At 41.7% G+C, this 144179-nt stretch overlaps 3 protein-coding genes across 3 annotated transcripts; 1 reads left to right on the forward strand and 2 right to left on the reverse strand.

Annotated features, from left to right (window-relative positions):
- Nucleotides 1-18183: 18183 nt before the first annotated feature.
- On the reverse strand, nt 18184-55577 carry LOC143933724 (phospholipase A2 inhibitor NAI-like). Its single transcript, XM_077456721.1, has 6 exons — nt 55421-55577; nt 41242-41358; nt 35735-35896; nt 33142-33282; nt 25704-25828; nt 18184-18483 (listed from the first exon to the last, which is right to left on the reverse strand). The coding sequence occupies exons 1-6, from the start codon at nt 55470-55472 to the stop codon at nt 18463-18465; spliced, it is 618 nt and encodes a 205-aa protein (XP_077312847.1). The 5' UTR covers nt 55473-55577; the 3' UTR covers nt 18184-18462.
- A 6727-nt stretch (nt 55578-62304) lies between these two features.
- LOC143933725 (uncharacterized) lies at nt 62305-106576 on the reverse strand. Its single transcript, XM_077456722.1, has 11 exons — nt 106326-106576; nt 100344-100472; nt 93625-93765; nt 89634-89798; nt 86771-86998; nt 83132-83272; nt 79407-79553; nt 76942-77169; nt 73423-73563; nt 69849-69995; nt 62305-65952 (listed from the first exon to the last, which is right to left on the reverse strand). The coding sequence occupies exons 1-11, from the start codon at nt 106375-106377 to the stop codon at nt 65765-65767; spliced, it is 1707 nt and encodes a 568-aa protein (XP_077312848.1). The 5' UTR covers nt 106378-106576; the 3' UTR covers nt 62305-65764.
- Nucleotides 106577-123415: 16839 nt separating this feature from the next.
- LOC143933134 (phospholipase A2 inhibitor gamma subunit B-like) lies at nt 123416-140879 on the forward strand. Its single transcript, XM_077456069.1, has 5 exons — nt 123416-123467; nt 125815-125934; nt 128374-128529; nt 137648-137794; nt 140740-140879. The coding sequence occupies exons 1-5, from the start codon at nt 123416-123418 to the stop codon at nt 140877-140879; spliced, it is 615 nt and encodes a 204-aa protein (XP_077312195.1).
- The last annotated feature ends 3300 nt before the right edge of the window (nt 140880-144179 follow it).

A 144179-nucleotide genomic window follows, 5' to 3' on the forward strand; every position in this document is an offset into this window, starting at 1 on the left:
TCGGACAGGACACTGGATGAGGGGCAAGCCAACAGTTCGATTGCAAATTGGGCAAGCTCTGGCCAGAGGTCAAGCCTGCCCACCCAGTAGTCTAGGGGTTCATCACTCCTCAGAGCGTCCACATCGGCCGTTAACCCAATGTAGTCGGACACCTGACGGTCTAGGCGTTCCCTGATGCTGGATCCGGATGACACCTGTCGATGGGTCGGCTGAAAGAATGACCTCATATCCGAAGTCACCAACACATCTTCAAACCGGCCTCTTCTTGCAGGCGCTGTTGGATTGGTACCCGCAAATCCTTCTCTGGGAGTGGGAATTGCTCCTCTGCCAGCGCACGCAAAAGCAGAATGCAGCATTTCTCGAAGCAAGGCCTGGAAGTGCTGCATTCTGACAGCCCTCTGCGACGGCGGTAACATTTCCGCCATTTTGTGTTTGTACCGGGGGTCTAAGTACGTTGCCACCCAGTACTGGTCCTTGACCCTCATGCTTTTTATACGGGGGTCCCTATTAAAACACTGGAGCATGAAGGCCCCCATTTGCACTAAAGTGGAAGCGGTGTGGTGGCCTGGCTCCTGCTCATCATCCAGGATAATGTCGTCCTCTTCATTCTCCTCTCCCCATCCTCGCACAACAGGGATCCCAGAAAGGTTTAAAGCATGCTCTTCTTGCTCCTGCTCATCCGCCCCGGCACCATCCTCCTCTGACTCCTCATCAGACTCCTGTTGTTGACTTGTCTCAGATAGAGTAGCCCCCCCTGGGAATTCATCCAGCATTGCGACTTCCTCATCTTCCCGCTCCTGCTCCTCCACAGCCTGATCAATGACACGACGCAATGCACGCTCCAGAAAGAAGGCATAAGGTACCATGTCACTGATGGCGCCATGGCTGCGACTGACCAGTTTGGTGATCTCCTCAAATGGCCGCAGAAGTCTGCATGTGTCGCGCATGAGCAGCCACTGGCGCGGTGAAAAAAAACCCAGCTCCCCAGAACCGTTTCTTTCGCAGAGTTCATACAGGTAGACGTTAACTGCACGTTTCTGCTGGAGCAGCCTATCAAGCATATAGAAGGTTGAGTTCCATCGCGTCGGGCAATCGCAAATAAGACGTCTGACCGGCAGATGGTGTCGCCGCTGAATGTCAGCAAGGCGAGCCATGGCCGTGTAAGATCTTCTGAAATGGGCCGAGATTTTCCTTGCCTGCCGCAAGATGTCCTGGACCCCAGGGTATTTGACAAGGAATCGCTGCACGACCAAGTTTAAGACGTGTGCCATGCACGGCACGTGCGTGATTTTGCCCTGTTTCAATGCGCTAAGCAGATTGGCACCGTTGTCACACACCACTTTACCAACTGTCAAATTGAGCGGTGTTAGCCACTCATCTGCCTGTGAACGCAAAGCTGAAAGGAGTGCCGGGCCAGTGTGGCTCTTTGCTTCCAGGCACAACAGACGCAGCACGGCATGGCAACGTCTCACCTGGCATGTGGAATAGGTTCTGGGGAGCTTGGGCGGTGCAGTGGAAGAGACGCTAGCAGCGGAAAAGGAGGAGGCAGCTGAGGAGGAGAGGGAGGAGGATGGAGTAGGAGGAGGAGAAGAAGAGTCAGGCCTGCATGCAATCCGTGGCGGTAAAACCAAATCTACACGGGTGCCACGGGTTACATGCTTGACGGCCGTCAGAAGGTTCACCCAGTGGGCAGTAAAACTGATATACCTTCCCTGCCCGTGTTTGCTAGACCACGTGTCTGTGGTCAGATGTATCTTGGCACCGACACTGTGTGCCAGAGATACATTCACTTGCCGCTGAACATGGCCATATAGCTCTGGGATGCCCTTCTCTGAGAAATACTTCCTTCCTGGGACCTTCCATTGTGGTGTTCCAATGGCCACAAATTTGCGAAAGGCCTCCGAGTCCACCAGTTTATATGGCAGTAGTTGGCGGGCTATGAGTTCTGACAAGCCAGCCGCCAACCGTTGGGCAAGAGGGTTATCCGGCATCATCATTTTTTTACGCTCAAACATTAGGCCCACGGAAGCCTGCCTTTTTGCAGAAAAATGTGAGCTTGGCGTGATGGAAGGTGGAGTGGAGGACAATTGTGAGGAGAGAGGAGAAGGAGAAGTAGAAGACGAGGCTGGACGGTGAGAGCCTGCAGTGTGGCTTTGTGTGTTCCGTTGCTCCCACTGGGCTCGGTGATGGCTGCTCATGTGCCTTCTTAAGGCGGTCGTCCCTAGGTGAGTATTGGGCTTACCGCGACTAACGCGTTGACTGCAAAGATTGCAGATGGCAACGCTATTGTCAGCAGCGGACACGTTAAAAAAAGCCCACACTGCGGAGCCATGTGCCGGTGTCCTGGGAGCGCCAGATGTGACCGTACATGGTCGATGACTCGCTCCTGATACATTTGCAGTCTGCTTTGTCCCTGCTGTGCAATGTAAGTCATTGCTGCTTCTCCTCCCTATCTGCTGGTCCATATCTCCCTCTGAACTCCCCTCCTCTTCCTCTCTTGTGGGCACCCACGTGACATCACTAGACACGTCATCATCAACGTCACCTTCCCCACCGCTATAAGTAGAGATCTCGGAGTAGGCAGCAACACCGGGGACCAACCTCCTCCTTGGGCTGATCTGGGTACTGGCGTCAGACTGCTGAGTAGCGCTTGTTGCTACCTCCTCTTCCTGATCCAATACCAAGAGTGGCTGCGCATCAGAAATGTCCTCTTGATATGGATCGGAAAATAATTCCAGTGACTCAAGCGGAAGGTATGTGGTGGTGGTGGTGGTGGTCGTGTTGTTGGTGGTAGTGTCTTTGGGGGTGCACATAGCAGAGAGTGAAGAAGAGGGTGCAGATCGAGAGGATGAGGAGGGTGCAGAAGAGTAAGGCTGAGCGAGCCACTCAACCAAGTCTGGTGCATCCTTTAAAGTAATTGAACGCACCTTCTGCAACTTCCCACTTTGGCTCAAGCCTGTTGCTCCTGCCCTACCCCTACCACCCCTGCGGAAGGGCCTGCCTCTTCCTCTGCATGTCATTTTTTAAATGACCCTGTGACAAAACTCTTAGTCCCTATACCGCTGAAGGACTGCTGCAGTATAGGTGAGCGGTCAGCAGTGGTGCACGTCAACCCTATCTATTGTGGACCTATAGCGGTCCTTACAGAACAGCAGACTGTACCGCACTCAAGCCTATGTACCGTAGCACCCTATACCAAGTTACCAGTCCTTATAAGAACTTTTGTGGACCAAGCAGGTTGTGTATTAGTGTTTAGCAGACTGTACGTCAGTCCCTATACCGCTGAAGGACTGCTGCAGTATAGGGCAGCGGTCAGCAGTGGTGCACGTCAACCCTATCTATTGTGGACCGATAGCGGTCCTTACAGAACAGCAGACTGTACCGCACTCAAGCCTATGTACCGTAGCACCCTATACCAAGTTACCAGTCCTTATAAGAACTTTTGTGGAACAAGCAGGTTGTGTGTTAGTGATTAGCAGACTGTACGTCAGTCCCTATACCGCTGAAGGACTGCTGCAGTATAGGTGAGCGGTCAGCAGTGGTGCACGTCAACCCTATCTATTGTGGACCGATAGCGGTCCTTACAGAACAGCAGACTGTACCGCACTCAAGCCTATGTACCGTAGCACCCTATACCAAGTTACCAGTCCTTATAAGAACTTTTGTGGAACAAGCAGGTTGTGTGTTAGTGATTAGCAGACTGTACGTCAGTCCCTATACCGCTGAAGGACTGCTGCAGTATAGGTGAGCGGTCAGCAGTGGTGCACGTCAACCCTATCTATTGTGGACCGATAGCGGTCCTTACAGAACAGCAGACTGTACCGCACTCAAGCCTATGTACCGTAGCACCCTATACCAAGTTACCAGTCCTTATAAGAACTTTTGTGGACCAAGCAGGTTGTGTATTAGTGTTTAGCAGACTGTACGTCAGTCCCTATACCGCTGAAGGACTGCTGCAGTATAGGGCAGCGGTCAGCAGTGGTGCACGTCAACCCTATCTATTGTGGACCGATAGCGGTCCTTACAGAACAGCAGACTGTACCGCACTCAAGCCTATGTACCGTAGCACCCTATACCAAGTTACCAGTCCTTATAAGAACTTTTGTGGAACAAGCAGGTTGTGTGTTAGTGATTAGCAGACTGTACGTCAGTCCCTATACCGCTGAAGGACTGCTGCAGTATAGGTGAGCGGTCAGCAGTGGTGCACGTCAACCCTATCTATTGTGGACCGATAGCGGTCCTTACAGAACAGCAGACTGTACCGCACTCAAGCCTATGTACCGTAGCACCCTATACCAAGTTACCAGTCCTTATAAGAACTTTTGTGGACCAAGCAGGTTGTGTATTAGTGTTTAGCAGACTGTACGTCAGTCCCTATACCGCTGAAGGACTGCTGCAGTATAGGGCAGCGGTCAGCAGTGGTGCACGTCAACCCTATCTATTGTGGACCGATAGCGGTCCTTACAGAACAGCAGACTGTACCGCACTCAAGCCTATGTACCGTAGCACCCTATACCAAGTTACCAGTCCTTATAAGAACTTTTGTGGACCAAGCAGGTTGTGTATTAGTGTTTAGCAGACTGTACGTCAGTCCCTATACCGCTGAAGGACTGCTGCAGTATAGGGCAGCGGTCAGCAGTGGTGCACGTCAACCCTATCTATTGTGGACCGATAGCGGTCCTTACAGAACAGCAGACTGTACCGCACTCAAGCCTATGTACCGTAGCACCCTATACCAAGTTACCAGTCCTTATAAGAACTTTTGTGGAACAAGTGAGTTGTGAATGTTTAGCAGACTGCAGCAGAAGGGCAGCAGTCAAGTATAATATCCTTTCTATATTTGGAAGAAAGAATATTATACATGTACAAGCCTATTACTGTACCACTGATACCAGTCCTGAAAAGAACCTTTGTGGAACTAATAATAACAGCAAGTCTTTAAAATTACCCTCACTGCCTGACAACACTGCTTCCTTCCTGTCCCTATACAAATTGGCAAAAAAAGAGAACGATTAGTGGTTACTGGAACAGCTCTTTTGTGGACCTTGATAGTAACAGCTAATGATGATGATGATGATGATGATGATGAAAGACTAATCTGGCTGTCCCTGTAGCATACACCGTCCTTTCCCTTTCTCTAAACTAACAAAAGACACTCAGGCTGCTGCAAGAATCAGCAGCACAGCAAACCTATCAACACCTAACACCTATACCAGTCCTGAAAAGAACTTTTGTGTACCAAATAGCTAGTGGTTTATCTCTCCCTACTCCACACAGGAACCTGTCCCTATCTTAACAGAAGAAAGAATGTAAAATGGCCACCGGATCGGGTGTATTTATAGGTTAGGGGGAATGTACAAGTGTCCATGTGCTGTCATGTCTCAATTGGCTGTCCTGTATCACATGATAAACGTGTCACCAAAGGTTAAAGTTCTTGTATACATTAAACACGTAAGTCCGCCGCGGCGAACGACGGAAAAAGGCGTTCGAACGTGCGGACCGCGAATGTCGGAAATTCGCCGCGAAACGACCGCCGGGCGAACCGTTCGGCCATCACTACTTAGGAGTACAACTTTCCCCCTCCGCTTCTGATATATACTTGCACAACTATCCTCCCTTGTTAGATAAACTGGCTGAAGAAATGAATCAAATAGCTAAACTACATCTCTCCTGGGTGGGCAGAATAGCGGCCTATCAAATGCAAGTACTGCCTAAACTACTGTACCACTTCAGGACGTTACCAATCCCTATACCGTGCAAATTCTTTGCTCACCTATCCACACATCTGAATAAATTCATATGGGCAGGTAAAAAACCTAGACTAGCCTTAGCGAAACTCTATAAGCCAAAATACCTTGGTGGTATGGGTCTCCCTAACGCCCAGGATTACTATCACGCAGCCATATTGGACCAAATGAAGTACTGGTTCTCCTGTCAATCCGACAATAAATGGTCAAACATAGAACGTACGGTCACACCTGGGCATGACCTCCCTGCTCTAGCTATGGCGGCTAGCATTCACCACAAACCGATTGTCCCTGAGTACCCTACTATACAAGCCTCGATTAAGGCATGGTCGGGCCTGACTCAAAGTAAAGTTACTGACGTGCCACTAAGCAGACTACAAATTCCATTAGCAACCTACCAATACCTAATACCCGACTTCTCCACACAGAAGTGGAAGCGAGCAGGCAATCATTTCACTGCGCCCCCTGACGAACACATAGACTTAGCTGACCGGTATAGGCTACACCAAATTCAGCACCTCAATGTGACCAGTACTCCTAATCCGGTTGAAATCCCACAAGCACTATGGGATTTCCTCCTAAACAAAAGCGCTAATTGTAGAAAGGGGATCTCACTTTTCTATAAACTAGCAAACCCTCTGTATCTAAACACTAAACTGCCCTGTATGTTACACTGGGAAAGAGAATTGAAGAAGGACTACTCACTTTCGCAGTGGCATATGGCACTAAAATATAATGGGAAGTCCTCTGCTTGTATAGATCACTGGGACAATGCCCAGAAGATATTACACCGGTGGTACCTTACCCCACTACGCCTCCACAAAATGCATACAGATATAGGCCCTATGTGCTGGAGAAATTGCCAGCACATGGGGAATCTATTTCATATATTATGGAGCTGTGAAATTATCACCCCATATTGGAAAAGAGTGGAATCCCTGATCAGAGACATCACAAAGTCTAAGTATAAGATAGAGCCAGGTTTGGCTCTTCTTAGTCTTTCGATAGAACACTTCCCTCCAGAAATGCGGAAAATAGTGATTAATATCCTCTTTGCTGCCAGAATTTCGCTGACAAGACATTGGAATACCCCCACACCCCCCTCCCTAGAGGAGGTTATTACCAGAGTAAACAATATATACCTTATGGAAAAGATGTTGGCTTACAAAGAAGGGGCAATCCTGAGTTTCCATAAATACTGGGAAGCTTGGGATTCCTCCAAACATGCCTCTTCACATTTGTGATCTAATTCATGGATTTTCATGTTGAATTGTATCTTGACATTAGGTTGCCTGAACCCGAAATGCGTATCATCCAATTGCAGTGTGAGTAGAGGTAATATCATTCATGTTAACCCAGGAGTAGTGCCCAAGGAGGACTATGTATCTTTGTTTGTGTTGAAGTTCCTTGGTTACCGTTTTCCCTATGCTATATAGACAAGTTTTGCCGTCCTTATGTTAACACAAATGAGCTACGTACTTACATGTACCACCGCCCTTGACCCTCGGTAAGGTCAAAGGATACTAATACTCAAGTAATCCTACTCCAGCGCTAAGCCTGCTCACAGTGTGTACCCGTTTGGGGTGACAGGCTAGGCCTACTAGTAGGCCATATGTGGTTATCAATCTATTGTAGCTCTAATAGGATACTATTGCTTATGTTTTATTTTCCATGTAAGTATGTGGAACACTGCTTTCAATATGTATGACAACGCTACACATATCTTCGTCAAATGATGTATACTTGTTTAATGCAAAACCTAATAAAAATCTTTGGTTAAAAAACAAATCCCAACCACGACACTACCTGCCTGGAGTTTGTATGTTCTCCCTGTGCCTGCGTGGGTTTCCTTCCTCCGCCAGCTTCCTCCCACACTCCAAAGACATGCTGGTTGGTTGGATGCTGTCTAAATTGTCCCTAGTATGTATGAATGTGAGTTAGGGACCTTAGATTGTAAGCTCCTTGAGGGCAGGGACTGATGTGAATGTACAATGTATATGTAAAGTGCTGCATAAATTGATGGCGCTATATAAGTAACTGAAATAAATACTGTAAAGAAACAACTGAAGACCTCTGCAGTTGTATCAACTTATGCCATTCAAGTGAGGAATATCCACCACCCTCCAAAATGTCACCAGAATCATCATTTTGAACACTGTAGGAGAAAAGAGATGCGAGTCCAGCCAGCCAAACCTGTTACTTCAAATACTTCTACCAAACTTCCTGTCAAGTTGGTAGGCCCCTCGCTTGTAGTGCCTGTTTTAGTTGAAGGAATTTACACAAGAGCCCATCTTGACTCAGGTGCTCAAGTTACTTTGCTGACTAGAGACTTTTATGAAAAATATCTGACATACATACCCCTGCAGAAGTTCAAAGACCTAGCGATCCACGGTATTAAAATGGAGAATTACCCCTGTGACAGTTACCTGCAAATCAAGTTATCATTTGATTCGGTAATGGTTGGACCACCTCGGAGCTTTGACACACTGGTCATTGTATGTTCTCAGTCACCAGGGTCCATAGAAAGTTCTTTGATCGTGGGAACAAAAATAAATCTGGTGAAAGGGCTGTTAGCTCCTGTTGCCTCCAGATGTGATTCCTTGCCAGAGAGTGTGCATCCCCAGTTGCAGCCATTGTACCAGTGTCTGCTTCAAAAGGAAAAGACCTCAACACTGACTGTGTCTCAGCCAGAAGAGGTATCCTGTGTACATGAGGAAAGGATGGAACACATTATCTCCTCAGCTTTCTGAAGTCGCAGTGGAACCCTATGTTAGAGAAACATTAAAGCCCAAAGATTAGAGGGCTAAGCAAAAGATGTTTCCTACTGTGGAATCAATGAATGAATCTGAAGAGTGTAGTTCAGCCGAAGTCATTGTTGCTGAAGTGCCCAAAGCCTTTGTATCAGTAAGTGACACCCCCTGTCCTCTATCCGACACACCTTAGTGGGAAATTCCACTATGGCCCAGCCAAGTGTTCACCTTCAGGTAAATGGTGGGACGTTCCCTTGCCTGCCTCCTATGTGAACACAAGTTATTTGGTTCCCTTTCAGTGTTAATGTAATGTTTAGTTATTGTTAAAACTAAAACATTTGATCTTTGGAGGACCAAAGATTCAATGGTGGGGAAGAATGTAGCACTAGGCAATAGTGATGGCTGAACGGTTCGCCCGGCGGTCGTTTCGCGGCAAATTTTGGACGTTCGCGGTCCGCTCGTTCGGCGGACTATTGGCGTCGTTCGCCCGGCGGACTTTCGTGTTTAATGTGTAAAAGAACTTTGACCTATGATGACACATCCATCATGGGGTACAGGACAGCCAATTGAGACATTACAGCACATGGACACTTGGACATTCCCCCTAACCTATAAATACACCCGATCCAGCGGCCATTTTACATTCTTTCTTCTGTCACTATAGGGAAAGGTTGCTGTTTGGAGCAGGGACAGATAAAACGCTAGCTATTTGGTACACAAAAGTTCTTTTCAGGACTGGTATAGGTGTTAGGTGTATATAGGTTTGCTGTGCTACTGATTGTTGCAGCAGCCTGAGTGTCTTTTGTCAGTTTAGAGAAAGGGACAGAGCGCTGTGTGCTGCTATTTTAGGGACAGCCAGATTAGTCATCATCATCATCATTAGCTGTTACTATCAGGTCCACAAAAGTGCTATTCGAGTAACCAGTTATAGTTCCAGTCTCCTCTGTTTTGCCAGTTTGTATAGGGACAGGAAGGAAGCAGTGTGTCAGGCAGTGAGGGTCAGTTTAAACAGTAGCTGTTACTATTAGTTCCACAAAGGTTCTTTTCAGGACTGGTATCAGTGGTATGGTAATAGGCTTGTACACGTATAATATTCTTTCTTCCAAATATAGAAAGAATATTATACTTGACTGATGCCCTTCTGCTGCAGTCTGCTAATCATTCACAACCCACTTGTTCCACAAAAGTCCTTATAAATAAGGACTGGTAACTTGGTCTGTCTAGGGTGCTACCATACATAGTGTTGAGTGAGGTACAGTCTGCCTTTCTAGAAGGACTGGTATCGGTCCACAGTACATAGGGTTGAGGCGCACTACTGCTAACTGACCGCTGCCCTATACTGCAGCAGTCCTTCATCGGTATAGGGACTGACGTACAGTCTGCTAATCATTCACACACAACCTACTTGGTCCACAAAAGTTCTTATAAGGACTGGTAAGGTATAGGGTGCTACAGTACATAGGGTTGAGTGAGGTACAGTCTGCTACTCTATAAGGACTGGTATAGGTCCACAATACATAGGGTTGAGGTGCACTACTGCTAACTGACCGCTGCCCTATACTGCAGCAGTCCTTCATCGGTATAGGGACTGACGTACAGTCTGCTAATCATTCACACACAACCTACTTGGTCCACAAAAGTTCTTATAAGGACTGGTAAGGTATAGGGTGCTACAGTACATAGGGTTGAGTGAGGTACAGTCTGCTACTCTATAAGGACTGGTATAGGTCCACAATACATAGGGTTGAGGTGCACTACTGCTAACTGACCGCTGCCCTATACTCCAGCAGTCCTTCATCGGTATAGGGACTGAGGTACAGTCTGCTAATCACTCACACACAACCTACTTGGTCCACAAAAGTTCTTATAAGGACTGGTAAGGTATAGGGTGCTACAGTACATAGGGTTGAGTGAGGTACAGTCTGCTACTCTATAAGGACTGGTATAGGTCCACAATACATAGGGTTGAGGTGCACTACTGCTGACTGACCGCTGCCCTATACTGCAGCAGTCCTTCATCGGTATAGGGACTGAGGTACAGTCTGCTAATCACTCACACACAACCTACTTGGTCCACAAAAGTTCTTATAAGGACTGGTAAGGTATAGGGTGCTACAGTACATAGGGTTGAGTGAGGTACAGTCTGCTACTCTATAAGGACTGGTATAGGTCCACAATACATAGGGTTGAGGTGCACTACTGCTGACTGACCGCTGCCCTATACTGCAGCAGTCCTTCATCGGTATAGGGACTGAGGTACAGTCTGCTAATCACTCACACACAACCTACTTGGTCCACAAAAGTTCTTATAAGGACTGGTAAGGTATAGGGTGCTACAGTACATAGGGTTGAGTGAGGTACAGTCTGCTACTCTAAAGGACTGGTATAGGTCCATAATACATAGGGTTGAGGTGCACTACTGCTGACTGACCGCTGCCCTATACTGCAGCAGTCCTTCATCGGTATAGGGACTGAGGTACAGTCTGCTAATCACTCACACACAACCTACTTGGTCCACAAAAGTTCTTATAAGGACTGGTAAGGTATAGGGTGCTACAGTACATAGGGTTGAGTGAGGTACAGTCTGCTACTCTATAAGGACTGGTATAGGTCCACAATACATAGGGTTGAGGATCACTACTGCTAACTGACCGCTGCCCTATACTGCAGCAGTCCTTCATTGGTATAGGGACTGAGAGTTTTGTCACAGGGTCATTTAAAAAATGACAGGCAGAGGAAGAGGCAGGCCCTTCCGCAGGGGTGGTAGGGGTAGGGCAGGAGCAACAGGCTTGAACCAAAGTGGGAAGTTGCAGAAGGTGCATTCAATTACTTTAAAGGACGCACCAAACTTGGTTGAGTGGCTCGCTCAGCCTTACTCTTCTGCACCCTCCTCATCCTCTCGATCTGCACCCTCTTCTTCACTCTCTGCTATGTGCACCCCCAAAGACACTACCACCAACAACACCACCACCACCACCACCACCACCACCACCACATACCTTCCGCTTGAGTCACAGGAATTATTTTCCGATCCATATCAAGAGGACATTTCTGATGCGCAGCCACTCTTGGCATTGGATCAGGAAGAGGAGGTAGCAACAACCGCTACTCAGCAGTCTGACGACAGTACCCAGATCGGCCCAAGGAGGAAGTTGGTCCCCGGTGTTGCTGCCTACTCCGAGATCTCTACTTATAGCGGTGGGGAAGGTGACGTTGATGATGACGTGTCTAGTGATGTCACGTGGGTGCCCACAAGAGAGGAAGAGAAAGGGAGTTCAGAGGGAGATATGGACCAGCAGATAGGGAGGAGAAGCAGGAATAACTTACATTGCACAGGAGGGACAAAGCAGACTGCAAATGTATCAGGAGCGAGTCATCGACCATGTATGGTCACATCTGGCGCTCCCAGGACACCGGCACATGGCTCCGCAGTGTGGGCTTTTTTAAAGGTGTCTGCTGCTGACAATAGCGTTGCCATCTGCAATCTTTGCAGTCAACGCATTAGTCGCGGTAAGCCCAACACTCACCTAGGGACGACCGCCTTAAGAAGGCACATGAGCAGCCATCACCGAGCCCAGTGGGAGCAACGGAAAACACAAAGCCACACTGCAGGCTCTCACCGTCCAGCCTCGTCTTCTACTTCTCCCTCTCCTCTCTCCTCACAATTGTCCTCCACTCCACCTTCCATCACGACAAGCTCACGTATTTCTGCAAAAAGGCAGGCTTCCGTGGGCCTAATGTTCGAGCGTAAAAAAATGATGACGCCGGATAACCCTCTTGCCCAACGGTTGACGGCTGGCTTGTCAGAACTGATAGCCCGCCAACTACTGCCATATAAACTGGTGGACTCGGAGGCCTTTCGCAAATTTGTGGCCATTGGAACACCACAATGGAAGGTCCCAGGAAGGAAGTATTTCTCAGAGAAGGGCATCCCAGAGCTATATGGCCATGTTCAGCAGCAAGTGAATGTATCTCTGGCACACAGTGTCGGTGCCAAGATACATCTGACCACAGACACGTGGTCTAACAAACACGGGCAGGGAAGGTATATCACTTTTACTGCCCACTGGGTGAACCTTCTGACGGCCGTCAAGCATGTAACCCGTGGCACCCGTGTGGATTTGGTTTTACCACCACGGATTGCATGCAGGCCTGACTCTTCTTCTCCTCCTCCTCCTACTCCATCCTCCTCCCTCTTCTCCTCGGCTGACTCCTCCTTTTCCGCTGCTAGCGTCTCTTCCGCTGCGCCGCCCAAGCTCCCCAGAACCTATTCAACATGCCAGGTGAGACGTTGCCATGCCGTGCTGCGTCTGTTGTGCCTGGAAGCCAAGAGCCACACTGGCCCGGCACTCCTTTCAGCTTTGTGTTCACAGGCAGATCAGTGGCTAACACCGCTCAATTTGACAGTTGGTAAAGTGGTGTGTGACAACGGTGCCAATCTGCTTAGCGCATTGAAACAGGGCAAAATCACGCACGTGCCATGCATGGCACACGTCTTAAACTTGGTCGTGCAGCGATTCCTTGTCAAATACCCTGGGGTCCAGGACATCTTGCGGCAGGCAAGGAAAATCTCGGCCCATTTCAGAAGATCTTACACGGCCATAGCTCGCCTTGCTGACATTCAGCGGTGACACAATCTGCCGGTCAGACGTCTTATTTGTGATTGCCCGACGCGATGGAACTCAACCTTCTATATGCTTGATAGGCTGCTCCAGCAGAAACGTGCAGTTATCGTCTACCTGTATGAACTCTGCGGAAGAACCGGTTCTGGGGAGCTGGGGTTTTTTTCACCGCGCCAGTGGCTGCTCATGTGCGACGCATGCAAACTTCTGCGCCCATTTGAGGAGATCACCAAACTGGTCAGTCTCAGCCATGGCACCATCAGTGACATGGTACCTTATGCCTTCTTTATGGAGCGTGCATTGCGTCGTGTCATTGATCAAGCTGTGGAGGAGCAGGAGCGGGAAGATGAGGAAGTCGCAATGCTGGATGAATTCCCAGGGGGGGCTACTCTATCTGAGACAAGTCAACAACAGGAGTCTGAAGAGGAGTCAGAGGAGGATGGTGCCGGGGCGGATGAGGAGGAGCAAGAAGAGCATGCTTTAAACCTTTCTGGGATCCCTGTTGTGCGTGGATGGGGAGAGGAGAATGAAGAGGACGACATTATCCTGGATGATGAGCAGGAGCCAGGCCACCACACCGCTTCCACTTTAGTGCAAATGGGGGCCTTCATGCTCCAGTGTTTTAATAGGGACCCCTGTATAAAAAGCATAAGGGTCAAGGACAAGTACTGGGTGGCAACGTACTTAGACCCCCGGTACAAACACAAAATGGCAGAAATGTTACCGCCGTCACAGAGGGCTGTCAGAATGCAGCACTTCCAGGCCTTGCTTCGAGAAATGCTGCATTCTGCTTTTGCGTGCGCTGGCAGAGGAGCAATTCCCACTCCCAGAGAAGGAGTTGTGGGTAACAATCCAACAGCGCCTGCAAGAAGAGGCCGGTTTGAAGAAGTGCTGGTGACTTCGGATATGAGGTCATTCTTTCAGCCGACCCATCGACAGGTGTCATCCGGATCCAGGATCAGGGAACACCTAGACCGTCAGGTGTCCGACTACATCGGGTTAACGGCCGATGTGGGCGCTCTGAGGAGTGATGAACCCCTGGACTACTGGATGGGCAGGCTTGACCTCTGGCCAGAGCTTGCCCAATTTGCAATGGAACTGTTGGCTTGCCCCTCATCCAGTGTCCTGTCCGAAAGGACGTTCAGCGCAGCAGGGGGGATCGTGACCGATAAGCGTACTCAGCTAGCACACGACAGTGTTAACTACCTCACATTTCTAAAAATGAATGAGGCATGGATCTCGGAGGAATTCAACACATGTGACCAGTAGACCATGTATATGTCTATAAACTATTTTTTTAATCGAGCACAGAGACCTTCTTTCTTCATTTGGCTCACTTCCTTGTCCAAAAAAAGCACACCGTACTATATGCCCGCACCCTCCTCTTTGAAGAGGTTAAGCGGTGTCATATTTCTACTGGGGCTGCTTATTATGAGGGGCTCCCACCATCCCTGTGCTGTGCTGACATCCTCCTGGGGCTGTACCTCTGTTGTGCAAATTATGAGGGGCTCCCACCATCCCTGTGCTGTGCTGACATCCTCCTGGGGCTGTATCTCTGCTGTGCATATTTTGAGGTGCTCCCACCATCCCTGTGCTATGCTCATTATGAGGGGCTCCCACCATCCCTGTGCTATGCTGACTTCCTCCTGGGGCTGCTTAAGGTGCTGCTGTCAGTGCTGTATATCACGGTGCAGGTGTCATTGCTGTATGTCACGCTGCTGATGTCAGTGCTCTCTACCCTGGTGCTGCTGTCAGATCACTCTATCACGGTGCAGATGTCATTGCTGTATGTCACGCTGCTAGTGATCATCTCCTGCACCCTCTTCTTTGCCTACCCTGGTCCCAGACCTTCCCTCTCCTCCATTGCCTTCATGCGCTCCACATTCCTGAATTATCACAACATTTTCCCATATAAAAAAAGAATGCTTGTAGTTGACGATCCCAGATTCACCTCATACATGTGTTATGTCATTGGCCATGTGGTTGGACTATGTTTGCACAGCTATTAATTCTTTTGTGGCTGCAAATTTGACCTGTAGGTTTGCGAAGTTCGCCTCCCATTGAAGTCAATGGGGCCCGCCGCGAACGTTCAGTTTCGCGAACGATCGGCCACGTTCGCGGTCTGCGTTCGCGAAACGTCCCGTCGGAAGTTCGTCCATCACTACTAGGCAATTTAAAACAAATTCCCAGCAGTGCTGACAAAATAAGCAGAGAAAGGACATTTTTATTTTCTTCTCTCCTGTGATGGACATCTACAGGGATAGATGGAACTGGACTGTGCTCTGACTGGCTGTTGCTACAGCAACCCTGGCAACCCTGGAGAAAGAGGACTCCTTATTAGCTGTCTAAGTCAGGCTCTTTCCTGACTGGCTTTGGGAAGGAGATATATGTGGGATCTGAGGAGAGGTCTCTGGGACCCATGTAGAGAGCCCGGGAACCACTTGGGGAACAGGAGTGCCTGTCCAGTACAATATGCTGACCACATGCTGTTGCCAGAGGATCTGTTCTGCCAGGAAAAGTGTACTGCACCAGATCTATGTGCAAAGCTGTGTGCAAGGCTGTTAGCTGTTGCTATGCTGAACACTACTTAAGGGAGGAGAGAATGTGCTTCTATTGCTTTCCAGTTGCTCCCAGTGACCACATGTTCCAGATACCTGCTAAAGCTGCAGAGAGCTAGCTCAAGAGGAAATACCCTTTCAACAGCCACAGATTAACCCCTCAGGACTAGAATCAGTCATCAGTGGTGAGAGGCTTCCAGACACCATCTTATTTACTTTAGTTAGTGAGTACTCCCATACAAGGGCCTCATCGCCAGCAGACTCTCTACATAGTCCCACTGGCTAGTGGTTAGGAAGGACAACTTTTCATTAGGTAGTAGGTAGGCTTTATTACCTTTGAAAAATGCCATTTGTATTGTACTGTGTTGGATTGTCATTATTCTGCAATTACAAGCCAGTATGGCTCACTAGCACCTGCCTAGGGCACGTTTGTGCTCCAGTTGCTTCCCAGGATGTGGTGAACGAACAGTGACACCCTGTGACTGGTGTCACTTAACAAGTTGCCTACATTTTTATATTGTAAATTGTCATTATGTAACCCGTTCCTTTATAGGGCTTTGCCATTAAATAAATCCCATTTAAACCTTCGAGGTTTATCAGTGTTCTCAGATCCAGGAAAGGGGTTACAGGTGCAGGGCAGAAGAAACCCAATAAAACTACCAGCAACTCCTGCAGGGATGGCGCTACAGATATAATATATATATATATATATATATATATATATATATATATATATATATACTGTATATACCGTATTTATCGGCATATAACACATATTTTTTTCTCCTTAAAATCAGGGGAAAATCGTGGTCACGTGTTATACACCGGAGGGTAAGGAGGGAACGAGCACAGCTGAAACAGACAGATCCAAGTGTACTGTGTATTCGACTAGGCTAGGCTTCACTCTCAGTCACGCCCAGTCCCACCTCCTAGCCTTTACGTCCCGCCATTGGACAGGTGTTGTGTCCATCATTGGAGCCAGGCCAATGGGTGGGACTGGGCGGGACTGCGAGACGAGCCGAATACATAGAACATCTGGATCTGTCTATCTCGGGGGCACAATAATGTAAAAGATCATGCTGCAATTTTGGGCAAGGCTGCAGATGGACACTTGGGCAAGGCTGCAGATGGACACTTGGGCAAGGCTGCAGATGGACACTGGGGAAGGCTGCGGATGGACACTTGGGCAAGGCTGCGGATGGACACTGGGAAAGGCTGCGGATGGACACTGGGAAAGGCTGCAGATGGGCACTTGGGCAAGGCTGCAGATAGACACTTGGACAAGGCTGCAGATGGACACTTAGGCAAGGCTGCAGATGGACACTTGAACAAGGCTGCAGATGGACACTGGGCAAGGCTACAGATGGACACTGGGGAAGGCTGCAGACGGACACTGATCATTCTGCAATGATGGGCAAGGCTGCAGCTGGACACTGATAAGGCTGCATTGATGGGCATTTAAAATGTAAGTTTTTTTTCTTAAACGTCCCTCCTAATAGTTTTTTCCTTAAACTTCCCTCCAAAACTTGGAGTGTGTGTTATACACCAATAAATACGGTATCTATATATATATATATATATATATATATATATATATATATATATATATATATATATATATATATATATATATATATATAGTAATAATCATCAGCAACAACTCTCCCATGGCCATGTGCTCTTGATTCGTCTCCCTATTCTATGCTGCTCAATGGTGGTCATTTGCATTATCCTCGTAATTACAGACACACTAACTTGAAATTTAAGTAAGTACCTTCAGCTTATTTTGCTATGTTTGTGCTCATATGCATTGGATGCACAGTACCTCCAGTCTATACAACTCTATTTGTTCATTGGGCCCTTATTATTCATCAGGTTTATGTCCGTTGAATTGGTTTCTACTTGTGGAGACTTTGGAGGGGTCTTGGTGCTCTTGCATGCATGCGTTCTGTGCCATATGTAGTAAGTTGCCTTACTTGATATGTTTTACTATATACATGTTATGTGCATTTATGTGTTTATGACACTTATTACTGTTTATGTTTTTAGACAGTTGTGCAATCTGTTGCTCTTGAGAACCCCCAGAACAAGACCTTTGAGTTGAAATGCATAGGGGTACCCACAATTCTTTTTGGGATCTAGAGCCATTTCTTGATATGAAGAAAGTCCTATTATTCTGTGCAAAATTTGCATTCACTGTTGCATGTATTTTATTATTGTCTTAAGATTGTATTTAATAAAAACAATATTTGTATTTTTTTATATATATTTGTCACAGTGGTGCCTTTCCAAAAGTCCCTTCCATAAACCTTCTTTCTTTATCTACTTACCGGAATGTGGCATTTTCATGGCTACCAAACTGGACATTGAGTTAAGAATTTTTGATTAGTAATTTTATAGAGCTCTAAAGTTGACCTTGATAATTACATACATTTTTGTAACTGTGAGGAAAAAATAATAAACATTTGCTCTATCTCTGGACAAGCGAGACACCACCATGAAAGAATAGCTTAATGCATAATTTCATTTCAGTTCATTTTTTGAAAATACATTGGCAGAAAATTAATTTGATATACGGTATGTAAGAAGGATAAAAAAGATTCTAATAAAAAAAGCAAATAAAAAGAAAAAACTGTAGACGCAACCACCCAAAAGATAATGCTTATAATATTAGAGAAATAAAAGAGTACATTTTTTTCCCAAGGAGCGATGTATTGATTTAAAAAAAATAAATAAAATCTTTGAAAATATCTTTATTATCCTTTATTATCTTCCCCCAAAGTCTTCAACGATTGTTTTTCATTTTCTGTAAAAATCAAAATAATGAAACAGACTTTAAAATGTGTAAACTTTGATAAATACAAATGTAAATAGTAACAAGGTATCATGCTTCAGAAATATTTTATTTAAATTTTCAGTGGTATTGAGTTAGCAGGCCATAGACTTTTACCAGAGATTGAATGCCATACTACATACAGTATGTATATAAAATAATAAAATTCTTCTGAAATATAAAAATTGCCATTATTAATATTATTACTATTAATAATATAATATATAGCAAAAAAAGTGCAGCGCTATAAATTGAGATTAGTATTAGTTGATACAAATATATGTGTACCACAGCTAATTTATGAAAGTGCAAAAGTGCATATATTTGTATCAACTAAAACTAATCTCAATTTATAGTGCTGCACTTTTTTGCTATATATTTGCTTCTGTGCCTACTATCTGGATTATAGAGCTTAGCTGCTGTATGTTATTGTTTATTATATCACAGGTATTTCTTTTATTTTTTTTATCCAGTTTTATTAATAATATAATATAATATTATTAATATTAAAAATAGATATTCTGAATATCTTTCAATAAAACGTTATTGATAAATAAAAAAATAAAAAAATAGATATTCTGAAATTAAAAAAATTAACTAGAATTTAAATTTAACTAGCATTTACTTTACAAATTTAATTGCATGTAAATTTAACTAGAACCCACTACAATCATACTGTTATTGTTTAAATATAACAAGTATGACAAACGTAATTCAGAGTTTCTTAATAAAATGATATGCGCAACCTGTAAATCTCTGTAATGTTTAAAATACATCTCTATTTTACTAAAAAAGTTATTTCCAGATGTAAGATGTATTACAATTACAATCCTATGTAAATGGTAATGTTATTACAATGGAATGCTGAATTATTAATTAGTAATATTTTACTTTTCACAAAAAAAAAAAAATTGCAACCTCTAAACCTTATATTTTTTGTTTTATAATTATAATTTTTACAATTTTTATAAAATTTTCATCAGAAAAGAGAGACATTTTGTCACAGTCTCCCACAAGCTACCTTAAAATACAATTTACACATCTTATAAACCTTTGTTTTGCTGGAAGTGAGGAAATATTATTTCTCCGCATGCCCCCCCACAACCCAACAACCCCTGACCCGTAGCAATCCCATAACCAATCCCATATTTAACACAGCTCTCTGAATTTAGAAGATGCATTTTGAAACTCTGTTTCTAATTTCTGAGCCTAGCATATACCATAGAGTTTACATTTCACAAAAATATTGTCCAAAATGTAGAAGATTTTAGCAAAATTTCTCTATTTTGGTAAATGCATAGGAGCAATGAAAATGCAACCGAGAAGGGAAAAATAAATTATAGTATATTTAAATGATTATATTTATTTATATTATTATTATATTTAAATTATATTTAAATTATTTAGTAATTAAAAACCCAATTTATTTTCAGTTGTGAGGGGCTTCCACCTCTTTGAGGTTTGTATTACTGGCTGTGTCACCCCCGTTAGGGAGATTTATTCTCTCTATTTGTTATGGTGGCCAAGTGCATGAAAATCCAAAATTTTGAGTTGCCCCGGGAACAGAAGTAGAGATGAAATCTTACAATGGGATCCCTTGTTCTAGCGATTACTAAAGGGACATTTCATTTACTTTTGAGATATTTCATAATTTCCTGTTGTGTCTGCAGAACAAGTGATTGAAAATCTTGCTAATGATACACAGATCATCAAAAAAGAAATCTGATGGAGATTTTAACTCTACATTACCCCACCCCTATGAAGAGAAAAAAAAACTTTAGGGTGGGTTTTGTGTGTTTTTTTTTTTTAAGGGTGGAATGGCCTTTAAATAGTTTCTATGGTTTATGGAAGCTCCTGTAACGGCCCTATTTTTTTCACTGAACAAAAAAAAGTAAAATAAAGAAGTAAGCAACAGCACATAGGTTGTGGTAAACAGATGGTCAAATAAAAAAAAAATCTACATTACTCTGCCGTATAAAAAAAAAAAAAAAAAACATTGACAGATACACTTTAAGGTTTTTTTTTATTTATTAATTTTTTTTTTTTAAGGATTGAATGATCTTTATATCATTTCTAAGGTTTCTGGAAGCTCCTTTAAACTGCCTTATTAAAAAAAAAAAAAAAAAAAGTAAAATAAAAAAGTAAGCAACAGCAGGTAAGGATCAGAAAAAAAGAAAAAAACACTAATAAAAGAAAAGCAAAATAAACTTCTTCAAATATGAAAAAAGTACTGTCCAAATAAATCATAGGGAGTAGACTTTTATTTTCAAGCAATTCAATGAGTAAAATTTCGAATTTCGGCTTCACCGGAATTTTACCCATGCTGAAATTGGTAGTTTGGTAGCTAAACAATTTTGCTGATATCATTATGTTTATCCTTACTTTAAACTAAAGGCTTATATTTTTTGAAAAGACATTATACAAAAACACAAGGGTCAAAACTGTATTTAAAAAAAATAAATGCATAGGTGCAGTTTCAAACATTGGGAATAAGGTTTGGGCAATGAAAGGCCAAAATAGGTACCACATCTCAATTATAAACAAATATGTATATACAAAAGGTGGCCCTATAAAGAGGCCAAGAAGGAATCTACAACATGATCATATAACGTAAAAATACATATTTTATTAAATGTCAAAAATATAAAAATGTAAAATAGTACAATAATATGCAATTCATACAACTGTGCAGCCACTTCTATTCAAAAAGAGCTTCCTCTGGATAATTAAGGGTGCTGCCTAAAGTTGATGCTATAAGTAAAAAAGACATGAATTCAATATATTTTGTATAATTATTTATGTAAAAACCAAGCTCAAATTCCAAAAAAAAACAACTGCAATGATATTTATATAATACAAACTTTTGTAAATATTTATAAATGTCTGTCTTTCTCACTTGTAGCATCAACTTTAGGCAGCACTCTTAAGTCTCCTGAGGAAGCTCTTTTGAGCGAAACATGTAGAGCAGAAGTGGCTGCACAGTTGTATGAATTGCATGCTATTGTAATATATATTTTTTTTTTATATTTTCAACATTTAATAAAATATGTTTTCACTTTATATGATCATGTTGTGGATTCCTTCTTGGTACGTCTAAAGTCCCACCTTTTGTATCTCCATATTTGTTTATAATTGGGATGTGGTACCTATTTTGACTTTTCATTGCCCAAAGCTTGTTCCCAATGTTTGAAACTGCACCTATGCAATTCTTTTTTAAAAATACAGTTTTGACCCTTGTGTTTTTGTATGATGTATTTTCAAAAAATATAAGCCTTTAATTTAAAGTAAGAATAAGCATAACAATATCAGAAAAATAGTTTTGCTGCCAAACTACCAATTTCAGCATGGGCAAAACTCCGGTGAAGCAGAAATTCTAAATTCTACTCATTAAATTGCTTAAGTAAATTTGCTTGAAAATAAAAGTCTACTCCCTATGATTTATTTGGACAGTACTCTTTCCGTATTTGAAGAAGTTTATTTTGCTTTTTTTTATTAGTGTTTTTTTTCGTTTTTCCTGATCCTTATCTGCGTGCTGTTGCTTACTTTTTTATTTTACTTTTGTTTTTTTTAAAATAGGGCAGTTTAAAGGAGCTTCCAGAAACCTTAGAAATTATATAACGGCCATTCCACCCTTAAAAAACAAAACAAAAACACAAAAAACACCTTAAAGTGTATCTGAAGCCAAGACTATGTCATTGTTTTTTTTGTGTTTTTCATAGGGTAGAGTAATGTAGATTTTTTTTTTGTTTGCTTGATAAAATGTATAAAACGTGCTCATGCTTACTTCTTTATTTTCCTTTTTTTTTTGTTCAGTGAAAAAATAGGGCCTTTACAGGAGCTTCCATAAAGTTCCTGTGTGAACGACGGGTGGCTGTGCTTTCAACCACACCACTAGAGTCAATGGCAGGATGAATCAGTAAAAAAAAAAAGTGTTCCGGTGGGGGCTCCGGAAAACAAAAACAATTGTGTAAATGCTGGTGACTGGCTGCGTCCTACTGTATGTGTAATTTTTTTTTATTTTGCTCATGATCTCGCTTTAAATTTTAAATAGGCCAATGTAATTCTAATTGAAAATCTTATAAAAATAAAAAATAAAATCTGGCAAGCAAATAGCATTTTCTTCATATTTAAAAATTGTATTCATATTATCCTAAAATACTTGTGTGGATTTGAATAAATTCTAATCATTTGAGTCAACAGCCCCTAGTCAAAATAGAAAAAAAAAAAAGTGTAAACTTTATATTGATAAAGTAAATATTTGTTAATGGAAAGACGATAGTCCACTCCCTACATTTCTTCAGGTTGATCAGTACACAAAGTCCCAAAAAACCCACACTGCTATATTAGTTCATTTTTTATTAACATTCTACGAAATATACACCAGAAAAGAAACCATTTTATGTAAACTTTTACGCATAATGGCATTATAAACTAAAGTGCTGGATTTTAGATATTTAATTAGGACCAATAACAAGAATACAAGATCCTTTTTTTATATATCATAAAGAGATTTAAAATAAATATAAGCATAATAATATTGTGATAAACGAAGGAGAAACATAAGGCATTAGTATAAAAATGTTAAAAAAATAATAATATGATAACAAGATTTGACCAATCGCAATTAGGATCTTATGTTTTGGGGTACATTAAATTTACGTATTCTTAAATCTTATTGGTTAGTTATGGCTTCTTCTTTGGTCACTGCTTTTTTTGCTACTTTTAAATGGAAATATAATAATAAATAATGCCAATAAAAATATTTTAGGGGCAGTTTACACCAAAACACAGTGTAGGAGATCATGTATTCATGTGCATTTCCCACACTAGACATGTGCTGTTCGTTTCGTATCGAATTAATATTCGGACAGATTTTACTTTTTTGGAAATTCGGATTTCTGAATTAGAATAGTACCGATTTTAAACAAATCCGAAATAACGAAAAAAACTAATTTGGATGAAATTTGAATTCAAATCATTCTCGAATCATTTTCGAATTCGAATCGTTTTCAAATCATTTTTGGAAGGCCCAAAAATATTTGCGTTTGAACGCCCACATTTTACTGTGAACCAGCCCTTAGAGGAGTAATGCATATCTATTAGTAACAGCAGCTAGGCATAAATGAAGACAGGGGGGATTTTAGGTTAGTTAAAGACTAACCACCCCACTAGCAAGGGTGGACTACTATAATTTTTACTAAAAGTGCACTCAAAACGGGTATGTCCAATGCCCAGGGCGAGGATGCGGAATTGCACCCCCTTTCCAGCTGCTGATGTGTGAAGTAGAATAGGTGTACCACCCTGTGCCCATTCTCCATTCCCTTGCTCCAGATGCCCATGGTTGCCAAGGAGTGTGCACTGTGCTTCTGTGGCCCATCCCTTGCTTTCTAACAGCTTCAAGGTGGTTGCTCATGCACGCTGTGTTTTTTGCGTCGGTTGTAGGTGGCTGGACAGAGAGTAGACATGTTGGAACGTGATGTGAGCAGTAGCTTTCAGAGCAGACATGAAATATCCCACTGGTTTCCAGCCACTGGTCTAGAGTGTGTGTGAGGTCAGGAGATCATGGCTGGATGCATGGTGCACCCCTTGCCTCTGAGACCTTTCTGCATCTGTGGCCACTGTCCCACCTGCCCACCCCTTGTCCTTGGCTTGAGTACACTAGTTCTTTGATATCAGTGGTGACTGGTGCTCAATATTTTGAGAGGGGGGGCAGCAAACAAACCTGCCCCCTGGAAGCTGCCCCTCTGCCCCTCCACCTGCTGCAGTTTGTCGAGGGAAGAGCCAGGCCATTGCTTCTCCTCCAAGCCGAGGGAGGAGAAGCAACGACCTGAAGTGGGTCCTGATACCCAAGAGTCCTAAGGCTCCCTGGCCAATTGGGTCTCAGGACCCGCTTCCTAATTGGCTGAGAGGAGAAGCGGAAAGACATTAGTAAATATATAATTCGTTAATGTCGCACAACTGGGTGGGCTCAGGGTGCAGAGCACTGCACCCTGATCTTTGAAGCCAATTAGAGCCTCAGGCTCGAATAGATAAAAAAAAAAAAAACTCACTGAAATCCATGCGTCTGGTGCCCTACGTGAAGAACAGGGGTGCATGGACAAGGGGGACAGCACCCTTGCACCCCTAATGGAGCGGCTGCCACTGTTTGATATTTAAAAAAATGTAAACTGTGCGTAAGAGCAACCTCAAGCAGCTACTCTTGTTAAAAATGATGCATTATTTAAAGTTAGCAAGCTTTTTATGGAAAAATTATTTTTAAAGTGCCAGAAAAAGACTTACACTTTTTAATTTATCATTTTTTTCAGGGTCATAATGACAACTAAGCTGATAGAAAAGGCAGAGTAATGTGTTGGGCATCCATTACAGACACATCTTGTGGTAGCAGCTATTTCGCGAGTGGTCGTATGAATGGCAGTGGGCGTGAAAGTAATACGGGTCGTAAAATGGGTGGAATTGGAATTATTTGGCGTTGGATTGGCAATGTCTGTGGTGACATGGCTATTGGGTACATCACTTGTGTTACTGTTAGCTGCTGTACTCCTAGTGGTTAACTCAGTGCTGAAATGTTTACTGGTCTCATGAGGGCTACTTGTTAGTGACTTAGTAGTTTCCCCATGGCTAGTGCTGGTGGCTAACAAAGACTTAGTGGTTTCTGTTTGCTTTGTCTCATGAGGGGTAGTTGTCAGTGACTTAGTAGTTTCTCCATGGATAGTGCTGTTGGTTAGCGAGAACTTAGTGGTTTCTGTTTGCTTTGTCTCATGAGGGCTAGTTGTCAGTGACTTAGTAGTTTCCCCATGGATAGTGCTGTTGGTTAGCGGGGACTTAGTGGTTTCTGTTTGCTTTGTCTCATGAGGGCTAGTTGTCAGTGACTTAGTAGTTTCCCCATGGCTAGTGCTGTTGGTTAGCGGGGACTTAGTGGTTTCTGTTTGCTTTGTCTCATGAGGGGTAGTTGTCAGTGACTTAGTAGTTTCCCCGTGGCTAGTGCTGTTGGTTAACGAGGACTTAGTGGTTTCTGTTTGCTTTGTCTCATGAGGGCTAGTTGTCAGTGACTTAGTAGTTTCCCCGTGGCTAGTGCTGTTGGTTAGCAAGGACTTAGTGGTTTCTGTTTGCTTTGTCTCATGAGGGGTGCTTTTTTCTATTGGACTGCTAGTATGTACAGAAGTTGTAATGGTAGTAGTGGTGGTAGGACTGACAGCGTTGTCACATGTGATATTTATCCTGAGCGATCCGTTCGTGTTGGTCGATGTGGTCCCAGTATAGTTTGTGCAGAGGTTTTGCGTGGCACATCCTTCCATGGCCATGTAGGGTTTTGAAGGCACTGCAGAAAGGAACACAAAATTAGGAAATGTATTTTTTCAAGCCAACTTTTACTTTTTTACATTAAGCCCTGGTTCACACTGCCGCAACTTGTCATGTGACTTGAGAGTTCAAAGTAGACATGTGCAGAACAGAAACATTTAGTTTTGGATAGATTTGTTTTGTAACTAATTTCGATTTGTTATGGAATTCGTTTAGTTCGGTTTCGGAATTTGTTTAGTTTCATTTAGTTTTCGTAAAATTTTGTTAACATTTATTTCATTTATTAGTTTACTAACAAATTCCAACTTTTCAGAATGATTAGAATTTGGATCGATCAAAAACCCCATTCCCATTTAAATGGGGGGGGTGAGATCTGTGGGACCCCTCGTTAAAGAGGGGTTCCAGATTCCAATAAGTCCTCCCCGCCCACAGACCCCAACAACCAATGGCCAGGGTTGTCGGGATGAGGCCCTTGTCCCCATCAACATGGGGACATGGTGCTTTGGGTCGGGGGGCAGAGCCCCCCCACCCCAAAGCACCCACCCCCCATGTTGAGGGCATGGGGCTTGGTATGGTTCAGGAGGCGGGGCTCGCTTGTCTTCCCTCTTTCCTGACCTGCCAGGCTGCATGCTCAGATAAGTCTGGTATGGATTTTGGGGGGTACCCCACGCCATTTTTTTCATTCTGGCGTGGGGTTCCCCTTAAAATCCATATTTTTTTTAACATTTTTCTATTGCTGGGCAATTGCCATCATTCTTTATCTTTATATTCATCTGTCAGTGGGGAAGCGCTGCGATTTCTTCACACGGAATTCAAATCGGTCGGTCGTTTTTCGACCGATCCAAATTCCAATTGTTCTGAAAAGTTGGAATTCGTTAGAAAAAGAATAAACAAAACACATTTTAACGGATTTCAACTAAATTCGTTACGATTCGTTACTATTTCATTTAGAGATTCAGATACATCCAAATCTCTGAATAACCCAAAATTCATCTGAATTTTGTATTCTGACCCAAAGTAATTGCACGTGTCTAGTTCAAAGTTGCATGACAAGTCACGCCCCATTAGCTGCAATGGAAACGTTCTAATAGGTGTGACTTGAGTTGGTTCCTGTACTACTTCTGGTCTGATTTCAATACGACTTGCATTGACTTCTGTTAACCACTTGCCGACCTGCCGCACACCGATGTACATCGGCAGAACGGCATGGGCAGGCAAAAGGGCATACCCGTACATCCCTTTGAATTTTCAGTTTAGTGGGCACGCATGCGCGTGCCGCAGGAGCGTGCCACAGGTCCCATGAACTGGATGTTTGCCGCCGGCCCACAATTGCAGCGAGAAGAGGCAGAATGGGGAGATGCCTATGTAAACAAGGCATTTCCCTGTTCTGCCTAGCGACATAACAGAGATATACTTTTTCCTGTCATCGGGAGCAATGATCTCTATCATGTTGTAGTGAGTCCATCCCCCCTTCAATTAGAACACATCCAGGGAACAAAATTAACACCTTGATCACCCCCTAGTGTTTAACCCCTTCTCTGCCAGTGTCATTAATACAATAATCAGTGGCTATTTGTAGTTCTGATCCCTGTATAAACGGCAATTGTCTCAAAATAGTGTCAAACGTGTCCAATCTGTCCGCCATAATGTCGCCATAATGTCGCAGTCCCAATAAAAAAAAATCTCAGATCGGCGCCATTCCTAGTAAAAACATTATTTATAAAAAAATGCCATAAATCTATCCCGTATTTTGTAGACCCTATAACTTTTGCGCAAACCAATCAATAGACACTTATTGTGATTTTATTTCTTTTTTCACCAAAAATATGTAGAACAATACATATCGGCCTAAACTGTAGAAGAATTTTGTTTTTTTTATATATTTTTTGGGAATATTTATTATAGCAAAAAGTAAAAAATATTGCTTTTTAAAAAATTGTCGCTCTTTTTTTGTTTATAGCGCAAAAAAAAAAAAAACGCAGAGGTGATCAAATACCACCAAAAGAAAGCTCTATTTATTGGGGGAAAAAAAGGACAATTTTGTTTGGGTGCAATGTCGCACAACCGCACAATTGTCGTGCCAAATCGCAAAAGATGCTCTGGTCAGGAAGGGGGGTAAACCCTTCCAGGGCTGAAGTGGTTAAAGAAGTCATATACAAGCTGCAATGAAGTCTCACTGGCATGTTGGATTCTAAGTTGCGGCAGTGTGAACCGGGGCTAGTGTTTTTTTCTAACCATATTATTCATTCTGCAAGCTTAAAGTGTTACTAAAGTCAGATTTTAAAAAAAAAAGTGAGTACACCCCTCACATTTTTGTAAATATTTTATTATATATTTTCATGTGACAACACTGAAGAAATGACACTTGTCTACAATGTAAAGTAGTGAGTGTACAGCTTGTATAACAGTGTAAATTTGCTGTCCCCTCAAAATAACTCAACACACAGCCATTAATGTCTAAACCGCTGGCAACAAAAGTGAGTACACCCCTAAGTGAAAATGTCCAAATCGGGCCCAGAGTGTAAATATTTTGTGTGGCCACCATTATTTTATATCACTGCCTTAACCCTCTTGGGCATGGAGGTCACCAGAGCTTCACAGGTTGGCACTGGAGTCCTCTTCCCCTCCTCCATGATGACATCACAGAGCTGGTGGATGTTGGAGACCTTGCGCTCCTCCACCTTCCATTTGAGGATGCCCCACAGATGCTCAATAGGGTTTAGGTCTGGAGACATGCTTGGCCAGTCCATCACTTTTACCCTCAGCTTCTTTAGCAAGGCAGTGATCATCTTGGAGGTGTGTTTGGGGTCGTTATGTTGGAATACTGCCCTGTGGCCCAGTTTCCGAAGGGAGGGGATCATGCTCTGCTTCAGTATGTCACAGTACATGTTGGCATTCATGGTTCCCTCAATTAACTCTAGCTCCCCAGTGCCAGTGTCCGATCAGATAGTGTCTCCCATCACATAGTGTCCGCTCTGTACTGCGCTGTAGTGCACAGTACGGGGGACAAGGAGAAGCCAAACATCTCTGATGTTAAACAGAGCCTGCACACTGTGTCCAGGTTCAAGCTCCACCATCCAAGAGACATAGAGTTAGAATAAAAAAGATTTGAGCGAGGCCCTGTTACTATGAGCAACCATATGTCCACTTGGATGGTGGGGCTTCAACCTGGGCACAGTGTGCAGGCGCCGTTTAACATCGGAGATGTTTGGCTTCTCCTTGTCCCCCGTACTGCGCTGCGCCTGCACAGTACGGCCTGGACACTATTCGATAGGCGGACACTTCGTGTCAGAACACCGGCAGCACTCATTCAGCCCCAGACCATGACACTCCCACACCATGCTGACTGTAGGAAAGACACATTTGTCTTTGTACTCCTCACCTGGTTGCCACCACACACGCTTGACACCATCTGAACCAAACTCATCAGACTGCAGGACATGGTTCCAGTAATCCATGTCCTTAGTCTGCTTGTCTTCAGCAAACTGTTTGCGGGCTTTCTTGTGCATCATCTTCCTTCTGGGACGACAGCCATGCAGACCAATTTGATGCAGTGTGCGGCGTATGGTCTGAGCACTGACAGGCTGACCCCCTTCAACCTCTCCAGCAATGCTGGCAACACTCATATATCTATTTCCAAAAGACAACCTCTGGATATGACGTTGAGCCCCTGTACTTAACTTCTTTGGTGGACCATGGTGAGGTCGATTCTGAGTGGAACCTGTCCTGTTAAATGGCTGTATGGTCTTGGCCACCGTGCTGCAGCTCAGTTTCAGGGTCTTGGCAATCTCCTTATAGCCTAGGCCAGTGATGGCGAACCTTGGCACTCCAGATGTTTTGGAACTACAATTCCCAGGATACTCATCAACACTGCAGAGTGCATGAGCATCATGGGAAATGTAGTTCCAAAACATCTGGGGTGCCAAGGTTCGCCATCACTGGCCTAGGTCATCTTTATGTAGAGCAACAATTCTTTTTTCAGATCCTCAGAGAGTTCTTTGGTATGAGGTGCCATGTTGAACTTTCAGTGACCAGTATGAGAGGGTGAGAGCGATAACAGAAAATTTAACACACCTGCTCCCCATTCACACCTGAGACCTTGTAACAATACATGTGACACCTAGGAGGGAAAATGGCTAATTTGGCCCAGTTTGGACATTTTCACTTAGGGGTGTACTCACTTGTGTTGCCAGCGGTTTAGACATTAATGGCTGTGTGTTGAGTTATTTTGAGGGAACAGCAAACTGACACTGTTATACAAGCTGTACACTCACTACTTTACATTGTAGCAAAGTGTCATTTCTTGTGTTGTCACATGAAAAGATATAATAAAATATTTACAAAAATGTGAGATACTGTACCTGCTCTGTGCAGTGGTATTGCTCCAGCGGCCCCAATCCTCCTCTTCTGGGGTCCCCGGCAGCAATCTTGGCTCCTCCTCTTTTTTCATGTCCACCATAGCCAGCCACTGGGGAGAAACATAGTTTGCGTGCTCCCGAGCTGTGTGTCTATGGAGCCGCGCCTCATAGACTTACATAGCGTGACTTAGGTCCGCCCACACTTCCTCCTCACTGCAACTGATTGACAGCACAGCAGCAAGAGACAACGGCTCCTGCTGCTTCTTGAATGCGGTGTGAAGAGGTAGTAAGGGGAGAAAAGAAGCAGCCCTGCACAGCAATGATCTCTTCTCCCCTCTTTTACTCTTCACACAGGTAAAGGGGGCACAGGAAAATTGAAAAAGTTTTTTACCTTAATGCAAACAATGCGTGAAGGTAAAAAATGTTTTTAGATTTAGTAACACTTTAAAATCACCTTTTGAAAAAAAAGCAGCCTAATGGTGCCCATACACTAGATGAAAAATCGTTCGAATATCTGTCATTTGGACAGTTCGTAAATTTTTCGGGCAATTAACCACTTCAGCCCCGGAAGAATTTGCCCCCTTAATGACCAGGAATTTTTTTGCGATACGGCACTGCGTTATTTTAACTGACAATTGCACGGCCGTGCGACGCTGTACCCTAATAAAATTGACGTCCTTTTTTTTACCACAAATAGAGCTTTCTTTGGGTGGTATTTGATCACCTCTTTGCGCTTTGATCACCTCTTTTGCGCTATAAACACAAAAAAAAATGTCAATTTTGAAGAAAAAAATATATTTTTTACTTTTTGCTATAAAACATATCCAAAAAAAAAGTTAAAAAAAACAAATTTCTTCATCAATTCAGGCCAATATGTATTCTTCTAGATATTTTTGTTAAAAAAAAAAATCCCCATAAGCATATATTGATTGGTTTGCGCAAAAGTTATAGCGTTTACATACTATGGGATATATATTTTTGGGATATATATGGGATTTTATATATTTTTGTCATTGTTTTTACTGGTAATGGCAGTGTTTTGCGATTTTTAGGGGGACTGCGACATTACGGAGCATAAATCTGACCCTAAGTGACACTTTTTGCGGACCAGTGACACCAATACAGTGATCAGTGCTTAAAAAAAAAAAATGCACTGATCTCTGTATAAATGACACTGGCAGGGAAGGGGCAATCAAAGGGTTAAATATGTTCCCTGCAAGTGTTTTCTAACTGTGTGGGGCAGTGGAAACCTGTGGTAATTTTTTTTTTGGGGGGGGGCAAACAGTACCACCGCATGCCCCCTCCTGGTTGGTTGGTCGGCGTGCGGGTCTGGTGCACTTACCTCATCTTTTCAGCGCCTCACCTGTGGCTTCCCTTGCTTGGCGACGGCCACAGACTTTTACCTTCTCTACCTTCCACGGGCATCGGCGGCTTCTGTTTCCTCCCACCTCCTCGGTGACCAATCGGGAGACTTCTCTTTTCAGGCCAATCAGAAAATGAGTCTCAGGCCGCGTACACACGGGCGGATTGTCTGCCCAACTAAGTTCGTCAGACAATCCGACAGACAGTCCGTTCAAAATTTGCATGAACGGACTTGACCACACACGATGAACAGACAGTCCGCTGAAAGCGTGCGTGATGACGTGTACAGCACGTACGACGGGACTAGAAAAACGACGTCCAATACACTGCAATGCAACCTTCGGCCGTGTAAATCCTTTCTGAGCATGCGCCATACTTAGTCCGTCCAACTTGCCTACTCACGAGCGGACTGTCCGCTGAAACCAAGTTTGGACGGACAAAACCAAGTTTGAACGGACAAAATTACGGAAATTCCGTAAGACTTTGTTCGTCAGACTGCCCGCTGAAAAAGTCCGCTGAAGCCCACACACGAGCGGATTGTCCGCTGAAACACGGTTCAGCGGACTAAGTTGGACAGACAATCCGCCCGTGTGTACGCGGCCTCAGACTTGCTTCTGATTGGCTGGCTTGAGGATCAGTGTTACAACAGCGAATATTCATTCGCTGCTGTAACATCTGGGTGGGCTCATGGCCAAATTTTAAAAATCAAAAAGTCAATATTTAAAAAAAAAAATTAGCTTGCCTTGCAAAAAGCTCTTAAATCAAGGTTTTTACATACAAATTCTGTATTTTGTAGACACTGTGGGGGTTATTTACGAAAGGCAAATCCACTTTGCACTGCAAGTGCACTTGGAAGTAAATTCGCTGTAAATCTAAGGTGTAGATCTGAAATGAGGGGAAGCTCTGCTGATTTTATCAGCCAATCATGTGCAAGCTAAAATGCTGTTTTTTTTTATTTTCCTTGCATGTCCACCTCGGATCTACAGCGACTGCACTTGCAAGTGCACTTGCAGTGCAAAATGGATTTTCCTTTAGTAAATAACCCCCAATAACTTTTGTGTAAACTAATCAATATAAGCTTAGTGGGATTTTTTTAACAAAAATATGTAGCAGAATACATATTGGCCTAAATTTATGAAGAAATTTGATTTTTTTAAAATTTTTCTTGAATATGTTTTAAAGCAGTTTTTTTTTTTTTTTTTTAATTGCCGGGTCTTTTTTTATTATTTATTTTATATTTATTTTATTATTTGTTTATAGCGCAAAAAAATGCAGTGGTGATCAAATGGCCTGGTCATAAAGGGTGGTAAATCTTCCAGAGGTCAAGTGCTTAATGTTTCAATCTAAGCTTTATTAAAATAGCTGCTAGACTCCGAATGGTGTTTATTTTTTATTTTTGTTTTTCCATACCATTTGTCTATCCTGGCAATGCCAGGCTCCCCATACCCTTTGTTCAACCATCCCTTGCCTCTTAGCTTTGAAAATAGAGAGAATTCATTTTCAACATTCGCCTCCCATTGACTTCAGTGAGGTTCATGCTCGCCGAATGTGTTCCCAAATTGAACCCAACCAGATTCGCCCATCACTACTACTGCTATGAATTTAGAATTACCTCCATCTGTAGACAATGAGTAGGTGGTACATTGGGTCTCAAGCCCTGTGCATGCCACTGTAGTGGATGGTACACAACTTGCAGATGACAATTGGAAGCATGCAGGACATTCCAATCCATTTGGTAGCGTACTAATTGTTGCTAAAAGGATAAAATCAAAAGAAACCGATTAAATAAAGAGACAGGTTACTGTACAATATAATTAAAGCAGCAATAAACCCAAAAACAAAAATATAACATATTTCAACTTACCAATCCTTATATGCGATGGCTACCTTAACCACTTGCCGACCGCTGCATATACGTTGGCAAAATGGCACGGCTGCGCAAATGGGTGTACCTGTACGACCCTTTGAATTTGCCGCTGTGTGGTCACATGAGCTCCATGAGTAGGATCGCGGGCCCCGCGGACTCAATGTCCGTGGGGATACCCGCAAACGTCTCACTGAGCTGAAGAACGGGGAGATGCTAATGTAAACAAGCATCTCCCCCTTCTGCCTAGTGACAGTGTCACTGATCTCTGCTCCCTGTGATCCAGAGCTATGATCAGTGATGTGTCACTGGTAACCACACCCCCCTAACAGTTAGAATCACTCCCTAGGACACACTTAATCCCTTCCTAGCCAGCTAGTGGTTAACCCCTTCACTGCCAGTGTCATTTTTTACAGTAATCAGTGCAATTTTATAGCACTGATCGTGATTTCTGTAAAAATGACAATGGTCCCAAAAATATGTCAAAATTGTCCGATGTGTCCGCCATAATGTCACAGTCATGATAAAAATCGCAGATCGCCGCCATTACTAGTAAAAAACAAAAATTATTAATAAAAATGCCATAAAACTATCCCAAGACAATATAGTGAACATCAGTCCATAGATACAAGTCCTTAGGTGAATTACCAACGAAGATCAGTGAGTATCAAATCTCTTTGCCAAGTGGAAGAACACCCAGGAAGTGAGCAAATATTCTCCTTACCGACTCCAAAGACCAATGGAATGGTCTCAGCAAGCCCAGGGAATTCGGTCTCCTAAAAACCTATGCCGCAATACAGCTGATCCTGGATCGGTACCACTCAGGGAATAAAAATAATAAAAGCTCCCATTGTGTTGGATTTAAATAAAGAATTTAATAAAAATAAATAGATTGCACTTACAAGAAAGTTGCAATATAACGCGATATAAAATCATCGGTGTCCCGCTGTCCTCCGCAGAGCTACACCTCTAACGGGGCAAACGTGATGATGTCATGCAACTTTCCTCCCTCCCTATCCCTGTCCGCCTCCCTATCCCTGTCCTGCTACCCTGGGCCCCCCTGTGTCCTTCCCTGGTCCCTCCCTTGTCACCCCCCCCTTCCACCTCCCGATGGCTGCTGCAGGGAACTGTCAGGATGGAGAGCGGGGAAGGAGCCGTCATGCACCAGCCTCTTCCTTATCTTAATGATAATAATAATAAATGCTACCATTTTTTTTTTTTTATTTATTCATAGCTGAGGAATAATAAACTGTTTATTATGCTTCAGTTTATGAATGAACGGGAAGCTCTGTACAGATGATGATGAATCTGTCCTCAGTCCCTTTCTCTGTTTCAAAAGTAAGACATCAGGGGTCTGTTTAGACTCTTGATATTTCACCAAAGACCCCCAACGAGGGTCCTAAAAAATATATAAAAAATAATAATAAAAAAATTGTAAAAAAAATAAATAAAAAATAATGGTAAAAATAAATAAATAAAATAAAAACAACAAAAATGAAAAACAAAAACAAAAACAAAACACTGACACCAGTGGTGGAACTACCAGGCTGGCAACGGTCGCACGTACGACTGGGCTCTGGTGTTCTGCCACCGTAGACGAACCCCAGGATGGTAGGGAAGTGTCCCACTGTGGGATTAATAAAAAAAGGTGGGAGTAAATGGCCCTGGGATCAGTGGGAAGGGCCCCAGTTGGGGGCCAGGGGGACCCTTCATGATTCCTTGCACAGAGGTCCTAGCTATGCCTCTGCCCCTAGCTGCTCCTTTTAGCAGTTCTCTGCTATGCTTCCACTAACTTCCAGGTGAGCAAGGAATGTATAAATCCCATGCCCTCCTCACCTCCATCCTTTCTGTGCTGCCTTTGTGTGTTGGTACACAAAGCGGCTGGATGTAGATATGGAGCGCAATGTTAAGGAGCTTGCGCGCTGCGGAGGCTAGTGATAGGAGCCATTGAAGCAAAGAAAGTTTAGCTTGGTAATATAGGCAACTGTTCCTGTGCAAATAGGACCAGGCTGATAACAACATACACTAGGGAACCAGAGGCAATGGGATTGATTTACTAAAGGCAAATAGGCTGGTCACTTTGCAAGGGACATTGCAATTTGCAAAGGGATTTCCAATCTTGTGCAAGGAAATAAATAAAAAATATAAGAAGAACAGCACATAATTAGATGATGGAAGTCAGCAGAGCTTCACTACATTCATTAAGCTCTGGGGAAATTCCCTTGCAAAGTGCAGCTTCCCTTGCATAGTGAGCAGTCTATTTGCTCTAAATAAATCACTCTTTATTTAACAGTGGCCATGTTGTTTAGTTGGGCTTAATAAGACTTTAATGAGTACTTGCCTATGGGTTCAGTAGTATCACAGTTATCTGCAAGGCAGCAGCCCGTGTTGATATTCACTGCCATGATCTGGTTACGCAAAGTCTTCTGCTGGTTGCACTCCGATATTTGTCCACATCCTCTCGTCAATGAGTAGGTTGTTGTTGATTTTCCAAACAATTCAACTAAACAAGTAGTTACAAAACACAAAGGGATAAATAAAGCAACTTATTGTACACTTTTCCATATCACCATCACCATCATCTGTCCTCCTCACCATTCACCATCATCATCTGTCCTCCTCACTTCACCATCATCTGTCCTCCTCACCATTCACCATCATCATCTGTCCTCCTCACTTCACCATCATCTGTCCTCCTCACCATTCACCATCATCATCTGTCCTCCTCACTTCACCATCATCTGTCCTCCTCACCATTCACCATCATCATCTGTCCTCATCACTTCACCATCACCATCATCTGTCCTCCTCACCATTCACCATCATCATATGTCCTCATCACCAACATCTGTCCTCCTCACCATTCACCATCATCATCTGTCCTCATCACTTCACCATCACCATCATCTGTCCTCCTCACCATTCACCATCATCATCTGTCCTCATCACTTCACCATCACCATCATCTGTTCTCCTCACCATTCACCATCACCATCTTCTGTTCTCTTCCCCTTTCACCATCATCATCTGTCCTCACCATTCACCATCACCATGTTCTATCCTCCTCACCATTCACCATCATCATCATCATCAGTCCTCTTCACATTTCACCATCATCATCATCTGTCCTCCTCACCATTCACCATCCCCGTCATCTGTTCTCTTCACATTTCACCATCATCATCATCTGTTATCACCATTCATCACCATCATCTGTCCTCCTCACCATTCACCACCATCATCATCTGTCCTCACCATTCACCATCACCTGTCCTCACCATTCACCGTCATCATCATCTGTCCTCGCGATTCATCATCATCATCTGTCCTCATCATCATCATCTGTCCTCATCATCATCATCATCATCATCATCTGTCCTCATCATAATCATCAGTATCTGTCCTCACCATTCATCATCATCATCTGTCCTCACCATTCATCATCATCATCTGTCCTCACCATCATCATCATCATCATCTGTCCTCATCATCATCATCTGTCCTCACCATTCATCATCATCATCTGTCCTCACCATTCATCATCTGTCCTCATCATCATCTGTCCTCATCATTATCATCTGTCCTCACCATTCATCATCATCATCTGTCCTCACCATTCATCATCATCATCATCTGTCCTCCTCATCATCATCATTATCTGTCCTCACCATCATCATCATCATCTATCCTCATCATCATCTGTCTTCATCATCATCTGTCCTCACCATTCATCATCATCATCTGTCCTCACCATTCATCATCATCATCTGTCCTCACCATCATCATCATCATCATCATCTGTCCTCATCATCATCATCATCATCTGTCCTCACCATTCATGATCATCATCTGTCCTCACCATTCATAATCATCATATGTCCTCACCATTCGTCATCATCATCTGTCCTCACCATTCATAATCATCATCTATTTCTTTTATTTGCTTTTTATTCCCCGCGAAAGTGAAGTTACCCTCAAAGTGACATTTAGGCTACTCTCACACTGGGGCATTGTGGCGCTATATGTAGCGGTGTTTTACCGTTGTAGCTATATGTAGCGGCGATATGTGGCCGAAAAGGGTTAAAACTGCTCGCAAAGCGCCGCTGCAGCGGCCCTTTCCAGGCGGGTTTGCAGCGCTGCCCCATTGTTTTCAATGGGAAGGGGCGCTTTAGGAGTGGTAAATATACCGCTCCTACAGCGCTCCAAAGATGTGGCTTGCAGGATTTTTTGGACTGCCCTGCAAGCGCACCGCTCCAGTGTGAAAGCCCTCGGGGGCTATTTTTAGCACTTTAGCGCCTGCAAAGCACCTCAGTGTGAAAGCATCCTAAAGGTTCATAAAAAAAAAGATACAACACCTGTTATACTGACCTGTTCCTCTGCTGTGGTTTTACAAAGAACAGCCCCGATCCTCTACATTTCGGACACCCCCCCTCCTCCAGCACCGCTCCTCCTCTTCATCAAGTGCCCCCAACAGCAAGCCGCTTGGTCTGGGGGCACTGGTGCCTGCTCGAGCCCCACTCTATGCTCTAAGACACACAGAGGTGCAGCTCGGCCCAGCCCTCTTTTCTCTCCTCATTGGCTCACTGACCAATAGCTCCTGCTGCTGTCTCAGCCAATGAGGAATGAGAGACTCGGGAGAAGCTCATCTCTCGTGCACATCTCATGGATCGAGAGGGAGCTCAGGTGAGTATTAGGGGGGCTGCTGCACACAGAAGGTATTTTTATCTTCATGCATAGAAAGCATTTTTATACTGTAGCTTACCAGTCCTTAAGCCGCGTACACACGGGCGGACTGTATGGCCTACTTAGTGTGTGGGCTTCAGCTGACTTTTTCAGCGTGCAGTGTGGCGTACTAAGTATTTTGGAATTTTCGAAATTCTGTCCGTCATACTTTGGTTTCAGCGGACAGTCCGCTCGTCAGTAGGCTAGTTCGACGGACTAAGAATGGCGCATGCTCAGAAAGGATTTACTCTGCGAAAGGGTGCATTGCTGTGTATTGGACTTCCAATTTCTAGTCCCGTCGTACGTGCTGTACACGTCATCGCGCAAGCTTTCGACGGACTGTTTGGCTATCCGTGTGGTCAAGTCCGTTCAGTCCGAAAGTATGACGAACTGTCCGTCGGATTGTATGACGGACTAAGTAGGCCATACAGTCCGCTCGTGTGTACGCGGCTTTAGATGTAGTGGCAGCATTCATTTCATGTTTAGACTTTTTTTTTTTTCTGGTAATTTCACCAATAGCAAACATCCTGTCCAACTATTACCCACTTCATTGTATCTGTGGAGGATCAGCATTGTCACTCTAGGATGCTTATCTGATTTGGGCAACAAACAGCCCCCCACACCCCCATCTACATTAAATAGAAGGGTGTAGTTTTGTAGTACACGAAAGATAGCTTCAAAAGCTGATAGCATTGTTTGAGATTTCAGTTCAGTCCACAGGAAGCTACAAGGACTCTGGGGTTATGGTAGGATCAATAAGCATTTTTCTGTGCCTACACAAAATGTAATTACTCCTAAACAAAGAAAAGAAAAAAAATGACTGCAGCCACCACATCCAAGGACATCTTTGTTTAGGTTTATATAGTTACATACACTATATTACCAAAAGTATTGTGACGCCTGTCTTTACACACTCATATGAATTTTAATGGCACCCCAGTCTTAGTCCGTAGGGTTCAATATGAAGTTGGTCCACCCTTGGCAGCTGTAAAGCTCCATACACACTATCAGATTTTCTGCTGATTTTTGTCTTCAGATTTACCAAAACCATGTAATATGAGGTCAAACCTTAAGATTTTCTATTTGTATGCAATCAGGCAGGTCCTTCTACTACATGGTTTTGGTAAATCTGAAGACAAAAATCAGCAGAAAATCTGATAGTGTGTATGGGGCTTAACAGCTTCAACTCTTCTAGGAAGGCCGTCCACAAGGTTTAGGAGTGTGTCTATGGGAATGTTTGACCATTCTTCCAGAAGCGCATTTGTGAGGTCAGGCCACTGATGTTGGACGAAAAGGCCTGGCTCACAGTCTCCGCTCTAATTCATCTATGATGTTGAGGTCAAGTTCCTCCACCCCATACTGGCTCCTCCATGTCTTTATGGACCTTGCTTTGTACACTGGTCAAATCAATTGGTGGTGGTGAGGGGGGGGGGGGATATGATGTGGGGTTGTTTTTCAGGGCTTAGGCTTGGTCCCTTAGTTCCAGTGAAGAGAACTCTTAAGGCGTCAGTATAGAAATTTCATGCTCCCAACTTTGAGGGAACAGTTTGGGGATGGTCCCGTCCTGTTCCAACATGACTGCGCACCAGTGCACAAAGCAAGGTCCTTAAATACACGGATGAGCAAGTTTGGGGTGGAAGAACTTGACTGGCCTGCACAGAGTCTTGACCTCAACCCAATAAAACACCTTTGGGATCAATTAGAGTGGAGACTGTGGGCCAGGCCTTCTTGTCCACATCAGTGCCCGAGGTCAGGACTTAATCAAGTTCCTTCACCCCAAACTCTCTCATCCATGTCTTTATGGACCTTGCTTTGAGCACTGGTGTGCATTCATGTTGGAACAGGAAGGGGTCATCCCCAAACTGTCCCCACAAAGTTAGAAGCATTAAATTGTCCAAAATGTCTTAGTATGCTAACGCCTTAAGAGTTCCCTTCACCAAATGATTTGGACCAGTGCACAAACCAAGGTCCATAAAAACATGGATGAGAGAGTCTGGGGTGGAGGAAATTGACTAGCATGCACCTCAACCCAATAGAACACCTTTGGGATGAATTCGAGCGCAGACTGCGAGCCAGGCCTTTTTCCTCCAATATCAGTGCCTGACCTCACAAATGCTCTTCTGGAAAAATGGTCAAACATTCCCATAGACACACTCCTAAACCTTGTGGACAGACTTCCCAGAAGAGTTGAAACTGTTATAGCTGCAAAGGGTGGGCCAACTCAATATTGAACCCTACAGACTAAGACTGGGATGCCATTAAAGTTCATGTGCGTGTAAAGGCAGTTGTCCCAATACTTTTGATAACATAGTGTAAGTCTGCCATAATGTAGTGTATACTAGTACATTATGGCTTAAACAAATATATTTTACTACCGCTTGCTAAGGTTCTGTTTATGGAGGTTTTCTATTTATTGATTCCATTTACTGTATTTATTTTTTCTATTGATTGAACTCAGTACTGGAACAGGTTCATCCAGGGCACAGGGCATGGATGCAGAACTGCGCCCCACTCCCCTGCTGCTAATGAGTGCCGTGGAATGGGCGTAATGTCCTGCACCCATTCTCTGCCTCCTGCTCCGGCTTTCCATGGTTGGCATGGGGTGTGCGCAGCACATGCATGACCAATTGCTTATGGTTGCCTGCCACTGGAGCTTGTGTGCATACAGTGAGGTCGGTTCACCCCCTACTGCCACACACGGGGACGGCTGCCCCTCCTGCCCACCCTTTTTTGGACCCGGTTGAACTAGAACTAGATGGACTTTTTTTCAACCCAACTACAACTGTTATCCTCAACTACATAAAAAGTTATGTATGTTGTGGAGGTGAGGGGCAGAGGAGCTGGGACAGCACAGGCAGTAACTAGAAACTCTCAGAAGAGGAGCGGGCTGTGGATTTCATTGAGAGAGTTCTGCTCTGAATGGGTCTATTTATCACTGATTGGATGGAGCAGTTCACCCAGTGAATATAAGAGGGCGATTCACCCAAGTGAGGTCCGACAAGATTCACCCATTAGTTACTGTCCACAAACACGCTATATGAAATATTAGTGGAAAATCCAGTGTTGCTGAGTCGATCGTCTTTGCTATAAGTAAAATGAAACAAACGTAGGACAAAATGAACATACCTGTGGTTGTAGTGTAGATGGTCGTGCAAAGCTCACTGGCACCAGTGCATGTGACTGAGGATCCCGTACATAGAGACGGGGATGTTGAACTGCAACTGATACAGGTGAGAGCATAACCTGAAAAAAATAAAAAATATCCATTATTAAGCACATATTTCAATATAATAGAAAAATAAACTTTAATAAATGTAGAATATGATTTATTAAGCCTGCATAAAATACAAGGAAGGTATACTGTACATATACATATGTGTGTGTGTGTATATATATATATATTATCTATTATATTATTATTACTATATTTAAATGTAATTATATTATATTATTATATTTGTGTTTTCTATATATCCCTGACGTTCAGATTTAAATATTCTCCAGATCTTTTCTGTATCTTCTTTTATTTTGTGCATTTTATTTTTTACTTCCCCTGGCTCCTTTTGACAAGAAGTTTGGGCACTTTTCGCTGGTTATGAATCGTTTGTTTGTTTTTAAAACCTACAATTGCCAACTCTCTGAGCTGGCAATGGTAGGAGACCATAGAAATACATAAAAGGGTCCACATCATCTAAGGAAAATAAATGGCTTTATTGGTGAAAATCCCCCTTAATGTGTCAAAATAGTTATAAAAGTTGAATGTCTCCCATGTGCTGCCAGCGTGAAAGGCGTATATTATATTTAGATTACTCATTCCCATTACAACACACCTCTATTTATTTAGAAAGGATTACAATATGTCGCCAGTGTATATTAACTGGCAGGATACAGTATGTCCTGCTCAATGTGTTCTACATCACTTAACACATGTGCTTAAAGAGACCTTGCTACCAACTTACAAAAAATGCAGGTAAAAGCACAAAAAATTATTATTTAAAATGCTTAATTACAGCATTTTTCTTTTCGGTAAGTTAGTTTGCATTCTCTTGCTGTAAAAATTGACCAGTCTATTCCCTAGGACATTCCCCTCCCTCCTTGCACAGCATAGTCTGGGAATATAGTCTATTTTTTAGTATCTGCTGAGGGAATAGAATCTGGGAATATTATACAATGACATCCCTAAATCTATGGGGGTGCTGACATCACATGCAAGACAGAAGCACCTAGTGGAAAAAAAAAAAAAGCAGCACAGTTTAAACAAAGGTTTATATTAATGTTATAGGGTAATTGTGCATAGGAGTACTTAAAATAAAGTTAAGATAATAGTATACTTTTATTTATTATTATTATTATTATTATTATTATTATTATTAATAATAATAATAATAATAATAATAATAATAATAATAATAATAATTATTATTATTATTATAATAATAATAATAATAATAATAATAATAATAATAATAATAATAATAATAATAATAATAATAATAATAATAATAATATTAATAATATTATTTTATTTTATTATTCAATGTTTTATATTAATATATATATTACTTTTTTTTATATTATTATATATAATTTTTAGATTTATTACTAAACCACAGCATTCAGTGATAAAAATTATTATAATTTTTTTTTTAATAAAATGTAATATATATATATATATATATATATATATATATATATATATATATATATATATATATATTACATTTTATTTATTTATTTTTTATATTATTATATATAATTTTTAGATTTTTTACTAAACCACAGCATTCAGCACTGTGTACATAGTTACATAGTTGGTGAGGTTGAACAAAGACACCAGTCCATCCAGTTCAATCTATGATGTGTGTGTGTGTTTATGTCAATAGTACATTGTACACCCCTGTATGTTGTGATCGTTAAGGTGCCCATCTAATAGTTTTTTTGAAACTATCGACCCTCCCTGCTGATACCACTGCTTGTGGAAGAGAATTCCACATCCTGTGCAGAAGTTATTGCCCTGCTTAAAGAGGAAGTAAACTTCCTCTGCAAACTTTAAGTATTGAAAATATCCCCTAAACCTGTACATTTTAGGAGATATTTCCATTGAATGAAACCTGTTACATCACTGGCACATGCGCTCTGAAGGACGTGTGACATTCCTTCCGAACAGTGGTGACTGCTGCTCAAAATTTTTGGGGGGCGCAAACTGAAAAATTCAGAAAAAAAACCATCAATTGAAGCCTCGCTGTACCATCAATCACAGCCACTGTGCCCATCACACACAGCTACTGTGCCCATCAAACTCAGCCACTGTGTCATAAAATGTAACCACTGTGCCCATCAAACACAGCCACTGCGCCTATCAAACACAGCCACTGTGCCATCAAACACAGCCACTGTGCACATCAGAGGTGTTCCACGGAGCTGCCGATGAAACAGGGAAACCAGAAATAACCTCTTCACTGAAATAACAATGCTCCCACCTGTAGTAATACTATGGACGTAAGCTGCTCGGCACTTTGGATTGCGCCGCAAAGCAGGTCAAAAGCCTGCAAAGGAAGTGTGATCTCATGATTGCACTGACGTAGCGCTTCCCATAGTGCCCTGTGTCCGGCGCCCGAACCCAGTGCACTTAAAGAATATTTTTTTTTACATTTTTTTTGTGACTGCTGAGTGGGGGGTGGGCCGCGCCCGTGCGCCCCTATGGACGGGCTGCCACTGCGCCCGAACCTGTGCCATGGACGACGGCTCCCTGCACATGCGCGGGAGTGACATCATCGCTGCTCCACCCAGTCACAGCACCGGAGCCCCGCAAACCCGGAAAAAGCTCTGGGAAAGATGTCGGCTGTGACAGCAGTGTGCGGGTACTGCGGCAACAGCTTTGTTTTAAGGTACGTATTTCATAATGAGCTAGTATGCGATGCATTTCACAAAGGAAGTATTGTGGTGAGATTATGGTTATCATTTAGCCTCCATAACCCATAGGTCATTTATGTTAGATCTCGTTGAATACCAGGTATAAGGTTTTCAACATTGTGTAACATTGGGTGTAGCTCCTTTTTGTGTTCTTGTCAAATGTTATCAGTAGCTAATCACACAAATGTACTTACTGTGTTATACTACTGTGAAGGGTGATCTCCTTATCTTGTAGGTGTTCTACATGGATCATATTGCACAATATCAATGCACTCATTTGGTTACTCATTTAAGCATCAAGAAAGGTTTTGCCACCTCACCTAATGTGCTTCTAAACTACTAATATCAAGTCTATCCTTAACTGATGATAAATGGATTGTAAATTATTGTTGTTTTTCTATCCACATTTTTCATGAACTGATGCAGGTTAATGGTAAAATGTCATCATGAAATTTTCAAGTATTTAACATTTTGCAACATTGCCTGACTTCACGTAATATTGGGTGTAGCTCTTGTCAAATGTTATCAGTAGATCGTCAGACAAATTTACCAGTACTGCTGGAAATGGTGATCTCCTTATCTTGTTGGCGTTCAATGGTGAATCATTGTGAAATACACGTACGCTCTTTAGGTACTATTTTAAGAATGTTTTTTAATCACCACACCTAATATCCTTATACTTCTAATATCTCTACCATTAACGAAAGCCTCGTACACACGATCGGATTGTTGGCCAACGAAACCATGGACTTTTTTCCGAAGGGCGTTGGCCCAAACTTGTCTTGCATACACACGGCACACAATTGTTTGCCAATAATCACAAATATAGTGACGTACTACGTGGTTTTTCAGCTCTTTATCCCCACCCTTTGGTCTCCTTCTGCTAATTTCGTGTTAGTAGAAGTTTAGTGAGTGTTGATTCATGCTTTTCATTTCGCGCTTTTCATTTTATGCTTTTCAGTTTGAACTTTTCATTTAGATTCTGAGTGGCCGTTCACCAACCAGCCATGTTGCGGAATCCGAGGAGATAATGTGTTATTTATTATTGGCCTTGGAGTTATTGCTTTGAGATTATAATGATTTGATGTATTTTCTATATTTTTGGATGCATAGAATGCACTTTTTGGTTAAAGCGGAGCTCCATGCTATTTTCAATGTTTTGCTCAACCAAATGCCATGAATGTGTTTTTAACTAAATGGATATTTTTTATTTTTTCTTCTGTACCTTTTTTGTAATGTCCTTATTTGCCTCGTGTCTCTTATCTGCAGATATGGGCGGGTTAACTGCTGCTATTTCGTCATTTCCTTTTCACCTGCAATGACTCCTGGGAGCTCCTGTCATTATTCCCAGGAGTCATTGCCGATGCCTGCCGCAAGATCTCGCGGGATTTCGATAGAGCCGTGCCGCCGTTTTGAGCTGTTGACGGTGTCCTGTCGAATACTATCCCGTCGGATAGTGTCGCGTCGTGTACTGCGCATGCATAGTACAGATGACAAGCAGTTTGCAAAAATATCCAAAGATGAACGCCACTCCGATTACTGCGCATGCTCAAGATCAGGGATACGGGCGGTGCATGCTGGACCATTAGACGCACAGTGTCCCGGAAGAGGATGCCTGTGGGCTTCACATGCCCACAGGCAAAATGACAACCGTCAGCATACACTTTTATAACTTTGTTTTTGTGGCGAAAACGGACTGCAGAATTCTTTTTAAAATGATCAAGTGAGATATATCTTTACATATATTAATCATTGTCATGATGCAAAAAAAAAAAAAAAAACCTTGGAGACAGTGGAACCCCGCTTTAAGTCCTATTCTCAGATATCATGTCTAATTTTATTTGTTTTCTTTTTTTAATGCGCAATAAAAAAAATGTGGAGAATAATACTTGGCTATGTGTTTTACTTTAAATAACAGTTTGGGAGTAGGCAGTTACATTTAAAAAAAATAAAATGTAAAATTGACAAGGGACATCAATTTAGTTGTATCTTTGATCTTAAAAACTATGGGATAATGGTGTTGTGGTTACTTGACCAAATAAAAAAATAAATAAAAAAAAGCATAATAATATTATTATTGATATCACTAGAACAAAAAGCCTTTGAAACTGTGTTTGCAATAACTCCATTACCAGCAAAGCAGCTTCATTATTATCCCATTAAAGAAGAAGAGAATGAGCGCTGCATTTAGAGATTTCATAATTTGCCGCGTCACAAATGTTAATTCTCCATTATGAACACTAGTTTACAAGACCGACTGCTTCTTGCGTGTTTGTACTTTGGAATTTTGTCCGATGGACTTGCGTACACACGCTCGGAATAATAAGAACAACACACATTTGTTTGTGGAAAACTTGAATACCTGCTAGCCAACATTTGTCCGCGGAAAATCCGACAACAATTGTCAGATGAAGCATACACGCGGTTGGATTTTCCACCAACAGCCTGTCATTGAACATTTCCCGTCGGAAAGTCTGATTGTGTGTACGAGGCTTAAGTGTTTATTGCATTATAAATAAATGTTCTTTGTATCTTCATTTACATTTTGGTTGAACTGGTTCAAGTATGTGGGGAAACCGATAATTAAAGAGGAATTCCAGGTATGGATGTTTTATATGTACATATAAATTTACATTGGTCCAATAGGACCAATTTACATTGGTCCACCCTGGACCAATGTAACTATGCATATACCACAATTAGCTGATGGCATTGGAAGGTGAAATATATTGAAGTAGAAACCACTACTCCAGAGATTTCCTCTTAGCCCTTGTACACACGGTCGGAGATTCCGACGGAATGTATCCGATCGGAGCGTTTTGTCAGACATTCTGACTGTGTGTGGTCTGCATCGGACTGTTTCCATCGGAATATCCGTCGGACCAAATTTTCCAATTTGCCGGAAATATTTTCCGACAAAATGCTCCGATTGTACATACTCCGATCATGTGTAGAGAATTCCGATCGGACAAAGTGCCACGCATGTTCAGATCAAATTCCTACATCAAAGCTCCTAGCCTGAACATAGTCCCATCATAACAAAATAACGTCATCACGTTCTGAAAGATCGGATTTTCCGACAACTTTGTCCGACCGTGTGTATGCAATAGTTTCGGACAAGATCCGTCGGACAAAATCCGACGGATTTGGTTGTCGGAATCTCCGACCGTGTGTACAAGGGCTTACTCTTAAGTCCTCCTGTGCTGAGTGGCTAGTGTGATGTACTCTGAACACTGGAGGTCAGTCGCTCAACAGGAACGCCATTCAGAGAATGCTTTACATTTTTTTAATAAATGCAAAATGTTCTCTGATTGGATGAAGGAAAGACACAGGGTAGTGGTGTTTGCTTGTCACAATTATTTGGCTTTACAGTAGTTGCAGTAGTTGGAGAAAACTGGGAATTACAATGAGGATATCTTATCTTTGGGGTCTTCAGAAGATATTAGAAGTCCATACTTCCCAAGTACTTTCTGAGATTGGAATATGGGTCACCTTTCAGCACAACTTATCTCATTAATGGATGCACTCTTGCCCCATCCCACCATTTACAAGAACAATAAAGAATTGATAAAAAAAAATGTTGGTTTATCACTCAAGTGTTTTTTTTTCCACCACTAATTTTATTTTGTGCTGAGTTTTAAATAAATGCATTGATAATGATGTAGCACCTTGGTGTTTAGGCAGGGCTGCTATCAAATACAGTTGCCAATCGATAGTTGCCTTGGCCAATTGTTAGGAGACCAATTGATTTACCCCTAATTCTGTAATTGCTGCACTTCTCTCTTTTGTCACTAGATGGCCAGGTATCTGGTGACATTAGATAAGACAAGGGCATAGCAAGGACAGATTAGTAATGAATGGGGTGTCGCAGCCAATGTGGTGGGATTTTCTTGGGTCCCTTGGCCTGCTGGGATAGTCTATTTATTTGGGTGGAGTCAGGTAATCACGGTTCTGTGCCACCTGGACGGCTGTCTGTGTGAACGTGTATTGTGCTCCCCTGGACTGCTAGGCCGTAAGCCCAAGGCCTACCCAGGGGACATCTGGCTGCTAGGCTGTCTGAGGGCCTATACAGAAAAAGGAAAAGCAGCATAAGGTTGGGATTGCAGGCTTGTAGTCCAATCATGAGGGAGCAGTTCCGCCGGGAACCAGTTGTGGTCGGGGGTAGAGGGGAAGCTGTTGCCACTAAGGGACCATCCACCTTGCTACTGGAGATCACAGTGAGTGAGCTGAGGCCAGTATCAGAGCAGACTTCTCAGCAGCCGGGGACGGTGAAGAAGTGGGGAAACTTCAGCAAGTGCCGAGTCAGGGACCCAGCAGGACAGTAGATGTGATGCTTGTGGAGCATCAGTGAGTGCCACACCAGGGACCTAACGTGTCAGCGGGGGTGCAGCTTGCGGAGTATCGGTGGGTGCCAAGCCAGGGACCGAACGTGTCAGCAGGGGTGAAGCTTGAAGAGTATCTGTGAGTGCCAAGCTAGGGACCCAGTAGGAAAGCAGGGGTGACACATGAGGAAGATACTGAGTGCTAACGTGAAGAAGCTCAGGAGATCCAGTGTCTAGTGGATCTGAAGTGTAGTGAGAGACTGGGGGCTCATTGAGTGAAGACTCCCAATGAGTGAGTGTTGGGTAAGCTGAGGACTCTTTGTGTTGCAAATAGTTGAATACAATTATCATTAGTAACAGCTACAAGATTGTTGCCATAAGAAACTGCGGTCCTACCTATACAGAAGGGGTGTCCGGCTGGAGGCCTTCACCTGTATAGCTGTCTACCTATTGCAGTCTCGGAGTATGTTAATTATATTTGCATCTACCTAAGGGTGTCTTGGCCCTAACCCTCTCTCCCACAGTTTTATTTAAGAGACAATAAATCTCTTTGCATTCAAAAAGTGTCTGGTGCCCATCTGTTCATCTTCCATTACACTCACCATGCCTTGTAACCCACTCTACACGGAAGGATGTCAGCTCTCCCTAACTCTGGAGATCACCATTAGGCCTAAAGAGGCCCGGGACTTTTCTACAATTAAATAATACCTTTTTTTTACAGGGGTCTATAATTTAGACCAAAAGGAGACACACTAAGAAGGATCAAGAAACAGAAATATTTACTCCCAAAAGAGTGACAATTGAGAGATATGATGAAAGGTAGCAAGTGCCCGAGTTGACTGAAAACAATTCAGAACTGAAATACTGTATGACTTTGGGATTGATTTGACTCTTACATTATATTTCCCTGTATGTTTTTTTTTTTTTGTTGTTCTATGCAGTTTGCATCTGTCACTGTTTAAATGCTTACTTTTGAAACTCAAGAGATATCATTGGGCTTGAAAAGAGAAATACTGCCAGTATTTACAATGCAAAATGTACTAAGCTAGACAAATGACAAATATAATTGCATTCATTATGTACAGCCATTCAGCCACCATATTTAATAAATAATAATTACCGGACATTATGTGTCCATGCAAACACAGAGGTGTCAATGCTATTGTGCCAATGCAGGTGTGACATCCATACATGTTTTAAAGCCAAATTCAACTTTCTCAGAATACTACAACATCAGGCATTGACTTTCGTTTGGGGCTCTTTGAAACCCCGTCTGCCCAAACATACTCTTTACCTTCCAAAGCCCAAAGGGGGACTAGGCTTTCCTAATTTTACCACCTATTACCATGCAGCTCAATAAGCCCATATCCCTAAATACCATTCAAAATGTGAAATTCCGCTTAGGGTTGTGTTGGCATCAATAGATTGTGACCCACTTTCAATAACCAACCTTGTATGGTCTAATTTCTCTGACTGTAAAAGACTCAATAATCCTATAACTAAACATACAATAGCCATTTGGGATACATTTAAATGAATAAATGAACTACAATCTCCCCATATACCTCTTTTGTCATTTCTTAACAATCCACTTTTCTATCCTACTTGGTCTTCCCCTAAATCTTTTTAAAGCATGGACCCCCACTAATCTAACTCAACTCTGTGAACTAGTATCCTCTACTTCATTCAAAACTTTCCCTGACTTATGTGAAAGTCACAAACTTCCTAATTCAGAGCTCTTCCGATATCTTCAGATGATTTTTTTTTATGCCCTATATACAAGGAAGACTTAATTTAGATAAATTAATGTGTTTTGAAAATATATGTGAACGTGACCCACACACTAAGGGACTTATTTCAACTCTTAAAACTCATCTTATTACTAAACCCAACTCAGACCCACCATCATATGTGGCTAAGTGGGAGATGGATCATGGATTCTCTTGGGTTTTCGTTGGAAGCACCCAATTGGGATAAGATTTGGATCACAACTAAGTCATCCTCACAAAATATAGCTGCCTTAGAGACAAATTACAAAGTACTCACACGGTGGTATTTGGTCCCTATCAGAATTACGAAATATGCTCCAAATTATTCCCCATCTTGTTTTCATGGCTGTGGTGATCTAGGATCACATCTCCATACTTGGTGGGATTGCCCGGTAGCAAAAAAAAATCTGAAAATATGTATTTATTATGATTTCAACACTGTTTGAAATCCCTATCAATCCTGATCCTACACTTTTAAACTTAAAACCGGCCACTCTCTCCTAATGCCAATTCAAACACTATTACAGATCACCAGGGATGAGCTTTATGTTCGAGTCAAACTCATGTTCGACTCGTACATTGGCTGTTCGCCAGTTCGCCGAACAGCGACAATTTTGTGTGTTCGCGGCAAATTCGCAAAAGCCGTGGAACACCCTTTAAAAGTCTATGGGATAAATCAAAGAAATCAAAAGTGCTAATTTTAAAGGCTTATACAGTATGCATGGTATTGTCATAAAAAATGTTTGAGTCCTAGCCAGGGGACATGTATCAATGCAAAAAAAAAGTTTTAAAAACTGCAAATTTTTCAGGAGCAGTGATTTTAATAATGCTAAAAGTGAAACAATAAAAGTGTAATATTCCTTTAAATTTTGTACCTGGGGGGTGTCTATAGTATGCATGTAAATGGGTGCATGTTTCCCGTGTTTAGAATAGTCTGACAGCAAAATTACATTTCTAAATGAAAAAAAAGTAATTTAAAACTGTCTGTCCGCAATACACATAAAAGTTCATTGATAAAAACGCCACAGGGGAACCCCGAGCCAAAATAGAAATAAAAATGTGTGAGGCCCCCCTAAATTCCATACCAGGCCCTTCAGGTCTGGTATGGATATTCAGAGGAACCCCGTGCCAAAATTAGAAAAAAAATGGCGTGGAGGTCTCCCTCAAAATCCATACCAGACACTTCAGGATTTTGAGGGGGACCGGGGGCATCTTGCTCCGGCTTCTTCTCCGCACGATCCGCACGATCCGCCTCTGTGGGAGTCTTCAGCAGTGTGATGCACTGGGACTTCCCTATGGCTTTCCCCATGATGTCAGAGGGGGGAGGGGTCACCCGTTTACGTAAATGTGTGACCCTGCCCCCCTCTAACAACACGGGGAAAGCCATAGGGAAGTCCCCGTGCATCATTTAAGAAGTGTCAGAAGAAGCGTCACACTGCTGAAGACTCCCACAGAGGCGGATCGTGCAGATGGCGTGGAGAAGAAGCCAGAGCAAGAAGTGGGATGAGAAGAGGGGGGCAAGAAGAATATGAAGAAGAAGATGGAGAAGAGGATGGAGAAGAAAAACAACACAGAAGGAAGACCAGAAGAAAGAAGATGAAAGAAGAAGCGCAAAGGAGAGAATTTAATAAAGGACTTATCAAAAACTGTCTTTTGTCTTTTTTAACCTTTCTGTCACTTTTTTTGTGAAATGGTAGGGGTACATTTGTACCCCAATACCAATTCACATGGGGGGTGGGATCTGGGGGTCCCCTTGTTAAAGGGGGCTTCCAGATTCCGTTAAGCCCCCCACCCGCAGACCCCCACAACCACCGGGCAAGGGTTGTGGGGATGAGCCTCTTCTCCCCATCAACATGGGGACAAGGTGCTTTCAGGGGCTACCCCAAAGCACCCTCCCAATGTTGAGGGCATGTGGCCTGGTATGGTTCAGGAGGGGGGGCACTCTCCCGCCCCCCCTCTTTTCCTGCAGCCTGCCAGGTTGCGTGCTCGGATAAGGGTCTGGTATGGATTTTGAGGGGGTCCCCCACGCGATTTTTTTTTTAAATTTTGGCATGGGGTTCCCCTTAATAGCCATACCAGACCTGAAGTGCCTGGTATGGAATTTAGGGGGACCCCCACGCATTTTTTTTTTACATTTTTTTTACATTTTGGAAATCCCCATGCCGTTTCTATCAATTAACTTTTATGTGTATTGCGGACTGACAATTCATTGTAGCCGTGAGTAGTTTTAAATGAAGACTGTTCTAAACACAGGAAACATGCGCCCCTTTACAGACATACTATAGACACTCCCCAGGTACGAAATTTAAAGAAATATTACACTTTCATTGTTTCACTTTAAGCATTATTAAAATCACAGCTCCAAAAAAATGGCTGTTTTTTTTTTTTTGCATTGATACATGTCCCCTGGGGCAGGACCCAGGTCCCCAAACACTTTTTATGACAATGCCATGCATATAAGCCTTTAAAATTAGCACTTTTGATTATTCATGTTTGTGTACCTTAGACTTTACAGACCGAATGGGGGGGGGGGGGTGTTTTGCTCATCCCTACAGATCACTACAGCCGCAAAAAAAAAAAAACAATTGGCAAAGCTTGGAAATCCCCGTCCCTAATAATTACTGAAACTAAAAATAGAGTCAATCAAGCAATAATCCATGGCAACACAGAGGCTATAAATCAAGATAAAATATATGGAATCCCGATTAAAATGTTTAAAACTCAGCTATAAGAATGTTTTCAAATTCTAAAATATATAAGGCCATATATTGTCATTGCCACGAGAATATCTTGAAATTCTTCTTTGCTTTATATAATCCATACTTCAATATGTCTTTTTATTTCTGGTATCAAATAATTTGTCTTATATTCTGTACATGAAATTTATTTTAACATAAAATAAAAACTTTTGAACGAGAAAAAAAAAAAAATATATGGAATCCCTGGGTGACTCACTTTTTTCCTTCCAATTTTGATGCTTCCCTACTAAGATCTTGGTCATCTTGATTTATACTTCCAGTCTCTGCATTCATGGCATGTGCTTATTACCATGTACTACCCTGGGGACCCCTACTACCTCTCATTTCTTTCTACCCTATCTATTTTTTTCTCCTACCTAAGATTACTTTTTCTTTTATCTTCTTTCTCTCGTCTACTTTTCTCTCTCTCCTCTTTCAATTTACTCTTTATATAGTTCCGATAGCAGAACTTTTATTTCCTGGGTTATCATTATACCAATTGTACATACTTCCAATATGTAGTATAAGATTTTAGATTCATTAGATTAATTTAGATTTATTTAAAAACTATACTCTTGATAATAATTAAGACCCTTTTTTATCCGAGGTCATCTTATATTAATCTGGTCTAAGTTGGTTCTATCCTTAATTATAAAATATATAGCGTAATCTTTTGAATAGTTAGATCCATGCTAAAAATGTTGGAACTACAACTCAATATTATTACCATATATGTGATCTTTTCTTTTGCTGCCACCATATGTACTTATGTATGCTAATTGTTAAAATTCAATAAACAAGTTTGACAAAAAAAAAATGCAAAAAGAAAGATTATTTTTACTTGCTCTCCAAATCCTCCCAATTCTTTTGACTATTACATTAGAAATGTCTAGGCACTGGTTAAGAGGTACCTACTGAAAGGCGCTTAGGAAGCTGGACAACTCAGCCTTAACTAGAAGGGATTACTACACCAAACTGAGATTTGTTGGGTAAAGTAATGACTCTGTGGTGTTACCAGTTGTTTAACTTGACTCTTTTAAGTCCTGATATGTGCAGTTTCTATAACAAATGGCCTGCAACTCTGTCTTTTTCTCCTCATTAAAGATTCCAACCGTAGGGCAAATCTATAATCTTGGGAAATTAGAGCAGCCTTTGACCATAGTTTTCGGTTCTCAGGTGGGACACATTTTATTAGAGATAAGAGAGGAGATCCCAGCCCTCCCCCCTAAACACACTCCAACCATACCAATTATCTTCCCAGATGAGGTCTCCATAGAAATATACCAATGAATAAATGGTTCCACTCCATATTTATATATATATTAATGGAAGGCATACCTTCCGATTTTGTTGTGGTATCAACTGTAATATTTTGGATTTCCCATCATGCTGTCCCCTGAAAATATTCATGATGACAAATGGTGAGGGAGCATCTCTCCAGTAGAGACATAGATAACAATAAATAACCTGGCAGGTGTTCTAAAACTTCTGACCATTAATATATATTTGAACCTGAACTTTATTGGCATGCTGAATGTTCTGGCAGGCATGATATATCTGTGTTCATCCAAATCTTCACCTTTGAGCAACATCAATATGTTTGCAATTTTTCTTTTTCTCTAACTGCTGTCTGCCTATTTTTCAATGATTTGTATTCTTAGCAGATTACCATGAGCACCACTAAGCCCTTGTACACACAGTCGGAGAATCCGTTGGAATGTGTCTTATCGGACCGTGTTGTCGGATAATCCGACTGTGTGTGGTATGCATCGGACTGTTTCCGTCGGAATATCCGTCGGACCAAATTTTCAAACTTGCTGGAAATATTTTCCGACAAACTGGTCCGATAGGACATACTCCGATCATGTGTAGAGAATTCCGATCGGACAAAGTGCCACGCATGCTCAGATCAAATTCCTACATCAAAGCTATTGGCTACTAGCCTGAATGTAGTCCCATCGTAACGAAATTACGTCATCACGTTCTTAAAGATCGGATTTTCCGACAACTTTGTCGAACCGTGTGTATGCAACAGTTTCGGACAAGATCCGACGGACAAGATCCGACGGACAAAATCCGACGGATTTGGTTGTCGAAATGTCCGACCGTGTGTAGAAGGGCTTAGAGAATGTGAATTCCATTGCCAAATAAAACCCCCTTCACACAAATCCCTTTATCCCCTTTCCATATTTCTCCCACACTATATGACCTTCCCTTTTCCTATGTGCCCTGCTTGTCCGACTGCCATATCCCAAGTATCTTCTCTTACTGTTCAATTTTACCTAACTTCTCATCTCCTTCTCTTTAAATACTTCACCCTTCCCACCCTGCCATTGAAGAAATGGGCACATTTTAATGACCCGCACAATGCAATAAGTAAAACTATTTAATTTTCCTTTGAGAATGGCAAATATATAAAATAATAGGAGTGCATAAATAAATAAATTATACAATTAAATTTCAGTAAGGTAAAATAAAGCTAAGGAGAAAATGGAATTTTACAAGTATTGTCTTAAAATATAATATTCCGATGGGAAGAATATCTGAAGTTTACTAGTCATACCTTTAGATATGAATCCAAAGAGAAGGCAGACCAGGGCGATGGACAGCTTCATGGCTAATGGAGAAGCGTTCAAGAGATGTTGATTGCAGAAAAATCTTTGGATGTATGAAGCTCAATGATTGAAGTCTAAATTTAAACTTTACTATGCCATAGAGGAAGGAAGGGGAAAGGTGCTGAATTATGTCACTTTTACAAATAAAAGGTGAGTCTGTACTCTGTAAATAATTAATCAAAACCTTTCTATTTCAGGGTCTGAGTAATATATATCTTTTAGATTGGCAATATCATAAAGCAAATACTAGTCACCATAGAACATTTCTCCACAGCTACTGTACATAGTTAAGTGCCGTATCTGAAATGATTTTTATCTACATAGGTCAACTTTCAGGACAAACTTTTCAGAGGTCCACTCCCTTCTTCAGATTCAAGAAGTGATACACCAAGGTTTAGCAAAACACAAACAAAATATAATATCTACAGATAGGATTACAAGTAGGGATGAGAGAATATGCCCAGGTTCAGTTTGTCATGTCATTGACCAAATTTGGACATCCTGGATGTGGAATTATTTCTGAAGACGTCAATAATAGGCTTGTGTAATTCGTTTCGTAACAAATCGAAATTCGGCCGAATTTTGCATCTTTCGGACATTCGGATGCATCCGAATGTCCGAATAAAAAAATAACAAATAACAACGAATACGAAAGAAATATAACGAATGAATTTGAATGAATTCGAATGAATTTGGTAATTCTTTAAAGATCTAATGAAACAAAAGGTCAGCTCAAAGTAAATCTTATAGTCCAATCAGCTAATTAATTTTGTGTCGGAGGTTGGATTACTGGCAAAGTGCATTCCTGAGAACTGAGTGAGAAGGGTGTTGTATTGTATTTGAGCCGAGGAGAAGAGACGTTGTCATTGTGTGTGTTAAAAGATTCAATAAACAAACAACTTTCCAAACTACGAATCATTATCACGAATGTCTATATATACATAAATAGCGAATTTCAACGAATACAAACAAATGAATTCGACACTCTACGAATAATAACGAATTATCTGAAAATGTATTAATGTAACATAACGAATATAACAGAGCGAAATGATGTAATTTACGAATGACAACGAAGCGAAACCAAACAAAATTTTCTGTTGTGCACAAGTCTAGTCAATAACATTTATTATAAAAGCTGGTAAGGGTATGTTTATGTTTAAGGACTTTTTTTATTCTGCGTTTGTTTATTCTATTCTATTTAGTTATTTGTTTTGGGAATGAGTAAAGGGTACTGTTGTTTTTTACTCTTTCCCCTGGATGGGGTAGCTATCCAGTTGCCTACTTATTGCAGAATTCAGATCCCATCATATGTCCCTAACATATTGCTTCAAAACTGTCACAAGGATACTTTGCTGGGGGGGGGGGGGGTATCTGCTTCCCACTCCATGCAAGGTACCCCCCAAAATGAAAAGGACTATGGTTTGCACTGGTACAGGAATGGGGGGGGGCTTGTTGCCCCATTTTCCTGGTCACCCAGGAGGCATTCTTTGGGGTTCCCCACACATTTTCCATTATATTTTCAAATATATTTTTAAACATTATATGACTTTGAGATTACATTTTATATCTTTTTTCACTATTAATGTACATCAATAGGGGGGTCCAGGGAATTTCTATCAAACACCCATTAACAATTAAGAAATGATACAGCAGTTTAGAATTGGCAAGCAGCAGGACATTTGTAATGATGAGAGATAATTAAGTGTAAAAGAGTACAGACGTGTTTTACTACACAAATGATTAGGTCACAAATGACACAGCAATGTAAAATTGACCAGTAGTGGGACAATTTTAAGCAGCAAGCCTGGGCCAAAATTTAATAGAGACAAACAGCACAGTTTGGGGTTTTACTAAAAGAATGAAGGTACTGCAGAGGATACCGCACTGTAAAGCTGTCCAGCAGCAGGACAATTCTAAATAGCAAGGTTAAGCTGAAATTTACTAGAGAAAGAGGTTGCAGGATGTAAGATACTGTAGAAGTTACATCAGTGTAAAATTGGACAAAATAAACTTTTAATTAAAAATGCCAAACCCAAATTTAATAGAGACAAAGACCAAAGGGTAAGGTTTTACTATAAGAATTAAAGAGGAAGTAAACCCTGATGGGTTTTACTTCCTCTTTGTTTCCCTGCAAAGGTAAAGCATAATGGGCTAGTGACCCCTACCCATTCACCAAAAAGTTATCAAAAAGAAATAAAAGCACACACACAGTTTTTGACAACTCCTTTCTTAAAAATAAAAACAAATAATATCCCCCCGATGTAGATCCATCATCAATCACAATGCAGATGCCACAGCTGGACCCGAAAAAATATTGCTGGCAATTTTAATGTCTTTTTTTTCTTTATAAATGTCTGTTTTGCTTTCGGCAGGTTCTTTACATGGTACTGTATTTTAAGGAATTTAAATTTTTTTTTTTTCACTTTAACCACTTGCCAACTGTGTCATGCAGATATATTGCGGCACAATGGCTCTCTTGGGCGAAATCCCGTACAAGTACGTACTATCTGTTTTCGCCAACCAGAGACAGGGACACAAATCCCTGTGCTATCAGAGGAGAGGAGCCATATCGTTTGTTTTTACTAAGTAGGAAAAATGATATGGCTCCTCTCCTAGTCATTCCCATCCCCACACAGTTAGAACATGCTGAGGGAACAGACATTTAACCCCCTAATTGCCCCCTAGTGTTAACCCCTTCCCTGCCAGTGACATTTATACAGTAATCAGTGCATTTTTAAAGCACTGATCGCTGTATAAGTGCCAACAGTCCCAAAAAAGTGTCAAAATTCTCCGATCACAATGTCACAGTACTGCTAAAAATTGCAAATCATGCCATTACTAGTAAAAAAAATAAAATAATAAAAATGCCATAAATCTTTCCCATAGTTTGCAGACGCTATAACTTTTGCACAAACCAATCAATATAAGCTTATTGCGATTTTTTTTTAAACAAAAATATGTAGAAAAATATATATTGGCCTAAATTGATGAAGAAATTAGTTTTTTATAAAAAAACTTTTGGGGATATTTATTATAGCAAAAAGTAAAAAATATTGTTTTTTTTTTCAAAATTGTCGCTCTTTTTTTGTTTATAGTGCAAAAAATAAAAACCGCAGAGGTGATGAAATACCACCAAAAGAAAGCTCTATTTGTGGGGAAAAAAAAGGACACGCAGTGCCAAATTGTAAAACGTGCTCTGGTCAGGAAGGTGGTAAAATCTTCCGGGGCTGAAGTGGTTAAGCATTCCTGAAAATTCCAATCGATTCTTAAAATCTAGATCAGATCCAAAGGGAATGGTATGTATTGGGGGACTCCCACACCATTTTTTCACATTTTTCTATTGCAAAGTTTGTTTGTTTTTTCATTCAACTGTCAGCAAGGAAGCCCGTAGACAGTTGGTGACTCATCCATTGTTAAGGATGCAGTGGCTGACTTCCCGGCCCACTCTTTAACAACCAGCTATTCACTATGCCCTGACCGAGGCAAAGCTTTGCTCAATCAGGGCTTAGAATGCTGTCAGGGAACTCACCGTGTGAATGTCCGTCCCCGTGTAGCAGCAGCTTAATTTCATCCCAAGGGCCATGCGCGATGTCCCCGTCAGAGGCGAACGAGTTCCGGAACGAACGGACACGCGCACACGCCAATACAAACATGTGGGCGCACTCGCGCGCCAAACCGAACGTATGTATGTACTCACGCACACATGTCCACGCCCACCAATCCTGGCACATGTCACCATATTTAAACAGGGTCCTGACCTGATACCAGTGCTGGATCGTCTTCAGCTCGTTCCTGGGATACCTAATTGCTGTTTGTACCTGTTACCTTGTTCCTGATTACCCGGCTTGCTTGACTACTCTTTTGGATCATCCCTGCTTACTACTTCCTGGATTATACTGACCTCGGCTTGGACTCTCTACTTCGGCTTGCTTCCTGACTTTGTACCTCACTGCAAGCACGTTACCAGACCTCTGCTCGTCCCTGACTACGAACCTGCCTTCCATTCCTGTACCTCGTTGCCAGCTAGTTGCCAACCTTGCTTGTTCCTGACGTGCAGTGTTTTACTCATACCTGCTTGGCTTCCACTGAACACCTCCGGTGACCAGTCTACACCTCTTCTTCCGTGAGGGTCCAGAATCTTCAAGCCTCCATCTTCAATCCGCAGGTACCTGCACCCTTTTGCTGCCTCAACACTCCCTGTCCCCACTTCCAGGGGTGTTGAGACTGTAACCGTGCAAGAAGTCACCCCCAGCAGTCAGACTCCGCTGTAAGGTACGTGACAAATGCACTGTGCAGCACGTAATGCATTGTAGGGCACTCAGCAGGTGAACAGCAGATTCGGGTGTTCCCCGCACGAGCGAACAGGCAAACACTTGCTCAGCCTGAACCATCTACCCAAGACTATTTCCAAATTGATGTTTTTTTTTCACCCACTGTAATCAATTTCATTTCCATCTAATTTCCTTATATTTGCTGAAAGTGAGACCCGAAGGATAAAATGGACAAAGTGGCTGTATGACTAAGGGAGGAACAGGGTCAAGTAAGGGTCAGCTAGGTTTGGTTGGGGGGGGGGGGGTTGTAGTTCTTATCTGATTGGAGAAAGTAGGCCAGATGGGGCAGGGTACAGCTACAAGGGTCTGTGCACTGCAGATAGGTAGTTATCATTACAAGAAGTTCAGAAGAAGAAGAAACTTCCCTCCCGCCCACCCTTGTGTTAGGGGTAACTAGGGTGTACAGTTTTTTGGGGAATTTTTTTTAGTATCTTAGACTTTGATAAAAAAAAAAGCAGATACTTATGTTAGTTGCACATTTTATCACAGCAGTTAGCGGGTCAGGGGGTCTTTGGGGGGTCAGTAAGTAATTACAGTGTTACAAAATTGTGGGGCCCATCTAGGGTATGGCGCTTCCACTTGGTTGGAGCTAGGTCCCCTGGGAGTGGAAAATGGAAGTATGTGTGATGCCGTAACGTCTTTGAGGCGGTTGGAGCGTGGCTGAGGACATGGAGGATACCAGTTAAAATTCTGCCTTAAGGACACCCAAAGACCCCTTGTTTGGCATTGTTAGGATTACATTGTTGAATTATACTTATTGTTACGTTTTAATGTGGTGTTATTTATTCTTTGGTTAATAAATTGGCTGCCATGGCCTTTTTAAACCCACGCAGTCTGTGTTTTTACTCTATAGTTTTAAGGACCCAGGTTGACGAATCCTTTAGTCAAGCCTTCCATCAGTATTTGATTGCTTTTGTGATTTTGACAAAAATGTAATTGAAAGTCTGATAGTTCTATCAAATTGCCATGTGGCCAGCTCAACCTCACATTTGTTATACTAACTACCACTACTCAGGGGCTGTGTGTGGTGCTGTCACAGAGCCGGGAAATACTTCTAACCACTTGGTCTTTAAAGTGGTTGTAAACCCTTACAACACACTTTGACCTACAGGTAAGCCTAGATTAAGGCTTACTTGTAGGTCCAAGAAATATCTCCTAAACCTACACGGTTTATGAGATATTTGCCGAAAGACAGGCACTGCTGTCTACGGTGCATGCGCCGTAGACAGCGGCACGCAGGCGCACTGAGTCGGCTCCCATGCGCATGCGCGGGAGTGACGTCATGCGGCTTCGCGGAATGACAGCGGCGGAGCAGCGAGACCCCACCGAGAAGATGGAGGCTCCGGACTACAGGGGACAGCGGTGACATCGCTGGCTCCTGTGTCAGGTAAGTGACACATAAAGGACTACAATGCGATGCATAGTAGTCCATTATGCTTTGCCTTTGCAGGGAATGAAAGAGGAAGTAAACTCATCAGGGTTTACTTCCTCTTTAAGATTATGGTGGTCTTTTTGTAACCATACAATTCTATACGATTTCCTATCTTCTGGGTTATCCCGGGACTGACTGCAGTTGGAGGACTTTACCCCTGGAGGACTCCCGGGTAAATCTTAAAATTACCCCTCCCCCTTTTTGTTTGAAGTATCCTTTATCTTTGGCTGCATGCCCAGGTTTATACTGCCACTCCCCGCTCACATATACACGATCCCTTTACCTATAAAAATGCCAAAAGCTCCAGATGAAGCGTTTGTATAACGCGTAACATGTAGGGCAAGACATGATACACTTTCCATACTACTGTTTTTTTTATTTTTGCCTATGCCTATAAAGTCCATCACCTTTAACAACTGTTATACTTACATGCTATGCATAGTAATTTTGCACAGAGCAGCCCCAATCCTCCTTTTCTTGGGTCCACCGCCTGAACTGCTGGCTCCTCCCCCATGTCATGTCTCCCTATAGCAAGCTGGTACTCCATAAGACACACAGAGCATGGCTCAGCCTTGCCCCCTTCTTCCTTTTTACTAGCTATGATTGACAGCTGTGGAAGCCAATGGCTTCCGCTACTGTGTCTGAGCCAATGAGGAGAGAAAGAGCTGAGAGAGCCTCTGCTCTTGTGCACATCGCTGAAATAAGATTGAGCTCAGGTAAGGCACAAGTTTTTTTACATGAATAATTAAAATGCATTACAATAAAAAAAAAAAAACCTTCTACCTTTAGAAACACGTGAACTCTCTAGGATCTTCCAAACATGGAAATATTGGCCATTATGAGTTAAGATCTTAGATTTTCTCATGATATATTGTATACAGCTGATTGTTATGTCACAGGCCATTGCTATGTTATGTCACTAGTCATTTCTTCTCCTTTCATGGCTTTTTTTTTTTTACTATGTCGTGTACTTACAACCTATTCTATAAAGTTGTTTTCTGATAAAGAAAATTTTAAATATTGGTTTTGGTGGACTGATATGAAAAAATTACAGTACTAGAAATAATATAGTAACTTTTTGATTTTATTTTGTTTAATGGAAAGTACAAAATACACACTGCATCCAAAACAAAACTCAAATGATTAAAAAAAAGTAAGAATGCATTTCTCAAAATGTTATAAAACAAGGCACAACAACCAGTATAAGGCTTACTTCCAGTTTCCAAAAGTTCCAAGCCATATTAGATGTTTTGAAATGAATCCATCAAGGTAACCAGGGAAAGTAAAAGTATGGATAAGGCTTCAAACTGTAAACATTGTAATACTTCTAATATAGCTTTGCCCCCCACAAATGTATTGACCTAATCACCAGCTACCTCCCCTTTATCTTACACCTTCATTTTCTTGAACTTCCAGTACTAGCTATTCATAGATTTGTCTAAGCCCTTGTACACACGGTCGGAGATTCCGACGGAATGTGTCCTATCGGACCGTTTTGTCGGATATTCCGACTGTGTGTGGTCTCCATCGGACTGTTTCCATCGGAATATCCGATGGACCAACTTTTCCAACTTGCCGGTAAAATTTTTCTGACAAAATGCTCTGATCGGACATACTCCGATCATGTGTAGCCTACTCCAACGGACAAAGTGCCACGCATGCTCAGATCAAATTCCTAGACCAAAGCTATTGGCTACTAGCCTGAACGTAGTCCCGTCGTAACGAAATAACGAAATAACGTCATCACGTTATGTACAATCGGATTTTCCGACAACTTAGTCCGACCGTGTGTATGCAACATCACTTCCGGACCTCTTCCAGAATTAATCCGTCGGAATTACTCAGACGGATTTGGTTGTCGGAATCTCTGACCGTGTGTACAAGGGCTTAGGACGCGGAGGCATGTCTGTTCACGTTTACTTGAATATTACAGGGTTTCCACACTAAACTTAAAGAGTTCCTGTCACCAGATTAGATGTGCCTTTAACATGATTTAGGAATGTTGTTTAAAAGCCTCCCTTTTGTAGACATCCAAAAACTCTGAGTTCATTGCTGGGTGCCACCATCTTTGAGGGCCATCAGCAGCTTCATCAGACTCAGAGCTGTCACTCAATTGACACTTTATAGTATCCTACTTTGCGTCTTTCCAAAAGCTACAAAAAAGTTTGCCTGGAATCAAGAAAAATCAATAGGAGAGCAGGGAGGACAGTGGTTATAAATGTACCCAATGAAAACGTTTAAAGGAATTTTCTACATATAATATCATTTTTTGTGCTTGACAAAGTACTACGTTCTCTAAATATTATTGTCAATACCTTAGAGCTCATTCACAAGGCAGCTGGGGGGCACCACAACATTTAAACCACATGTGACCCAACCCATTTAAAGAGGGTCCTTTATCTTTGTCTTTGCCACCCCCCCTCATTGCACCTTCTGGTGCCACCATCGTTGTATGTCTGACACATGTGCAGATGTGCAGAAGGGCTTTGCCCAGCCTTCAGGTCTCAACAGAGCCTTTTGGCACATCTGCATGTGCGCAGGCAAATTACCGTATATAAGCAGGCACAGAGCTGTTTAGGACTCCAGTACTCACAATTCTTCACCTACACCAGAAGCACATGTGCAGATGTGCAACAGGGATCTATCTGGAGCCTAAACCTTATTCCACATCAGCGAATGTGCAGAATCGGTGGAGGTGAGGTGGTGAATGTCATTCATGCCTAAGCAAGAAAGGCAGAAGTGCTGCATTGCAATATCTAAAGGTAAGAGAGGCAGGGGAACTTCAGTTTTTTTAGGGGTTCAGGTCCCCTTTAAAGCCAAACTTTAAAGGGGCTTTCCCATGCTGGGCTGTGTCTGTACTACATTGGTTAACTGCTCTTTTTTGTCTAGGGGAGAGGAGAAAGGAGATTCACTCACCTAATCCTCCAATCCTCCCAGCACAAGACTGATCCTGCCCCACTGCACTCAATTGGTTTTGAATTGTGGATTGTTTCTGATGTCATCAAGCCCAGAGCGGGCTCCATAGACCAGGAGCAATCCACTACCAGACCATGAGGTGGGGGGAGACCGTTTTCTGGTGGAACAAAGGATCACGCGGGTAGGAGCTTTCTCCTCACCCTTAGACAAATCAGGCAGTTGACCCATGTAGTGCGGGCACGGCCCCACTGCATGGGAAAACCTATTTTTGCCCAGAGTTTGGCTTTAGGTGTATGGGGTCAAGCCTCAACAGCCCTGCAATGTGTGCAATGTAGGCGGTTGAACTGCTGCAGTTCAGCCTTTTAGGGCCAAACCAAGTGGTAAGGAGTCTACCGCACGTGAGAGTAGGTCCTTCACCATTTCAATAAGCTAAAACAAGCATTTCAGACTTTTCTGGATGCATCCCTGTTCCAAGTAAATGAAGTCAGGTTTTGGATGACAGCCCCTAGGCCTGCAACTTCAAAAAACAAATTAGCAATGGCAACTCCCTTTAATTCTGCCCTTAAAGGTTCACTTTAAGTCAGGCAGATGTGCCTGATTGGCTCAGTATGTCAAAAAGAGATGGGTCGGATACATGCACAAGCATCGTGTCCTATAATTGAAAATACTTGTACACAGGGAGTGACTACCACAAACCCCAGCCACCCATCTTTTTTACGTAATTTGAAATACTCGATTGCTCATCCAACCATTTTCTGACTGCTAAAAACTTGCTAATTGGTGCATTGGTTTGCAGACAGTTGATTGGCTCCCCAAAGGTGTTAAAATGATTAGGTCACCTTTCCAATAACAACTGCCTATGCAGGTTAGCGGTGCCTTTAGATAAAAACAAACTGTGTAGCCTTGACTAGAGTTGACTAATATCCTTACTATAGACATAGGCCTCTCGAAAAATAAATTATAAACTCCCAGAAATGGCAGTCCCCACCCTGACTTGTTGCTAGGTCATCTCTATGACACTCTTCACCGCCACCATTACAGGAGTGAGCTCTTTCTCCAGTTCAAGCCACCTCAAATGCGTTTTCTCTCCCCCTTCGCAGTAGCTCTTAGGTCAGCAATTCTGCGGCAGAGATTAAAGTGGACCACATATGTGTTGTAGTTTGAGAGCTCGCACTTGTGATGGTGGGGGTGAGCAGTAATGGTTAGGAGTGTCTCAGCAACGACCTAGCAACAAGTCAGGATGGAGGGTCTGCCATCTCTGGGAGTTTTTAGGCCAGTCTTCGGGAGGAACTTAGATGGCCTACACCTATAGTAAGCGCATTATCCAACTTTAGTCAAAGCTCAAGGCTCCCCTTACCTACATAGGTGGATTTTGGTAATGGTGAACTAATACTTTAAGGAGTCCACTTCTATACAGGGGGTGTGTCCATTAAGTGATGACGGAATCATTACTGAACAGGGGTTCTCACAATAAAGTCTTTCAACCCAGCTTTGGGAGGTGTCAATGGATAAGGCAGTAGCGTTTTAGGTGGACAATTTGCATAATTTAATAAAGCAAAATATATGAATGGTGTAATGCAATGTAAAACAGACAGTGCGCCAAAGATTTCTTAGAACAACAGAGTCCAGAAAACAGCCACAGTCAGTATGAGGACACTGAGCTTTTGGGTGGAGCCGCTGTCAGTGCAATGCTTTTCTGAAAACATGATGTTGAATTTGGCACCCGGAGAGACAAGCTCAGACGAACAAAACGCTTGATTTGCACAGCCACGCATAGACCAGTCCTCGCCCACAGCACCTGTACATAAAAAAAAAAAAAATTTAAGAAAAGGTCTTAAAAAAAAAAGTTTCATAAGCTAAACATTGAACCTTTTGGTAACATTACATGCCTGCATGGGTGCCTTCCTTGCACATCACAATACCGGTGCCTTTTATTTGTAATAGGTTGTCACTGACTTACCCTAGACTAAGACAATGTCATTACTCTGCTCCAGGCAGGATTAAGCATTTCCTCAGCCCCCCCCCCCCCCCCCTAGTGACCAGACTGTAAAATTGCAACTTTGTAGCAAAAAACTGAGAACTGCATAGGCATCAGGATTACCATGATTGCATCACTGTAGCACAGTGATATTAAAGTGGTTATATCTGAAATCAAAAATGAACAAAGCATATCCTTCTATAATGTGTACTTGCATCAATCCAAATCACTTATGCCACGAACACACGATTGAATTGTCCGGCATACTTAGTCCGCCGAAACGCATTTCACCGGACAATCCGATCGTGTGTGGGCTTCAGCGGATTTTCTCAGCGTAAGGTCCGGCGGACTTAGAAAGTATTTTTGCAGTACAATCTTTCCGCCAGACTTGGGTTACAGCGGACAATACGTTCGTGTGTATGCTAGTCCGGCGGACTAAGAATGACGCATGCTCAGAAGCTAGTACAAAAAGGAAGCTATTGGCTACTGGCTATTGAACTTCCTTTTTCTAGTCCCGTCGTACATGCTGTACGTCATCGCGCTAGCAAACGCCGGACTTTGTGTGTCCGTGTGTGGCCAAGTCCGTTTGGTAGAAAGTCCGCCGGACTATCCGCCCGATTGTTTGCCGGACTAAGTTTGCCGGACAATTCGATCGTGTGTATGCGGCCTTAGTGTGAGTTCTTTCTGTTGTCTGCCTGAGTCACTTTTGACATGTTATGCCGACTCCAAGGGGCCCAGGGGGGTGGGGAGGTGGGGGGGGGCTACCAAGCATAGCCTACGATTGACAGGCTCAGCTGTGCATGTTTCCCTATGAGACTGTGTAGGAGGGTGTGACCATTCCCTCCACTCAGGTCTCAGATTACACTCAGCTCCCAGTTCTATGCTGTGAAGTGTGTGTTGTCAGATCTCTGCCCTCTGCCTTCTGGAGCTGTGAATTGCTGTGTAAACTGGGCACTTTATACGTCTGCGGATAAGACAGGGCTGCAGGCAAACAGGTACAGGATTTATTCAATCCAGTGTTAATTTTAGCCTTAGGACTAAAATGGTATTTTAGTTTTAGTCCCATTTTAGTTTTCTGCAATTGCTTTAGTTTTAGTCGACTAAATCTCCATTACATTTTAGTCGACTAAAATGTCCTACGTTTTAGTTGACTAAAATCTCCAGTACATTTCAGTAATTGTAATTGAGTTTTAGTTATAGTCTTTTGACTAAAATGGCATTTTAATTTTAGTCTCATTTTAGTCTTAGTTGTATTTAGTTGACTAAATCTCCAGTACATTTTAGTCGCCTAAAATGTCCTACGTTTTAGTTGACTAAAATCTCCAGTACATTTTAGTAATTGCAATTTAGTTTTAGTTATAGTCTTCGACTAAATTAACACTGATTTAATCTCTGTGTATGTAGGTTAGTCACTTCTCTGTATATATGTAAGGCCTCCTTCACATGGCCGATCCGTTCAGGTTCTCCTGTCAGTTTTTTAGGCGGACCTGAACGGATGCTCCATAGAGGTCTATGGAGCATCGGATGTCAGTGGTGACATGACCCTTGACATCCGACCCGCTCCGATCCGAAAAAGTGTGACGGAGGAAAAACCTACTTTTCCATCCGTCATCGGATCAGATCGGGTGACGACGGACTGTGCGGTCTGTCGTGATCCGGTCTTCCATAGGGGAGAGTGGCGCTCTGACAGGTCCGTCCCTGCGCAGTGTGCAGAGACAGACCTGTCATCTTCCTTCAACGGAGCGATCTCCGCTGAGCAAGCATATGTCCATGGGGCGGATCATCACTGATCCGTCCCACGTGAAAGAGCCCTTAGGGTTTACAACCACGTTAGACTCTCAGTTTTTAAGCACTTTCAGCAGCTGGTTTATTCATTTACTGAGTATGCAACTTCTTCATCTTTTAACCCTTGCCCATAAGTAAATCTCATTAGTGACCACCTGTGTCATGGTGGAGACCTCATGTTCTCCCATACAGAGGAGTATAGCGCCCATGGTTCAGAGAAGCAGGATCTCCTAGTCTATGGATAGTGTAGGACCCACTGATCATGGGGTACTTTGTCGCAGTAAGTGGGCTTAAGAACCGTATAGCAATATGGTGTGACCAAATCCCCATATTTTTTTATAGTGTTTTTAACCACTTCAATACAGGGCACTTTCGCCCCCTTCCTTCCCAGCCCAATTTTCAGCTTTCATCGCTCTAGCATTTTCAGTGACAATTGTGCGGTCATGCTACACTGTACCCAAATGACATTTTTATCATTTTGTTCGCACAAATAGAGCTTTATTTTGGTGGTATTTATTCACGACTTAAGCGCAAAAAAAGCGGAAAATTTGGAAAAAAAACAATATTTTATTTTTTCTATTTTAAAAGAAATCCAATAAAATCAAAATTTGTCATAAATTTAAGCCAAAATGTATTCTGCTACATGTTTTTGGTAAAAAAAATTCCGTTAAGTGTATAATAATTGGTTTGTGTGATCACGGACATATGTGTGCAGGTGATCACGTACATATGTGTGCAGATAATCATTGGGACATGTGATTTTAGTGGGACATATGTGGGGGACATGTTTTTATTATTAGGGACATGTGTTTTTATTATTTGGGGACATGTATGTTTTGGGGACATATGTGGGGACATTGTGTTTATACTGTGTGGTGTGTTGTGTGTATTACACTAGACTGATGATCAGTGAGTAAAAAGCTGTAAAAAACAGCTCATACTCACTGATCATCGTCTGCAGCGATCTGCTCTCCTCTCCCCACCGATGACTTCTGTGTGAGGAGAGGAGGAGCCGATTGCCTAGCAACCGGCTGTTTGTTTACATCACATGACGGCTGTGATTGGACACGGCCCTCATGTGATCAGGAGGGCCAATCACAGAGCCCTCCTGCCGATCTGAGATGCGCCGTGTCCGGGTGACACGAGCACTTCGGGATCGCGCCGCATGCGGTTCTGCTCCTTCTGAAGGACGTTCCTGAACGTCCTATCAGAAGTAGATGGCTCCCACCCAGCCGTATATGTGCATTGGCCAGGTGGGAAGTGGTTAAAAAGCCTTGCTGGAGGTAAATGTTAGTTTTGCATGTGTGCGCTGTAATATTTTTGTTCTATACTGCTACAGGTCTCGCTCCCGCTGTGATTGGACACAGCTGATCAGTGGGTCCCATGGACCCGATGTCCACGGGTACACCTCGATTATTCTGTTCACATGGAAACAAGGCAGATCGCCGTTCTGTCAGTAAGGAAGGCATGGATCCTGAGTTCCTGCAAAGCAGTGACTAGGATCCATGCCTTCCCCTAGAAAAAGTTACAGTTTTTTATTTATAGTGCAAAAAATAAACAATGCAAAGGTGATCAAATACCACCAAATGAAAGCTCTATTTGTGTTAAAAAATGATATACATTTTATTTGCGTACCGCACCGCACAACCGCGCAATTGTCAGCTAAAGTATCGCAGTGCCATATCACAAAAAATGGTCCGGTCATGAAAGGGGGGTAAACCTTTCGGAGCTGAAGTGGTTGAGTTTCAAGAACGCTGAGGGTTTAATACTACTTTGACATAAAGAACTATATCTGATGCCAGGTCCACTTTAAAGGGACAGTTTTACATTTACTTTATAGGTTTAATGATTTTTACTTAATACGTAGCTTGATTCAACACATTGCCTGAAAATCGTACTGTGAAAAAATATTTATTTATTTGGACCATTACCCAGAGAATCAATCACGATACGGCCACATTTAGTCTCATTTCCATAACACTTTATTTTCTCCTTTGAATGACACTGGAAAAGTGAGTTGGAATTACACGAGGTGCAGGTTTGGTTATTTTCGGTCTTACTAATTGGAAACAAGTTATCTGTAAAAGAAAAAACGAAATGTTCAAAATTTTAAAAACGTTTTGTACATAAATTGAAGAAGGTAACACTGTCATCCTCCCAAATGAATTCCCCAAAGCAATTCAAGATATTAGACGATACATTATATTTTACACTCCGAAGTCTCTATTCGGCTTACCAAACATCCAGTATTGTCAGATGTCTGCGTCCTCCACCACAATTTTCCGTTGTACTTCCACAAATCCCTATGCCCTTGCTATGTCCTAGTGTGACGTAGGGGCAGTAGGATGTAACCAAAGAGCGTGATGGGGGACACAACTGGCAATCCCAGTAGTGCCACATGCCATAGAGTGATGGAATGGAGGAAAGGTAGGAGACATGGGCCACCAGAGAGGTGACTATATTATATCTTCAATCACCATGAATTGCTTTGGGGAATTTTTGGAGGACTTACACTCTTGCTTCTTCACATATATACTCCCCAAAACAATTCAGTATATTAAAAGATGTAATATACCCTACTCTCTAAAGAGGTGTGTCTCCTATCTTCCCTCTGTTCCAGCACTGCAGACTACATCAAACTCTTCAGCTTTTTTACACATCTGGGAGTGTCATATACAGTAAAACCTTGGATTGAGAGCATAATTCATTCCAGAAACATGTTTGTAATCCAAAACACTTGTATATCAAAGCAAATTTCCCCATAAGAAATAATGGAAACTTGGATGATTCGTTCTACAACCATTTATTCATAAGTCCTTCTGCGTATAGTCCATATAAAAAGATTAGGTTGTGTAAGGCTGCGTACACACGAGAGGATTGTCCGTCCAACTAAGTTCGTCAGACAATCCGACGGACAGTCCGTCCTAATTTTGAATGAACGGACTTGACCACACACGATGAACAGACAGTCCGCCGAAAGCTTGCGCGATGACATGTACAGCACGTACGACGGGACTAGAAATACGACGTCCAATACACAGCAATGCAACCTTTCGCCCTGTAAATCCTTTATGAGCATGCGCCATAATTAGTCTGTCGAACTAGCCTACTCACGAGCGGATTGTCCGCTGAAACCAAGTTTGGACGGACTGTATTACGGAAATTCCGAAATACTTAGTCCGTAAGACTGTCCGCTGAAAAAGTCCGCTGAAGCCCACACACGAGCGGATTGTCCGCTGAAACACGTTTCAGCGGACTAAGTTGGACGGACAATCCTCTCGTGTGTACGCGGCCTAACCATAATATGACCATCCACAAATGGAAGCCTCCACCAGGGGATTAGAAGCTAAATCCAGCAGGAGCTACAGCGTATAAAAGAGAAGAGAGGTGCCTCTAAGTGTAGCAATATGGTTACATTTAATGACGGTACAATATTTAGCAACTTATATGGTTGATGATTAAAACAGGCACATCTAAGTATGCAGGCATCCGGGGTAAAGCTCTCCACATAGACCATCCTACACACCACTGGCTCTCACTGATGTCAGTCTGTAATTGTGACCGGGAAGACTACCCTGCAGTAGAGCGATCTGAAAGCTTAGCTTGAACTGCTTGTGGAGCACAGCGTGGAAGAGATGACATCGATGGCGGTGTGGAGGACAGTCTATGTGGACAGTTTTACCCCGGATTCCTGCAATACTTAGATGCACCTGTTTTAATCATCAACCATGTAAGTTGCTAAATGTTATACCTTCATTAAATGTAACCATATTGCTGCACTTAGATGCATCCTCTTCTCTTTAATACTCAGTTGCAACATGATGCTACTTGTATGTCAAGACATCGCTTGTATATCAAGTCAAAATGTATGAAAAAAGTGTGCTTGTCTTGCACAACGCTCTCAAACCAAGTTACTCTCAAACCAAGGTTTTACTGTATCTGCATCCTCAGATCCCTCACAATGTGTTGTGCTCCTCCTATAGAGCCCTAAGTCACTGCTATGTCCTGTTGTCATGTGGGGACTGTATGATGAACTACAGTGAATTTCAGGGAATGTATTGAATGCTGAAGAACCTAAAGAAGGTTGCAGTGCTGGAATGGAAGAAAGATAGGAGACATGGGCCACCATGGGCCACCTAGGTGAGTACATGATAGCTTCTATTACCATGCATTGCTTTGGAGAACTTTCAGAGGAGTTGAGCGTGGCTTTAAAACTATACCAAAATGTGTTTTTATCTCTTCATGTTATTGAAAGAGAACATGTACTGAAAAAAAAAAAAAAACTCGGTGCCCAAAAGGTGGATTTATATTCTTTGTGGCCAATGAGAAATATATTTAATGAGACTTTTTATTCTTGGAGTGGCCTTTAATGTGAGTGATCAAGACAGGAACTAGGTATGGTTGTCTTCATCCCACCATGGACTCTACATGGAGATCTATTTTGGATGTATAGACTAGATCAGCCATTTTTCAAGCAAGGTTCCTCAAGAGGTGTCTAGGAGTTCCTTCAGCTTTGGCTAATTGCTTTCCCATCTAATGGTGCCTGTATAGTTCCAGATCCAACAGCACTTGCCAAAGCCAGGAGCATGACACACCAATGATATTTTTAATTGTTAGGAAGCCACCATTGTAAGGGGAGCATTATTTCCTGGCCATCAACGTAAAGGGAATTCTTCCCACTGACCCCAAAGTAAAGGGCCTTCTTTCTATTGACACCCAATGTAAAAGTCATTCCTTCCACTGACCACCAATGTAAAGGGCATTCTTCATATTGACTCCAATGTAATGGGCCTTCTTCCTGTTGACCTCAATGTAAAGGGCATTCTTCCCAGTGACCACCAACATAAAAGATATTCATTCCTCTGACCACCAGCATAAAGGGAATTTTTCCTATTGACCCCCAATGTAAAGGGTAATCTTCCCATTGACCACCATAGTAAAGGACATTCTTTCCACTGAACCCCAATTACTTAATTTCAGCAGGAATCCTTTGAGACCTGAAAATGATTTCAAGGGTTTCTGTGGGCTAAAAAGGTTGTGAAAGGCTGGTCTAGACCAATGTTTCTCAACTCCAGTGCTCAAGGCACCCCAACAGGTCATGTTTTCAGACTTACCATTATTTTGCACAGGTGATTTGATCAGTTTCACTGCCTTAGTAATTACCACAGCCATTTCATCTGAGGGAAATCCTTAAAACATGACCTGTTGATGACTGCAGTTGAGAAACACTGTATATCATTGCCTTGATGTTTACCAAAGGTAAATTTTACAAGCTAAACAAACGATCTCTTCTCTGCTGCCAAATAAAATTCTATACACTTATCTTTGAAGAAAAAAACAAAAAAACAATATGAACAGGACACAATAGGCAATCTATATTTTCAGCTATAACCTCAGTCAAGCAATGGTGAACCTGGAATTATGGAGAATTATCCTTGCCAATATTTTGGCTTGGCTTCAATGAGAAAAGTTGAGTTTCTTATAACATAACATAGGGTAATGTACCTGGAATAGGACAGGAGTTGTTTCCACAGCATGCCACACCAAATGCAACGGAAGCATTAGGATTGCTGATGGTTGCGAGACTGGTGCATTCATTTGTTTTTTTGCATCCTTTGTAGCTCCAAGATTTCGTTGTCTTCTCTCCTAGATATATAATGAATATAATATAATGAATTAGAACACAATCTGCATTAAGACACATGCCATTAAAGAGGAAGTAAACCCTGAGGAGTTTACTTCCTCTTTCATTCCCTGCAAAGGTAAAGCATAATGGACTACTATGCATCGTATAGTAGTCCATTATGTGTCACTTACCTGACACAGGAGCCAGCGAAGTCACCGCTGTCCCCTGTAGTCCGGCGCATCCATCTTCTCGGTGGGTCTCGCCGCTGTCATTTGGCGAAGCCGCGATGACATCACTCCCGCGCATGCGCATGGGAGCCGCCACGCACGGCACATCGCTGTTGACGGTGGCGCGCCCAGTGCGCCTGGACAGCGGTGCCTGTCTTTCGGTAAATATCTCCTAAACCGTGTAGGTTTAGGAGATATTTCTTGGATCTACAGGTAAGCCTTAATCTAGGCTTACCTGTAGGTCAAAGTTGGTTGTAAGGGTTTACAACCACTTTAACAATAACTCATTATTTTACGTCTTTTATTCATTTCTATTTCAAAAGTAATGTTCTGCTCTATCAGATATCGTGTTTTAACACAGTTCTGCTGGAGAAAATGAAAGTATAACTAAGGGCAAAACATTTTATTTCATTTTGGATAGGGGGAGATGGATTAGAGCAACTATCAGTTTTGATTGCTGTCTATGTTCCCAATGGGAAGATCCACCCTCTATATTTGCTCTGTTTACCATTATCATTGAACGTGAAAGTGAAAGAAAATCAGAACATTTTGGGTTGTCCCCAGAAAAGTCATGGAGGGGAAATCGTTCAATGGAGACGCTGGATCTGGTGACCTGGGGGGTCCCCAAGGAATTCCCTTAATTTTCAGGGATTTCCTCTCACTTCCTGTTTGGCTATGGGGAGGAAGTGAAGGGAAATCTCCACAATTTGACAAAGATGGTGAAAAATAAATTGACAGGGGAGTATAACCCTCCCTAAGAAAAAAAAAAGGTTCTGCTTGTAGTTCTACTTGAATAGATGGAGTTCCGCTTTTTCAATTAATGGTAAGGAGATAAAGGAAAACATGAAAAGATCTGAATCTCTAATTCTTGGCTGAGGAGAACACAAAATATGAGTGTACGGTATTTCGTATTTACCTGAAAAATATGTTTTTTAATTGACCATAATAAAAACATTTTTACAGAATGGCACAATCTTTTTTCATTTACTAAGGGAAAATAGATGATTCCCTTTGCTAGAAAATGTCCCCTTAGTTTAGTGAATGAGGCAAAGCTCTCCTGACTTCCATACTCAAACCATGTGTAAGCAAAAATAAAAGTGAAAGCAAAAAACAATGTTCTTTTTTTTCTTAAAGCGGAGTTCCACCCAAAAGTGGAACTTCTGCTTTAAGCACTCCTCCCCCCCTTACATGCCACAATTGCCACAAATCTTTGCAAAATTACTGTAACCAAATTCACCAAGGCAAGGTAAGTCCCTTGCAAAGTGAACACCCTATTTGCCTTTAGTAAATCAATCCCATTGCTTTATTTTCAGCTTGAGCTATGGAACTTTGTAAACAATAGGTTTCTTTTCAACAGAGGAGCTAATTAGATAGAGCTAAAGCTGTTGTATGAGGAGAATACAAAATATGCAATATTTCATATTTTCCTGAAAACAAAAAATAAAAATATATAACTACAATAAAAATTTGCACAAATTACACATTTTTTTTAAAAAAATAATGTGTTGGTAGGTGCAGTTAGCTTGTCTGCCACTAGATGGTCCCACTCCCACTAGGTACTGTAAAAAGAATTGTGTAATTGGGTGTTAGGTCTCCTTTTATAAAAGCCCCTCCTTAGTGAGGTAATGGTTGAAGTTAGTGCCCATATATATATCCCAATGTTGGCCGGGTCCATAGCAATGGGGCATGGGAACCAAAGGCCCAGAGCTATTAGGATATAGACAGCTATGGTCCTAAAGAGCTCTTAATGGGGCTGCAGTCCCAGGCAAGGTGGTACAGAACTCAGTACGAACAGCTGCAATCATCTTGATTCCCCTGACTTTCTTCTGCGGGTCCTGCAATGGAGTGAATGAGGCCTTTTAGGCCAGGCCAGGCCAGAATCCTCTACTGGTGAGTACTGTTTAGACCTGGGAATTAGTGGGCCACCTGGAAGTGTGCCTGTCTAGGCAGAACCAGAGTTTTTTTCTCTCAGAGAATAGGTGAAGGAACTCCCCCCTTCTGAGTCATCCCTTATTCCCTTGTCTCTGCCCCCTACCCTCCTCTGAGCACCATCCTTGATTCCACCCCCTACCCACCTCCCAGTACTGCCCCAAGTATCATTTTGTGGTGTTAAATAATTTGTTCTTGACTAATAAAAAGAAGAGCAGTAAAATAGGTCTCATGGAGCCAGCAACAATAGATTCCCATGCAACAATAGACTCCACTTAAGAAACAATAGATCCTCACACAACAATAAAGGACCACCCACAACAAAAGATCCACCCCAGCAACATTAGACCCCCAGGTACAACAACAGATTTCCGAGCAGCCAGCATCAATAAGCCCTCCAGCAGCAACAACAGATCTCCAAGCAGCCAGCAACAATAGACCTCTCCCTCAACAGTGGACCCCTACCAGCAACAATAAATCCCCCACAAGCAACAATAGAACCTCACAAAAAAACAGATCCCTACCAGTGACAGTAAATCCCTCAGAAGCCAGCATGAATAGACTCTGTAGCACACCCCACACCCCTTTCCATTGCATACATTCAGTGCTGGTGGTGCCGGAACTGCGTCCCCCCACGTTTCCGCTGAAAAAAAGCTATGGAACTATGCAACTATGGAAGGGACAATGGGAAGAGACTGGTATATTAAAGAGGGCACCTTGATTCTACTCAATGATGGAAGATGAATGCTGTGGACTTGGTATACATGGGGGAAGTGGTCCCAACTCTGTGGTGCACCCTAGGAGGGGAGGTCCTAACAGAAGATGGCTTACAAGTTATGTGCTTGAGTTCTATGCAGAAATGACAACTACAGAATATCTACTCCTGTATATGGCGTTCCGCAGCAAAGAATTCTGTTGGTATGTCAATGTGATGTCAGATGTGACAGAAATCCTGCAAAGTTACAGTAAATTGTGGGAAATGCATTTTATGTGTGGACATTCCTTATTCTTAAATATTAAGGCCTATCGGCAGAAATGTCCTGAGTGGGTCTATGGGAAGGAATATGGCACAATATGGTGGAGGGTTCTATCAAAAGCAGGTGGGTAGGTGTCCTATCCAAGAAGAAGCAGACGGGGACTTGCACAGTCTGGCACCAACAATTAGCCAATTGTGACCCCCCTTACATGGGTGTCATGGCTTTTGTTATCTTATACAGGACTTTTAATTTATTGAAATATTACCTCTCCTTTCCACGAAGTAGGAAGTGGCACATTGGTACTCAGAGTCAGGGCAATCCTTCATCGTTTCAGTCTTTTCAAGGCAGGTAAGTCCAGCTGAGTTTTCACAATGTGTGCATTGTAAACTGCAATCCCTTTCTTTTATTAAGGATGTGAAGTTTGAATTGACAAGCTTTTGCGAACAAAACTCTGGATTTGCACAACCGCGAATGGACAAGTAGTTTTTAGAAGCTGCACATAAGACAAAATATTTAAGAAAATTAGCTCCAGTCAGTGACGTTGCCTAAGTTGAGGTCATCAGTCTGCTGCAGGCAGGAGTAGGCATATCCTCAGTCTCCTCTCTCCCAGTGATAAGACTGTATATTGTAACTTTGTAGCAAGTCACAAGGTGAGAGACTGCAACAGAGGGCTAATATATGTCTGCAACCTATGAACACAGCCAAGAACTGCATAGGCACTAGGATTACCATGATTGTGTCACTGTAGCACTTAACCACTTAAATACTGGGCACTTTCATCCCCCCTCCTTCCCAGACCAATTTTCAGCTTTCAGCGTTGTCACACTTTGAATGAGAATTATGCGGTTATACAACACCGTACCCAAATTTAATTTTTATAATTTTTTTCAAACAAATAGAGCTTTTTTTTGGTGGTATTTAATTACCGCTGGTGTTTTTATTTTTTACGCTCCAAAAAAAAAGACTGAAAATTTAAAAAAAAAATGCATTTTTCTTAGTTTCTGTTAGTACAGCGACAGTCCCTCCCCATTAAAAACGTCACCTATGGCGAAACGCAGCTGGGAGGGCATGCAGTGATGTCTCCATGCTACTCGAGAGGAGGATGGGTCCTGAATTTGTTTTAATGCGATCTGATCTTATTTTATATGTAATTGCATTACTTTATTTTTTTATTAAATATACGAATGCTATTACACTATGGGACGTTTCTCTTTTATTTGAGCCTGTGCATTACCATCTAAGTATGGTACGATCCTGTGAAACATCAAGGTGGCTTCCCCTGTCATGAGGTTCCGTTCCTGAATGGTTTAAGGGTCCTCGGTATAAGCTAAAGGCTGTGGCTGGGTCATAGCCAAACGCTCCTTTGCTTTGCCATCTGGTAAGCGCATTCTTCTTATCTCGGTGGTCGGGCACTTTTTTCTATATGTGTGGAGTCACCGAGGTATCAATAGAAGATTAACCAGCGTGGATTTAGTTACATATATTTTTTTCTGCCAAGGACATTTTTATATAGTTCAATTTTTTCTACCAGTGCTTATGCGATTATTTGGCGCAGCTTCATGTATGTTCTTCACCGTATTCATGGTACTGGTCCCCAAAAAAGTGTCAAAAGTGTCCGTTAGTGCCCAATTTGTCTGCCACAATATCGCAGTCCCGCTATAAGTCACTGATTACCCCCATTACTAGAAAAAAAAATGTATAATAATAAAAATTCTATAAATATATTCCATAGTTTGTAGACGCTATGACTTTTGCGCAAACCAATCAATATACGCTTATTGAGATTTTGTTTAACCAAAAATATGTAGCAGAATACATATTAGCCCACGTTGATGAAAAAATTGATTTTTACATTTTTTATTGGATATGGTTTATAGCAGAAAGTAAAAAATATATATATTTTTTCAAAATTGCCGTTTTTTTATTTATAAAAAAAAATAAACAATGCAAAGGTGATCAAATACCACCAAATGAAAGCTCTATTTGTGGTAAAAAAAAAGGACATACATTTTATTTGCATACAGCATCGCACAACCGTGCAATTGTCAGTTAAAGTGACGCAGCGCCATATCACAAAAAATGATCTGGTCATGAAGGGGGGTAAATCCTTCCAGAGCTGAAGTGGTTTAAAAAATGCTGAGGGTTTAATGCCTTGTACACACGGTCGGACATTCCGACCACAAAATCCGTCGGATTTTTTCCGACAGATTTTGTCTGAAACTGGTGTTGCATACACACGGTCGGACAAAGTTGTCGGAAAATCCCATCGTTCGGAACGTGGTGACGTTCATTGCGTACAATGGGACTACATAGAGGCTAGTAGCCAATAGCTTTGGTCTCGTAATTTGATCTGAGCATGCGTGGCACTTTGTCCGTCGGAATTCTCTCCAAAAAAAGGTCAGATCAGATTTTTTTGGCGAAAAATTATAGATCCCACTCTCAAATTGTTTCAGTCGGAATTTCCGACGGAAAAAGTCAGATAGAGCCCGCACACGATCGGATTTTCCAACAATATAATCCAATATAATATCGGACCTTTTCCGACCATGTGTACAGGGCATAATACTACTTTAACATAAAGAACTGTATCTGATGCCAGGTCCACTTTAAAGGGACAAGTTTACATTTACTTTATAGGTTTAATGATTTTTACTTAACACTTAACACTTGATTAAACACATTTCCTGAAAATCGTGCTGTGAAAAAATATTTATTTATTTGGACCATTACCCTGAGAATCAATCACGATACGGCCACATTTAGTCTCATTTCCATAACACTTTATTTTATCCTTTGACTGACACTGGTCAATTGAGTTGGAATTACACGAGGTGCAGGTTTGGTTATTTTCGGTCTTACTAATTGCAAATAAGTTATCTGTAAAAGAAAAAAAAAAAAAGAAATGTTCAGATTTTAAAAGCGTTTTGTACATAAATTGAAGAAGGTAACACTGTCATCCTCCCAAATGAATTCCCCAAAGCAATTCAATATATTAGACAATACATTATATTTTACACTCCGAAGTCTCTATTTGGCTTACCAAACATCCAGGATTGTCAGATGTCTGCGTCCTCCACCACGTGCCGTTGTACTTCCGCAAATCCCTATGTCATTGCTATGTCCTATCAAATCCCCATCAAATCATTCTCTGCAGCTATTACCTTTTGTACCACCACCCCCTCCCTTTAGAATGTAAGCTCTATGAGCAGGGCCCTCCTGTACCTTTTGTATTGTACTGTGATTGTGTTGTGTTGTCCCCCCCTATACATTGTAAAGTGCTGCGTAAACTCTTGGCGCTATATAAATTGTGTATAATAATAATATGTCCTGATGTGACGTAGGGGCAGTAGGATGTAACCAAAGAGCGTGGTGGGGGACACAGACATCTGGCAATCCCAGTAGTGCCGCATGCCATAGAGTGATGGAATGGAGCAAAGGTAGGAGACATGGGCCACCAGAGAGGTGACTATATTATATCTTCAATCACCATGAATTGCTTTGGGGAATTTTTGGAGGACTTACACTCTTGCTTCTTCACATATATATTCCCCAAAACAATTCAGTATATTAGAAGATGTAATATACCCTACTCTCTAAAGAGGTGTGTCTCCTATCTTCCCTCTGTTCCAGCACTGCAGACTACATCAAACTCTTCAGCTTTTTTACACATCTGGCAGTGTCATATACAGTAAAACCTTGGATTGAGAGCATAATTCATTCCAGAAACATGTTTGTAATCCAAAACACTTGTATATCAAGCGAATTTCCCCATAAGAAATAATGGAAACTTGGATGATTCGTTCTACAACCATTTACTCATAAGTCCTTCAGTTTATAGTCCATATAAAAAGATTATAGCAATGTGATAGGTTGTGTAACCATAATATGTCCATTCGCAATGGACAGCCTCCACAAGGAGATTAGAGGCAAATCCAACAGGAGCTACACAGTATAAAAGAGAAGAGAGGAGCCTCTAAGACCCCTTTCACACTGGGGCATTTTTCAGGCGTTTTTCAAGCGCTTTAGCGTTAAAAAAAGCGTCTGTAAAGCGCTTGAAATAAGCCTCATCTGCAGTCCCAATGTGAAATGTCAGCGCCTGAAAAACGCTCGTAAAGCGCCGCTTAAACTAGCAGCACTTTACCAGCATTTTTTGAGCGTTAATGGGGCGCTTTTAACCCCTGCTAGTGGCCAAATAAAGGGTTAAAAGCGCCCACAAAACGCTGCTGCCAATAGCGTTTGAAAAATAGCGTTTTACAAGCGCTTCCCATTGATTTCAATGGGAAGGGGCGTTTTAGGAGCGTTGTACTCACCGCTCCAAAAGCGCTGCAAAGAAGCTGCTTGCAGGACTTTTTTTGACGCTCTGCCAGCGCAGTGCCTTGGTGTGAAAGCACTCGGGCTTTTACATTGGGATTGCAGTTGCAGCTTCTTTCAGGCGCTTTTTTTAACGCTAAAGCGCATGAAAAATGCCTAAAAAACGCCCCAGTGTGAAAGGGGTCTTAGTGTAGCAATATGGTTACATTTAATGAAGGTACAACATTTAGCAACTTATATGGTTGATGATTAAAAGAGGCACATGTAAGTATGTAGAAATCCAGGGTAAAGCTCTCCACATCCAAACCATCCTCCGCACCGCCGGCTCTCACCGCTGTCAGTCTGCAATCGTAGACTACCCTACAGTAGAGCAATCTGAAAACATGGCTTGAACTGCTTGTGGAGCACAGCGTGGAAGAGATGATGGCGATGGTGATTTGGAGGATGGTCTATGTGGACCGCTTTACCCCGGAAACGCTCTCCAACCAAGTTACTCTCAAACCAAGGTTTTACTGTATTGCATCCCCCAGATCCCTCACAATGTGCTGTGTTCCTCCTATAGAGCCCTAAGTCACTGCTATGTTCTGTTGTCATGTGGGGACTGTATGATGAACTACAGTGAATTCCAGGGAATGTATTGAATGCTGAAGAACCTAAAGAAGGCTGCAGTACTGGAATGGAAGAAAGATAGGAGACATGGACCACCATGGGCCACCTAGGTGAGTATATGCTTCTATTACCATGCATTGCTTTGGAGAATTTTCAGAGGAGTTGAGCATGGCTTTAAAACTATACCAAAATGTGTTTTTATATATTCATGTTATTGAAAGAGAACATGTACTGAAAAAAAAAAAAAAAAAACTTGGTGCCCAAAAGGTGGATTTATATTCTTTGTGGCTAATGAGAAATATATTTAAATGAGACTTTTTGTGCTTGAAGTTCAACTTTACAGTGAGTGAGGTATGATTATCTTCATCCCACCATGGACTCTACATGGAGATCTATTTTGGATGTATAGGCTAGAACAGACATTTTTCAAGCAGGGTTCCTCAAGAGGTGTCTAGGGGGTTCCCTCAGCTTTGGCTAATTGCTTTCCCATCTAATGGTGCCTGTATAGTTCCAGGTCCAACAGCACTTGCCAAAGCCAGCGGCATGACACACAAATTATATTCTTAATTGTTAGGAAGCCACCATTGTAAGGGGAGCATTATTTCCTGGCCACCATTGTAAAGGGAATTCTTCCCACTGACCCCAATGTAAAGAGCCTTCTTTCCATTGATACCCAATGTAAAGGCCATTCTTTCCACTGACCACCAATGTAAAGGGCATTCTTCAAATTGACTCCAATGTAAAGGGCATTTTTCATATTGACTCCAATGTAAAGGGCATTCTTCCCAGTGACCACCAATGTAAAGTACATTCTTCGTATTGACTCCAATGTAAAGGGCATTCTTCCCATTGACCTCAATGTAAAGGGCATTCTTCCCAGTGACCACCAACATAAAAGGCATTAATTCCTCTGACCACCAGCGTAAAGGGCATTTTTCCTATTGACCCCCAATGTAAAGGCTAATCTTCCCATTGACCACCATATTAAAGGACATTCTTTCCACTGAACCCCAATTACCTAATTTCAGCAGGAATCCTTTGAGACCTTAAAATGATTTCAAGGGTTTATCTGGGGTAAAAAGGTTGTGAAAGGCTGGACTAGACCAGTGTTTATCAACTCCAGTGCTCAAGGAGCCCCAACAGGTTTTCAGGCTTACCATTATTTTCCACAGGCGATTTGATCATTTTTACTCCCTTAGTAATTATGACAGGGAAATCCTTAAAACATGACCTGTTTGGGGGGCCCTGAGGACTGGAGTTGAGAAACACTGGTCTAAACCATTTACTGTATATCATTGCCTTAATGTTAATCAAAGAGTCATTTTGCAACCTAAACAATAGATCTCTTCTCTGCTGCCAAATAAAATCCTTTATACTTATCTTTGAAGAAAAGAAAATCAATATGAATAGAACACAATAGGCAATCTACTGTATATTTGCAGCTATAACCTCAGTCAAGCAATGGTGAACCTGGCATTATGGAAAATTATCCTCTCCAATATTTTGGCTTGACTTCAATGGGAAAAGTTGAGTACCTGGAACAGGACAGGAGTTGTTTCCACAGCATGCCACACCAAATGCAACGGCAACATTAGGATTGCTGATGATTGCGGGACTGGTGCATTCATTTGCTTTATTGCATCCTTTGGAGCTCCAAGAAGTCATTGTCTTCTCTCCTAGATAATATAATGAATTAGAACTCAATCTGCATTAAGACAGATGCCATTAACAAAAACTCATTAAAGAAAAAATACATCATTATTTTAAGTGTTTTATGATTTTGTATTTCAAAAGTAATGTATTGCTCTATCAAATATAGTGTAACACAGTTATACAGTTATAGTTAGAGTAACACAATTCTGGTGGAGGAAATTAAAGTATAACTAAGGGCAAAACATTTTATTTAGTTTTGGATAGAGGGAAGATGTGAAAAGAAAGAAAGAAAATCATAACTTTTTGGGTAGTCCCCAGAAAAGTCATGGAGGGGAAATCTTCCAATGGAGACGCTGGATCTGGTGACCTGGGGGGGTTCCCAAGGAATTCCCTTAATTTTCAGGGATTTCTTCTCACTTCTTGTTTGGCTATGGGGCAGGAAGTGAAGGGAAATCTCCACAATTTGACAAAGATGGTGAAAAATAAATTGACAGGGGGTATAACCCTCCCTAAGAAAAAAAAAAAAGGTTCTGCTTGTAGTTCTACTTGAATAGCTGGAGATCCACTTTTCCAATTAATGGTAAGGAGATAAAGGAAAACGTGAAAAGATCTGAAGCTCTAATTCTTGGCTGAGGAGAACAGAAAATATGTGCACAGTATTTCGTATTTACCAGAAAAAATATTTTTTTTTTATTACATTTTTGTAATTTTGACCATATTAAAACCATTTTACAAATGGCTCTATCTTTTTTCATTTACTAAAGGAAAATAGATGGTTCCCTTTGCTAAGAAATGTTCCCTTAGCTTAGTGAATGAGGCAAAGCTCTCCTGATTTCCATACTCGAACCATGTGTAAGCAAAAAAAAAGTGCAAGCAAAAAACAATGCTTTTTTTTTTTTTTAAAGCGGAGTTCCACCCAAAAGTCAAACGTCCCCTTTAAGCACCCCCCCCCACCCTTACATGCCACATTTGGCATGTAAGTTTTTTTTTGGGGGGTAGGGGATAACTTTAGAGTGGGATTTCCTGTCCAACGTCCTGCTTCCGCCCACGGAACCGCCTATGCGATGCTTCCTCTCCCCTAGGCGGTCCCCCCCTCTTGACATTCTTCTGGGCCACATGACAGGTCCCAGAAGATTATATGTCCACTGGGAGAGTGCAGCCCAACTCACGCATGCGCAGTGCACGCCCGGCCGTGAAGCTGCAAGGTTTCGCGGCCGGGTGCCCACAGTTCCAACGGATGCGCTGAGGAGAGGAGCGGGGCTCCGTGCGGCCGCATCGCTGGCCCGTGGAACAGATCTGTTTATTAAAAGTCATCAGCTAAACTTTTTGTAGCTGCTGACTTTTAATTTTAAAAAAGCCTGGAACTCCGCTTTAAAATTGCTTTGATCGGGTGTTCTTTGCAAAATTAATTTAACCAAATTCCCCGAGGTAAGTGCCCTGCAAAGTGAAAATTCCCTTGTAAAGTGAACACCCTCATTGCTTTAATTTCAGTTTGAGCTATAAAGCCTTGTAAACAGTAGGTTTATTTTCAACAGAGGAGCTAATTAGATAGAGCTAAAGCTGTTGTATGAGGAGAATACAAAATATGAATATGCAATATTGCATATTTTCCTGAAAACAAAAAATAAAATATATTTTTATTTTTTTTAGTCCTAACTACAATAAAAATGTGCACAAATTACATATTACATAATAGTAGCTCTTCCCTCTGCATACAACCCCCTCCCTCCACTGCCCTCATCTACCCCCCTCCTTAAAAGCTCCACCATCTGTCACGTGTCTTAGCTTTGTTGCAATATTAAGCTGAAATACCTATCCGGCTGTAGTACCTCCCAACATACTATACTATACTATGCTACAATCACTTGCCAGGGAAAAAAATTGAGACCACAGAGGGTGCCGCCTACCACGCACCCTCTCCTGCCCATGACTGTACTGGACCTGGGCACCTGTTCTGTATCTCCCTTGTCCCTCTCCGGCACTCAGTGGGATCTGCGCTGGAGATCTGACCTGTGGGAGCTACTTGAAGATAAGCTAAATGCAGAAGCTGGACTTTAGTGTTACCAAGTGATAGTGGTGAGCAGGGAGCAGAAGACCCAAGCCAGAGGTGGTAGAACTGAGTTCCCCCTAGTTCCCGCTGAAAAAAAAAATCCCTGGCTGTAGTCATCCTGATTCCCCTGACTTTCTTCTGCGGGTCCTGCAGTGGACTGCATAATTAATTTCAGGCCAGGCCAGAATCCTCTACTGGTGAGTACTGGTTAGACCTGGGAATTAGTGGGCCACCTGGAAGTGTGCCTGTCTAGGCAGAACCAGAGTTTTTTTTTGCTCAGAGAATAGGTTAAGGAACTCCCCCCTTCTGAGTCATCCCTTGTTCCCTTGACTCTGCCCCCTACCCTGCTCTGAGCACTGCCCCTTTGTTCCACCCCCTACCCACCTCCCAGTACTGCCCCAAGTATCATTTTGTGGTGTTAAATAATTTTTTCTTGACTAATAAAAGGAAAAGCAGTAAAATAGGTCTCATGGAGCCAACAACATTAGATTCCTGTGCAACAATAGACCCCACCCGAAAAACAATAGACCCCCACACAACAAAAATGGACCACCCACAACAAAATACCCCCCCCAGCAACATTAGACTCCCGGCACAACAACAGATCTCCGAGCAGCCAGAATTAATAAACCCCCCAGCAGCAACAACAGATCGCCAAGCAGCCAGAAACAATAGACCTCTCCCTCGACAGTAGATCCCTACCAGCAACAATAAATCCCCCACAAGCAACAATAGACCCTCACACAAAAACAGATCCCTACCAGTGACAGTAGATCCCCCAGCAGCCAGCATGAATAGACCCTCTAGCACACCCCACACCCCTTGCCATTGCATACATTCAGTGCTGGAGGTGCCGGAACTGTGTTCCCCCACGTTCCCACTGAAAAAAGCTATGGAACTATGGAAGGGACAATAGGAAGAAACTTGTATATTAAAGAGGGCACCTTGATTCTACTCAATGATGGAAGATGAATGCTGTGGACTTGGTATACATGGGGGAAGTGGTCCCAACTGTGTGGTGTACCCTAGGAGGGGAGGTCCTAACAGAAGATGGCTTACAAGTTATGTGCTTGAGTTCTATGCAGAAATAACAACTACAGAATATCTACTCCTGTATATGGCGTTCCACAGCAAAGAATTCTGTTGGTATGTCAATGTGATGTCAGATGTGACAGAAATCCTGCAAAGTTACAGTAAATTGTGGGAAAAGCATTTTACGTGTGGACATTTCTTTGTTGTTAAATATTTAGGCCTATCGGCAGAAATGTCCTGAGTGGGTCTATGGGAAGGAATATGGCACAATATGGTGGAGGTTTCTATCAAAAGCAGGTGGGTAGGTGTCCTATCCAAGAAGAAGCTGGCAGGGACTTGCACAGTCTGGCACCAACAATTAACCAATTGTGAGCCGCCTTACATGTGTGTCATGGCTTTTGTTATCTTATACAGGACTTTTAATTCATTGAAATATTACCTCTCCTTTCCACGAAGTAGGAAGTGGCACATTGGTACTCAGAGTCAGGGCAATTCATCATCGTTTCAGTATTTTCAAGGCAGGTAAGTCCAGTTGAGTTTTCACAATGTGTGCATTGTAAATTGCAATCCTTTTCTTTTATTAAGGATGTGAAGTTCGAAGTGACAAGCTTTTGCGAACAAAACTCTGGATTTGCACAACCGCGAATGGACAAGTAGTTTTTAGAACCTGCATATAAAACAAAATATTTAAGAAAATTAGCTCCAGTCAGTGACGTTGCCTAGGTTGATGTTATCAGTCTGCTGCAGGCAGGAGTAGGCATATTCTCAGTCTCCTCTCCCCCAGTGATCAGACTGTATATTGTAACTTTGTAGCAGATCACAAGGTAATAGACTGCAGCAGAGGGCTGATCTGTGTCTGCAACCTGTGAACACAGCCAAGAACTGCTTAGGCACTAGGATTACCATGATTGTGTCACTGTAGCACTTAAAGTGACAGTAAAGTGGTTGTAAGACCCCTTTCACACAGGGGCCGTGGCCGTGTCAGCGTTAAAGCACAACTCGTTTTAGCAGTGCTTTAGCGCTGTTTAAGCGGTGCCTTTTGGCCGCTAGCGGGGCACTATTAACCCCAAAGAAGGAATTCAAAAACTCCTGTGTTGTGGTGCTTCCGAAGTGCTTTTTAGGCTCTTTGGGACCGCTGCCCCCCCCCCACTCTACTTCCCCCCCTACAGTTTCCAGTGCTCTTTTGGTGCTTTGCATGGGTTAAGGAAGAAACCCAGAGGTGAAGTATCTTACTGCTGTTGCTTGTGTGGAGGAGATGTATATTGTGCTGATCACGTGAGATGAAAAGGAGAGGAGGGTTGGTGGAGAGTAGTAAGATGCTCTGCCTCGCATCGGGGGGGGGGGGGGGGGGGGGTTCTTCCTTAACCAATGAAAAGCAATGGAGGAGTGCTGGAAATTGCAGAGGGAAGGTGGGGGGGGAGTTAATATTCTAATCCCCCCCACTGTGTTCTCCTGACCCATGTACTGAGTCCTCCTACCCCCCTGTATTGTGCAATCCAGCTCTCCTGTGTCCTCCCAGAACTGTGTTCTCTCACCCCCCTGTAATATAATCTCCTACCCCCCTGTACTATGCCCCCCAGATCCCACTATTGTGCCCTCCTCACTCCCCAGCCACCCCCCCCCCCCCGGTTTGTGCCTTCCTGACCCCAGTACAGTACCCTGCTTCTCCCTTGTACTGTGCCATCCTAACTCCCCCTGCACTCTGCCCTTCTGAGCCTCCCATATTGTGCCCACTTTTTTCCTGTACTGTGTCCTCGTTCTTTCCTGTATTATGCCCTCTTGCCCCCTACTTTGCCCTCCTGATCCTTGTTTTCTGCCCTGCTGACCCTCAGTCCTCTGACCTGGTGAACTCCAGTCCACTGCTCTGCTAACCCACTGTCCTCTGCCCTACTGACTCCTGTCCTCTGCCCCACTGATTCCCCTTCCTCTAGTCTTCTGATCCCCTATCCTCTGCTCTACTTACCTCTTTACACTGCCCCACATCCTACTGACCTCTGTACATTGTCACACACAAACACACTACTAACCTCTGTACACTTCCCTACATCCTACTGACCTCTGTACACCGCCCTACATCCTACTGACCTCTGTACACCGCCCTACATCCTACTGACCTCTGTACAATGCCCTACATCCTACTGACCACTGTACGCTGCCCTACCTACTACTGAGCTCTGGACACCGCCCTACATCCTACTGACCTCTGTACACTGCCCTACCTACTACTGAGCTGTGTACACTGCCCTACATCCTACTGACCTCTGCACATTTCCCTACATCCTACGGACCTCTGCACATTTCCCTACATCCTGCTGACCTCTGTACACTGCCCTACATACTACTGACCTCTGTACACTTCCCTACATCCTACTGACCTCTGTACACTGCCCTACCTACTACTGACCTCTGTACACCACCCTACATCCTACTGACCTCTGTATACTGCCCTACATACTACTGACCTCTGTATGCTGCCCTGCCTACTAATGACCACTGTACACTTCCTTACATGCTACTGACCTCTGTACACTGCCCTACATACTACTGACCTCTGTACACTTCCCTACATCCTACTGACCTCTGTACACTGCCCTACCTACTACTGACCTCTGTACACCGCCCTACATCCTACTGACCTCTGTACACTGCCCTACATACTACTGAACCATGTACAATGCCATATATATATATATACTGTACATGTAACAAATAAATCAGTAGGTGATGATGTGCTTTTCGTAGAATCATGCCCATTTTAAATGAATGCCCCACCCCTAAATAGAGTGGATGGCTTGTTGAACACACAGCTGAACACAATCCCCCCCCCCCCCCAGCATGACAGTGAGTGAGGGATCTTCTCCCCGCACCTGCTGTACATTTTTTTAAAAGAGTGCAGCCATGCGGGGCTCTACCCAAACACAGCCGTGTCATTCATTCAAAGATTCCTGTGAATGATTGAATGAACTACAAGTGCCATCAGCTACTGTGTAGTTCTAAATGAACTGTGGGGGCGCTGATGAGCTCTCTTGTAGTTCATTTACAAGCCCTGCAGCCTGTATTGAGGTACGGGCAGAAAGCTGCTGAGATTTTCTGCAGAAGCCTAACATTGTGCCGCTGATCATAGGTGCAAGGCTTTCCAAGCTTCTGCAGGTAAAAGTAATACTGCACATTGATTTTGTTTGTAGGAAAGGTGGACGTATCATTGAATGATTTTTAGTAAACACTTAGCTGGAATAAACACATCTTATTCTTGCCTGCAAATCATACTGTGTAAAAAAAAAAGTAATTATTGGGATCATTACCCCCAAAATCAATTATGATACGACCACACCGAGTCTCATTTCCATGGCAGCTTCTTTGTTCCGTTGGCTGACACATCTCATTGGACTCGGAAAAACACGAGGAGCAGGTGTGCTTGTTTGTGGTCTTAGAAGAAGAGGTTTTTAACAATTTATCTATAAAGGTATCTATAAAGGAAAAACAAACAGAGACGTTCACAAATTAAACATTTTGTACAAAAATGTAACAACGTAATAGACATGTGCTGAATGAGACTCATTATTTACATACATTTATTTAGTTAAATTTGTCTAATTCATTGAATTTGTTTTTGGAATTTGTTTAGGTTATTCGAATTCAAATCGATTTGTTATTTACATAAATTCGCTTAGCTAAATTTGTTCATTTATTTAATTCGTTTCTGGAATTTGTTTTGTTTATTCGACCTCAGTTCAAATGAATTCTGAAAATTCAGATCAATTTAAAGTCCATTCAAAATCCACTCGAAATCAAATGTATTCTATTCGAAATTAGAATTTTGGAAGATGATAATATTTTGAATTCAAATTTATTCTATTTAAAATTCAAATTTCAGAAGTTCACAATATTCTTTCTATTTTATTGTATTCTATTCTTTTTTTATTATATTGGATTCCTTTATTTTCTATTCTATTTTATGCTGTTCTTTTATTTTCTATTCCATTTCATTCTGTTGTACTCTATTCTTTTCTATTCTATTCTTTTCTTTTTTTCTATTCTATTCCTTTATTTTTTATTCTATCCCTTTGTTTTCTTTTCTATTTGTTTTCATTTTTTTTTATTTTCTATTCTGTTCTGTTTTACCCTATTATATCATATAGTTTTATTTTCTATTCTATTCTTTTATTTTCTACTCTATTCTTTTCTATTTTATGCAAATTCAAATTTATTCTATTTGAAATTTGAATTTCAGAAGAGGGTTATATTGTTATATTCTATTATATTGTTTTTTTCTCTCATATTCTTTTCTATTATTTCATTTTCTAATCTATTCTTTTCTATTCTATTAATAATTTATTCTATTTGAAATTCGAATTCAGGAAGATGGCTATATTTTTTCTATTTTATTCTATTCTATTGTTTTTTTCTTTTCTTTTCTGTTCTGTTCTTTTATTTTCTATTCTCTTCTAATCTATTCTTTTCTATGTTATTCAAAATTCAAATTTCATAGGTTATAGTCTTTCTATTTTATTGTATTCTATTTTTTTTATTCTGTTCTATTCTATTTTTTCTATTTCAATTCAAATTTATTCTATTTGAAATTTGAATTGCAGAAGTTTGTTATATTCTTTCCATGTTATTCCATTGTATTCTTTTTTTCCTATTCCTTTATTTTCTATTCTATTTTATTCTGTTGTTTTATTTTCTACTCTATTTTGTTATTTTTTTGCTCTATACTTTTCTATTCTATTCTATTCTTTTTTATATTCTATTCCTTTATTGTTTATTCTATCCCTTTGTTTCCTGTTCTATTTGTTTTCCATTCTTTTATTTTCTATTCTGTTCTGTTTTACTTTAGTATATCCTATTCTTTTATTTTCTATTCTATTCTTTTCTATTCTATTCCTATATTTTCTATTCTATTTCATTCTCTTCTGAAATTCGAATTCAAATTTGATTAGAAATCAATTCAAATTAGATTAACATTTTACATTGAAGTTTAATGAAGAAAGTTTATAAATTCAATTCATAGTCTGATCTAAAATCTAATTTAAAGCTGAACTCCAGGAAAAGCCAAAATGGTCTAAATACAATACAATTTGTGTATTCTTCCTGGAATCTTGGTGTGCTTTATGCATTTTTTCAGATCTGTGCAGTAATCTAGTGTGAGACTTCCTGTAATAAAGACTAACCACTGCTGCTCTCTCTCCTTGTGCAGGGTGACTGGTCTTGTCTCCGCCCCCCTCCTGTAGTTCTCTACAAGCAGTCTGTAGTGGGTGGGCCTGCTTGACTCCTCCCACACATCTGCTCTCTGTACAAGCTATGTACAGCACAGTGAGGAAGAGGAGCTTGTGCCTCGTCAAAATGTTGAAATAAAATAAGAGCCATTCTCTCTTTTGGAAAGATAATAGTAAAAGATAAAAAAAAGATTAAAAGATAATAATGTGGGTTTGCGAAGACATTGGTGCACACAAAGCAGATTTTTCTTTGTGGATACTGGGAAAGATATTTAAATTAGACTTTTTATACCTGGAGTTTAACTTTAAAGTGAGTGACCAAGGCAGGGTTACTCTTCATCCCACCATAGTCTCTCCACAACAGATCTATTTTGAATGTATTGACTAGACCAGACATTCTCAACCAGGGTTCCTCAACAGGTGTCTAGAGGTTCTTTGAGCTGTGGCTGACTGACCTCCCACCCAGGGCCGTCTTTAAGGCAGGGCAAAAGGGGCAGCTGGCCTGGGCCCTGTCATTGTTGTGGGGCCCAAAGCAGCTGCCTCATATTTGCCAACTATCCCAGTTTAAATTCCCTTGTCCCTTGAGGTTTTAGTCCTGTGCTGTGTCCCAATATCTCAGTGTGAAGTGCTGCTACTAATGCTGCCCAGCTCTGCCCTATTGTTGTGTACAGATGACTCACCTTCAGAAGCTGTGTTTGCATGTAAATAACCGGAATTCATATGTAAATAGCGGCAGCATTACTAAGGAAATAGCTGCGGCCGGCAGCATTGATAGGTAAATAAAGGCGGCATTCATATGTATATCATGCCTCCCTTGCAGTGAGGAAATGATGTGCTGTAACCTCTAGCAACCAATCAGTGAGCAGTATTATTGTACAGTAATCTCTAGCAACCAATTAACAAGCAGAAATAATTTTCTTTAACCTCTAGCAACTAATCAGTGGGCCGTAATGTGTGCTGTAACCTCTAGCAACCAGTCAGTAAGCAGTAATGATATGCTGTGGCAACCAAACACAATTGCTGCCTGATCTGATACAGTAAACTGATCTTAAGTCTAGCTGCTATTTATTGTACGTCTCAGAGCAGATGGACAGTGAAATTGCAATGGGGGGGGGGGCAAGAACATTTTGCCCAGGGTCCAATCAATATTAAAGACAGCCCTGCTCCCACCTCACCATGCCTGTCTAGTTCCAGGTCCAGCTCCACTTGCCAGTGCCAATGGCATGACTCCAATGATCTTCTTAGCTGTTAGGAAGGGTGAAATGTTCACCACCAGTATAAGGGGAGCATTCATCCATGACCACCAAAATAAAGGATATTTTTCTTATTCACCCTCAACAACATAATCTTGGCGAGGGTTCCATGAGACCTGATAGTTATTCAAAGGGTTCCTCTGGGGTAAAAACGTTGAGAAAGGCTAGCCTAGACCATTTATATGATTGACTTGATGTCTGCATTAGGGTTAACCATTTTGCAAGCTAAGCAATAGATCTCTTCTCTAATGTCAAATGAATTTCTATACGCTTATCCCCAAAGAATGCAAAAGTAATTCATTATAAACATGATAGGCAATATATTAGCCCTTGTACACACGGTCGGAGAATCCGTCGGAATGTGTCCTATCGGACCGTGTTGTCGGATAATCCGACTGTGTGTGGTATGCATCGGACTGATTCCGTCGGAATATCCGTCGGACCCAATTTTCCAACTTGTTGGAAATATTTTCCGACCAACTGGTTCGATCGGACATACTCCGATCATGTGTAGAGAATTTTGATCGGACCAAGTGCCACGCATGCTCAGATCAAATTCCTACATCAAAGCTATTGGCTACTAGCCTGAATGTAGTCCCATCCTAACGAAATTACGTCATCACGTTCTGAATGATCGGATTTTTCGACAACTTAGTCCGACCGTGTGTATGCAACAGTTTCGGACAAGATCCGACGGGCAAAATCCGACGGATTTGGTTGTCGAAATCTCTGGCCATGTGTACAGGGGCTTACTGTAGCTATAACCTCAGTAAAGCTTTTCTGAACCTAAACTTATAAAAAAAAAATAACCTTCCCCGATGTACCTCGCACAGTACAGTTTTTGCTTCCACAGCATTCCACACCGAATGCAACTATAACATTAGAATTGCTGATGACGGCGGGACCTTCGGTGCATTCTTCTTGTTTTTTGCATCCTTTCACAATCCTAATATTCTCCTCGTTTCCTATAAAATATAAAGCATTATAACACAATCTGCATTAAGACAGATGCCATAGTCAGTAATAAATAAAAAAATATAGAATTATTTGATGATTTTGTCTTATACAAATAATGGTTGCGCAAATGTTTTTCAGATACCAGAGATATTTGTCATTTTCCATAAATCTTGGTGTGCTTTGTGTATTTCTTCCAGATCTGTGCAGTAATTCAGCGTACAATTTTTCCACTGTGCATGAACTTCCTGTAGTCACGATCACTGCTGTAGTCCACATGGCCATATTCGTTTAATAACCACATATATAAATAATCAATTTAAACAGGTGAAAAACAAAAGAAAAACACTCAATACCGCAGCTCGTGAAAAGGCCTGATGGCGCATAATGAACCTAAAAAAAACTCAAAAAAAAAAAAAAAAAAGTGCAGTATTAATATAGCTTAACCAGAGAAATAGAACCCCCTAGACCAGGCCCTAGACATCAACGGTATTAACAGCCATCACCATAGCCAGAAGAAAAGTGTCTGGCTATAATGATGGCTGCCAATACCCCTGATGTCTGTGGCCTGGTCTTCTCTTCAAGCTGCCTATTATATGAACATCTTGGCTGATGACTCCTCCCCCCCCCCCCCAATGTATGGCCCCTGTTTTGGTCCCTGTTTAGTGGTCTCCTGCCCTTTCTACAGCTCCCATTGTGCTTCTCCACTGCACTCCATTGTTTTTGCCAGAAAAAGAGTTTTGATGTTTACTCATGTTGTATGGTTGGTGAATATCCTATAAAATTCTGCTATTCCTGAAGAAGTGTTTAATGAAACATCATCATATATATACTTAACACGTTTTGATATATTGAAGAAGATCCGAATATACAGGCATACCCAGGGCAGGACTTACCATTGGGCTTGACTGGGCTCAAGCCCATGGGCCCCGCCAAGATAGATACATAGCTGAGTGTACTCGGCTCAGCTCTGCTCACAGTCACACCCAGTCCTGACCTATGATGGACATAACACAGGGATTGGGCGTGACTGTGAGCCGAGCCGAGTACACTACTCTCGGCTCCGCTTGGGACTGTGAGAGGATCCGAGAGCCGCCTAGAGGACCTGAGAGCCGACGAGAGGACCCGAGAGCTGCCGAGAGGACCCGAGAGCCGCCGAGATACACAGGACTCTGTATCTCGGCGGCGCCATTTTTAAACTTGCAAGACTGCAATGACAAGGCTGCAAATGACACTGGGGCAGGGCTGTAAATGGCAAGGCTACACTGACAAGGCTGCAAAATGACACTGCCTGGCTGCATTGATGGGCATTTAAATGTATGTTTTTTCCTTAAAATTCCCTCCTAAACTTGGGGTGCATGTTATATGCCGGCACGAATTGTACGCCAATAAATACGATAATGTATAGAAGGTAGGGCCCGAAAGTGACTTAAGCCCAGGGGCCCCGACCACGCTAAGTTCTGCCCTGGGCATACCCCACTTTTAAGTATACAATGGGGTTTATTTACTAAAGCTGGGAAGTGCAAACTCAGGCTCACTTCTGCATAGAAACCAATGAGCTTCCAGGTTTTATTGCCAAAGCTTAATTGAACAAGCTGGGCTTACAAGCTCATTGGTTTCTATGTAGAAGTGAGCCTGATTTTGCACTTTCCAGCTTTTGTAAATAAGCCCCATTGTGTGCTTAAAAGTGGGGTATGCCTGTAGTGTATCACCATAGGGTGACACTGTGGATACACATATAGCTGTGTGCCAACGTCCTGGTTGAATTGGAGAAGAATGATTAGAGAAAATTGGACTTTGTAGGCACACCCATAGAATTTTGATAAAAAGAATATATTTTAATTGAATAATATTAAAAACAGCATTGATCGGGTATATATATATATATATATATATATATATATATATATATATATATATATATATATATATATATATACAGGCATACCCCACTTTTAAGTACACCATGAGGTTTATTTACTAAAGCTGGAAAGTGCAAAATCAGGCTCACTTCTGCTTGGAAACCAATGAGCTTCTAACCCCAGCTTGTTCAAATAAGCTTTGGTAATAAAATCTGGAAGCTCGTTGATTTCCATGCAGAAGTGAGCCTGATTTAGCACTTTCTAGCTTTAGTAAAGAAACTCCATTGTGTACTTAAAAGTGGGGTATGCCTGTATATATATATATATATATATATATATATATATATATATATATATATATATATATAGCGCTTTCTATGAACGACCCTCTATCAAGCCTCAACCACCCAATCACATTCAATTTTGGAATATTTAAGAGTTACTTCTGAATAACTGTATTTATATATACCTGATCAATTTTGATATTAGAGGTGGTATGAGTATGTACATGCTGTTTTTAACATCATTCAATTAAAATATATTCTTTTTTTATCAAAATTCTATGGATGTGCCTACAAAGTCTAAATTTCTTTCATCATTCTTCTCCAATGTTTTGATATATGTCATGGAATTTGAATATTATTTTAATAATAAATGTGAATAAAAATTATTTTCTTTTTTTTTACAATTCTGTAACTGTTTACTGTTTTTTTCGGTGCAACTTCTTTAAAGTCCCAATAAGTGATTTCTGTGGTTGAGAGGTCTCTTGTATAGGGACTGAGCTGCACTATCATTCATTGTACCTTGGCTTTATGTTTGTGTACAATGCTAATATGTAACACAAATGTGCTAATTTATAAATACAAATATACCATAATAGTAAACATACATGGGTTACTTTACTAAAGGAAAATAGAGTTGCACTCTGGAAGAGCAGTTGCTCCAGATCTTAGTAAATGAGTAGAAGCTCTGCTGACTTCCATCATCCAATCACGTGCAAGCAAAAAATGCTGTTTTTTTAAAAACTTTTCCCTGCATGTGATTGGATATTCTTTGTAAAGTGAAGCTTTATCCCATTTAAGCTCTGGAGTAACTGCTCTTTGCAAAGTCCACAAACTATTTGTCTTTAGTAAATCAACCCATGGTGCCCAACTACATGTGATATAATCTGTGAACAATATCCATAAGAAACACTTGTGCAGAAAAAAAATCAGGTCAGTGAAAACCACTAGTAATAGTGAGAAAGACCTCACATTAATCATTCCAGGGGTGGCCCGTTCATTAAGGGAGCACGGGCGCCGCCCCCTCTATCCATGCCACCCCCCTATATGGGTAATGGATAGAATCGTGCATTGCTATCTACGGCCACCGAGGCAACCCCCTATTCATGCACCTGGCCCCTTTCAGTACGCCATGTGCATGAATTACAGTGGTGGGGGTATTTTTTTTGAAGCACCTGATTAGAGCTATAGACTCTAATAGGCTTCAAAATAGGGTGGATTCGGAGCGCAGAGCATTGCGCTCGGAGCCCACACCTTCCCAATTAGGAAGTGCGGATCTGATACCCCTTTCTTGATTGACTGAAAGGTCAGTAAGCCGCCGTGATCTCACAGGAGATGCTGCCAGATGCCTGCCCCAGCCTGATCCCCTGCCCGATGTGCCCATTGATCCCACCGCTGTGTGCCCGCCGATCCCCAATGCTGTGTGCCCGCCGATCCCCAATGCTGTGTGTCTGCAAATCCCCAATGCTGTGTGCCCGCCCATCCCCATCACCAGTGAGGTAAGTGCCGGTGGACCGGCAGACAGTGGAGAGGGGTTTTGAGGTGCCACGTGGGGCGGGGTGGTTGTTTGCCAACCCCCTAAGCAAAAAAATCCCAGCCGCCACTGTAATCCACATCCAATTTTGATTGGTGCAGTCAGTGAATCTAGCAGAAAGTGCTAATTAGGGATCAAAGGACAAAAAAAATCATGCAGGGACCAAGACATCCAAGAAGTATTGCAGGGAATATCTACAAACATCACACCAATAAGCTTACAGGAATGAAATGACCCTCTAAAATGAGTGGCCATTAGCACTGGTGAGAATGTACCCAGTAGCACAGGAGTAAGGCTGGGTTCACACTATGTGCGGCTGCAGGGCACAGCAGGGGTTCCAGGGCATCCCTGTTCACTGTTTCAGGTCGAAATTTTTGCCTGTATTCGGACCTGAAACAGAGCTAAAGACACACAGGACCCTTCTGCTGTGCACCCCCAAGCTGCCCTGGAGATGTGTGGACCAGCTTCATTGAGAGCCGGTCAGACTCTAAGTTTTTAAGCATTGTGTGTCGACACTTATGGACTTTAAACCACTGATTTATAAATATGTTTGTGCATTTTTTATTACACTATAGGTGTGATTTCCTTATTGTAAATTTCTGATTTTTATTGACACATGATTTTTTTTTATAATTAAGAGATTAAAGAGAATACAACACATTTATTTGTTTCATACATTAACCTCTTAGTGCTGACGCCTCCCAGCCCTTTAAGAGGTTTATGACGCAGGGAGGTGGGGCATAGCTTAAGATGACATGACCACCGTGATTGGCTGCCACGGCAGTCACGTGGTCCGCAATCTCCAAATCACAACGAGTGATCGGGAGCTTTTGGCTAGTCGACGGTAACTGTGCTGGGAGCGCGCAGCGGGTGTGGTCTCAGCAAAAGTGCAAATTCACGCAAATATGTGGCCCCTCTGTGCTAAGGATCAGGTGCCGAGAGACCGCATATTTGCATACAGCCGGCACCAAGGGTTTAAGGGATCATTCTACCTTAAGAACCACTTTAATTAATTATACATGACTTTTAATTACCATATTTTTTCTCCATAAGACGCACTTCATTTCCCTGGAATGGGGAAATGTCTGAACGTCTTATGTAGCGGATATTGACCAGCCCGCCCCCACCCCGTCCCCGCTGTGTTAGAATATCGGGCCAGTCGCTTGGTTCCTCTGTGGCAGAAGAGAGGAGGAGTCTGAGTCAGCCTTTCAGTGAATGAGCACGGCCCGGCTGCACAGCGCACTGTGGGAGGATCGAGTACTAGCAGCTGCGTTGCTGTGCTGTGTACGTGAGCAGTCTGGGCTGGACTGACATCACTGCATCACATGAAGAATCCAAACCCCTGCAGAGCAAACTCATCACTGTAATCTGTACATCGAGGTTTATTATTTTACATTTTTCTCTTTGTAGATGACCTGGGTTGAGGGAAGTAGGGGTACTTTGGAGGTGTGGCCGGTTGCTTTAGAGGTCTAATGTACTGACCACTGGCTAACATATTGACCACTGGCTAACGTAATGACCACTGGCTAATGTACTGACCACTGGCTAATGTACTGACCACTGTCTATTGTACTGACCACTGGCTATTGTACTGAACACTGGCTAACATACTGACCACTGGCTAACATACTGACCACTGGCTAATGTACTGATTACTAGGGGTGCAACGGATCATCACTGCCCCGTTATCCGAATGGGTCACCCCGCTCTGATCGGCACACACCGCGATCTGCGGAGTGCTCCGCGGTCTCGGCCTTAGGAAAGGCCGTGGCTTCTGCCTAGCTCCGAAGTGGTGGCCTTCTTTCTACACTCAAATGACAGAGCGATCACTTGTAAACAAATCGGCATTGTCATGACGCCGGTTCCTCTCTCCCCTCTCTGTACTGATCTGTACAGTGGAGGGGAGAGATCAGATGGAAGCAGCGCTGTGGGTTGGATCTGTAGTGCCCACAGCGCTGCTCTGTGACAGCCATTCCTCCATAACAAGCCAATGCTCTGCAATACCCAGCCAATACTCTACCAATACTCTACAATACCCTGCCAATACTCTGCCATACCCTGAAAAAAAATGCCAATACTCTGCCAATACTCTGCCATACCCTGCCAATACTCTGCCAATACCCTGCCAATACCCTGCCAATACTCTGCCATACCCTGCCAATACTCTGCCAATACTCTGCCTTACCCTGCCAATACTCTGCCATACCCAGCCAAACCCAGCCAATACTCTGCCATAACCAAGCCAATACTCTGCCATACCCAGCCAATACTCTGCCATACCCAGCCATACTCTGTAAAACTCTGCCATACCCAGCCATACTCTGTAATACTCTGCGATACCCAGCCATACTCTGTGATACCCAGCCATACTCTGCAATACCCAGCCATACTCAGCCGTGCTCAGCCGTACCCAGCCATACTCAGCCAATATTACAGTGGGGGAGATTGTGGATATTACAGGGGACTATATGGTGGTGGAATTTTCACAGGTTTTTGCAAATTCAATTATTATTTGCTGATCCGAAAAATGATCCGATCCGTTACTCTGATCCAAGGAACGATCTGATCCGTGAGTTTTTTGATCCGTTGCACCCCTACTGACCACTGGCTAAAGTACTGACCACTGGCTAACATACTGACATACTGACCACTGGCTAATGTACTGACCACTGGCTAACGTACTGACCACTGGCTAACATACTGATCACTGGCTAACGTACATTTTTTTTGTCAGGCTTCTGTATGAGTATTGGAGTGCTGCTGTGTGCGCGAGCTGTACATACTGAATACAAACTGCCAATCACTCCCTGGAGGACTACAACACCCATTTTAGTACACCATTTGGATCATTAGGTCTGTCTTATGGTCAGGTGCATCTTATGAAGCGAAAAACACGGTAATTTAAATATTACCTCTCAATTCCGCCAAGTAGGAAACGCCACATTGATAATTAGAGTCAAGACAATCCTGTGTTGTTTCAGTCTTTTCAGGGCACGTAGTTCCATTTGAGTTTTCACATTGGATGCATTTTAATGAATAAACTATAATGCAATAAACAGGAAACATGTTATAAGTCTCTGTAAAATAATTTAAAACTATAATATTATGTAGCAAAGGATAATTTGTAATTCATTTTCACAAAAGATACAATTATTATACCGTACAAGTGCTTCTGGAATGTATTCACAGCGCTTCACTTTTTCCACATTTTTTTTTTTTTCATAAATGATTTATTGAGAAAAGAAAAAAATTCAAGGATACAGAACAAAAAGTGGGGATGAGGGGGGTAAATAGAAGAGAAATAACTTCCATTATTACATAGCATAAGGATTTAGGACAAAGGAAGTAAGAGATACATCTTGTACAGGTTTATACTTCCATGCTCAATAGTATGGTATCTAAACAAAAATATTTAGAGAACAAAAAAGAAATTGCATTAACATTAAATATAACAGAAACGATATAAACAAACCCTTCTAGCTTGTCTTACAATCAACTTGGTGTAATTATTTAACTCGTAATCTACAGTATAAGGACATAAGGAGCGGGCGAATGAGCTTTTTCCACATTTTATTATGTTGCAGCCTTAATCCAAAATGCATTAAAGGGGTTGTAAAGGTTCGTTTTTTATTTTCTACATAGGTTCCTCTAAGCTAGTGCATTGTTGGTTCACTTACCTTTTCCTTCGATTTCCCTTCTAAATGTTTTTTTTCTTTGTTTGAATATCTCACTTCCTGTTTCTCCTCAGTAAACTTCACACCATCATCCGAGCTGGTGGTTAGTCAGCCAGAACAGCTTACTGAGGAAGAACAGGAAGTGAGAAATTCAGACAAAGAAAACAAAGAAAAAAAAACATTTATAAGGGAAATCGAAGGAAAAGGTAAGTAAACCAACAATGCACTAGCTTATAGGAACCTATTTAGAAAATAAAAAATGAACCTTTACAACCCCTTTAATTATTTTCCTCAAAGTTCTACAAACAATACCCCATAATAAAAGTTTGTTTAAAATCTTTGCAAATTTATTTTAAAAAAAAAAGAAAAAAAAATCCCATGTACATAAGTATTCACAGCCTTTGCCATGGCACTTAAAATTTAGTTAGGTTGCATCCTGTTTCCACTGATCATCTCTTGGGAAGGGTGCAGAAAAAATTCTGCAGCATTGAAGGTCCCAATGAGCACAGTGGCCTCCATCATCTGTAAATTGAAGAAGTTTGGAACCACCAGGACTATTCCTAGAGTGGGCCACCCGGGGGAAAAGGGCCTTAGTCAGGGAGGTGACCAAGAACCCAATGGTTGCTTTGACAGAGCTCCAGCGTTTCAGGCCTGAATGGTAGAGTGGCCAGACGGAAGCCACTCCTCAGTAAAAGGCACATGACAGCCTGCCTGGAGTTTGCCAAAGCACACCTGACTCTCAGACCATGAAAAACAAAATTCTCTGGTCTGATGAAACAAAGATTAAACTCTTTGGCCTGAATGGCAAGCGCCATGTCTGGAGAAACCACCATTGAGGGAAAGATGAATGTAGCAATGTACAGAGCCATCCATGATGAAAACCTGCTGCAGAGCGCTCTGGACCTCAGACTGGGGAGAAAGTTCATCTTCCAACAAGACAACGACCCTAAGGACCAAGATAACAAAGGAGTGGCTACGGGACAACTCTGTGAATGTCCTTGAGTGGCCCAGCCAGAGCACAGGCTTGAACCCGATTGAACATCTCTGGAGAGATCTGAAAATGGCTGTGCACCGACGGTCCCCATCCAAACTGATGGAGCTTGAGAGGTCCTGCAAAGAAGAATGGGAGAAACTGTCCAAAAACAGGCGTGCCAAGCTTGTAGCATCATAATCAAAAAGACTTGAGGCTGTAATTGGTGCCAAAGGTGCTTCAAAAAAGTATTGAGCAAAGACCGTAAATATTTATGTACACAGGATTTTTTTTTATTTTTTATTTTTAATAAATTTGCAAAGATTTCAAACAAACTCCTTTCACATTGTCATTATAGTGTATTGTTTGTAGAATTTTGAGGAAAATATTGAATTTAATCTTTTTTGGAATAAGGCACAAAATGTGGAAAAAGTGAAACGCTGTGACTACTTTCTGGATGCACTGAACTATAATGAGTTTCATAACCATACCTTGTTTAATATTTCTAATGAAAGAAAAAAAATTCTGCAATATACCAAATGCTCAATCCTTCAGATCATATGCAATTTCTGTATGCGTATTATTTTATCCCCTTTTTTTAAAATATATTTTGAGTGTTAAAGAATATTCACAAAATACAACTACACATGCCATTCCTCTTTAGCTCATCAAAAGGGATCTTTCCTAAAACATGCAGGCTGACTTCTCACTCGGAACATGCTATTAGCCTGGCTGCCATGCTGACCCTCATTCGTCAATACTTTAGGCCCCTTACCCATAGCTTACATGTAATAAATTCAGAAAGTCAGAATAACAGCAAGGCAACCAGAATTTTGAGAATGTCCAGAAAGGTGTTTTTTGAGAAATACAAGAAAAGGAGTCATTTGAGATGGTGACAAATTAACAATTTCAATCAACCAATGTTTCTGAGTGGAAATTGCTATTTTAAAATAACAATACCAAGTGATATTATATATCTATCTATATATATCTATATATATATATCTATATATCTATATCTATATATATCTATCTATATCTATATCTATATCTATATATATATATATATATATATATATATATATATATATATATACAGGCATACCCCACTTTTACGTACACAATGGGGTTTATTTACTAAAGCTGAAAAGTGCAAAATCAGGCTCACTTCTGCATAGAAACCAATGAGTTTCCAGGTTTTATTACCAAAGCTTAATTGAACAATCTGGGTCTAGAATCTCATCGGTTTCTATGCAGAAGTGAGCCTGATTTTGCACTTTCCAGCTGTAGTAAATAAACCCTATTGCATACTTAAATGTGGGGTATGCCTGTATATATATATATATATATATATATATATATATATATATATATATATATATATATATATATTCTATGTACTGTTTTATTTTCTTAAGGCTATTTTAAACTTAAGGTCACTTTTCCATAGTAATAATGACATTCAGGGATATCTTAGATATAACAAAGGTCTCGTGACAAGGCACCAAACCAACAGCAATATCAAATAATACCGATAGCCTTGTTTAAATTATTTTAATCGCTACAATCACTACCACAACAAAACAAAATACAATGATTTATAGACTTTCATTTTTTTTTTTTTTTTTTACAACGTGCTATTAAATTGTCTTAGTTACGTTTGTTCACATAAATGATATATTTTAATAAAGTTATTATTTTTATTTATGTTTAAAACAAAAGCAACTAGTATAATATTTATATATCAACTAATATTATATTTAAAATGAAAAACTACTAATATTATTTATTGTATAAATAATCCTTAGGTTTGATTGCATTAGTAATAAATGCAATAAAATAAAATGTGTAAGACGTGAACTTGCTTACAAAGCGCTTTTAAATAATGTGTATGTTTTTTTTAGTAACATGTGTTGACAAATTCTATATTTTATTAAAGTTATTATTTTTTTTTTAATAATAATTGTGAAATATTTGAAAAAAAAACAACTAATATTATGTTTAAAACAAAAACAACTAATATTATGTAAAGTATAGTATACAAATAATCCTTAGGTTTGATTTTACCAGTAATAAATGCAATAAAATAGAAAATGAGTCATCCATAGTGGAAGTTTATGCAAGAGGAGCAACATTTTTGCTATATGCTGATTAAAAAGACTTCTGTTTGCTTACATAAATGTCTTAACATAATTTATTTATTTTTTATAAAGGTATTAATTTCAGAGCATAGTATCAATAGAAACAATGCGCTCAGAGGGCGACTTGATAAACAGTTCTTTCGAGGCACAGTATAGGGTTGCAAAGCACATTACAAAGCAGGTTTAAAATATAAAGTAGAATAAAATTAAGATATAGCAAGCTAAACTAGTTGGTATGTATGAAAGAAGAGGGTACAGTAATTTAGTAAGTGAATGGGTAGGTCACAATCCGTAATACTTGACAATGGTTTATGGAAGAAGTTGATATCTTGTATCTCAAACATCTGGGTAGAGCCTAAAATAGGTAAGGGTTTATGTGAGTTTAGATCTAATATACCAGTTTTCCCATGGTTCCCATGCTTTAGATGCTCTTTAAAAGTTGCCATTGGCTGAGGCAAACAGTAGTTCCTGGGTGGTGTGGGTTTGAATGGTTTGAATGACTTCACCCACTGTAGGATGTTTATGATCTTTCCAGTGTCTCACAAGTGTCAGTCGATTCACTAGTAAAATCTCAACTAGTTTGGTCCTCAGCTGACAAGGGATAAGTTCTATTTCCTAGCGAGCATAGTGCCAATCCTGGAGACCATAGGACATTAAGCCCTAACACTAGAAAGATAAGTTTTGAAATGCCAGACCAAAACGAGGAAAGGGAAGAGCACATCCATAATATTTGGACTAGTGAGCCTTCTCTTCCACATTTCCTCCAGCATTCAGAAGATGTGTGTGGTGAGAATTTAGATATGCGTTGAGGTGTTAAGTGCCACCTCAAATTCAATTTCTGGGTTAGTTCCCAGAGGTTAGTACTTTTGGTTGCTGCATAGGTGATAGAGAGGGTCTTTTGCCAAGCAGAGGATTGGTAAATCACCCCCAAGTCCTGTTCCCATTGTTGGAAGGGAGTGAATTTAATAAAGGTGTCTTTTTAGTTAAGCATGGTGTAGAATAGAGATATTGCATTTATTTTGTTGGTCGTCACCTTGTAAAACTAGGCAATGCGCCAAGTTATTGTTGAGGTCATGTTTCTATTATTTTGTAGGAAGCGTTGGATCTGTAGGTACTTGTAGTAGTCTTGGGTAGTGATTGCATATTTGATTTGTAGGGATCGAAAGTTTTTTTTTTCTGGCCCACCTGAAGATCCTCCACTGTTAGTAGGCCTCTAGATGACCACGTATGTTTTATAAATGTAAATGTATTAATGTCATTATCATAGATAAGATACTTTATTTTATGTGTTTATCATCCATACACTTGACATATTAAGTGTAATTATGTTTAAGTAGTGATTGAAAATGAGAATACAAAATATTATTAATATTATTATACATGATTTTTAGAGCAATATTTATGTATATTTATGCAGCGCTTTACAACATTACAGTTACAATACAATTTTAGGCAAAATCATCATCAATTGGATGCAAAAAACCCAGGCACTGAAAAAACTAAACTCAAAAGACAGACAAAATAAGTCCAGAAAAAGATGATTGATTATACTAGGAAAAATTAAAACACAACTGAAATGGAAAAATAAATAAAGAAATACGAAAGCTACTATTATCCTGAACTATAACCCTGAAATGGATTTCCTAAATGTAAACCTTGACCACAACATAACCCCGAAACCTTACCCTTCCTTTGACCTAACATAAACATAGAACCAAACTCGTAACCGTAACTATTAAATTTAACCTAGCCCTCAATCCTAACCTTATTTTAAACATACCCCACAGTTTGATTAATTATAACTATCACCCTGAACCCAACACTTAAACTTCAACCTCAACCTTAAGATCACCCAAACCTTATTCTAAAGGCAAATACAAGACCAAAGTTTAACAATTTTTTTTTGTGGCAAAATACCCTAATTATCGTGCCAAAAACGAATAATTCAAAGAGGAAAAAAGTAGAAACTTAAATAGAACAAATGTATCCCTGTTTTCTTTTAAAATTTTAATAAGCCTAGTTATAGTTACACTACTGATAGATATAAGAATGTTATAAGGGCTGCAATGTAATTGTATGTGCCACGTCATATAAAAGAAGTATTCTTACCTGAAACAATGCATGTTATTGTGACGAGAAGAGTTCCTACAAGGCTTCTCATGGTTACTGTAGGCTCCAGATTTTCCACTTACAAATAACTGTGGGAAATCCAAGATCTTAGATTTATACGGCCCAGGTATAGAGCTTCCTTAAACGGGATTAATAATTTATAACCAAATTAGATATGCCTATCAGGGTGAGGGAGTGTGAACAAAACCTACGTGGCTCCATCCCTTGATAAGTCCATAGGCAGATGTGGAGGTTGGCAGCCTAGAAATTAAGTGTGTGTTATGGTTAATGAAACATTAACTAATACAAGCCCCTTATCAGCATTCACTTCTTTTGTTTTCAGTACAATATGCAGTTCACCTTTTGAATTTCTTTTCTGTCCTTTAGGCAGACTGGCAAATTTTGATTGCATTACCTAGTTGTTCCAGCTGTCATCTAGCACTGCTCCATGCAAAATGATGGCACACAAAATTAGACCAGATAAGAGTCAAAGACCATATTGTCGTAAGCATATGACTGGCTACACGGAAGTTAGACAACAATGCATTCACCAAAAGCCATGCAAATCTTGTATTTCTAATAAATTTGCCATTTTATTAGTCGAGTCTGCACACCTGAATTCATGTTTTCCATTTTTGTGCCATTACCTACAGTTTGATATCTAGTGCAATGATGGTGCTATGCTGTCAGATAATGATGCAATAAAGGTGTAATACAGCATAAATAGTGTTAAATGATTGTAAAATATATGGATATATCCAAAAGTGCTTCTTATAAATGTACTGTACAAAAATAGTTCTCAATAAGTGCGCAAATGAAGAAGCAATAATAATAAGTTCACACCATATGTAGTTCCAAAAAGTACGTGCTAGTCATGCATAAACAACAACCTGACAACTTCATAACAGTACAACAATTGATGTGGTATTAGATCAGGGGTCTCCAAATGTTCTATGCAAAGGGCCAGTTTTACTGATATTCAGACTTCAGGGGGGCCGGATTGTGGCCAGTGGGAGTAGACAATGCCCCATCTTTAGTATTAGGGGGAGAAATAGTTGGTGTCCGTCTGAGGACTAACGCCCCATCGTTGGTGTCGGCGGGAGGAATAATGCCCCATCGTTAGTGTCGGCGGGAGGACTAACGTCCCATCATTGGTGTCGGTGGGAGGAATAACACCCCATCGTTGGTGTTGGTGGGAAGAAAAACGCCTCATTGTTTATGTCGGTGGGAGGAATAATGCCCCATCGTTGATGTCGGTGGGATGAATGATGACCCATCGTTGATGTCAGCGGGCGGACTAATGCCCCATCATTGGTGTCGGTGGGGGGAATAACACCCCATTGTTGGTGTCAGTAGGAGGAAAAATGCCTCATCGTTGATGATGGTGGGAGGAATAATGACCCATCATTGATGTTGGTGGGATGAATAACGACCCATCGTTGGTGCCGGTGGGAGGAATAACGCCCCATCATTGGTGTCATTGGGAAGAATAACGTCCCATCATTGGTATCGGTGGGAGGAATACCGCCCCATCACTGGTGTCAGTGGGAGGAATAACGCTTCATAGTTGGTGTCAGTGGGAGGAATAACGCCCCATCGTTTATGTTGGTGGTAGGAATAACGCCTCATCATTGGTGTTGGTGGGAGGAATAACGCCCAATCATCGGTGAGAGGAATAACGCCCCATCATTGATGTCATGGGAGGAATAGTGCCCCATCATTGATGCCGATGGGGGGGAACAGTGTCCCATCATTAGTGTCAATGGGAGGAATAACGCCCCATCATTGGTGTCAATGGGAGGAACAGTGTGTTATCATTGATGTCAATGGGAGAAAAAGTGTCCCATCACTGGTGTAAATGGGAGGAACAGTGTGCATTCCTTGGTGTCAGTGGGAGGAATAATGCCTAAAGGGCCAGATAAAAGCAAGCAAAGGGCCACATTTGGGGCCTGGGGCGGAGTTTGGAGACCACTGCATTAGACCAAGATATAGTGCAAAGTGAATAAAAATTTATAATATAGTGACAACTCCAGAACAACAGACACTAAGGGTCCGATAAATTAAAGTGCAATGCAATGATAAGTGCCTCTCTTAGGTCATCATGGTGAATAAAGTGACTGGTGCCTTTTATTTCCAGTAGGTGACATCTCTGTGCTCTCAAGGCTCTGACCTTACTGCTGTAAGGTAACAGCATTGAATAGATGATTCTATATGAGGATCTATGTGTTTTCACCTGTTTCCAAGGGTCCTGCTAGGATTGGCCCAGCTTTTAGATCTCTATTGTGGATAATGATTCCTGGGGGTCCACCCCAATGACCTCCATAATGGTGACGTGTGAGAAAAAGAAGTCGCCAATAGTGTGATACCATTTAGGATATTTATTTTTATCGTCATGATCCCCTGATGAAGTCACGTGGGTGTGGCGATACGTGTCGGGACTAAGCGACAGGCATACCAGAAGTGACATCAGAGGATGAGTTTTCTGCTCGTGGATGTTTTGTTTGTGTCAGTATTGTTAAAAGTGAGAACCTTATCAGCTGTTTTTATAAATAAATATCCTATACGGTATCACACTATACTTTAAGGCATTGTTCATTTATTGCTATCTCTTCTGATAAACTACACACTGCCACCTCATATACCAAAAATGTACTTACCGTACCTACCATAACTTTATACTGATATTAAGCACAACTATAAACGGCTCAACAATTCACAATTTTTGTTTTTAACAGTGACAAATACATTTGTTTAGAGGGCAGAGAAACTCGTCTACATTTTAAGCTGCAGACAAGCGTCTCTACCTTTATTGACTTTGTGCTTCAACTGGGAGGATATCGCCCATGTCGTCATTTGTTACCATTGTGATAAAAAAAAGATGTGGAAACCATTTGTTATATTTTTGTGCTTCTATGGGAACCCTAATGCAGGAAACACAATAATATAAAGGGAGGCAAAATAAGATTTAAATAAAACCCTCAACTTACAACAATTAGAAAAGAAAAATTTAAGAAATGACCTAATGCATTGGCACATACAGTGGAACTTGTTTAGCATCATAACAACAGTGTAATAATATATTCAAATAATTGTTGAGAAAAAAAAATATTTAGAGCACTTAGGGGTCTATTTATAACAGTTTTACCCAACATTCACATAACTTTCAGCCATGATTTACACTTTTTTCTTATTGGATTTAATTGAAAAAGCATCCAGGGTGAACCTTGTGTGAATCATATGTGAAAGTAAATTGTATTTGAGCACCACAAACTGAAAAAACATTATTTCTTTCATTTTTTATATTCAAAGCAAACTCCTCCATCCGTCCACGTCTCCAGGCTTTAATTTGTTGAAAAATAAATTTTTAAAACACCTCCCCTAGCACTTCTAGCAGTGGCCATCTTGATTAAGGGCAGATGATTCATGTAGCATTGAATCCATTTGCCCCTAGCTTAGGTATGCAGGCAGGAGGGTGTGCTTAGCTGAGAATACCCCTACTGGGATTTATGTCATAGGCCAGGGGTGTAACACTGGTGGCTCTCCATCTGTTACTAAACTACAAGTTCCATGACGCATTACAAGGCTGACAGTTACAAGCATGAACCCCGAAGGCAGAGTTCCGCAACAGTTGGAGGGCCACCAGCTTGACATCCATGTCCTAGGCCAAGAGCCAGGAAGCAACTGAAAAAAAGGTTATAAAACAAGTAAATATCACATACCATCCTACCTACTTACTAAGGTTAGAAGTCTAAGGATTAAAATAGTTCATGTTGATTGAGAGAGTTTAGTTAGAGTTTAGGGCAGGGGTAGGGAACCTCGGCTCTCCAGCTGTTTTTAAACTGCAAATCCCATCATGCCTCTGCCTCTAAGAGTCATGCCTGTGATTGTTAGGGTCTTGCAATGTCTCATGGGACTTGTAGTTTCAAAACAGCTGGAGAGCCAAGGTTCCCTACCCCTGGTTTAGGGTATATCTAAAGCCAAATATTTTTTAAAACAATTCATATAGGGTGTAGACTAGAGTTTGTGCCAAATGTGCCGTGTTTTGGAGATTTCACCTTGATTTCTGTTCAATAGAGACTACAGCGAAGTCAAAGCGAGCAAAATCTTTTCTTGACAATTGTCTGTATCCCAATTTATTTTCTTTTATTTATCTATTTCTGTTCTAGTGGCAACTTGAAACTTTGAATTTCCTTTTACTTCAAATCCCAGTAACAAAGGTCACCAAAACCCCTATTGGGGACATAGACAGCAGTAAAAAAAACTCTTAAGCCATACACACAAGCGGAATTTTCATCTGAAAAATCTTGGATGGTTTTTCCGAAGGAATTGCGCTCACGGTCACACAGAAGTTCTCTGAACTTTCCACCGTAAAGAACGTGGTGACGTACAACACTATGATGAGCCGAGAAAATTAAGTTCAGTGCTTCAGAGCATGCATTGAATTGTTTCCGAGCATGCATAGGAATTTTGCGCGTCGGAATTGGTACAAACAATTGGAATTTCCGATTGGAACTTTTCCGACCAAAAAATCGAGAACCTGCCCTCAATCTTTTGCTGTCCAATGGAGCATACACACGGTAGGAATTTCCGACCAAAAGCTCACATCGGTCTTTTGCTGGCGGAATTTCTGATCGTGTGTACGGGGCATAAGTTATCAACCCATTCCCCACCAATACCTCATACTCCTTGGTGGGTGCATGGCCTGCAGTGATGCCAGGCATACAAAATAACAACAGATGTTCATCAAAGAATCATGTTAGTTGAGAAGAAAGTTAATTTGACACAGACCTTCAGTACATTTTGAGTAATACATTATTTAGATTTGTTTTCCGTCTTCTGTAAATTGGCAATAACCTTCTTCCAGAAGCTTTAAGTCCTTACCACTCTATCCAAAACTTGGCTTTAGATACGCTTTATGTTGTATGAAAATGAGTTGTCTGTCAGGCAACAAGTAACAACTAATGACTCCTCACCTAACAAAGAGAAAAAGCCTCACATAGGCCCCAAGGTGGTCTGTTTTGAAGGCTAAAGGACTCTCCTTCTGCCTCTAAGTTATAGAGCTCAGGAATGGCGCTTGGCTAACTAATTCTGCATCCTGGGAAGAAGAGGAGAGTCACATGCTCCTCATACCCAGATGTCTAGGATGTTGCACTTTGTCCATTAATGGCAAACAAAGAGGCAGTAGAACAAAGGGAAAGGTGAATAGAAGCAGCTACCGTGTTTCCCCGAAAGTAAGACAGTGTCTTACTTTCTTTTTATCCCCAAAAGCCCCACTATGTCTTACTTTCGGGGTATGTCTTATATTGGAATAAAAAGTGTCAAATTTTTTGTTTTAACCTATGGAGGACTACAAGTCCAAGCATACAAAGCTGCTATGCTCAGCAGAGGAGAACTGTAAGCACACACAGCCCGGTATGTTGGGACTTGTAGTCCTCCTCAGCTGCATCTTGCGGTTACAAGAGCTGCAGAGAATCTCTTCACACCCCCCCTCCCCCTCCCCCTCCTTGGTCTCTCTCTGTATGCACTGACCTTTTTCCGGGAGGGCACAGAGCCAGTGACACCTGCGTCGCGCCGTTCTGATCAGTCTTGGGCAGCGGCTGTCACTCACAGCCGAGCAGAGTGAAGCCGCCTCCCCCTCCTCTTGTATGGCTACACAGTGCTGTCCATGAAGGAGAAGGAGGGGGAGGCGGCTTCACTGAAGCCGCCTCCCCCTCCTCCTCCTCCATACACAGCACTGTGTAGCCATACAAGAGGAGGGGGAGGCGGCTTCACTCTGCTCGGCCGAGACTGATCAAAACGGCGCTGTCTCTTCAGTCAGAGGGGGAGGGCGCTGGCCTGGCACCCCCCCCAGGGTGCGGCCCGCACCCCCCGCCCCACTCTTAGTACCGTACGTCACTGGAGGCGGCAATACCCCCGTGTTTCCCCGAAAGTAAGACATACGTCTTACTTTCGGGGTACGGCTTATATTAGCCGACCCCTATGAAACTCCCGATACGTCTTACAATCGGGGGTGTCTTACTATCGGGGAAACACGGTAGATGAGAAAGGGCAATTTAGTGACCCTTTTGAAAATAAGGGTAAAATACAATTATGCTGGATCTTTACATAGTGAGCTATTGGTTAAGGAACCAAAATACTTTGACATGTATTCTTGTGACTCCAACATGCTGTACATATGATATATATATATATATATATTCACACACACACACACACTATATTACATAAAGTATTGGGACACTTGCCCTTATGTCTTTACATACACATGAACTTTAATGGCATCCCAGTCTAAGTCCGTAGGGTTCAATATTGAGTTGGACCATCCTTTGCAGCTATAACAGCTTCACGACTCTTCTCTTCTGTGCAGGAGGTCAGGCACCGATGTAGATGAGAAGGCCTGGCTTGCAGTCTAATTAGGTGACTTCTGAAGGCAATTGGTTCCACTAGATTTTAGTTAGGGGTTTCAGAGTAAACAGGGCTGAATATAAATGCGTGCCACTCTTTTCACATATTTATTTATAAAAAAATGTGAAAACCATTTATCATTTTCCTTCCACTTCACAATTATGTGCCACTTTGTGGTGGTCGATCACAAAAAATCCCAATAAAATACACTTACATTTTTGGTTGTAACATGACAAAATGTGGAAAATGTCAAGGGGTATGAATACTTTTTTAAGGCACTGTATATATACAGTATATATATATATATATATATATATATATATATATATATATATATATATATATATAGCGGGAGAGAGAGAAGGGCGTAAAACATGCAGACATGAAACAAACTAAAAACTACACAACAATCCAGCAGCTCTCTCATCAGAAACAAGGCTATAATATGGTGGTGTGTGAACGGCATGGAACCTCTTCCAATACAGTTGAAGGATTCTGTGTTGCTCGATGTCACATCCTGATGTTAATCACTTATAATTTAAATTTGGCAAAAACAAAGGTTTAATTAAACTTAATCCTCTGCAATTGGTTTTACTTTAATGCAGCCTTCCTCATTTATATGTTGTGTATACTGTAAATGTCATGAGCTAAAATTGAGTTGTAGAGACATGCTGAAAAAAAGAATAAAAATAAAGAAGGTGTAAAGCATTTGTACTTTGCAAATAAAGTGTTCCGGAATACTCCAGTTCATTTATTTAGTTCTGTCCTAAGGACAAAATAAACATTTGCCATTATTTCTATCTTCAGTGCTTTGGAGATAGACGTAAAACAAGTATGCAGATCAGGAGACGTCAATTTACTTCACTTTATAATGTTTAGGATTTATATCCTCTGTAGCTATTGAAGAGTATATGCAAATGAAAGATTGCTGTTCAAAGTTCAGCTTAAAGTGGTTGTAAACCCACATGAAGAAAAAAAAAAGACCTGCAAGACAAAGGCATAATAAGCTAGTATGCATAGCATACTAGCTCATTATGTAATACTCACCCCCTACAGCGGTCCCAGTACACAGCACCGGCCGACGACATTTCTGACCAGAGTTACTTCCGGGCATCGCGGCTCCGACGCTGTGATAGGCGCTGTGCATGTGCGCGGGATCCTCCGTTTACGGCATACTCACTGAAGCAAGCGGCACGTATATTTTTAAGATTTCCTTAATTTTCAGGGATTTCCTCTCATTCCCTCTTTTGGCTATAGGACAGGAAGTGAAGGTAAATCCCCCCCCCCCCCCCCAATGGGACAACGATGGCAAAAATAGACCTTATAGGTTACATATAGCCCTCCTTTACTCTAGAAAAACTGAAAAAAATTAATTGCCTATAGTTCTACTTAACCCCCCCAATACTAGCTTGCGTCTTCGTTTCTACAAAATGGTGGCAATAAATGAGATTCGGGGTGTCTACATTCCACCAAGTGGTCAATTTGGGGGTTTCCTTACCGTCCTGGCATTTCTATTGTATATGTTTTATAACAGAAGGCAAAATAAGCAGTGTTTTTTTTCACAAATGTTGGACTTTTATCCCTTATATAGGATAAAATAAATAAATAAAACCCAGTGGTTATTTAATACCAACAAAAGAAAGGTCTATATATCTTAACCGCTTCAGCCCCGGAAGGATTTACCCCCTTCCTGACCAGGGCACTTTTTGCGAGTCGGCACTGCGTCCCTTTAACTGACAATTGCGCGGTCGTACAACACTGTACCTTTTTTTCCCACAAATAGAGATTTCTTTTGGTGGTATTTGATCACCTCTGCGGTTTTTCATTTTTTGCGCTATAAACAAAAAGAAGAGCGACAATTTTGAAAAAACACATTATTGTGTACTTTTTGCTATAATAAATATCCCCATTTTGATATTTTAAAAAAGCTATTTTTTTTCTTAGTTTAGGCCGATATGTATTCTTCTACATATTTTTAGTAAAAAAAAATTGTATATTGATTGGTTTGCACAAAAGTTATAGTGTTTACAAAAAAGGGGATAGATTTAAAACATTTTTATTATTATTTATTTTTTTCTACTAGTAATGACGGCGACATTTTTGCTATAATAAATATCCCCCAAAAATATATAAAAACACATTTTTTCTCAGTATAGGCTGATATGTATGCTTCTACATATTTTTGGTAAAAAAAAATCTCAATAAGCGTTTATTGATTGGTTTGCACAAAAGTTATAGCGTCTACAAAATAGTTTTTTGGCATAATTTTTTAATTTTTTTGTATTAGTAATCACGACGATCTGTGATTTTTATTGTGACTGCGACATTATGGCGGACACATTGGACAGTTTTAACACTATTTCGGGACCATTGTCATTTTTACAGTGATCAGTACTATAAAAATGCACTTACTGTGTAAATGACACAGGCAGGGAAGGGGTTAAACACTGATGGGCAATCAAGGGGTTAAGTGTGTCCTGGGGAATGATTCTAACTGGGAGGATGGGCTACTACTCACATGACAACGATCAATGCTCCCGATGACAGAGAGCAATAGCTCTCTGTCATGTCACTAGGCAGAACGGGGAAAATGCCTTGTTTGCCATCTCCTCGTTCTGCGGCTCTGTGACACGATCGCCGGGAGACCAACGGACATCGAATGCGTGGGCCACAATGTACATGGCAGCGTAAGTGCACCCATTAGCCCCCCCAATGGGGGAGGGGACGTACAGGTATGCCCATTTGCCCACCGCTGCCATTGTGCTGATGTATATCGGCGTGCAGCGGTCGGCAAGTGGTTAAACAATGATATACAATTTGGCCACAGTGTTGCATGACAGATTAATTGTCAGTCAAACTAACATTGCACTAAAAACAAAAAAAATATGTATTATTCCTATTATTATAATACAGGATTTATAACGCGCCAACAGTTTGCGCAACACTTTAAATTGTGAGGGTAGATGGTACAATTACAATACGATTCAATACAGGACGAATCAGGGCTTGTTAGAGCTTACAATCTAGAAGAGAAGGTCAAGTGAAACAAACGGGGATAACTGTGGGAGATGAACTAATGGAAAAAATGAAAATCCAGTTGTTATGTGTGAGTAGCAAAGTAGGAGGCGATGAAGGAGATAGAGAGCAATAGGTCTTGGGGGAACAAAGAGAACGATTAGATTGGTACTTTGAGATTAGGCCAGTGATGTAGCTTGGGGCTAAATTGTGGATGGCTTTGTAAGTTGTATTTTGAATTTAATTTGTTGGGTGAGTGGGAGCCAGTGGAGGGATGGACAGAGAGGAGTAGCAGACACAGAGAAATTGGTAAGGTGGATGAGTCTGGCAGCAGCATTGATGATGGTTGGAGGTGGGATAGACTATGTAGAGCAGGGATATGCAATTAGCGGACCTCCAGCTGTTGCAAAACTACAAGTCCCATCATTCCTCTGCCTCTGGGTGTCATGCTTGTGGCTGTCAGAGTCTTGCTATGCCTCATGGGACTTGTAGTTCTGCAACAGCTGGAGGTCCGCTAATTGTATATTCCTGATGTAGAGGTAAGCCAATGAGTAGGGAGTTGCAGTAGTCGAGGCGAGTGATGACCAGAAAGTGAATTAAGAGCTTTATTGTGTCATTGGTTAGAAAGGGACATATTTTTGAGATGTTACGGAGGTTGAGGAGGCAAGATTTGGACAGTGGTGATTGGACATGGGGCTTAAAGGAGAGTTCAGAGTCCAGGACTACACCTAGGACCTGGGCATGGGCTGATAGTCGTGCCATCGATTTTAACAGAGAGATCAGGGGTACATGGTGGAGGAAAAAAATTATACGTTTGGTTTTGGATAGATTGAGTTTGAGGAAGTGGTGAGCCATCCAGAGTGATATGTATGTTAGTAAATAAGTGAGGTATTACAGGCCGATATTGAGGTGGTTAACATTCCAAAATAAATAAAGCACAAGGCCAGGAGTCTGAGTACGATTAGATTAAAAAGTACAGAGTGACGCCATTAACCAGAAAGAGAATCAGTGGAGTAAAGTTCATATAACCAAAGCAACACCTTATTGCTAAATATCTAAAACCAAAAATTACAAAGTTACACTATTACTCAGGAGAGAAAACATGTGCAGATTGGGCTCAACCAAAACAAATCCATACATGTCGATTGAAGGAAAAAATAATTGTGGCTCAATTTACTTGAACAAGGAAAATTCGTTTTTAATCCCCCCAAACAAGGATATGTTGTAGCCTACCAGTACTTAGAAGTGGTAGCTGAATTTTTTTTTGTTGCCACTTCGTTTTCACTTGGTGATCCTTCCAGTAATGCTGCGTACACAGGGCTTGAGTCCTGCGGGAACGCATGGGAACGGCGTTCCCGTACTATTTCCACAACGGGAACGCCGTTCCCATTAGCCGACTGAGGCTATTCAGTGCGTAGCCGCTGCTCCTCTGCCGCCCGAGTGACTGGTTGCTAGGCTAGGGCCGCTCCGCGTCTAGCAACCGGTCACATGACGTCGGCCGTACACGTGGGCACGCACTGGAGTCAGCGCAGCCAGCGACAGACACATGCCGCTGGGATGCGGACTGTCTCCTCCCTCCCCTCTACCCAGTGCCAGACAGTCCAGGCCTCCTGAGGCCACAGCCGCTGCACTGCTTCCAGTTTACCCGAGAAGTAAACCAGGTTAGTCACGAGTATGTTAAGTTGCACTCTGCATTACTCCGCCAATACTCTGCAATACCCAATACTCTGCATTACTCCACCAATACTCTGCATTACCCCACCAATACTCTGCATTACTCCGCCAATACTCTGCAATACCCAATACTCTGCATTACTCCACCAATACTCTGCATTACCCCACCAATACTCTGCATTACCCCACCAATACTCTGCATTACTCCACCAATACTCTGCATTACTCCACCAATACTCTGTATTACTCCACCAATACTCTGCAATACTCCACCAATACTCTGCAATACTCAATACTCTGCATTACTCCACCAATACTCTGCATTACCCCACCAATACTCTGCATTACCCCACCAATACTCTGCATTACCCCACCAATACTCTGCATTACTCCACCAATACTCTGCATTACCCCACCAATACTCTGCATTACCCCACCAATACTCTGCATTACCCCACCAATACTCTGCATTACCCAATACTCTGCATTACCCAATACTCTGCATTACCCAATACTCTGCATTACCCCACCAATACTCTGCATTACTCCACCAATACTCTGCATTACTCCACCAATACTCTGCATTACCCAATACTCTGCATTACCCAATACTCTGCATTACCCCACCAATACTCTGCATTACCCCACCAATACTCTGCATTACTCCACCAATACTCTGCAATACCCAATACTCTGCATTACCCAATACTCTGCATTACTCCACCAATACTCTGCATTACTCCACCAATACTCTGCATTACTCCACCAATACTCTGCATTACTCAATACTCTGCATTACCCAATACTCTGCATTACCCAATACTCTGCAATACCCAATACTCTGCAATACTCTGCAATACCCTGCCAATACTCTGCAATACCCTGCCAAAACTCTGCAATACCCAATACTCTGCAATACCCTGCCAATACTCTGCAATACCCAATACTCTGCAATACCCAATACTCTGCAATACCCAATACTCTGGAATACCCTGCCAATACTCTGCATTACATACCCTGCCGATACTTACTCTGCAATACTTACCCTGCCAATACTCTGCAATACCCTGCCAATACTCTGCAATACCCTGCCAATACTCTGCAATACATACCCTGCCGATACTTACTCTGCAATACTTACCCTGCCAAGACTCTGCAATACTTACCCTGCAATACCCAGCAATGCCCTGCCAATAATCTGCAATACCCAGCAATAATCTGCCATACCCTGCCAATATTCTGCAATACCCTGTCAATACTTACCCTGTCAATACATATTCTGCTAATACCCAACCATACCCATCCATGCTCAGCCAAAATATTATTGGGGGAGATGACGTGGATATTACAGTGGGGGAGATGTATATTGCAGTGGGGACTATATGGTGGTGACATTTTCACAGGTTTTTGGCAAATTCAATTATTATTTGCTGATCCGAAAAATGATCCGATCTGTGACTCTGATCCAAGGAATGATCCGATCCGTGAGTTTTTTGATCTGTTGACGATAATCTTGCACGGCAAGGGCAACGTTATTCCAGTTTGTGTGATATTTTCTAATTTGCTGTATTTGAATTTGGAACAGGGTGTATTTGTGTTAGAAATTCCCTGCGAGGGAAAGATCATCACCCATTGTGTTGATTATTCTGTTTGACAAGTTAACTTATTTTGTTTTTGTAAACTGGCATTTTACAATAAATGTACTGTATTTTCTGTGAAATATATATGCATATGAGCGTATCTTTTATTTATTTATTTTTATTTTTTTTGGTGGGGGAGTGGATCTTGGGTGGGAGTTCCCACACTTTTTTCCCCAGGACTTGACCCCTGTGCGTACACACTATGAGAAAACCGGGTGAACAATTGGCTGGTTTCCCTCGATATTTTACAGCAAGTCAGAACCGAGGATAGAAATAATGTATGAAAATTCTTGCGCAACAAAGGCTTTTATTTTGTTATTCATTGTTGCTGATCATGCGCAGTCTTTCGTATCTGATATCTCTTGTACAAAATAGTACACATTAAATAAAAATAATTTTTTCTGTTCCTGCACAAGAAAAATTTGGCCATTCGTCCCTTCAGAAATTTTCATTTGGAAGGTCGGAATCGGCTGTACACACTATCAGAAAATCGTATGATTGTTCCTTGAACCAAATTGTTCACCCGATTTTCTTATAGTGTGTACAGCCCATAAAACACTGTCTTTCCTAAGGGGACTATGCTCAAACCTTGTACTGTATCTATGTAGGTGGAGCAGTGTTGTCCTGCTCTCCTCATATACACAATATAAGGGAAGAATTCTGTGGTGCACGAAGAGAGCTTAGGTAGGGTTGTTAATGTTTTATAAAAAGATTTCAATAAAGCACTGTTATGCCGCGTACACACGATCGGAATTTTGGTCGGAAAAAGCTCTGATGGTTTTCCTGATGGAATTCCAGCGGGATTTCGCTCAGGCTGTCTTGCATACACACGGTCACACCAAATTCTGACCGTCTAGAACGCGGTGACGTACAACACGTATGACGGGACTATAAAAAGGAAGCTCAATACCCAGTAGCCAATAGCTTCCATCTCGTAGTTGAATCTGAGCATGCGTGAGTTGCATCTGAATTGCATACACACAATCGGAATTTCCGATAGAAAGTTTTTCCATCGGAAAAATTGAGAACATGCTCTCAATTTTTTGCTGGCGGGAATTCGGCCAGCTAAATTCAAATGGAGCATACACACAATGAATTCCCCCCATGAATTCCGATGAAAAACTCTCATCGTTCTTTTGCTGGCCGAAATTCCGATTGTGTGTACACGGCATTAGATCTCTACAGAACATTAGGAGTCCACTGAATTTTGACGGGACCAACAGATATTTTTATTTTTTGTCCAAACACTTTGAATGGTACAGTGCACCTGGAAAGTATTCACAGCGGTTCACTTTTTGTTTTGTTACAGCCTTTTCCAAAATGGATAAAATTTATTATGCTACTTAAAATTCTAACAATACCTCATGATGAAAACATGAAAGAACTTTATTTGAAATCTTTGCAAACTTATTAAAAATAAAAAACAAAAAAAAATCCCATGTACATAAGTATTCACAGCCTTTGCCATGACACTCAAAATTGAGCTCAGGTGCATGCTGTTTCCACTGATCATCCTTGCAATGTTTTTATACAACTCTACATGCAGTAAATTCAGTTGATTGGACATGATTTGGAAAGTCAAACACCTGTGTATATAAGATCCCACAGTTAACAGTGCATGTCAGAGCAGGACGCCTGGCCAAACTGAGCGATCGGGGAAGAAGAGCCTTAGTCAGGGAGGTGACCAAGAACCCAATGACTACTCTAACAGAGCTCCAGGATTTCTCTGTGAAGTGAGGAGAACCTTCCAGAAGAACAACCATCTCTGTAGCACTCTACCAATCAGCCCTGTATGGAAGAGGGGCAAGACAGAAGCCAAGTTTGCCAAAAGGCACCTGGAGGACTCTCAGACCATGAGAAACAAAATTCTCTGGTTTGATGAAACAAAAGTGAACTCTTTGGCCTGAATGGCAAGCATCATGTCTGGAGGAAACCAGACACCGCTCATCGCCTGGCCAATACCATCACTACAGTGAAGCATGATGGTGGCAGCATCATGCTGTGGGAATGTTTTTCAGTGGCAGGAATTGGGAGACGAGTCAGGATCATGGGAAAGTTGAATCCAGCAGAGACATCCGTGATGAAAGCCTACTCCAGAGCTCTCAGGCCCTGAGACTGGGACAAAGGCTCATCTTCCAACAGGACAATGACCCTAAGCACACAGCCAAGATAACAAAGGACAACTCTGTGAATGTGCTTGAGTGGCCCAGCCAAAGCCCAGACTTGAACCCGATTGTAACATCTCTGGAGAGATCTGAAAATGGCTGTGCACCGATGCTCCCTATGCAAACGCTGAGGGGAAGAGCTCTACTGGGTACAGAAAGGATAGCAGCAGCGTTAGGGAAAAGTACCTGACGAGGAGGGGAAGAGCAGGTTTCCCTTACAGCCGCATCTATTCTTCTGTTTTCTTGGAGCTGTCTCCCACCACCAGCCAGACAATTTGCAAGAGTCCCAGAGCAAACCAGTTATCTGAATACCTCCTCCAGGGGAAGTGCTCCTCAGGCATTCAGTGGTCTGTGAGCTCATATTATTTTTCAGTTAAAAAAAGTGCCATGTTGACAGCCATTACCTTTTTGCCTGAAAAAATATGTTACCAGCAACTTGTTTGGTGCTTTTTCTTTAAACTATCTTATTTCTGTGATCATTCAAGTACTATATAAGCACGCCCGTGTGTTGACTCCAATTTCTTGGGTATTCTGGTTAAGCCACGCCCACAAATTAACTGCAAAGTTACAGCTTACATAATTTAAAAACACAAAGAAGTAATTGGAACTTCCCTTTAGGTTGTATCTCTATGGCTAATTATATGAAAGACACAAGAGTAGGGCCGTCTTTAATGTGGGGCAAAATGGACAGCTACCCTGAGCCTAGTTATTGTTTTGGGGCCCAACACAGCTGCCCCTTAAGCTCACAATTAGTTTATAGGTGGATTTGGCTATCACTCAGGAGATGAAGGGAGAACTGAATGTTGGGGAAGTTGGTGAATGGTTGGGTGTTATGTCTGCAGCCTGTGCGGTGATTGGCCAGCCCGGTAAAGTAAACCCTGTCTGGGGAGAGTTTTTGTCAGTCCCGGGCACAGTCATATCCACTCCTCTCCCTCACCATGTCCGATAAGCCACAGACCATTGACCTGTGAAGAACTTCTTTGCCGGAGGGTTTGGCGGGGAGTGCCTGGTGTTCACCTGAAATCCTCTGGACTCTATCAAGGTGAGACCACTGGGGAGGAAGCAACTCAGGGATCTGCAGAGGGAGTACTGTGTAATTATGGGGGTAGCATGGGGGAGGGAGTCATGTGTAACAATGGGGGTTGTATGGGGGAGGGGATTCTGTGTAATGATGGGGGTAGTATGGGGGGATCCTATGTAATGATGGAGGTAGTATGGGGGATCCTATGTAATGATGAGGGTAGTATAGGGGGGTCCTGTGTAATGATGTGGGAAGGGTTCCTGAACAATAATGGGGTTAGAATGGGGGAGGGGGACTGTATAATGATGGGGGTAGTTTGGGGGCAGGAATCTAGTGTAATGATGGGGGTAGTATAGGGCAGGGGTCCAGTGTAATAAAAGGTGTAGTTAGGGGGGGGGGGGGGGGTCTTGTGTAATGATGAGAGTAGTATGGGGGAAATTTCCTGTGTAATGATGGCGGTAGTTTGGGGGAGGGGTCCTGTGTAATAATGGGGGGGGGGATATGTTTGATGGGCCAATCAATATTAAATACCTTCCTGCATGAAAGTGAATTGCTTATAAAGCACAATGTTATTGTGCTATATTTATATATAAAGTTTAACACACAAAAACTTTAATTTAAGTATATTCCACAATAGCCACAAAGTATATAAACAATGTGTTTGCAATGTGTAGTTACTACCTTTCAAGGTAGTAGTGACATCATCACTGTGCTATACATAGCCTAAGCAGAGAGCAGGGCTGTGGGAGGGGCCCAGCAGGCTCCACCTATGACAGGCTGCCTGCAGAAAACGACAGGAGGGGGCGGAGACAAGACCAGTCACCCTGCACAAGAATAGGAAGCAGTTACAGGTCTTTTTTTTTTTTTACTGGAAATTTCTGCGCAGAGGTTCAAGTAAAGATTCACAAAGATTCGAGTAACAATACATATGCTTCTGGTATTTAGAAAACACCTGCTTATCCTGGAGTTCAGCTTTAAACTAATTATGAGTTTATCCTTTAAATGCAAAATGTCAGTGTCCAAGAAATCTGTGCCAGGAAAGTCATATGAAAATTAATTTAAACTGTTTTCTGGGTGAGGTTTCTGCCCAAGTGTCGTCCCCTACATAAAATCTACATCCTGGGGATTGAATGGGCTGAGAGAGCAGAAGCTACTGGACTTGGTGCCACCATGATAAGATATTTCCTGTTCTTTGTTCTCTTCTTTGCCCTCCTGGCAACAGGTTAGGTATTTTATGTTTTATTATAGTGTAATGTAAATAGCAGTATTGTTTAAGGAGCATTTGTGTATTTTATGATGTCTTAAAGCAGGGGTCTCAAACTGGTGGCCCTCCAGCTGTTAGGAAACTACAAATCCCATGAGGCATTGCAAGGTTGACAGTTACAAGCATGACTCCCATAGGCAGAGGCATGATGGGACTTGTGGTTTTGTAACAGCTGGAGGGCCGCTAGTTTGAGACTCCTGTCTTAAAGCCAATCTACAGCCTATTTGTATTATTATGGATTGAGTGGGGAAGAAGGATTAGAACATCTGACGAACACTGTTGAACACTCTTCGGGGTTGATTTATTAAAGGTAAATAGACTGTGTACTTTAAAAGTGCAGTTGCTCCAGAGTTTAGTAAATGAGCAGATACTCTGCTGATTTTCATCAACCAATCATGTGCAAGCATAAATACATTTATTTTTATTTTCCTTGCACATGATTGGGTATTCTTTGAAAAATGTAGCTTTACCTTATTTACTAAGCTCTAGAGCAACTGCACAGTCTATTTGCCTTTAGTAAGTCAACCCCTTTGTGTCTTTATGGAGGAAATTTTGATTTTTTTCCTACATTTTCTAACCCACCACATTTTCTTACCCACCACTTGGACAGTGACAGTGGTTTGGTTAAAAAAAACAAAAAGCCACAAAAACCTATATTTCCAGAACTGTATACACTCATTTGATCCAGAGGAAGGCAAACAATCCCTCTAAATCATGTCAGCAATAGCCATAAAAGCCCACACATCTCCTATGGGACCGGAAGGTAGAAGGGGCCCCATTAGGGAGACTCTTGAGGCAAACTAAGCAGTAAGCCCCCGTACACACGGTCAGAGAATCCGTCGGAATGTGTCATATCGGACCGTGTTGTCGGATAATCCGACTGTGTGTGGTATGCATCGGACTGTTTCCGTCTGAATATCTGTCGGACCAAATTTTCCAACTTGTTGGAAATATTTTCCGACAAACTGGTCCGATAGGACATACTCCGATCATGTGTAGAGAATTCTGATCGGACAAAGTGCCACGCATACTCAGACCAAATTTCTACATCAAAGCTATTGGCTACTAGCCTGAATGTAGTCCCAGCATAACGAAATTACGTCATCACTTTCTGAAAGATCGGATTTTTCGACAACTTTGTCCAACCGTGTGTATGCAACAGTTTCGGACACAATCCGATGGACAAAATCCGACAGACAAAATCCGACGGATTTGGTTGGCAGAATGTCCGACCGTGTGTACGGGGGCTAAGGAAAATCAGTTTAGCTGTCGTATCAGTATAGACCAGAGGTAAGCAACCAGTAACCCTCCAGCTGTTGCGGAACTACATTTCCCATGAGGTATTGCAAGGCTGGCAGTTACAATTACTCCCAGAGGCATGATGGCACTTGTAGTTCTGCAATAGCTAGAGGGCCTCAGGTTGCCTACCCCTGGTGTAGGCTCATTGCCCTCAGAGCTACTGGTAATCCCGGCCAGCACTGAAATGATCCCTGTATGCCCAATGTAGTATTTAAAGCTCCTATGGCACCCTGGGGGTAGAAGGAAGTTCCATCAGAGGACTCTTGAGGCAATCTAAACATAGAAAATCTGTGTGCATATGGAGATAACACAGATCCATTACCTTAATATTAATGATTGCTGTGGAAAATAACCAATGGCAAAGCTAGACATTCTTTTCACCTAGGGCAAAGACTCAATTCAGCCCCCCACCCCCTGAAGAGGACGGTTGCCTGTAGGGCAGAGGTGGGTGTCAGTAGGGCAGCTGATGTGTCTTTTTTCTTTTTATTATTTTTTTATATATTTTTTTATTATTATTCTTATTATTTATTTATTATTATTTTTTCCAATTCATTAGCAGCCTTGTTGGGGGGCTTTGGTGACACAACTTTGACGCTGACATTCCTGCATGACTTCATTGTGGCTTGTATATGACTTCTTTAACAGAAGTCAATGCAAATTGTGTCAATGTCACCCCAAAGTAATGCAGGCACCTTTTTCTAAGTTGGAGCAACTTGAGTGAGTGAGTTAGAACAGTTCCATTGCTGTTAATATGCCATTGCATGACAAGTTGCAGCAGTGGGAACTGGGGCTAAAACTCTTGACCGGATCATGTAACTTAAATTGACAGCTCCTCCCCCTCTCTCAGAATTTAAAATCTTAAAATATATATATCTGGAATATGTTTTAATAAACACCTGGCAATGTATGTATTTTCATTTTGTGCCCAAACAAACTGTAAGTTCACTTTCACATTAAGAACTTTGAAATACTGATTATAACTGATAACATATTTTCAATTTTCCAGGCCGTGGGCTGACATGTCGGGAGTGTAGTACCTCCAGTGGAGCCTTCTGCAGGGGGCGCTCGCATAAGTGCCCATCAGTGTCAACCAGCTGCATGAAGAGGGTGTCAATAACCAAAATGGGTGAGTCAAATTTTGTAAACATAACAGAAAAATAATTTGAATATGGAGAGGCAGGCAACTACAATTACACGCTGCCAACCCTCGTAGCTATTTTCAAGCATCTGAAGCCACCAATCATTTGCTTTGGATAAAAGTGAAACTCCAGAAAGCTTTTTTCTCCAAAAGGGACAGGTTCAGAAACAAAAACATTGGATTTCCACCACCTTATTTAAAAGAAAACATTTCTTAATTTTCTTCTAAAAAAAATACTTTTTAAACATGTTTTATAGAGCAGAGAAGTCAAGCTTTTATTGCTTGTAGAAATGGATGGATAGCGCCGGATACCCAAGGTTTTTTTGGATTCTCCTAATAATGTGGAGATGACATTGCTGCACAAGATCTTACCACTAGGCTGGTAGCTTCAACAAATCAAAGAGTTTCCAAGGCCAATACTACCTGCTAGCCCTTAGATGTGGTGCCTGCTAGCCCTTAAATGCGGTGCCTACTAGCCCTTGGATATGGTGCCTACTATCGCTTAGATGTGGAGCCTGATTGACCTTAAATGGGGTGGCTATTAGCCCTTAGATATGGTGCCTAATAGCCCTTAGATGTGGTGGCTAATAGCCTTTAAATGTGATGCCTATTAGCCCTTACATGTGGTGTTTACTAGCCCTTAGATTTAATGCCTGTTAGCCCTTATATCTGATGTCTACTAGCCCTTAGACACAGTGCCTAATAGCCCTTAAATGTTGTGACTATTAGCCCTTAAATGTAGTGCCTACTAGCCCTCAAATGTGGTGCCTACTAGCCCTTGAATGTAGTGCCTGCTATCCCTTAGATGTGGTGTCTACTAGTCCTTAAATGTGGTGCCTACTAGTCTTTAAATGTAGTGAATACTAGCCCTTAGATGTGGTGTCTACTACCCATTAGATGTGGTGCCTGTTAGCCCTTAGATATGATGTTTACTAGCCCTTAGACACAGTGCCTAATAGCCCTTAAATGTGGTGCCTACTAGCCCTTAAATGTGGTGCCTACTAGCCCTTAAATGTAGTGCCTACTAGCTCTCAGATGTGGTGCCTACTAGCCCTTGAATGTAGTACCTGCTATCCCTTAGATGTGGTGTCTACTAGTCCTTAAATGTAGTGCCTACTAGCCCTTAGATGTGGTGTCTACTACCCATTAGATGTGGTGCCTGTTAGCCCTTAGATATGATGTTTACTAGCCCTTAGACACAGTACCTAATAGCCCTTAAATGTGGTGCCTACTAGCCCTTAAATGTAGTGCCTACTAGCTCTCAGATGTGGTGCCTACTAGCCCTTGAATGTATTACCTGCTATCCCTTAGATGTGGTGTCTACTAGTCCTTAAAATGTGGTGCCTACTAGTCTTTAAATGTAGTGCCTACTAGCCCTTAGATGTGGTGTCTTCTAGCCCTTTGAAATTAGTGCCTGCTATTCCTTAGTTGTGGTGCCTACAAGCCCTTAGATGTGTTGGCTGCATTTGTTTTCTTTTATTTTTCCCTTGTATGCATATCTCTCTTCACATTTGCCTGGTGATCCTGACAGTAACTCACTATTTGTCCTAAGGTGACAATGCTCGCTCACCATACTTTATCTATGGTGGAGCAGAATTGTCACTATATGACAGTGCTATGAAATACCTTCCTCTACCTCTTCAACATAACATGGAGAGCGGATGGTCTGTGGTATACGGAGAGAGCTGAGAACAATACAACTCGAGTGAGCAGAGAGCACAGGGCATTATCGGCTCATAAGATTTCTGTCAGGATCAACAGATAATTACACTTATCAAACAGATATACTGTAGCAAATCACTTTCAATGGTGTCATTGAATTAATTGTAAACCCTAACACATACCCACTGAAGTGACTAGCCTCAGGTGATACACAAAGATTAAATAAATCCTCTGCATAAGCTGTATCTGTATATCTGCAGCCCTCCCACCTCTATAGCCCCCTAAAGTACATATTTTATGCATATATTTCTGAGCTTCAGAAGGCAGGGGGCAGGGATCTGATGTCACACACTGCACGCCATAGAGCAGGGAGCTGAGTGTAATCTGAGACCTGAGTGGAAGGAAAGTATACTCTCCCCTTTTACACATCTCAAAGGGAAAAATGCACAGCTGAGGCTGTGGACACCCTTCTGTGTGCTGGAGGGAGGGGGAAGGCCATCTCTGAGGATTGATGTTGACACAGACTGTCAGAAGTGATTTATGCAGATATTAGAGGGATGGGAAAGGAGGCAGGACTCACACTAGGTTTTTTTTTGGATCAAGGGAAGTACACACTATAGAAGGATAGGCTCTGTTCATTTTTTCAATTCAGAGGTTTACAACTACTTAAACAAATCAAAAGCCAGCAAATAAGAACATGCCATTGTTGGGTTTGCATACACTTTAGTTGCTATTATTATTGTTATAATTTTTTTTTCCATATAGGTGATAAATTATTTAAAAGCTTTTCCCGTGGCTGTAATGACGATGAGGATTTGTGTAACAAGGACTTTATAATGAACAGTGGAGCGGGCAATGTACAAATACGTGTAGTTACTAAGTGCTGCCACCAGGATAACTGTAATAAGTGCAAGATAAAGAGTAAGTCTATTCTCTTATAACCATAGATTGTTGGTATAAGTGTAAATAAAAATTGACAAGAAGAGAAATTTACACTAGTGACATTAAAGTTACTAAACCCACAACAGTAAAATCAGTCTGAATATGCATGTCTGTTATACTCACTGTGGAACCTAAGAGGTTAACCCTCTGCCTTGTGTAAAAAGGCTGTTTGATCCCGTCTTCTCTGATCCTCCCCTTCTTTTACTGTCCCCAATCAATCTTCTGATAGAACAGAGTTTTTGGAGTCACTCTGCACATGCTCAGTTTGGTGTGTATTGATAAAGAGTTTTTTTTTTTTTTTCTTGAGAGGGCGCATTTTATCAGCACTGGGCCAATCAGCACTGTCCAGACAGATGATCAGGGACCCTGCAGACTCATAGGACAGTCAGAGGAGAATGAACACTCCTCCTACAATCTTTAACAAGACACTGATAGAAGTCACAAGACTGCTATGTACTGCTGATGAAAAAAAGGTATATAGCAGTTTATATTTACTAAAACTATTGCATTTGCATGTTCTATGTACTGTGGGAGACCAGTTAATGCAGGCTCCTGGGTTTAGTAACATTTTAAGTAAAAATAAAATAAAAGAAAATAAATAACATCAACACAAATTGTATGGTAAAAATAAATGTAATAGTTGTGTAAAATGATATCTTAACCCAAGAACAATACTGCAATATATTGCAGCTTATCATTTGTTAGATATGATGGCTGCATTCATTTTCCATTTTCAGGCTAAGCATATTTTTCTTCAAGTACAGGAAATACCTGTTGTTTTTGCTGGAATTCCAGTGTCCTTGCAACATTCCATGCACTAAATCAGGAAAATACATCATTAATACCAATAGATGTAGCTAAGAATCATAGGAAGCAAATACAGTTTAGAGATACAATGTAACAATTCTAGAGAACGCTGAAGGGAACTAGCAGAAAAAATTTAACCATTGCTAATACGCATTCTGTCAACTTCAGATTCATCTAGTTGACATAATTGCGCTATTTTCCAGATTCACTTTACTACTACGCAAAATATTTGAATAATATTTGACAAGAAAAGAAAATAGCTTAAGAAAATTTGGTTTGACCCATTGTCAGAATTTATGACAAAATTTTAAATCAAACCATTTTTAATCAGATTTGAATTTCCAAAAATAATAAAATAGAATAGAAAAAAAAAGTAATAGAATAGGAATGAATAGGATAGAATAGAAAAAAAAGAATACATAATAAAAAATAGAATCCAATAGAGTAAAACAGAACAGAATACAAAATGATAAAATAAAATAAAAGAATAGAAAGTAAATTGACAGTATATAAAATAATAGAGTAAAATAGAACAAAATAGAATAGAAAATAAAAGAACAGGGGTGGAGCTAGCTGGAGACCGCGATGGACGCTCAGTAGCGGAGCTCCGATACCAGCGGGAATACCACGGCTAATAACAACCCATCTGGGCCACAATAACTCACCCCAATACGGCGATCCAGCTCCACAGCATCAGAGGAACAGATTGTCACCATGCCCAGATGTAAGAAAGAAGGGAACCGGCCTAAGAAACTCACAGAAATTTTTACCTTCAGGCCTAAACAAAATGGTGCCGGCTCATCATCCACTCTGACATCTGATTCCCCTGAATTGTTCCACACAGAAGTGGAGAACACAAAAAAGGAGCAGTCCTCCTAAATGCTCACAATCTCCACCAGCTACACCATCCTCTGGGAGTCCAGAAAAGGTGAGATTCAGGATGGATGCTACAGATGCAGACAATGAGGTGAGCTCTCTCCTTGACCCAGGGGATGATACTAGGGAGCTGCCAGACTCCATAGATCTATTCCCTACCAATAACCAGCCAGTTTTGGGCACAGTTTTAAAGGAGATGCTAATATTCCTGAGAAGCTCTCTCCATTCAGACATGGGGGGTTATTTACAAAAGGCAAATCCAGTTTACACTGAAAGTGCACTTGGAAGTGCAGTCACTATAAATCTAAGGGGGTAGATCTGAAATGAGTGGAGGCTCTGCTGATTTTATCATCCAATCATGTGCAAGCTAAAATGCTGTTTTTTATTTTCTTTGCATGTCCCCCTCGGACTTTACTTTCAAGTGCGCTTTCAGTGCACTTCCAAGTGCCCTTGCTGTGCAAAGTGAATTTTCCTTTGGTAAATAACCCCCGTGATATCATGTGTACGCAAGTTCAGCACGGAGCTCCGGTCTGTTTCAGAGTCTCTCACATAGAAAAAAAAATGGGGGATTATGCATCCACAATCAATGATCTGATAGATGCTAATGAGAGTAAAGAGGATGACATAGAGGAGATCAAAGCTAAAATGGCGGACATAGAGGACAGATCCAGGAGGAATAATGTGAAGATAAGAGATGTACCAGAAACTGTCAAACAGGATCTGCGTAATTATGTGTCTCAGCTTTTTTAATACAGTATTACCTGACTTGTCAGCTCTAAACATCACAGTGGATAGGATAAACCGTCTCGCTAAGCCCACCTATCTATCTGACAACATACCCAGAGATGTTAACCTGAGACTACACTTTTATCATACTAAAGAGAGACTGATGGCAGCGTCAAGACAGAGAGACCAGATCCCATCTCCATACTGTAACTTACAATTCAATGCTAACTTGTCTCAATACATTCTCCAAAAATGCAGAAAACTGAACACTATCACGAAAGCACTCAGGAATCACAAACTAAGCTATAAGTGGGGATTCCTGATGAAGTTGATTGTCACCAAGGAGGGTACAGAGTATGTGATAGACTCTGTTGCCAATAGCATAGCATTACTGAATACACGGGAAATCATTCCTTAACCTCAAATGCACCCTTGCCAGAGAAACAACAATACAATCCCTGAGTCTGAATGGTGCACTGCTCACAAATGCAAATACCCGATTGGGAGGAAATTCCTCTGATCCGAACAGTTTTACAAGTTTTTTTTCCCCAAACTAAACCTCTCAGTGGCTATATATCACACCCAACTACCTTTTCCTGTTGTTTGGCGATTAGCCACTGTTATGTTACTGTCAAGTAAACTTTACTTTTCTACCTTATCAGTCAGATGCGAAATTCCACCATCAAACAAACCTGGGACCACCACCAAGTTGATACTAAGGACTTCAGAGCTTCACAGGGTACCTCTCCTTACCCCACTAAGGGGTATGACTTCATCCAAAGTAAGCGATACATCTATCAAATGTAACCTCCAGCACTTTCACAATCTGCACACATGGTGGTGAACTTTCTAACTATCAACTCCAAAGGACTTAACCATCCGTCCAAGCAAAAGTCTCTATGGAAGGAAGCCCTGCAACAAAACTGTGGCATACTATGTGTCCAGGAGACACACTTCCAGAACCAATCACCTCCAAAGTGCACACACCCTAAGTTCCCATACATATATTATGCCAATGCGGAAGCAAAAACAAAAGGAGTGATGATAGCGATAAGAGACACAATTGCCTTTCGTCTTCCTAAGATTACAATTGACTCACAGGGACGCTTTATAATAATGGTATGTGATATTAATTCCAGCACCTATACAGTGGCAAATATATATGCCCCTAACATCAGACAACCCAGTTTCCTTCACAGGACCATAAAGAACGTACGTTCAATTCAACAGGGTATGCTGGCGGTGTGGGGACTTTAATATCACACCAGACTCAACCCTGGACTCCACTTCCATTCCAAAATGCTCCCCACTATCTCTAATACCAATACTAAAGAAATATGAACTATATGACTCCTGGAGATGCCTTAATGCAAATGAGAGAGATTATTCATTCTTCTCACACAGCCACAGGTCTTATAGTAGAATTGACTTATTCTTGGTAGACTAATGGTTATTTTTCAAATGCAAATCTTCCAAAATCAATAATATCACTTGGTAGGACCATGCCTCGGTGAAGTTAACAGTGGGGACCCGTCCACCCACAACCCTACATTTCTATGGAGATCCAATCCCCGCCTCTTCTAGGATGATTCGACCAAATCTTATATTGAACAACAACTAAAAGTGTTCTTTGAAAATAACCAAAAATTGGTTACAGACCCATTTATTGTGTGGAATGCCCATAAGGCATTTCTAATGCCGCATACACATGGTCGGAATTCTCGTCGGAAAAAACTCTGATGGTTTTCCCATCGGAAATCCGATGGGATTCCGCTCAAACTGTCTTGCCTACACATTGTCACACCAAATTCCGACCACCAAGAACGCGGTGATGTACAACACGTATGACGTGACTAGAAAAAGGAAGTTCACAAGTGCTTCACAACACAGGTGAGTGGCTGGGGACCTGGAGCAGTGCAGACAAAACACTGGAGGTTTTTGGTGGTTGGCGGCAGCACCCAACCATCGTCCCCCCCCCCCCCCCCCGGATGCAGATATGTGTGATTTACAGGTTGCAAAATGCAGTTATGTGCAATTTACAGAATGCAGATATGTGTGATTTACGGGTTGCAGAATGCAGATATGTGCAATTTACAGGTGATGTACAGGTTGCTGAATGCAGATATGTGTGATTTACAGGTTGCTTTAGTAGAGCCCCATGTATAATGTGCAGCCTGGTATATGATGTGCAGAGCCCCGTGTATAATGTGCAGCCTGGTTTATGATGTGCAGAGCCCTGTGTATAATGTACAGCCTGGTATATGATGTACAGAGCCCTATGTATGATGTGCAGAGCCCTGTGTATAATGTGAAACCTGGTATTTGATGTGCAGAGCCCTGTGTATAATGTGCAGCCTGGTATATGATGTATAAAGCCCTGTGTATGATGTGCAGCCTGGTATATGATGTACAGAGCCCTGTGTATAATGTGAAGCCTTGTATATGATGTACAGAGCCCTGTGTGTAATGTGCAGCCTGGTATATGATGTGCAGAGCCCTGTGTATAATGTGCAGCCTGGTATATGATGTGGATTATATAAGGGGTGTGGCTTATTAGAAGTGGGAGGGGCAAAGTGTGGAAGGGTGGGGTCTTGTGCCCCCCCATCCTAAAGCTTCCCCAGCCGCCACTGGCCAATACTATGGCTCACTCTATAATCTCAAAAATTACCCTAGTATACCACAACCAACACCAGATATCATAGAAGCATTCCTACACAACGTTAATCTTCCCAAAATCACTTCTGAACACCTCCACATCCTAAATTCCCCTATCACTGACTCAGATGGGCCATACGTCTACGTCAGAGATGACATAATACTGATGCTTATGAAAGAAGACACATCTTTGGCCACAGTTCACAAAGCATTGCAAGCATTTAATGGAGTATCATATTAAAAAGTGAATGAGACCAAGACATATATTTAAAACCTAGGCATCCCAGAAGAGACTAAGCAAAACTTACAGCAAAAATTCCCATATATCATCTGGAAGAAAGAAGGTATTAACTATTTGTGTATCATATTGACCTGCAAACCAGAAGATCTAGTATCAGCCAATTATACACCTTTCTTGAACTCTCTATAGGCCAAACTACATAAACTTGCCCGAACTGAACTATCATGGTTGGGCAGACTTGCAGCTTATAAGATGCAGGTACTGCCTCAACTGTTATGTCTCTTTAGAACCCTACCGATCCCAAAGCCAAATTCTTACTTCAACTCCCTACAACCAATACTAAATAGATACCTCTGGCAAGGAAAAAGGGCCAGGTGTGATTTTAGTAGATTAATTAAACATAGGAAGGCAGGTGGAGTGGGCCATGTACATTTGCAGGATTATTATTTTGCGACTGTATTGGCATAACGCCAACAATGGATATTACCTTAATCCAAGGCACTTTGGAAGGAAATAGAGCAAACGCAAGTTCTGAAGGGGACCCTACGTGACTTTTTAATGACTGCTCATCACAATACATCCCTAGACAACAAGTTAGCACCCCCCCCCCCCCTATTCTTGCATCAATAAGAGCATGGGTTCATCTCCAAAAATATCAAAAATGAACTGGTAGAGCAACACCTTTAAAACTTAATATCTCACCAATTAGCCATATAATACCAGATATCAACCTAACTAAATGGAAAGAAAAAAGGAATCAATTACCTAGAGGACATCCTAGAAGGCACATCACTTAAGCCATGTCACACCTTACAACTAGAACACCAGTTGCCACCCTCAGAGCAATATAAACATATGCAAATAGCACAACTATTGAAAAAGAATTCTCAAATACTTACATCTCTACCTGTGAAAATAACCCAATATTACCAACAAACCCCAAGCTTATCCAAAGGCATATCAATTATATACTTGGTTCTACAAGAGAAAGATAGATATGTAAAATCCCAATCCATGATAGCCTGGGAACAGGAAATAGGGAACGAATACACAACTCAACACTGGGAAAAAAAATTACGACTCTTTAATTCCTCCACCAAAAGCACAAACCTATGCGAAATGTAAAAAAAGACATCACTTCAATGGTATTTGACTCCACACCGTATTTCAAAAATCTACCACAACACCTCCCAAAATTGCTGGAGGCTTTGTGGTTGTTCTGGCACACTGATCCACATCTTATGGTACTGCCCCAAACGAGGAGCACTTTGGTCCCAGGTTGAGAGATTCATGTCTAATATTACATATCTTAACCAACCATTACAGCCAGCCAGGTATATCAATACTATCACTTGAACTAGACTCCATTCCACTGCCCTATAGAACTGTGATATCCCACATAGTAACTAGCTACTCCTTTAACGATTCTTAGACACTGGAAAGATGTAAAGGCTCCAACAATTTCTGAAGTAATAAACACAATACACACACACGGCACCTATGAGGTTCTACATTCCTCAGCAATGGGGAACTTTGAAAAAGTGTCCAAACTTTGAGCTCCTTGGTACGAATGGCACTCTAAGAGGGTGAGACCCTGATATTCTGAAGCACCAACAAGAAGGATTAGCCAAACTTGAATCACAACTAAGCTAATAAGCATCACTATGACTGATTTGTGTAGTTGAAATGTTGTTATATGTTTGTTTTATGTTATAATTATGGCCATTAAACCTTCAAGGATAGTTACTTTGATAGCATAAACTAGAAGGGATCAAACAATCACTGCTTGAAGTCGGCCACTGCGACTACACAGAGAGATCGTGGGTGGTTCGAACCTATAGCTAACTTCCTAAACCAGGCACTCAATATCCCAAGCAACATAAGGGTACACACCCATTATAATCAGGAAATGTTATGGATACTATATAACTGAGGAATAAATGGAATATGTTTTAATATGTTTATTTATGTAAACTGTACAATTTTTTTTTTTTCTCCATTCAAAATTTTTATTAGGAAAAGAAAATGGTTACAATAACAGGGCACGTAACGTGCGTGCAAAATCAGTACAGTCCAACACATAGTACATATTAAAACATAGTACAATTAATCTGCGTCCGAGTATAACATATTTCCATGCTGAATTTCCGGTGCAGAACCTACTCCCATCATGGGAAGGTTTAACCTCCCGCTATCATGTACAAAGCATCTCTTCCCATTCCTTCTAATCAGCTGTCATAATGCGTTTAACAGGTCGCACTGGAACGGTCTAAGTAAGGGATCATCTGTCTAGTCTAAGAAATAAAGTAGGGTTCTGTTCCCGAGCAAGGCAGTTATCTCACACGAGGTCATTTGTGGGCAAGTTGGTAGACCGTCCAAATGAATGTAGTCTATTGGTAGTGAAGAATGAGTAGTTGAGTACAAACTGTACAATTTTAATAAAAACTATTGAAACTAGAAAACAAAAGAACAGTACAAAATAGAACAGAAAATAAAGGAATAAAATAGAAAAAAAGAATAGAATAGTATAAAATAGAAAGAATATAACCATCTTTTGAAATTTGTATCTCAAATATAAGAAATTAGAATTAGAATAGAATAGAAAATAATAGAATAGAAAAAATAGAGTAGAATGAAAAAAAAAAACAATAGAATAGAGAAAACAATAGAAAAAATGGATAGAAAAGAATAGAAAAAAAAAAAGAATAGAATAAAAAAAACAAACAAATAGAATAGAATAAAAACAATATAACCATTTCCCAAAATTGGAATAGAATAAATTTGAATTGGAAAAGAATAGAAAAAAAAAGAATAGATTCGAATAGACTAGAAAATAATAGAATAGAAAAACAGAAAGAATATAACCATCTTCTGAAATTTGAATTTTGAATAGAATAAATTTGAATAGAAAAGAATAAATTAGAAAAAAATAGAATAGAATAGAAAGAATATAACAAAAAAAACATTTTCCAAAATTAAAATTTTGAATAGAATAAATTTGAATTCAAATAGAATAGAAAATAATATAATAGAAAAGAAAAGAATAGAAAAGAATGGAATGGAATAGCAAGAATATAACCATCTTCCAAAATTTTAATTTCAAATAAAATAAACTTGATTTTGAATGGAATTTGAATACTGATCATCAGTGCCCTGATTACACTAAAGCGCAACCAGTGCCAGCAATCAGTGCCCACCAGAGCCAGCAATCAGTGCTGACTTTCCGTGCCCATCGGTGCTGGTTTTCAGTGCCATCCTTTATTTATTTATTTTTTTAAATAAAAAACCCAGCAGTAATTAAATACCACCAAAAGAAAGCTCTATTTGTGTATAGAAAATTATATAAATTTTACATAGGTACAACGTAGTATGACCGCGTAATTGTCATTCAAAGTGCGGCCGCACTGAAAAATGGCCTGGGCATAAAGGGGGTGAAAGTGCCCGGTATTGAGTTGGTTAAACTGTTTATGTATCTTGCTGACTTTCTCTTACAGTAGGGGCCGCCGATAACCGCTGCGAGGTGTGCTTCTCGCGCTTGCCGCCCCCACGAGATGCCGTGCATCCATAGGAATGCATTGGGGCATCGGGCGGGAGGAGCGACATAGCTCGGCGTTGGCTCCCGCGACGGGACTCACGGGTGTCAATCTCGCCGCTAACAGCGCCAAGATTGTTAGAGGTGAGATTGACACAATAACGGCGGCACCCTCTGTATATTGAATAGGCAATGCCATGATTTAAAATTGTATACCTAATTTTTTCTTACACAATTTTGTTTTTGTTTTTGTGTTTCAGTACCCCCTTATAATAACACCCGGAATCATATCATTTGTCCCGTCTGCTATAAGTATGAGACCTATGAGTGTAAACATAAGGGTTACATAGAATGCAGAGGCCATGAAAACGAATGCTTTGATTTTGCTGCGACTGTTTTGCGAAAAGGTACGAGAATAAAATGTGACATAAAGGCAATATATGCTGGGTTAAGGATCTGTTCTAAAACATGTTGATATAAAAAAATAAGACAACAGTAAAGTTAGCCCAATTTTTTTTTTTATATTGTGAAAGATAATGTTACGCCGAGTAAATTAATGTGTAATGCCGCGTACACACGATCGAATTGTCCGGTGTTCTGCCATATAGTGTCCGGCTATGATATAGTGTCCGCCCCGTATGAGCAGACGAAGCTTCGGAAAATCTCCAAAGCTGAACGGCGCCTGCGCCGTGAGTGGAGGTGGTAGCCCCACCATCCAAGCGGACATAGGGTTGTGAATATTAGAGGGCCCCTCGCGGGCGAGCTTCGCTCGCCACGCTTCGGGCTCGGCCTTGCTGCGCTTGGCTCTTTTATATTCCTACTCTATGTCCACTTGGATAGTGGGGATAGAACCTGGACTCACAGCGCAGGCGCCGTTCATCCTCGGCAATTTTTGGATTCTGTGTTGCTGTGTACTGCACATGTACAGTACACAGCGGACACTATCGGATGGGGGACCTTATATGATAGGACACCAGCAAACAATCTGGCAAACAATCCGGCAAACAATCCGGCTTTATAACGAATGGATGTGGCCACACACGGACTCTCCGAAAGTCCGGCGATTTCTAACCTGATGACGTACAGCATGTACTAGAAAAAGGAAGTTCAATAGCCAGTAGCCAATAGCTTCCTTCTCATACTTGCTTCAGAGCATGCGTCATTCTTAGTCCGCCGGACTAGCATACTGATGAACAGATTGTCCGCTGAAAGCCAAGTCTGGTGGACAAATTTTGAGTCAAAACTACTTTCTAAGTCCGCCGGACTTTACGGTGAAAAAGTCCACTGGCGCCCACACACAATCGAATTGTCCGGCGTACTGTGGTCCGGCGGACCTAGTCCGCTGGACAATTCGATTGCGTGTACGCGGCATTAGACTTTCTTTAAAAAGTACTATAATTATAATTTTTACCCTGGCTAAAATTCCCTTGTTGTATGTGTTTTATTTGTTTCTTTTTTGTGCTGTAGTTCATTGTGGGACCCCAGGCATTGAGCTCTGATACAGTAGGTGCCGCCGATATTGTGTTTCTAGCGGGATGGGATTGCGCTGGAAATCACCGCTGCGAGCTGTGCTTCTCGCTCTCGCTGCCCCCAGGAGATGCCTCGCATCCATAGGAATGTATTGGGGGTGGCAAGCGGGAGGAGCGGCATAGATCGGCGCTGGCTCCCGCGACAGGGCTCGCGGGTGTCAATCTCGCCACTAACAGCAGCGAGATTGACACAATATCGGTGGCACCCACTGTACCTTTAAGCTAAACTGAATAGCCGGGCCTTCTCTACAGCTTCTTATGATCTTTATCCTTTTTGATTCAATCCACATCTCTGATCTAAATATTGTATAGAAACAGCATGGGACCTTATTATAATCCTTTTGCCACAGCCCCGATTATAAAAACTGTGAATGCAATGTGCTACATTTTGTTTAATGAGATATAGTTCATTTGAAGTGGAACTCCAGGATCTTCTCTATTTAATGCTGAATTGTATCTGAAAAATAAAGTAAAACAGCTTTCACTACAATATTCAACTTCAATCCAGAGTTGTCCCCTACAGTACTTTTTCCTGCCACTAGAAGTCAATAGTAATCTGGATTGGATGATCAGCCCAGTTTGTTTGAGCACAGGCCATCATAGACCAGTACCCTGGGGGCCTTCCTCACGGCTTTAGATCACAGAGAAAGCATTTCTCATTAGAACCCAGCAATAAGAGGAGGGAACTATGACACTGAAGCAGCTTGGTGACTGAAGGAAGAAAGGCACTGTATGTAAAGGGTATAATGTACACGATATTGTCAAAAGTATTGGGACACTTGCCTTTAGACACACATGAACTTTAATGGCATTCCAGTCCTAGGCCATAGGATACAAGGTTGCGTTGGCCCACCCTTTGCAGCTATAACAGCTTCAGCTCTTCAGGGAAGTCTGTCCACAAGGTTTAGGAGTGTGTATATGGGAATGTTTGACCATTCTTCCAGAACCAGGTTCCTCCACTCCAAACTCACTCATCCTTGTCTTTATGGACCTTACTTTGTGGACTGGTGTGGTCATGTTGGAACAGGAAGGGGCCATCACAAAACTGTTCCCACAAAGTTGGGAGCATGAAATTGTCCAAAGTGTTTAGGTATGCTGACGCCTCAAGAGTTCCATTCACTGAAACTATCGGGCCAAGCACAACCCCTGAAAATCAACTCACACGATAATCTCCCCTCCACCAAATGATTTGGACCAGTGCACAAAGCAAGGTCCGTAAAGACATGGATAAGCAGGTTTGGTGTGGAGGAACTTAACTGGCCTACACAGAGTCCTGACCTCAACCCGATAGAACACCTTTGGGATGAATTAGAGCAGAGAATGCGAGCCAGGTCTCCTCTTCAACACCAGTGCCTGACCTCACGAATGCGCTTCTGGAAGAATGGTCAAACATTCCCATAGACACACTCCTAAACCTTGTGGACAGCCTTCCCAGAAGAGTTGAAGCTAATTTTGTAAGAAAGAAAGTATGCATAGGGTGTTTTTAAAGATTTAGACCAAGTGAGGAGGACCATTTACTGAGAGCCACTCACACGTCATTATGCAAGTGCTGCTCAGTCCAAGAAGAAGGACTGCCTATTATCACCTAGAAGATAGATTAAAGAACTTTTGACATCACCGGATCAGCCTGGTGACTGTGGGAAGAAAGGAATGCATAGGGTGTTTATTAGATGGAGGTAGCCTTGGCAATGAAGAAGATGACCAAGGAGAGGAGGTTTGAAGAAGCTAGTGTTCTACTTTAAAATAATTTTGATATTCTAAAATAATGGTGAAAAATAATTGCCTGGCTCTAATCTTACTTTTTTTTTTTTTTTTAACTACAGGCCATTCTTCAATGAAATATGCCAAGATGGGATGCACCACTTCACGTGGCTGTTCATTGGGACACAAAATTATTCCAGGGATCTCATTAACTGATATAGACCACATATCTTGCAAAGCAGGAGTTCCAATCACTCACTGATGAAATCTCCAGTATCTGACATCCTATTCATATTACAAATAGTACACGGAATACTTCTTATTGTAGCCCCAAGAATTGTTAAATTGTTATCTCTAGCTATGGCGATTGTAAAGGAATTTTTTAAATAACAACATATAATATTTATCTGCTCTGTGCAATACCATTGGCCCTGAACTTCCTTTTCTGATGTCCTCCGCCGGCTCTCTCAACATCTCCTCTTCTTGGTCTGCACCGCTTGGGAGTGAGCCCTCAGGTGCGCCCCCATAGGAAATGGCTTCCTATGGCGACGCACCTGCAGGCTCCCCAACAAGATGGGCTTAGTTCAGCTATTGGCACACACACTGTGGCTTTGCCCTGCCCCCACTCCCCACTTACAACATTTTTGTCTCCAAGTCTGTGAGAGGGAAGAGAGAGAACTAGCTCTCAGCCCCTTGCAGCATGCCGGATGCATGAATGCCAATACGGGAGGTGTTTTTTTTTAAGCACTGATTAGAGCCAGAGGCTCTAATAGGCTTCAAAATAGGGAGGACTCAGGGCACAGAGAATAAGCTCAGAGCCCACCCAGGTGTGTTACGATAGCAAATGAATATTCACTATTGTAACACTAATGCCGCATACACACGAGCGGACTTTTCAACATCCAAAGTCCGACGGACTGAGTCCGTCAGACTATTCGATCGTGTGTGGGCTGCAACGGACTTTTGACTCGCCAAAGTCCGAAGGACTTTAGAATATGGAACATGCTTCAAATTTTTCCGAAGGAACTTCGCCGGACCCGGTCCCTTCGAAAAATTCGCTCGTGTGTATGCTACTCCGACGGACTAAAACCGACGCTAGGGCAGCTATTGGCTACTGGCTATGAACTTCCTTATTCGAATCCAGTCGTACGTCATCACGTTCGAATCCGTCGGAGTTTAGTGTGATTGTGTGTGGCCAAGTCCGCTCAGCCGAAAAGTCTGTCAGAACTCCGTCGGAATTCCAGCAGAACTCAGATGGAACTCCTTCGGAAGTCTGTCGGACATAAGTCCTCTCGTGTACGGGGCTTTATCCTCCTTCCAGCCAATCAGGAAACGGGTCTGAGACCTGTCACCCAATTGGCTGAATAGACAGGTGATCCAATTGGATGCCTAGTGGGAGGGGAGGAGACGCACGGCTGATGGAGGAAAGGACACAGGAGGTGCTGCCTGATGCCCTGATGTCTGATGCCTGATGCCTAGATGGGGTAAGTACTGGACTGATCTTCAGACAGCGATCGGGGGTATGTGCCACTGGGGGGTTTGGTGGTGACCAAAAACACCAATGGTGACCAAGCTGTCAAAGAGAGTTTCTGGTCTCAGTTAAAGGGACATCAGAGCTGGGTAGGAAGGGTTTAAGAAATCAGTTTTGACTGGACTTACACTTCAAATGAATGAAGTACTAACATTTCCAGATTAAATTCTTGCTTCTCCTCAAGCTACTTCCTCCTGCTGTAGATAAAGAGAGTCTCAACCCTTTGGTAAAAATATGAACGATTGCCATACTTTCTTCTTACATCCACAGCAGTTGGGAAAAGCTCAGATGTCCCCACCAGAATTCCTAAGAGATCTATGCCATTAAAGGGGTTGTAAACCCTCAAGTTTTTCCACCTTAATGCATTCTATACAAGCCCAGCAGCTCCAGCCTCTGGCTCTTGTCCTCATTGGATAGGCTGATAGCAGCAGCAGACATTGGCTCCCGCTGCTGTCAATCAAATCTGGTCACATGGGAGCCGGGGCGGAGCCGAGTCCTGCTGTCTGTGTCAATAAACGCAGCAGCAGGACTCAGGAGTGCACCCACATCGGTGCCTGTTGGAATGCGGGTCTCCGAGGGGGCACTCAATGTGGGGAGGAGCACACTGGCTGACCCCAGAACAGGAGGATCGGGGACACTCTGTACAAAACCCTTGCACAGGGGAGGTAAGTATAACATGTTTGTTATTTAAAAAAAAAAAAAACCTTTACAACCCTTTTAATAGGCTGATAAGAAGTGTCTGTGCTTCAAGTAATTCTGTTACGAGAGCTGCCATTGACTTCTGACAATTCTAGATGCCTGGCTTTGTCTGACTTCATTATTTCATTCATAGACGCAGAACAAAAATTCTGTAAATGAGTGTCAGAAAGGTGCCAGATGTCTCATGTTTAGACTTGTTCCAGCTCAACAACTTATGCCCCATACACGCGATCGGAAATTCCGCCAACAAAAGTCTGATGAGAGCTTTTGTTTGGAAAATGCGATCATGTGTATGTTCCATCGGACTTTTGTTGGTGGAATTTCGGCCAGCAAAAGATTGAGAGCATGTTGTCAATTTTTCCGTCGGAAAAAGTTCCCATTGGAAATGCCAATCGCCTGTACAAATTCCAACGTGCAAAATTCCTACGCATGCTCGGAAACAATTCGATGCATGCTTGAAGCATTGAACTTCATTTTCTCGGCTCGTCGTAGTGTTGTACGTCACCATGTTCTTGACGGTCGAAAGTTCAGAGAACTTTTGTGTGACCGTGTGTATGCAAGGCAGCTTGAGCGGAATCCCGTCAGAATTCTGTCAGAAAAACCATCAGAGCTTTTTCCGACCAAAATTCCGATCGTATGTACGCGGCATTAGACAGCAGTGAAGTTAAAGCATTAGACAGTCAGGAAATGATCATTCTTAAAAGAGAAGTATGGACTTTCCCCCCCCCCCCAAATCATACTTACCTAGGTGGATGCAGAATTTGTCCCCCACTGGCTCTAACACTGAGAACCGAGCGATCAAACACCTCTGATCGCTCGGTTCTCAGGGCTCTCTCTATGCAGAGAGTTGGCCAACCTGGACTGGCTCTGTAATGTCATCCATAGTGGACTTCAGCCCGCTGTCAGCTGAAATCGGGTCACAGGAGTGCAGAACGAATGAGTGAAAGCCCTGGCTGTACTTCTCCTTTAAAGGAGAGTTTAGCGATGGCAGCCTCCATTTGTTTCTCATGACAGTGTCCCCTTAAAAAGAATATCAGTTTTGGGTAGACTGACTTTCCAAGGTATTGGCTTTGATTTACTAAAGGCAAATTGATTGTACACTTAGCAAATGAAGTTGTACTCTGAAAGGGAATTTACCCCATAATTTAATTAATTACTTGAAGCTCTGCTGCCTTTCATCATCTAATCATGTGCAAGCAAGACTGTTCCTTTTTTATTTTCCTTCAATGTAAAAAGCAAATGCTGTTTAAAGTGAAATTTCACCCCATTTGCTTTGCTCTGAGGAAAATTCCCTTGGAAAGTGCAGCTTCTCTTGCATAGTGAGCAGCCTAT

This window comes from Lithobates pipiens, unplaced genomic scaffold, assembly GCF_037356315.1.
Source record: "Lithobates pipiens isolate NorthernLeopardFrog02 unplaced genomic scaffold, aLitPip1_a1.2 Scaffold_27, whole genome shotgun sequence".
Taxonomy (NCBI): domain Eukaryota; kingdom Metazoa; phylum Chordata; class Amphibia; order Anura; family Ranidae; genus Lithobates; species Lithobates pipiens.

Excerpts from the sequence above, each read along its gene's own strand:
- LOC143933134 (XM_077456069.1), top strand. The coding sequence starts at position 123,416 with ATGATAAGATATTTCCTGTTCTTTGTTCTCTTCTTTGCCCTCCTGGCA. Across the intron at positions 123,468-125,814 it reads CTTTGCCCTCCTGGCAACAG|GCCGTGGGCTGACATGTCGG; the intron begins GTTAGGTATTTT and ends TCAATTTTCCAG. Across the intron at positions 125,935-128,373 it reads GGTGTCAATAACCAAAATGG|GTGATAAATTATTTAAAAGC; the intron begins GTGAGTCAAATT and ends TTTTCCATATAG.
- LOC143933724 (XM_077456721.1), bottom strand. The coding sequence starts at position 55,472 with ATGAAGCTGTCCATCGCCCTGGTCTGCCTTCTCTTTGGATTCATATCT. Across the intron at positions 35,897-41,241 it reads CATCTACACTACAACCACAG|TTGAATTGTTTGGAAAATCA; the intron begins GTATGTTCATTT and ends CTACTTGTTTAG. Across the intron at positions 25,829-33,141 it reads CTCATTGTCTACAGATGGAG|TGCCTTCAAAACCCTACATG; the intron begins GTAATTCTAAAT and ends TCCTTTCTGCAG.
- LOC143933725 (XM_077456722.1), bottom strand. The coding sequence starts at position 106,377 with ATGAGAAGCCTTGTAGGAACTCTTCTCGTCACAATAACATGCATTGTT. Across the intron at positions 93,766-100,343 it reads CTACTTGGCGGAATTGAGAG|GAAACGAGGAGAATATTAGG; the intron begins GTAATATTTAAA and ends TATATTTTATAG. Across the intron at positions 83,273-86,770 it reads CTACTTCGTGGAAAGGAGAG|GAGAGAAGACAATGACTTCT; the intron begins GTAATATTTCAA and ends TATATTATCTAG.